Source organism: Callithrix jacchus, chromosome 14, assembly GCF_049354715.1.
Source record: "Callithrix jacchus isolate 240 chromosome 14, calJac240_pri, whole genome shotgun sequence".
Classification (NCBI taxonomy): Eukaryota; Metazoa; Chordata; class Mammalia; order Primates; family Cebidae; genus Callithrix; species Callithrix jacchus.
Genome location: NC_133515.1, coordinates 21,788,697 through 21,929,011, shown reverse-complemented (window position 1 = coordinate 21,929,011; position 140,315 = coordinate 21,788,697). Strand labels below are relative to the sequence as shown.

At 43.0% G+C, this 140,315-nt stretch overlaps 3 protein-coding genes, 1 long non-coding RNA gene, 1 other non-coding gene and 1 pseudogene across 6 annotated transcripts; 3 read left to right on the top strand and 3 right to left on the bottom strand.

Annotated features, from left to right (window-relative positions):
- The first annotated feature begins 38,873 nt into the window (after positions 1 to 38,873).
- Positions 38,874 to 54,711, top strand: NT5DC4 (5'-nucleotidase domain containing 4). Its single transcript, XM_078348415.1, is given in 19 exon segments — positions 38,874 to 38,945; positions 39,578 to 39,653; positions 39,746 to 39,863; positions 39,942 to 40,036; positions 40,222 to 40,275; positions 40,278 to 40,322; positions 40,434 to 40,491; positions 40,841 to 40,934; positions 41,425 to 41,475; positions 41,699 to 41,782; positions 42,059 to 42,091; positions 42,741 to 42,854; positions 43,103 to 43,169; positions 43,277 to 43,432; positions 44,070 to 44,095; positions 44,097 to 44,122; positions 44,510 to 44,576; positions 47,383 to 47,460; positions 54,688 to 54,711. Coding segments are annotated over 19 exon segments (1,338 nt in total).
- Positions 52,119 to 96,114, bottom strand: CKAP2L (cytoskeleton associated protein 2 like). Of its 2 annotated transcripts, none has more exons than XM_078348414.1 (9): positions 95,686 to 96,114; positions 93,969 to 94,035; positions 92,140 to 92,191; positions 86,348 to 87,576; positions 82,499 to 82,706; positions 75,174 to 75,329; positions 71,929 to 71,992; positions 70,065 to 70,254; positions 52,119 to 54,823 (listed from the first exon to the last, which is right to left on the bottom strand). In XM_078348414.1, the coding sequence occupies exons 1-9, from the start codon at positions 96,083 to 96,085 to the stop codon at positions 54,598 to 54,600; spliced, it is 2,592 nt and encodes an 863-aa protein (XP_078204540.1). In that variant the 5' UTR covers positions 96,086 to 96,114; the 3' UTR covers positions 52,119 to 54,597. The 2 variants fall into 2 exon arrangements, with proteins under 2 accessions (XP_078204540.1, XP_008978530.4); XM_008980282.5 differs by having other exon boundaries at positions 96,049 to 96,114.
- Positions 96,115 to 96,294: 180 nt separating this feature from the next.
- On the top strand, positions 96,295 to 127,191 carry LOC118147242 (uncharacterized). Its single transcript, XR_004733432.3, has 5 exons — positions 96,295 to 99,579; positions 100,337 to 100,478; positions 120,789 to 120,910; positions 126,687 to 126,770; positions 127,096 to 127,191. It is a non-coding gene; the product is annotated as an uncharacterized LOC118147242 (long non-coding RNA).
- LOC108588183 (histone H3-like centromeric protein A pseudogene) lies at positions 100,530 to 104,339 on the top strand (annotated as a pseudogene).
- On the bottom strand, positions 113,540 to 130,271 carry IL1A (interleukin 1 alpha). Its single transcript, XM_002757504.6, has 7 exons — positions 130,221 to 130,271; positions 129,511 to 129,565; positions 128,193 to 128,241; positions 127,065 to 127,287; positions 119,059 to 119,232; positions 117,182 to 117,306; positions 113,540 to 114,994 (listed from the first exon to the last, which is right to left on the bottom strand). The coding sequence occupies exons 2-7, from the start codon at positions 129,555 to 129,557 to the stop codon at positions 114,794 to 114,796; spliced, it is 819 nt and encodes a 272-aa protein (XP_002757550.1). The 5' UTR covers positions 129,558 to 129,565; positions 130,221 to 130,271; the 3' UTR covers positions 113,540 to 114,793.
- An 8,589-nt stretch (positions 130,272 to 138,860) lies between these two features.
- LOC118147499 (U6 spliceosomal RNA) lies at positions 138,861 to 138,967 on the bottom strand. Its single transcript, XR_004733956.1, has one exon. It is a non-coding gene; the product is annotated as a U6 spliceosomal RNA (small nuclear RNA).
- Positions 138,968 to 140,315: the final 1,348 nt, after the last annotated feature.

Genomic DNA, 140,315 nt, shown 5'->3' with positions numbered 1-140,315 from the left:
TGGTATTGTCAGACTTAAACATTTTCGTCAAATAGGTTATTTCTAAATTCTGCCAACAATCCTATGAGCTAGCCTTGTTTCAGGCAAAGAAACTAAGTGTTGGATATTAAGCAACTTTTCCAGTGACACAACAAATAATTAAAAGAGTTGGTTCTAACCCAGGTCTGCCAGATTCCAAAGCTCTTGAGCTGCATGAAGTCACTAGAATATAGTAGAGCTTCTGAACCTGTAGCTGGAGGTGAGTATCACCAGGTGTGAGGGAAAGACCAAAGACCAGGAGTTAGGATGAAGTAATAGGAACGGGGGAGAAAGCACATAAGGAAGTATGTAAGGCAAGAAATGCTGACAATGGCTTGTCTGTGGCACCATCAGGCAAGGCTGCCATAAGAAAAGGATAACTGGTTGGGTATGGTGACTCATGCCTGTAATCCCAGCACTTCAGGAACCCGAAGGAGATGAATTACTTGAGGTCAGGAGTTCGAGACTAGCTTGGCCAACACGGTAAAACCCTGTCTCTACTAAAAATACAAAAATTCGCTAGGCATGGTGGTGGGTGCCTGTAATCCCAGCTACTCAGGAGGCTGAGGCCGAAGAATCACTTGAACCCAGGAGGCAGAGGTTGCAGTGAGTCAAGATCATACCATTACACTCCAGCCTGGGAGACAGAGCCTGACTCAATCTCAGAAAAAAAGAAAAAGGAAAGGAAAAAAAAGAAAAAGAAAAAGATAACAACTGTGACAGTTAAAAAATTTTTTAAAAAGAGATGGGGTCTCACTGTGTTGTCCAGGCTGGAGTGCAGTGGTGCAATCACAGCTTACTGCAGACTCCAACTCCTGGACTCAGGCGATCCTCCCATTTCTGCCTCCCAAGTAACTGGGACTCCAGGTACACCATGGTGCCTGGCTGACTATGACAATTTAAGAATGGCCAGTTTTTTTGACTCTCTTCTCATAGAGGTGGGGTCTTTGTCCCCTCTCCTTAAAACTAGGTGGACTCTACCTGCTGTGATTCTTAGAATTTGATAGATGCGACTGCCAGTTCCCAGGTTCAGGCTTTAAGAGTCTGGCAGCTTCCACTTCCTGTGTCTTGAAACACCTGCCCTGGGAAAAGTAGCTTCCGTAAGAGAAGCCTCACTACCCTGAGACTGCTGTGTTGTGTGGTAGTCCAAACAGATTCATGGAGAAGAATCAAGATCTCTCTCCCCTTTTCTCCCGAGCCAACATCTTTGGCAGAGCTGTCAGCCAACAGCCAGCTCCAGCCTGCCAGCCGTGTGAGCAAGCAGTTTTGGAAGGTGATTCCACAGCCCCAGCTGAAAAGCTCCAACTGATGCCATGTGAGCCAAGAAGAGCAGCCAAACTGAGCCCCTCTCAAATCCCTGATCCTCCAAATGCAGGAAAAATATATTGCTGGTTTTAAGCTATTAAGTTTTGAGATAGTTTGTTATATAATAATAGATATCAGAGCTATAGTTAAAGCAGATGCTGACAGGAAAATGTTTTTATCATTCATAGATATCACAAAATATGTATATTTAATGCATTTCAAAATTTTAATTCTAACCAATACAATTCTTTGGAGTTTACTTTTCTTGTTATAGAAATAGCACATTATAAATCACCTACTGGTGAAACCCAATCTACTCTTGTTATTTTTCTATATTCTGTTCTAGTCTTTGCTTTAAGTGAAAAATTAATTTGATTAAATATATAATTATGGAATAGATATAATTTAGATTTCTTGTGTCATGTCATTTTTAGATGGGATTGGCCAATGGAAATCAGACAGTAATTAGGGTACAAAATTAGCCATAGCTTGCCTTATTTATTTATTTATTATTATTTTTTGAGACAGAGTCTTGCTGTCGTAACCCAGGCTGGAGTGCAGCGGCGTGATCTTGGCTCACTGCAACCTCTGCCTTCCAGGTTCAAGCAATTCTCCTGCCTCAGCCTCCCAAGTAGCGGGATTGCAGGAGTGCACCACCATGCCTGGCTAATTTTTGTATTTTAGCCAGGAGATGAGGTTTCACCATGTTGACCAGGCTGGTCTCGAACCCTTGACGTCAGGTGATCTGCCACCACAGCCTCCCAAAGTGCTGGGATTACAAGCGTGAGCCACCGTGGTTGGTTTACCTTAACACTCACTTGCTTTCACTTACTCTTTGCAATAACTCAATCTGGAAGTTTGATTTTACAGATGGGAGGGCTAAGGCATTGTAGAGGTAAAGAAGGGAATCCAAGATCTCACAGCCAGAACATTAGGGAATGTGTCATTACAGTGGTGGAGAAAGTGAAAGTAAAGTGGAGACAGTTTACCAGGTCCCCCCCTCACACAGAAAACTTCCAACCAGTAAGGTGGGAGCATTTCCAAATCTGAGATAAAAGAGACTGCTAGATGCCAAACGGATTGCTCCTCCTCAGGAGAATCTGAGTGTATGGAAAATTATTTAAGGACCATTGAAACCATTTTTGGCATTTGCTTTGGCAATAGCTCCTCCCAAAAAGCATGTAGCCGGCAGAAGATCTGGATACCACAGAGACTGAGATCCTATATGTGCTCAGAGAAGGGAGTCCCTACCATGTAACCTGTGTCCTGTGCTTCTAGGGTCTTCAAAATCAATAAAAATGAGCAGGTGATTGAAGGAGAAGGAAAATGAAGCACAAGGGAGGTGATTTGGGGCTTTGTAGGAATGCCTCTGTTACCCATTTCTGGGGTTTTGTTGCTGGAGCCTTTCAGGGGAAGTGTTGGGTTTAAAACAGTCTGATAGGCCAGGCATGGTGGCTCATGCGTATAATCCCAGCACTTTGGGAAGCCGAGGTGGGCAGATTATGAGGTCAGGAGTTTGAGACCAGCCAGGCCAACATGATAAAACTCCATCTCTACTGAAAATACAACAATTAGCTGGGCATGGTGGTGGGTGCTTGTAATCCCAGCTACTTGGGAGGCTAAGTGGGAGAATTGCTTGAACCCAGGAGGCTGAGGTTGCGGTGAGCCGAGACCATGCCACTGCACTCCAGCCTGGGCAACAAGAGCAAAACTCCGCCTCAAAAAATAAATAAATACATAAATAAATAAATAAAACAGTCTGATAGCCCAACCTGGTGGCACAGGCCTACAGTTCCAGCTACATCGAAGTGAGAAGGGAAGACTACTTGAACCTGGAAGGTCTAAGTCTGCAGTGAGCTGAGATCACACCACTGCACTCCAGCCTGGGTGACAGGGTGGAGCCCTGTCTCAAAAAAACAAACAAAACAAAACAGTCTGATTTGCAGGCATAATTAAAATAGCATTGATATTGCTGCCATTTTCTAAATGCCTGGCATGGGAATGCTGGTTTTCCCAGTGCAACCCATTGCCTGTAGCAGCTTGGTCTACCCAGACAGCCGAGAGAATCTGGAGGCATGCTGGTACCATAACAGGCTAAGGCTTGGTTTGCCCCCTGCCTCTGTAAAAGAGAGGGCTCATCTTCTATCCTTATGGCCTCCATCCCACCTTGCAGCACTTTACGCCAAGCAGAGCAGATGTCATGGGTAGGAGACACTGATCTACTTGATGGTGACACAAAACTGTTGGGACATGTGTTGAAAAACATGTATTATAGAGCAGCAGAAGCTGTTCCAGGCATTGCCTTTGCAAAGCCATTGGGCTGGTGCTGGGCTAGGGCCGAGCTTCATTGCTGGATTCCTCCTGAGCAGCCCTCCTGACACCCAGGGGCAACCAAGCATCTCAGGAAGGCAATGGCTATGCCAGACCAGCTTGCTTTATTCAGGGCACTTTTTGCTGTAATAGCCACGATTGTTTCCCAGAAAAACCATTTGTTACAGGAACCCCATCACTTAGAGCTTTGTGTGTGCATTTTATTGACGGACTGGCCAGAACATGCAGCAAGAACCTGACTTTGCCTGACAGAGGCAGATGATGTTAGGAGTCTACCGAAGACGTAGGAAGCAAAGCTTCTCGAAAGACACCGGTATTTGGAAACTGCTTCCTTCTGTGTCCCTTTAGGAAGTTTGATGCAGCGGACACTTGCTGATACCCTGCATCCATTCCCCTTCTCTTTCCCCTTCCCAGCAGGCTCAGACTTCCAATGGGGACTTCAGTGATTCCAGCTCTAAGCCCATCAAGGCATGCCAGTTCTGTCTTCTGGGATGGGCATGTGAACAACTCTAGTCTATTCGGGGTGAATCTCAGGACTTTTGCTGGGATCTTAGAGCAAGGAATTTTCTGCTGCTTTTAAAAGGGGAGCATGCAGCCCCAGATGTTCCTCTGGGGTACACAGGGGTCCAGGCCTGAATCCAGGATGCCACTACCATGTGGAAGACGGCACGGAGCCAAGCAAAGCAAAGGGTCCTGGTAACATCGTTGAGCTGTTGGGTGCAGCCTTCCTGTGGACTTTTCTGTGATGTGGGCCTATGCATTTATTTTATTGTTTAAGCCAGTTTGGGTTGTGTTTTTTGTTTCTTGAAACTGAAACCATTCTAACTGGTACCCTTGGGATGCCAGTCACTACTTCTGTCTGAGCTGTTGGATGGTCAGAGACAAAGCTCCAGCCCTTGGCATGGGGGAGACAACTTGGTAACCAAGGCTAGGCCCTTCTGAGAAGACAGAACTGAAATGCTCGCAGCCCTTCCTGTGGGATCCTCAGAGAGGAGCATCCCTGAGCTGTACATCCCAGTAGTTGCTGGAAGAGGTGGGACCTAAATTCCCTGTTTTGAGGGAGTGTACCATCAGTCATGCCCATTTGACATAACTGAGGCTTGAACAGCTAATTCCCTAGCGGGCTACATTTAACTACTCGTGAAACAACAGAAGCCTAGATACCCTGTAAATAATCACAAAGATCCTGTTCTCCCATCCCCATTCTTTCTCCATCCTGACAGTAATACCAGCAGCTCAAAACACTGCCCCACTTCCTGTTTTTGTTTTCTGTAGCTCCTTCCCGCCAGGTTTACCAGATGACCATGGAGATAGGCTTCCAGGTCCTATCAGGCACTCTTTGGCCTATCAGCCTCAGGCAGCTACCAGCCTGCCAGCCCCACCCAGTGTGCAACTCCCTGACTCAAAGCTGGGACTCTCCCTTGCCCCAGATTCTGCGTGGGTCTCTTTTCTATTCTCACCTGATAGTTCAAAAAGTTTAACTGTCCTCTGTGGTAGATTAAAAAAGAAAGAGGTGGAGAGAGCAAGAACATAAACTGATTTAAAAGTTAATACAAGCTGGCATGGTGGCTCAAGCCTGTAATCCCAGCACTTTGGGAGGCTGAGGGGGAGAGATCACGTGAGGTCAGGAGTTCAAGACCAGCCTGGCCAACATGGTGAAACCCCATCAGTAGAGATGGGGTTTTTAGTAGAAAAAATACAAAAAAATTAGTTGGGCATAGTGGCAGATACCTATAATCCCAGCTACTTGGGAGACTGAGGCAGGAGAATCGCTTGAACCCAGGAGGTGGAGGTTGCAGTGAGCCACCTCCACTGCACTGCAGCCTGAGCAACAAGAGCGGAACTTCATCTCAAAAAAAAAGTTAATACAAAACTGCAATAATGTACAGAGTTTGGTATTACTAGTTCAAGAATAGTCATCAACATTGGAACAGAATTGAAAGTCCTGAAATAGACCCAAGGATATATGATATACAGGAATTTACTGTGTGGTAAAAGTGATATTTCAAATCACCAGGAAAAGGAACCACTCAACTGTGTGTGGTTTTGTCTCCCTGGGAGTGCTTAGCAATGCCTAGAGACATTTTTGGTTGTCACAACTGAGGGGATGCAACTGAAATCCGATAGAGGCCAGAGGCACTGCTAAACATCATACAGTGTAAGAACCACCTCCCACAACAAAGAATTATCCAGCTCAAAGCATCAATAGTGTCACCGTTGTGAAGTCTTTGGATACATGGGATAGTGGGAACAACTGGCTGGCCATTTGGGAGAGAAAAAAAAGTTAGATTCTGAATCATACCACGACTTAAATAATTTCAAGTTTGGTAAAAGATAAATTTTTATAAGTGAAATCATTAATAAACTCCATAACAAGATTTAGAAGAAAACACAGTTAAAGTTATCCTTATGGTGTAAAGACTTTTCTAACCACACAGAACACAGATGTAAAGGAAGTACTCAGAGATTTAACTCAATAATCATGAAAAAACACTCCACAGAGAGTATATAAAAACTAATAAGGGGCCAGGCGTGGTGGTTTAATGCCTGTAATCTCAGCACTTTGGGAGACCGAGGAGGGCGGATCACGAGGTCCTCAGAGATGGAGACCATTTTGGCTAACACAGTGAAATCCCACCTCTACTAAAAATACAAAAAACTAGCTGGGCGTGGTGGTGGGTGCCTGTAATCGCAGCTACTCGGGAGACTGAGGCAGCAGAATCGCTTGAACCCGGGAGGCAGAGGTTGCAGTGAGTTAAGATTGCACCACTGCACTCCAGCCTGAGCGACAAAGCAAGACTCCATCTCAAAAAAAAAAAACAAAAAACAACAACCTGTAAGAGCTGTAACACGTGAGACAAGGAATTAATATCTTTAATAGGCAAAGAGCTCATAGAAATAAGTCAATAGACTTCTGTAGAAAAAATGGATATAGAAAAGATATGACGAGGAAGGTTACTGAAAACTAAGATGTATGAACAGTAACCCATAAAGAAGGTTCCGTTTTCTGCAGTAAGCGGAGAAAGAGAGGTTTTACTGGTCAAACTGGCAAAGATGTAGAAAATGATAAAACCCCAATTGTATTAGAGGGCTGAAGAAATGGGTACTCTCATGTATTGTTGGAGGGGTGGAAAGTTATAACATTTTGGAGAGCAGTTGTCAAAATCATAAATAATCTTAAAAAGAAAATAATCATGAAAGTGTGCAAGAAAAGAAAAGCCCTACAAGAATGCTTATTGTAGCACTGTTATAATAGAGAAAGACTGGAGAAAACCTAAATGCCCAGTAATCAGTGGTCAATTACATATTCATTCAATACAATTCGTTGTAGTCCTTAATGTAATAATAGTATAAAAAGAGGGGGGGGAACAAATAATAAAATATTATAGTCATAACATATTTTTGTAAAATAAAAACATATAGCTCTGTTCGCATGAGTAGAAAAAGGGCCAGATACCGAACAGCTGATGGGACGATCTCTGGTTGGGGGGATTATGGACTATTTTTTCTGTATTTTCAAAAATTTCTAAAAGATACTGCTTTGCAATAAGATAAGAATGCTATTTGAAAATTTTAAAGCGAAGAGGTGTGGGCTACTAACTGGGTGCAAAGTGCATTCCCTTAGCATCTGCAATCTTGGTTTCTGGTCTTTGGACCAGGCCCTTCCCCTCTTCTTCTGTGACCTTGGTTTGATCACCTGTAAAATGGGGCTTAGATGTTCTCAGACTCTCAAGATCCTATCATTTAAAGTCCCTGCTGTCGAAGGCCGATGAACCCGCTGAGGATTTTGTGCCAAAACATTTGCTCATTCTTATTCATTAATAGTCACAAGTGTTTTTTGTTTTCGTTTTTGTTTTGAGATGGAGTCTCCCTTGTTGCCCAGGCTAGAGTGCAATGGTGAGATTTTGGCCTCACTGCAACCTCCACCTCCTGGGTTCAAGCCATTCTCCTGCCTCAGCCTCCCAAGTAGCTGGGATTATAGAACCATGCCACCACATCCGACTAATTTTTGTATTTTTAGTAGAGACCGGGTTTCACCGTGTTGGCCAGGCTGGTCTCAAATTCCTGACCTAGGTGATCCACCATCCTTGGCCTCCTAAAGTCCTGGGATTACAGGCGTGAACTATTGCACCTGGACAATAGTCATAAATTTCTGATAGTTGATTTACCCACAAAAGACTTACTCTCGCGTCTTTCCTTTCATTGGACCTTTGCCCTAAGGCAAACACAAGGTAAGGAGGTAAACGGACCCATCTTAGAGCTGAGCCAGCTGAAGTCCAGGAAGAGGGACATACCTTGGGTTTAGTGCTTTCCTGTCTGTGGCCACTTTAACTCAATTCTACCAACCCCAGGGCCTTTATATGGACAGGAAACCAGAGCTGCTTTATTATTAGGTCACTGGAGAAAATGGGGACTGTTCTGAAAGGAGAAAGAACACGCCAGTGACAGAAACAAAAGCAGTTTTTATCAAACTAAAAGTAATTACAAAAAGATATTTGGAGTCAGTGCTCTGATAGAAAAGTCCCCAGACTACTGGGAAATATGATGGTCTTGCTGGTTGATAATTAGGGGAATACCATTCAAGGGCTCAGTTTGTTCACTTGCATTGAGAGGTGGGAAATGGAGGTAGCTGGAGTTTCCGACTCTTTTCAGCTGAAAAATCTAAGATTTTTATTTTGGACAGGGATTCTTCTGCCTGTGCCACATTCTGCAAGATTCAAGAAGATGAGAACAGAAGAAATAGGGTTCTAATGACTCCCTCCAGCCAAGTAGCTCATTGCTGTACCAGTACTGTCCAGTAGAAACATAATATGAGTCCATATGTAACTGTAATTTTCTCTAGAAGCCACATTAAAGAAAAAACAAGGGCAGGGCGCAGTGGCTCACACCTGTAATCCCAGCACTTTGGGAGGCTGAGGCGGGTGGATCATGAGGTCAGGAGTTCAAGACCAGCCTGGCCAACATGGTGAAACCCCGTCTCTATTAAAAACTACAAAAATCAGCCAGGCCCAGGGGCAGGCGCCTGTAATCCCAGCTACTTGGGAGTTTGAGGCAGGAGAATTGCTTGAACTAGTGAGCTGAGATCCTGCCACTGCACTGTAGCCTGCTTGACAGAATGAGACTCCATCTCAAAACAGAAAGAAAATAGAAACAGGCAGTCTCGGTAAAATGAGGTGGCTCACTCCTGTAGTCCTAGCACTTTTGGAGGCTGAGGTGGGAGGACTGGTTTAGCCCAGGAGTTTGAGCCAGGCTGGACAACATAGTGACACCCCGCCTCTACAGAAAAATTAGCTGGGCACAGTGGCGTGCCCGTAGTCCTAGCTACTCAGGAGGCTGAGGTGGGAGGATAGCCTGAGTCCAGGAGTTGGAGGTTGCAGTGAGCTATGATCATGTCATTGCACTCCAGCCTGGGTGACATGTCAAAAAAAAGAAAAAAGAAACAGATGGCATTAATTTTAATATACGCTTTAACCTAATGTGTCAAAAAATATTATTTCAACATAAAAATTATGGAGGGACTTGATATCAGTTTTTGGTATTAGCTTTGAAGTCTGGCATATATTTTCCAGTTAGAGCACATCTGAATTGGGATTAGCCACACTTCCCAGGCTCGTTAGCCTCACTGATTAGTGCTTACTGTATTGGATAGTGCAGCTTTAAACCCGACAAGGCAGGCATGGCTTATTTCCCTCTTACAGATAGAAAAGAGGCTCAGATGCTTACAGGTGTCCCTTGGCTGAGCAGTAACCCAGGCCCCAAGCCTTCAGGCTCCCTTCAGGCTGTTCCTCCCATTCTCCACTTCCCTCCACAGCCTGAAGCACAGTTCTGGCTTCCTTGCAGCTCATAGCCCACTGGGGAGGCAGAACCAACTTCAGTGCCAGTGTAATCACTACCGTGACTGCAGTGGAGCCGGGCTTCCAAGTAGGGAGGGGGCCATGAAGGCGGGAGGAGACAAGGACAAGTTATCTCTTAGTGACAGAATGGCTTCGGCTATGAGCTTTGTACGGACAGGGCTCTCCAACAAGCTGCTCAGGCAACAGATCCCCTGAGATGTTTCTGAGGAGCCACCTGCCAGCTTGTTTTCTCTTTTTTTTAAGACAGGGTCTTGTTGGGCTGGACCAGCCCAAGGCTGGGCTCAAGTCCACCTATCTCAGCTTCCAAGTAGCTGGGACTACAGGCGCACATCACCATATCCTGCTAATTTAAAAATTTGTTTTTGTAGAGCTGGGGTCTTACTATGTTGCCCAGGCTGGTCTCAAACTCCTAAGCTCAAACAATCTTCCCACACTGGCCTCCCAAATTGCTGGGATTGAACCACTACCCCCGGCCTACCTGCCAGCTTTCTATACCTTTAACTTATGGTGTTCATCTGCATACAGCGTTTCTTTTCTTTCTTTTTTTTTTTTAAGATGGGATTTCACCATGATGGCCAGGCTGGTCTTGAACTCCTGACCTCAGGTGATCCATCCTCCTCGGCCTCCCATGCACACAGCATTTCATGTTTCCATAAGGCTTGGCCCCTGCAGAGAGACTCAAAGTGCCCAGTAGAAAGAAGAGATGGCATCCATAAAAATAACAATAACATTCATACAAATATGGGAGCAGTGCCTGGCTACCCAGGCAAAGTGATTCTCCCTTTGCCTGGGTAGAAATACTGGCAGTGCAGTATTTCTCCAGCATCTCTGAGTGGCAAGTTGGATACGCATTATTTCCCATATTGGGGCGGGCATTCTCCACTACCCCCAGGCCCTGTGCTAGCCTTCAGGAGGAGCACTGACTGCCCTCATGCCAGGGTCCTGCTGTCCACTTGGGGTCTGCAGGCTGGTTTTTCCCTGGGCATGGTTAACTCAGAGATTATTTGATATGATCCATAAATTTAGGTGCCTTTTCTAATAAAAATTTTATTACAATAAAAGTAAATATAGAAAAAAAATTTCAAAATGCAAATACTGGCTAATCACAAACTCTTAGCTCTACAGACAAACTCGTAAGCTATGGAACAGCATGGGCATGGGTTATACATGGAGACTGTGATGCTAAGCAAGCCAGGGGGAAGACTGAGAGGGAAACCATGACATCTCGGCCTGGCCCTGCCACTCAACAAAGAGACTTCAAAGATGTCTCTACGGATATCACAAAGATCTAAATACACTTTAGTTATTTCAATGCTGTAGCCAATTCTATCCAACAATGTCGTTAACTAAGTATTAGTTAACGAATTAGATCTTTAAAGTGCTTTTCTGAATGGAAACCCAATTTTATAGCATGACCTTGAGCCTAGATAAAATATATTCCCTGCCTTGAACGTTGCTGTGAAGATCAACTGCATTAGTTTAAAGGAAAGTGCTCTGTAAGCCAGGAGGTTACAACAAATACATATAGGTTGTTATTATGATTAATCATCCTCATTCATTTTCCTTTAACCTAGCTGCAACTGGTATTCATCTTTGTAGTTTTTGTGAGAATCTTCTAATCAAAAAGCTTCTGTAGTTTAAAAAAAATTTCCCCCCCAGGCCCTCAGTAACAGTTTTTGAGACAGGGTCTCTCTGTCGCCCAGGCTGGAATGCAGTGGCGCAATCTCTCTGCAACCTCTGCCTCCCTGGCTCAAGCAATCCTCCCACCTTAGCCTCCCTGGTAGCTAGGAGCAGAGGTGTGCCCCCTCCATGCCTGGCTAATTTTTGTATTTTTTGTAGAGACAGCATATTTTGGTTTTTTGAAACTCCATCTCAAAACAAAAAAAGACCATGTTGCCCAGGCTGGCCTCAGACTTACGGGCTCGAGCGATCCTGCCCCCTCAGCCTCCAAAGTGCTAGGATTATAAGCATGAGCCACCATGCCTGGCCAGCCTCTGCAGTCTTAAGTTTCCTTCATAAAAATATTTATTTTGTCTTCAGCCCAGAACCCATCTTTTCATTCTGACACCTAAGAATCCACCTTCAGCTGGCAGGAGCAGGCTGGAACAGAAACTAGTTAGTTCACTGTGACCTTTCGCTCTTGACCGTTCCTCTTTTTACAGTTTGGGTATGGTGTCCACACATGCCTTTCCATGCTCTCTGCTCCGTAGGCCACCCTGCCTTTCACCCCAGGCCTCAGCGATCAAAACAGGCGAGGACTGAGTTCATGGCCCCTGCCCTAGAGTGAGGAGGGAGTGAGTCGAGAGCAAAGGCCAGAATCCCTGCTGGCCTCTCTCCCCACTGCCAGAGCAGAGTAGGGTCTGGCTGGAGCTCCAGGATTCTGCTGGTGGTGGGCTCTGACTGCAATATGGGGCACTCGCTGGAAGCATCCTCTGGAGGTGGAAACTGGATCTGCCAACAGCCGTCGTTGGTGTTCCATCCTTGGGTCTGCTTTTCATGATGTTGCTGATCTGTTTTCCTATGGGGATGAACATCAAATTCCGAAAATAAAATGAAGCCAGCAGCCATCCCACACCCCTGTGCCCTCCTGATGAAGATGCCATGAGCTGGGTGGTTGGCCCACCTCAGAGTGATGATGCGAGTATGTCATCACCTTTCTTTCCCAAGCCTGCCCGGGACTTGCAGGGGGGGCAGGCAGAGGAAGGTTACTTCATCTCCTCACCTGGACCTCCTTTGACACTGGCACAGACAATATGAGGAGTCTGATAGGGGCTGCCTGATTTTCTCTAGGGTGTTTACAAACGCACCTCCTGAATATAGATATAAATGGACAACGGTGATCATATTTTTCCATCATTCATTCATGAGTACTCCCAAGCATACACACAAGTAAATGTAGCTTGTGTGCATGCGTGGGGGTATTTATGACAGTGCTACATGCCCGTAGTCCCAGTTACTCCGGAGCCTGTAGTTCCAGTTACTCTGAGGCTGAGGCAGGAGGATTGCGAGAACAGGAATTCACGTCCTAGATCCTGGGCAACTTAGTGAGACCTCATGTGGAAACACACACACACACACACACACACACACACTCACTCACGAGCAAATGTAACCTACATATCAAATTTTCACTCAAAACCTCCTTTTCTATTTATGTTTTTAAATCAGGCCAGTAAAGGTGGCTCACGCCAGCAACTCGGGAAGCTAAGGTGGGAGGATGGCTTAAGGGTAGGAGTTTGAGACTTGCCTGGACGACATAGGAAGACCCTGTCCCTAAAAGAAATGTAAAAAACTACCCAGGCATAATGGAGTCCACCTGTAGTCCCAGCTACTTGGAGGCTTAGGCGGGAGGATCACTTGATTTCAGGAGATCAACTTTGACCCTGCCACTGCACTCCAGCCTGGACAACAGAGTGAGACCCTCTCTCTTAAAAAAAAAAAAAAAAAAAAAAGGGAAGATATGCAAAAAAAAAAAAAACCTAAAAAAAAGTCTGCAGTCCTGACAGCCCACCAAATTAAGATTCTCAACTGACGTTAGCAGACTACCAGTTCTTTACCACTTGCTTCTTCCAAAGGCTCTGCCTTTTGCCAGAATACATATATTATTTATCTTTTCTCTCATGTAGACATTCTGATATATTTGTAGACGTATTACTTTAAAGAAATTATTTTAAACTTAAAACAATTTAAAGATAATATATGAATATAGTAAAAAATATTCAAACAGTATGGAAAAATGTAAAATGAGAAGAAAAAGTCCCCCTCCCCATGGCATTCTCATTTCTTAGGGACCAAACTGTGGTCCTGGTACTTGGCAAGTATCTTTCCCAACATTCACAATGTCTGATAGGCAAGTTTTATGTCACCCCAATAAAACTGGGCTTCCATTCTCTTGCCTTAGCACAGTGACTGTGCAAAAGAAATACAAATCTGACCTCATGTTTGAGCTAGTCTAGTTCTTAAGATCCCTGGAGAGTGCTAAGGACAGAGGCACCCAACACATGCACATGTGTTAGGATTTGCAGTTGTAAGCAACAGAAATCACTGTTTTCTGTTGGACAATACTGGTGCTCATAGAATCTCTGGATGACTCACAGCTGGGAGGCTCTACAGATGAGACCAATCCCCAAAATCGTGTGGCAGAGTTTGTCTGGTTATAATATGAGCACAGACATAGGCACTGGTGGCTGCAGCTTGCAACGCCATGCCACCCACTCTGGGTCCTGGTTGCTGGCTGCGAGGCGGCTGCAACTGCCACCACTGCCACCTCATGGACTGAGTGGGTTTTACAGAGTGTTTCGTGTGACTAATTTCTTTTTCTTTCTTTTTTCGAGATAGGAGCTCTGCTCATTGTAGCCTCAACCTCCCAGGCTCAGGCAATCCTCCCACCTCAGCCTCCTGAGTAGCTGGGACCACAGGCATACACCACCACGCCTGACTAATTTTTGTATTTTATTGTAGAGATGGAGTCTCGGCATGTGGCCCAGGCTCCTGTGACTAATTTCTGATTCAGACACTGGGTGAGTACATTTGATTGGTGCAGTCACGTGTACCAACTCTCCCTGCAAGGAAAACTGAGGACATGAGTCTCTGGTATTTTCAGCTTCTATTATGAAGGGAATTCTGCCTTCTAAAGACAGGGTTCCTTTAATAGACAGAAGATCAGATGCTGGACGGCTCAAAGAATGAAAATTGCCTTCTACAATACCACCCTACAAAGCTTCTCAAAATATTGTTTTTTGGCCAGGCGTGGTGGCTCATGCCTGTAATCCCAACACTTTGGGAGGCCAAGTTGGGCTGATCACCTGAGGTCATGAGTTTGAGACCAGCCTGACCAACATGGTGAAACTCTGTCTCTACTAAAAATACAAAATTATCTGGGCGTGGTGGCGCATGCCTGTGATCCCAGCTACCCAGGAGGCTGTGGCAGGAGAATCACTTGAATCCGGGAGGTGGAGATTGCGGTGAGCCAAGACCGTGCCATTGCACTCCAGCCTGGGCGATAGGAGTGAAACTCCATCTCAAAACAAAAAACAAAGCAAAAAAAGACACTTGTTTTCTGTCTGACCCCCAAGTCTCCTCCTCTCTTTCTCCCAAGTCCCCTCTCTCCTCAACTCTCCATCCTACTGTCTGCTTTTTCTACTGCTTTGTGAAGTTCCGTGATTCCTTAGTGGGTGGTGGGGAAGCTCTGAACACTTCTGCTTTAATAATCTTGTCCCTGCCATATATACATGTGAGAGGGCCTAGAATATGTGTGCAGTTTTTACACAAGGGATGCCGTGCTCTGCCTGAAGTTTGGCACCTTGCTTTGAACAGCATACATCAGGGATCATTCCATTTTCACACAGACAGAGCACTGCCTCATTCTCTGATGGCCGAACAGTGGATGAATCATGATTTCTTCCTTTTTTTCCCCCTTGGAAGCATGCTAGATGGCTCACCATGATTTACGTAATACATCTTCCCCTGATGGATGTTGTTAGGTTGTTGTCAGCCTTTAGTAACTGAAACAGTACTGCACCCTGGTGTATGTGTATTACTCGCCTGTGTTAAATAGGGACGTTGCTGAGCCCAGCTGGAGGAGGATTCTAGCCTTGAACACTCCTGGGTGTGAAGTCACGGTGGGCTGGGCAGGCCTCCCAGGGCCTGCTTCCAGAGAAGTCTCCATATGTCTTGTGGGTGGATATCGAACTGGAGAGAGGCTTGGCAGGAAATCTGCAGTGAGAAATATCACAACCCAAACAGTAACTCACAGACAGAGCTTCACATGTCTCGTTCCACAGCAATCAGCAGCTGGACCATTACCTGCAGGAGCTACAGGTTTGATGAAAGCCCCAGAAATGGCTAAGGCAGAGGAAGTGCCTGGGAGTTGTTTGGCAACTGGATACAATATCTTTTAGATATTTTTAAAGCCACTGAGCAATTCAAATCCTCATGTTTAGGGATAAATTCAGAGGCTAGCTAGCCCTTTCACTATTGGACTGGAATGATTTTTAGTCATCTCACCTCCCAGCATTTACTCCTTCTCCCAGATGCAGCAGCCCCACCTCCTTCCAGGGAGTCACCTGTCCAAGTCAGGTGCCTTCTCAGAGGAAGCATCCCTCACCAGCCAGGTTGCCAGGGGGTGTGACTCCACCTGGACCAAACATACCCTCTCTCATGGACTTTGCCGTGTGGAGTGAGGCTAGAACCATAGAAACCTGGCTGATGCTGACTCATGCATTGTTTACCTGGTTGAAACTTGAAGTAGGTAAGTGCTCTAGATTGTGAGTTCCACTAGAGCTAAGAGCAGGAAAGTATCTACTTGAGGTATCTACTTCGAGTTTCAACCAGGTAAACAATGCAGTTCCTGCTGTTAGCTCTCGTGGAACTCACAGTCTAGTAGAATTACTTTTGCAACATACATCCTGACAATATCACAAAAATAAGCAATTAGCATTGAAAATAACTTAAGGGGCCAGGCGCGGTGGCTCACGCCTATAATCCCAGGACTTTGGGAGGCCGAGGCGGGTGGATCACAAGGTCAAGAGATCGAGACCATCCTGGTCAACATGGTGAAACCCCATCTCTACTAAAAATACAAAAAATTAGCTGGGCATGGTGGCGCGCCCCTGTAGTCCCAGCTACTCGGGAGGCTGAGGCGGGAGAATTGCTTGAACCCAGGAGGCGGAGGTTGTGGTGAGCCAAGATCATGCCATTGCACTCCAGCCTGGGTAACAAGAGTGAAACTCCGTCTCAAAAAAACAAAAAATTAGCAGGGCATGGTGGCCTACACCTATAATCCCAGCTACTTGGGAGGCTGAGGTGGGAGAATTGCTCAAACTTGCCAGGTGGAGGTTGCAGTGAGCCAAGATAGCGCCACTGCACTCCAGCCTGGGCGACAGAGTCAGATGCTGTTTAAAAAAAAAAAAAGTACTTTTTTTCAAGGTACGTAACAGGAATAAAAATAAAATGTATACTGTTTCTCACAGTCTGGTGATTCAAGTTTGGTGTGTTTAAAAGACAGCTTATTTTGAAATGTTTGAGTCTTACGCATGTTTTTGTGTTGTCAATACTAACATAAAAACATCTTTTATTTTAAGGGAGGCTTATTGTGCTCAGGGTATAATTTTGTTTTTGGTTGTAGTCACCCTTTCTTAATATGATTATTTATTTCCCTGAAGTTTTAAATTTTTTTGAAGAGGTAATATATTTCCATGGCTCACAATTCAGAAATAGGAACCAATGTATTGTGAACGATTTCTCCCTTTCGCTTATTCCCTGTCTCTAATTCCTACCACATTCTTTGTCTTCTGAAATCCTGTTTTTAGTTTCTTATATATTCCTCCAGTTTCTCCATGTAAATGGAAGAAATTTCAAATATAGATTCCTGTTCCTTTTTTAATAAATAATTTCAATTTATATTTTAGATTGAAGAGGTATTATGTGCATGTTTGTTACCTGGATATATCGTGGGATGCTGAGGTTTAGGGTATGATTGACCAGTCACCCAGGAAGTGAGCTTAGTACCCAATAGTTAGTTTTTCAACCCTTGCCCTCCTCCCTCCCAACCTCCTCTCTCAAGTATTCTCCAGGGTCTCTTATGCCATTTTTGTGTCCATGCATATCCAGTGTTTAGCTTCCACTTACAAGTGAGGACAGGTGGCATTCGGTTTTCTGTTCCTGCATTAATCCACTTAGAATAACGTCCTCCAACTGTATGCATGTTGCTGTAAATAATGTTTCCTTCTTTTTTTTTTACCGCTGCTTAGTATTCCATAGTGTAGATGTACCACATTTTCTTTATCTAATCCACCACTGATGAGCCCCAATTCATGACTTTGCAATAGTGAATAGTGTTGTGATGAACATACAAGTACATGAGTCTTTCGGTAGAACTATTTGTTTTCCTTTAGGCATGTACCCAATGATGGGACTGCTGGGTTGAATGGTTTTAAGATCTTTGAGAAATCTCGAAATTGCTTTCCACAGTGATTAAACTAATTTACATTCCCACCAACAGTGTTTAAACATTTTCTCCACAGCCTCATCAGCTTTTTCTTTTTGATGTAATAGCCATTCTGACTGGTGTGAGATGGTATCTCATTATGATTTTGATTCCTAGTTCTCTGATGATGAGTGATGTGGAGCATTTTTTCATATGTTCATTGGCTGTGTGTATATCTTCTTTGGCGAAGTGTTTGTTCATGTCTCTTGCCTACTTTTTAATGGATTAATGGTTTTTTGCTTGTTGTTAATGTCCTATTTTTTTTTAATGCAGAATGTGGATACTATTTGTTCTGCAACCTTTCCCCCAACAGTTGTTAGTAACTCTTGGAGCTCTTTCCTTCCTAGTAGATGGAGAGCTTCCTCATTCTTTTTTTAAAATTGAGGTATGATTGACATGCCAAAAAGCTATATATATTCAATTTGTACATCTTGATGAGTTGAAAATATACACCCATGAAACTGTCACTACAACAAAGCCATAAACAAGATCACCTCTTAAAGTTTCCTCTCTCTCTTCCTCTTTTTTTGTGGGTGTGATAAGAACATTTAATATGAGCTCTATCCTCTTGACACAATTTTAAGTATACAATACAGTATTGTTAACTATATGTGCCATGCTGTACAGCAGAGCTCTGGGACTTGTTCATCTTGAATAGCTAAAACTTTGTACTCTTTGACCAACACCTCCTTTTTTCCCTCTCCTACCAGGTCCTGGTGACCTCATTTTTCATTGTTGTATGTGTATAAGGTATTGCATTATGGTGGGGCCTTAATTTTATTTAACCAGCCCTCTATTGATGGATGTATACTACTTGTTTTACCGTTATGAGCGGCATTACCATGAGCAGCCTTATACATGCGGGCATTTTGGATTTGTACAAATCTGTAAAAATTTGTACATCTGTAATGTAAAACTGGAATGGGTCAAAGGATTGATCTTTTTTTAAGAGTTAGGATCTTGCTGTGTTGCCCAGGCTGGAGTGCAGTGGCACTATCAGGGCTCACTATGGCCTCAAACTCCTGTGTGCAAGCAGTCCTCACACTTCAGTTTCCCAAGTAGCTAGGACTACATCACAGCCAACTAATTTTAAACATTTTTTGTAGAGGTGGGGTATCGCCCTGTTGCTTGGGCTGGTCTCAAACTCTTGAGCTAAATGATCCTCCCCACTCAGCCTCCCAGAGTGCTGGGATTATACACATAAGCCACCACGCCTGGCTGACTTATCTTAATTTTGATAGAAACTGTCAGATTGCTTTCCAGAAGTGGTTGTACCCATTTACATTCCCACGAAGAATGTTTGAAAGTTCCTCTTTCTCCAGACTTACCAACTGAGTGTTATCAACTAATTGGATTTTTGCTAATCTGTTAGGTGACAATCATCTGTAGAGTTAATTTGCAGTTGTCTCATGAGAGAGTTTGATGATCCTATATGTTTAAGAGCCAGTTTTTTTTTCTTTTCTTTGAATTATTTGTTCATTTTTCTCTTACTGGGTTATTGATGTTTTTCTAGAAGCTCTTTATGTATTAGGGAGATTCACTCTTGTCTGTGATATGAGATGCAAGTTCCTCTTCCCACAGGGTTACATGCTTTTGGTTTTGCTTATGGCATATTTCATCACTGCTTTTTAACTTATGATTTGTTATTTTTTTAAATTTTGAAATAATTTTAGACTTAAAGAATTACAAAAATAGTACGGAGAGTTTCCTTAAATCCTTCTTTCAGCTTCCCCTACTGTATTCCAGAATCATGGTACAATGACTTTCAGTCAGAAAGGTAACATTGACTTAACAGTATTAATTAATATGTAGATTTCAGTTGGGTTTCCCTAGTTTTCCACCTAATGTCCTTTTTCTGTCCAGGATCCAATCTAGGATCCTGTTTTGATTTAGTTGTCTGACTCTCTCATCTGTGACGGTTTCTTGGTCTTTTCTTGTTTTTCATGACCTGGACAATTTTTAACAGTAATGGTTGGGTATTTTGTAGAATGTTTGTTAATTTGAATCCATTTACTGTTTTCTCATGATTGTATTAAGGTTACGGATTTTAGGGGAGAATAATAATGCAGAAGTAATGTGCTTTTCTACCAGTGCGCCATGTCAGGGTACATGATGTTAACTCTGATTGCTTGGCTAAGACAGTGTCTGTCTCCTTACTCTACTGTAAAGTTTCTATTTCCCCCCTTGTAATTAACAAGTATTTTGGAGGAGATACTTTGAAGTTACTGAAATATCCTGATTTTTCTTAAGCTTCTGATGCAGGGCAAGTGACCCTCCAAATTGGAGATTAGCCAGAGGGGGTTCTTGGCTTTGCTCAGGAAAGAATTCAAGGGTGAGCCAGTGGTGTGAGACAGTGGTGTAAACTTTTATTGATGTGGCAGTGAAGAGCAGCAGCAGAGGAACTGCTTCTTGTGGAGCAAGGCTAGCCATGGGCAGTGTGCCCAGAGCAGCAGTGCAGGGGCTCTTATTATTTTATTCTTTTTTTGAGACATCTGTCTCCCAGGCTGGAGTGCAGTGGTGCGATCTTGGCTCACTGCTTCTGCCTCCCAGGGTCAAGCGATTTTCTTGCCTCAGCCTCCTGAGTAGCCGGGACGACAGGCATAATTTTTTATGTTTTTAGTAGAGACGGGTTTTCACCATGTTGGCCAGGCTGGTCTTGAACTCCTGACCTCAAGTGATCCGCCTACCTTGGCCTCCCAAAGTGCTGGGATTATAGGCATGAGCCACTGTGCCGGGCCTGTATTTTGTATGCAAATTAGGTGATGGATTATTCAGAAATTTCTGGAAAAAGAGGTGGTCACTTCTAGATGTTGCCCTGGCAATGGTAAACTGTCATGGTGCTGATGGGTGGGTCCTATGGAGAGATATTTTCAGTGCCTCTTCTCTGTTTCAGCCAGTTTTCAATCTTGCCTGGAGTTAAATGCTGCCTCCTACCTCACTTCTATCCACTACTTTTAGCATTATTTTTTCTTTTCTTTTCTTTCTTTCTTTTTTTTTTTGAGATGGAGTCTGCCGCCCAGGCTGGAGTGCAATGGCGCGATCTCCGCTCACTGCAACCTCCGCCTCCCGAGTTCAAGCAATTCTCTTGAACTCAAACTCAGCCTCCCAGGTAACTAGGATTACAGAGTCATGCCAACATGGTCAGCTAAATTTTTTTTGTATTTTAGTAGAGACGGGGTTTCACCGTTTTGCCCAGGCTGGCCTCCATTTCCTGAGCTCAGGCAATCCACCCACCTCAGCCTCCCAAAGGGCTAAAATTACAGGTGTGAGCCACTGTGCCCAGCCTAATTTTAGCATTCTTATGTGGATCTTGCTACAGACTGAGCCAGCTGCATAATTTGTAGGGCTTAGCACAAAAGGAAAATTCAGAATCCCTTTAAAATAAAGTATTAGGAATTTCAAGCTGGAGACAGCAGAGAATTAAACAAAGAAGTGTGGGATTTTCGTTATTACTGTGGAATTTTAATGGCGATTTTACCATTTTCCTCATTATCTCTACACTTATTAATTGGAGTTCTTCTGTAAGGAAGAGTTATCCCTTCTGTCCTGTTTACTTATTAAGTCATTTATTTATGTCAATATTAATTTGTAGATATTTATTTCATTCTTTGGGTTATAAGTCAATACTATTGTTATTCATTTTTGCTACTCATATAGTTTCAATTTTGAAAACTTGGGCAGCTCTTTCAGGTGGTTCCTGTGTTCTTTTAATATGGCCCCATCTTTTCTATGTTTTATTTCTTTTTGTTATTATTATTATTATTTTTTTTTTTTCTTTGAGACAGAGTTTTGCTCTTGTTACCCAGCCTGGAGTGCAATGGCGCAATCTCGGCTCACGGCAACCTCCGCCTCCCGGGTTCAGGCAATTCTCCTGCCTCAGCCTCCTGAGTAGCTGGGATTACAGGCACGCACCACCATGCCTAGCTAATTTTTTGTATTTTTAGTAGAGACGGGTTTCACCATGTTGACCAGGATGGTCTCGATCTCTTGACCTCGTGATCCACCGGCCTCAGCCTCCCAAAGTGCTGGGATTACAGGCTTGAGCCACCGCGCCTGGCCCGTTATTATTTTTAAGACAGAGTCTTGCTCTGTCGCCCAGGCTGGAGTGCAGTAGTGCGATCTCAGCTCTCTGCAACCTCCGTCTCTTAGGTTCAAGCAATTCTCCTGCCTCAGCCTCCTGAGTAGCTGGGATTATAGGCACCCGCCACCATGTCCGGCTAATTTTTGTATTTTTGGTAGAGGCTGGGTTTCACCATGTTGGCCAGACTGCTCTCGAATTCCTGACCTCAGATTATCCGCCTGCCTCGGCCTCTCAAAGTGCTGGGATCACAGGCATGAGCCACCGTGCCCGGCTTTTATTTATTTTTTTTCTTTTAGTACTTCCTGACTTCCTGGTAGCACAAGATGCTCCAGGTTTGTTTGCATTTTCTTTTTCTTAACCCTGGAATCAACCACTTCACCAGGGAGCCCCATTCTTCTTATTGGAAAATGGAATTTTTTTTTTTTTTGAGACAGAGTCTCTTCGCCAGGCACCAGGCTGGAGTGCAGTGATGTGACGTCGGATCACTGCAACCTCTGCCTAGCGGCTTCAAGCAATTCTCCTGCCTCAGCCTCCTGAGTAGCTGGGACTACAGGTACACCACTGCGCCCAGCTTGGAGAATGGTATTTAGAAACCAAGATTTGGATGCTAGGTATGCTCCTAGGTACTGGAGTGTCACTGTTTCTAGCTCCTCTCAGTGAACAGAGCTAGGAATTAGTAACTCATACTTACAAGTGTATTTTTGTATCTATCTATTGATCTATTTACAAAAACGAGTTTATATTGATAACTCCAATGCCAACCCAGTGCCAAAGAGCTCATTCTAGCCTCCCCCTTCTTTCTTATTTGTAACTTTTTGAATTTAAATCATGGATTAAAAATAAACTCAGTTTTGAATATGTCAGGAATTTGTCACACACATGAAATATAAAGAACAGTGGTCTGTATTATACTGCTTCAACAATGATGAACATTTTGCCAGTATTATTCCCTTTATCACCTAGAGTTGTGTTTTTTGGAATATTTTAAAGCAGATTTCTGAATCATCATATTGTTTCATTCAAATTTTTCAAATATCATTGCTTTTTTTTTTGAGATGAAGTCTTGCTCTGTTGCCCAGATTGGAGCCCAATGGTGCGATCTAGGCTCACCCCAACCTCCACCTCCCAGGTTCAAGTGATTTTCCTGCCCCAGCCTCCTGAGTAGCTAGGATTATAGGTATACACCACTATGCCCAGCTAATTTTTGTATCTTTAGTAGAGTTGGGGTTTCACCATGTTGGCCAGGCTGGTCTTGAACTCCTGACTTGTGATCTGCCTACCTTGGCCCCCCAAAATGCTGAGATTATAGGCGTGAGCCACCACGCCTGGCCAAACATTGCTTTTTAAAAATTAATAAACTTCATCTTTTAAAACCGTTTTAGCTTCACAGCAAAATTGAGTGGAAAGTGCAGAGAGTTCCCATCCACCTCTCCCCAAACATGCACAACCTCCCACACCATGGACATCCCGCACCAAAGTGCTGCAGCTGATGCACCTGCACTGACACATCCTCATCACCCAGACTCCATAGTTTACCTTAGAGTTCACTCTTGGTGCTGTACATTCCATGGGTTTTGACAAATGTATAATGACATATATCCACCATTATAGGATCATGCAGAATAGTTTCACTGTCCTCAAAATCTTCTGGGCTCTGCCTGTTCATCCCCTCCCTTCCCCCAACCCCTGGCAACCACTGACTTTTCTGCTGTCTCCATAGTTTTGCCTTTTGAGAATCTCATGTAATTGGAATCATATTGTATGTACCTTTTTCCGCTGGCTCATTTCACTTAGTAATATGCATTGAAGTTTCCTCCATGTCTTTCCATGGCTTGATAGCTAATTTCTTTTTAGCAGTGATATTCCATTGTCTGGATCTATTGCAGTATATTTATCCATTCACCTACTGTAGGACATCCTAATTGCCTCTAAGTTTCGGCAATTATGAATAAATCCGCTGTAAACTTCTATGTGCAGTTTTTTTTTTTTTTCCTTTTAGACCAGGTCTCAGTCTGTTACCCAGGCTGGAGTGCAGAGGCACAATCATTGCTCACTGCAGCCTTGATCTGCTGGGCTCAAGTGATCCTCTCACCTCAGCGTCCCAAGTAGCTGGGACTATAGGTACATGTGACCACATCCTGTTAATTTTTAAATATATTTTTAGAGATGTGGTTTCCCTATATTGCTCAGGCTCGCCTTAAACTCCTGGGCTTAAATGATCCTTCAGCCTTGGCCTTTCCAAGTGCTGGCATTGCAGGTGGCAGCCACCATGACTGGCCTCTTTGTGCAGGTTTTTGTGTGGACATAAATTTTAAATTCATTTGAGCAAATATCAAGTAATGTGACTGCTGGAACATATGGCAAGAATATGTTTAGCTTTGCAAGAAACTGCCAGATTGTCTCCCAAAGTGGCCGTACCATTTTGTATTCCCACCAAAAATGAATGAGAGTTCCTGCTGCTCCATATTTTCACCATTACTTGGTGTTGTCAGTGTATTGGATTTTGGACATTCTAATAGGCATGTGGTGGTACCTCATAATTGTTTTAATCTGTAATTTCTTAATGATATATGATGTTGAACATCTCATATGTTTACTTACTATCTGTGTATCCTCTTTGGTGAGGTGTCTGTTGAGGTTTTTTGCCATTTAAAAAACATTATTTTTTACTTTTTTAGAGACAGGATTTTGCTCTGTCACTTAGGCTAGGGTGTAGTGGCACAGTTGTAGCTCACTGCAACCTTAAACTCCTGGGCCCAAGCAAAACTCCTGCCTCAGTCTCTTGAATAGTTGGGACTACAGGTGCATGCCACCATTCCTGGATAATAATAATAATAACTATTATTATTAATTGTAGAGAAGGGTTCTCCCTATGTTGGTGGGCCTGGTCTTGAACTCCTGGCCTCAAAGTGATGCTCCAACCTTGGCCTCCCTAAGTGCTGGGATTACGGGTGTGAACCACTGTGTCCAGTATTTTGCCTGTTTTTAAATGGAGTATTTTGTTTTCTAGTTCTTGCATTTTAGGCAATTTTTTTGTGGGGGCTGGGGGTACAGGGTCTCACTTTGTCATCCAGGCTGGAGTGCAGTGGTAGTCATGGCTCACTGCAAACTCAACCTCCTGGGCTCAGGTGATCTTTCCACCTCAGCCTCTGAAATAGCTGGAACTTCTTACTTTGTTTTGTAGAGATGGGGTCTTACAATGTTGCCCAGGTTGGTATCAAACCCCTAGCCTCAAGCAATCCAGCCACCTCAGCCTCTCAAAGTGCTGGGATTAAAGGGATGAGCCATGATGGCTGGCTAAGAGTTCTTTGTATTATCTGGATAACAGTACTTTATCAGATGCGTCTTTTGCAAATGTTTTCTACCGGTTCGTGGCTTCTCTACTCATTCTTTTGGCATTGACTTTCAGTATTATTGCTTTTTAATTAATCACTTTGAAACTCTATAGAAGTGTTTTTAAGGTTTTTTTTCTTGAGACAGAGTCTTTTTTTTTTTTTTCTCTGTCGCCAGGCTGGACTGCAGTGGCATAATCTTGGCTCACTGCAGACTCCGTCTCCTGAGTTCAAGCGATTCTCTTGTTTCAGCCTCCCCAGTAGCTGGGATTACAGGCACGAGCCACCATGCCCAGTTAATTTTTGTGTTTGTAGTAAAGACAGGATTTTGCCATGTTGACCAGGCTGGTCTCGAACACGTGACCTCAGGTGATCCACCTGTCTTGGCCTCCCAAAGTGCTCAGACTACAGGTGCTAGCTACTGCTCCTGGCCTTTAAGTTCATTTTTAAGAGTTTATTTTTGTTTTGAGATGAAATTTCACTCATGTTGCCTAGGCTAGTGTGTAATGGTGTGATCTTGGCTCGCTGCAGCCTCCACCTCCCGGGTTCAAGTGAGTCTCCTGCCTCAGCCTCCCGAGCTGGGATTACAGGCATGTACAACCATGCCTGGCTAATTTTTTATTTTTTGTAGAGACAGGGTTTTGCCATGTTGGCCAGGCTGGTCTCAAACTCCCTAGCCACAGGTGATCTGCCCGCCTCCGCCTCCCAAAGTGGTGGGATTACAGGCCTGAGCCATCATGCCTAGCCTCATTTTTAAAAGTTTGAACTCATTTTTTCCTTGTCTTTGAGTACGTCTTTCAGTTTCTGCCTTCTTCCCTCTTTATCTACTGTCTTCATCTTTTCATGGCTTGAATCATTCAACAAACATGAGTGAACACCTACTATGTGCCAGTCCCTGTAGATATTGTAGATATGCTATGGAACAAGACAGATAAGCTCCATGCTCTCTTGAGTCTTCCTGAAGGGTCACATCTACTACATACGTAGAAATCTTAAAAGAAATACATGCTTGTTATTTTTAAAAAGAATAAAATAGAAGTATATAAAGTAGAATGTGAATGTTCCCCTCAGTCACCCTAATCCCACTCCTCTGCAGTCTCTACAGTTAATGGGTTGGGGTGTGGACTTTGATGGCACCTTCGGCTAAACCAAATCTGCATGACATGGAGTTCTCAGGTTGTGGCAGACGTGGCCAACATATTTCCAGATGGAAATTGGCACTGGTTGGGATATAAAGCCAAGTCAAAGCATCCTCATTCCCATTCCCAAAAGTTCTGATTTTGATAGGCTTGCCTGAGTGTTGCCTGCTGACCCTGGAAGTACTTGAGGCTTCCAAAATGTGTTCCTTGGAACGCTGGCTAGGATGCTGTTCTGAAATAAAGATTCCATAGTCAAAGGAATTTGAGATACACTCTCTGTTACATTCCCTTCTTGGGGGCTCAATATGCATATCAAAACATCAAAGCTCTGAGAAGTCCTGCAATCACAAATCCTGTTTATTCTAGTGTTTCATAAATGTATTTAGTCATGTCTTCTGTTTGTTCCATGGAACTGTAGTAAACCCTTGTTGATCGCAAGTTCTGTGGAACTGACTCAGGGAGCCCAGGAGCCTGTGCTAGTCCATCTGCCTGTGGCTCTTGCACCAACAGCTCAAGCAGGTAAACAAGCAAAGTGTCCCAGATCAATGACTCAGTGACACAGCGTCCTATGCAACTGTGCTGTGAATACAGCATTTCTCCAGGGGATTTTGTATCTTGCTAGGGTGAGGTGAAGGCCTCTGAGGATGTGAGCTTCCCCTGAAAAAATCCACAGCAGATGACCAGTGAGGCAGATCGACCTGGCCACTACTCATGCAAGAACATTCTGTATTCAGGACCTTTGCTTGTGGAACCCAGTGACCACTGAGGACTCTAGGCTTACTTAGACATAAGGTTGGCTTGCACTCCAGATTCAATGCCTTCTAGAAATCCAAAGTACTCCTCAGAATTTCCACCATTTCCCTGGACACCATGCCCTCATGTTATCTCTGACTTCAGCTCCTGTTCCTACGGGTGCTGTCCTGGTTCCACGCCTCCAGATTGTGAATGTCAGCCCTTGAGATTTCTGCAAAGGGAACTGTTCACACCAAGCATGTGGTGCATGGGAGGTTTGGAGCAGGAGTGGGCATGTGAAGAAGACAGAGGAGAGGTCTCGGCAGCCTCTGGGATGGCATAGTAGGCAGCCCCATCTGTAGAGTCCCTGATCTTGGCGGCACTACTGGCCTCCATCTCATCCAGTCTGGCTTCCTTTGCACATGTTGCTGCTCTTTCTGTGACTCTTCCTTTCCTCCCCTTCTCTCCACCTCCCCTGCTGGAGCAAGACTCCTGACTCACGTAAAAGTTCAGCCCTATCTTTAGATCTCCCCTTACTCAAAGGGGCTTATCAGGCCAGTGGTGAGGGAGTGTGATCTCTACAACCACAGGAAGTAGGTTGGCCTGTTGGAGCATGAGCTGTTTTTTTACTTTGTAGCTCTTGGTATTTGTTCTTTTGGGGTTTTCCAGTACTTTCTGGAAACTGTGATTTCTCAAGCTGTAGGAATGGGAATCAGGGGATGTCCCAGTATGGGAGCAATGAGAGACATTCATGAGAAAGGACAATTTAAAATTTTTAATGAGACAAAATTTCTTCGAAAAGATAATCTAAAGAAAAGCAAAAAAAAAAAAAAAAAAAAAAAAAAAATCCAAGTTATGAGAAGAGTATGCAGTGAAAGCAAGTCTCGCTCCGCATGTTCAGTCCCTTACCACTTGTTCCTAAAATGGCCACTGTCACCAGCTTCTTATTCATCTTTTGGGAAATGTTTTGTGTGTATATAAACAGAAATGTATATGTATTCTCCCCCATTAAAAAATAAATGATACGGTGGGCGCAGTTGCTCATGCCTATAATCCCAGCACTTTGGAAGGCCTAGGCCGGTGGATCATTTGAGGTAAGGAGTTCAAGACCACCTGGCCAACATGGTGAAACTCTGTCTCTACTAAAAATACAAAAATTAGCCAGGCATGGTGGCAGGTCCCTGTAGTCCCAGCTATTTGGGAGGCTTAGAAAGGAGAATCACTTGAACCCAGAAGGGGGAGATTGCAGTGAGCCAAGATTGTGCCACCGCACTCCAGCCTGGGTAACAAGGGCAAAACTCTGTGTCAAAAAAAAAAAAGTAAGTTTAGGTTGTTATTACAGGAACCAAGATGTACCACACTTAGTTACTTTTCTGTACTTTCTATATTACGTAGAAGTCCCAGTGGCTGTGAACTTTCAGAAAGCCATTTGGCAATGCAAAATAAGAGTTCTAAATAATTTTCACTTCTAGAAATCTAGCTCAAGATAATAATTAAAGAGGAGGTTTGTCAAAGAGTTATTTGAAAAATTGGGAACCGCCTAAATGCCCCATAACAGGGGAAGAGTGTACATACAGTATTCTAATGAGGGACATGATGAAGCCATTAAAAATCAAGTTGCTGAATATTTAATGACATAAAGGAGATGCTGATGTTTTAATATTGAATAAAATAAATAGGACACAACTGTATATGCATGACAGTCCTAATGTGCAGAACAAATTTGGGATTATGCAGTTTATAATTTTATATCTTCTTTCACTTACATTTGTGAGTAAGCACTTTCCCTCAGTCATTAAATATGTAAATACATGTAAAAAGAAGACCGGGAAGGAAATAAGCAAAAATAGCGGTTATTTCTAGCAGATAGCATTTTCTTTCCTGTACTTTCTATATTTTCTAAACATTCTAGGATGAATGTGTACTTTTAAAATAAAAAAATAAGTGACTGCTACTTAAAAATGAGAATTATTCCAGTCACCTCCTAAAGCTGTGCCTTTGTGCTGTGGTTACCCAGGGGCCTTAACTGGGGCTCCTTGTCTAAGAATAAGCCTGTGTGTTTAATTAGGTCACTCTCCTGCCGACCTAGAATCTCTGCACAGGGCTTAGCTTGTGTTGCCCAGAACCCCTGAGGAGCCGCCCCTCCGAGGGAACTCTCAGCTTCTCACAGACAGGCACTGACTACTTCTGCCTGCTGACTGTGAATTTGAGACTTCTGTGAACTGTCACTCTGACAGAGCTGCCACTCTCAGGCCTCTTCAACCTATCTTCTTTAAAAATTAATTCAGATGGTTGGGTGCAGTGGCTCATGCCTGTAATCCCAGCACTTTGGGAGGTCAAGGCAGGCAGATCACTTGAGGTCAGGAGTTCGAGACCAGCCCAGCCAACATGGTGAAACCCCCTCTCTACTAAAAAATACAAAAAATTAGCCAGGTGTGGTGGCATGCACCTGTAACCCCAGCTACTTGGAAGGCTGAGGCAGGAGAATAGCTTGACTCCGGGAGGCGGAGGTGGCAGTGAGCCGAGTTCGTGCCACTGCACTCCAGTCTGGGCAACAGAGCAAGACTCCCACTCAAATAAATAAATAAATAAATAAATAAATAAATTTGGACATATCTTATCGAAGAGAAAATGAAGACTTGGGAACATTTTAACCATTTTGGGATGATGAGAATTCATTCATTCATTAGTGAACAATAGCTGCTATGCCAGGCCTTCCCCATATATCCTGTGTCACAGGCATTCTGGCCCTGGAGTGACTGGTATGTGGACAGAGGGAGTTGGAGAATTCTCAGAAGTCAAGCTGGCATGACAGCTGGAAGCACTGCCCAGGAAGGAGCTTATTCCAAGGGGGAAAGGAGCTTGGCACAACCAGCTTGATCCAATAGCAAGGCCTTCAGCAGAGACTTCCTGGTCTTCTTCCCCACCTGCTGTTTCACTCACATCTTTATCCAGGTCTGGCCCTTGTGAGGGTGTGCAGTGTGCTATGTGGGGTGCTGTGCAGTGTGATGTGCATGTCTGAGTATCAGTGAGCAAGTAGGTGAGAGTCCAGGGTCCAGTGTCCACAGGGGAAGCTGCAATGGAGTCAGGGAGCAGAACTGGGGACAAGTGGAAAAGAGGGACTGTCAGCCTCATAAAACAGAGTCTGTGAAAAAAATAGTACGGCACCATCCACTTTCAAAGATATTCTTCCATAGCCGTTTTACAATAACCCATGTGAACTGCTGGCTGACACCTTGGACCTTATCATCTCCTAGGCTGCTCCACATCTGAAACCTTTCATTTTATCATCTTTAATGCTTGTTAATTCAGGTAGGAGGTACATACAGTGATGTACATGAATTCCTATGCCCACTGTTTGGTCTGTAAGATTCGCCCATGTTATTGCGGGTAGCGTGATTGGTTTTTCTTCATTGCTGATTCCACTGGGTTTACATGTCACCATTTATTTACCCATTCTGGAACTGATGGAGATTTGGGTTGTTCCCAGTTTGTGATGATGATAGATAAAGATGCTACGGCATTTTGATGGGCACACACCATTGTCTTTTCTTTTTCCTTTTTTTTTCCTTTTTTTTGAGATGCTGTTTCACTCTATTGCCCAGTGCAGTGGCATGATCTCAGCTCACTGCAACCTCCACCCTGGGTTCAAGTGCTTCTTCTGCCTTAGCCTCTTGTGTAGCTGGGACTACAGATACCCACCGCCATGCCCGGCTAATTTTTGTATTTTTAGTAGAGATGGGGTTTCACCATGTTGGCCAGGCTGGTCTTGAACTCCTGACCTCAAGTGATCTCTCCGCCTCAGCCTCCCAAAGTGCTGGGATTATAGGTGTGACCCACTATGTCCAGCCCATACCATTGTCTTTGAGCCCACTTTCCTTCCTGTGGCCTCTTTGCTGCTCTTTGAGACTCCGGTCCTGCAGCCCTGCCAGGTTTCTTGCCCATCAGTGTGGCCACTGCCCTGATTCATTTCTTTCTTGGCTGAGACTCGTGTAAGGGGTGTCTTTCGCATGCTGTTCCCACATCTGCACCCTCTTCTCCCTCCTGACTCCTGCCCTGTCTCACCACTGACATCCCACTGGCCAAGGCCTCCTCTGACTTATTGCCGAGAGCAGGGGGCATTTGAACCTTCTCTCCTTCTGCCTTTCCGCAGCACTGTGCCTGCTCCAGGGGCTTGGGCTAGCCTTTCTCCTCCTTTTGTTCCACTCCTCTGCCTGCTTCCTCTCAGCCTCCTCTGCTGGGTCCTCTCCTGTCTTCATCCCACCTGGTTGTTCCCGGGGCTCTGTTCTTGCCTCTCTTTCTGTCCCTCTCCAAAGGTCCTTATGCTGGATCTTTAGCTGCCAGAGATGCTAATACAACATCTCTCATCTTTGATACCTAGGTCCAAAAACCTAGGGAATTTTCCAAACTCATTTGGTGGAAAACCTTGATAGGCTCTGACAGGTTATTTGCTGTCCCTATGTAGCCACTTCGTGTGAATGAATATTCATATGTTGGCTGCAGGAATGTCAATGTGTTTGACTATGGGCTGCTGCCCCAGATCCTAGCAAGGGTGTGATCGTGCATATACAGAGGAAATTATGTTTTATCTTCTTACACCCAGAAAATATTAAATCTAGCTGGGCGTGGTGGCTTGTACCTGTAATCCCAGCTAGAGGCTGAGGTCAGTGTATTGCTTAAGCCCAGAAGTTCCAGACCAGCCTGGGTGACATAGTGAGACCCCTATCTTTAAAAACCTTTTTTTTTTTTTTAAAGGAAAATATTGAAGCCAGGCATGATATAGAAACCCTGTTTCCGCCGGGCGCGGTGGCTCACACCTGTAATCCCAGCACTTTGGGAGGCCGAGGCGGGTGGATCACGAGATCAAGAGATGAGACCATCCTGGTCAACATGGTGAAACCCCGTCTCTACTAAAAATACAAAAAATTAGCTGGGCATGGTGGCGCGTGCCTGTAATCCCAGCTACTCAGGAGGCTGCGGCAGGAGAATTGCCTGAACCCAGGAAGCAGAGGTTGCGGTGAGCCAAGATCGCGCCATTGCAGTCCAGCCTGGGTAACAAAAGCGAAACTCCGTCTCGACGAAAAAAAAAAAAAAAGAAAGAAAGAAACCCTGTTTCTACTAAAAATACAAAAAAATTAGCCAGGCGTGGTGGTGGGTGCCTGTAATCCCAGTTACTCGGGAGGCTGAGGCCGGAGAATCGCTTGAACCTAGGAGGCGGAAGTTATGGCGAGCCGATCCTATCATTGCACTCCAGCCTGGGCGACAAGAGTAAAACTCTGTCTCAAGAAAAAAAGAAAATATTGAATCCGAATATATTTAGCCCTAATGGTTTCAGATTAAAAATTGTAGACCTGGAACTCCCAAGGGTACTTCAGCCTAGGCCTCTGCAGCTCTGAATGGGGCTGTTCACCCTCCTGACAAGCCCCCTTCCTTCTGGCCTCTCTGGGTGGGTGGCCCCATACCTCTGGCTCCCTAGACTCTAAGCCTCTTCCCTCACCATGATCACCTACGTTCATCAGCTCTCAAGTCCCGCCTAACCCAGTAGGTCTCTGGCCTGTCCTCTCTTCTCCATTTCCCATTAATTCGGGCTCTCAGTAGTGCCTTTCTGGGCTACTGCAGTAAATTCTCAGCAGCTCTGCTTTATCTGGGCTTCCAGTGCCTCCTTGAGCTGATACCAGAGGCAGCTTTAGAAACATGGTGGAGCATCCTCATCGTGCTCAAGATGCTGACCGGCTCCCACCACCTGCAGGATCAAGGTCAAGCTCTAGTGGAACACAGGAAGCGTCCCGATCTGGCCTAGCTCCCCTCTCCCATCTCCCATGGGTCCCTGGGACTGGTTATGGGCAGGCCACACCCTTCTCCCTTTCACACTACTGTTGCTCTGCTAAGAATTCTTTGTGTTGTCTGCCTAGGGGCTCTCATTTTTCAAAAGAGAGTGGGCATCACCTTCTCCTGGAATTGCCTTCACTCTGGGCCCCTACAAAGGCCAGGTTTTTGCTGAAATATAACTCTCCTGTTGATGTCCTGTGTCTATATTTTATGCCCAAAGCCCCATGTCTGTAATGGAATATTCTAGTAGGAGCCGAACTTGCTGTCTCAGTGTCACTTCTCTCCAGGCCCATGGGAGTGGCATCTCGCTCCCCTCCACACCCCTGCCCTGCACCCGCTATTGCTCCCAGAATGCTGGGCTTGATGAATTCATCTCCTCACAACACTGTGACAGTCCCCTCTGGAGGCAGATTGCTTGAACTTGAGTCCCGGACAGCTCCCCAGTTTCTGGCACCCCTTCCCATCCAAACTCATAAACCTGATCCCAGCCCAGACTTCATCCACAGACAAATGGATTCCATCCTTAAGGCTTCCTCTTCCTCTCCCTCATCACACATCACTCTACAAGCCAAAGGGGTTTTTCTCCCAAATTTTCTCCAACCTCTCTCCTCCTAGCATCACACCCACTGAGGTCTGATTCAGGCTCAGCATCCCTTGCCCTGCTCACTGCAACAGTCTCCAAGCTGGCCTCTGCCCCCCTATGTGTTTTCCTTCATCTGGGGTCAGGGAGATTGACCCCCCATGCACAGGGGACCAGGTCACTCTTCCTCTTGCCACTTTCCACAGATGACCTATCACCCACAAGAGAAAGTCCCTGAAGAGCTACTGCAGCGTGCCCCAGCTCATCCCTCATGCCCTGCTACTGCATTCCCAGTCACGTGTGCCGCCCCTCCAGCCAGGCCTGTCTGCTTGCTATTCCCACCCACTGGCCAGGCTGCTGCTCAGCACCATTCATGGATACCCTTGCGTGAGTATGGCTCCACCTGCCCTTGCCTGGTGGCGTATTCTTTTTTTTTTTTATTGCATTTTAGGTTTTGGGGTACATGTGAAGAACATGCAAGATAGTTGCATAGGTACACACGTGGCAGTGTGATTTGCTGCCTTCCTCCCCTTCACCTATATCTGGTATTTCTCCCCATGCTATCTCTCCCTAACTCCCCACCCCCTGCTGTCCCTTCCCTATTCCCCCCAACAGACCCCAGTGTGTAGTGCTCCCCTCCCTGTGTCCATGTGTTCTCATTGTTCAACAACAGCCTATGAGTGAGAACATGCAGTATTTCCTTCTCTGGAAAGCTCTCCCTAAATGCCCTGGGTGCTCAAGGGCATGGGCTCATCTTTTCACTGTTTCCTAGTTACACATGCTGTCTGTCTCCTCCTGTGACTGTGAACTCCTTAAAGGACAAGTGGCACATCTTACTCATAGTTTTGAACCCAGCTTCCAGCGTAGGTGTGGCGGGAGGCAGATGCATAATCAATGCATGTTGTCTGACTAGGATGGTTTATAAACAGGAGCCGTCTGGAATACACAGACCTCAGACTCCCACCAGCTTCCCTTTGCCTCTGGCCCCTGCTCTGGCCCCTCTTCATCTCACCCACATCCTGCTGTGTGGATACTCACCCCTTCCAACTCTGAAGGTTGCAGGGAGGGGGCCCGTGGCTCTCTGTGGGAGAGGTGTCCCAGCTTTTGCTCTCAGCCTCTCCTGGCTGAACCTCAGTGGGAGCTGAGCAGGTTTGCCGTGGCCTTGGATGCCTTCCTTCTGCCCCAGATCTTGCCTCAGGGCTCTACTGCAGCTCCCTGCCCTCTGCTGCTGGACTGGGAGGCCTCCAGCAGCCTACCTGACATGTTCTCCAGGAGAGGACACAGCTGTCTCCTGAGACTCTGGTGCCCTCCACCTCCAGCGATACTCAGATGCTTCCCTGGGGAGTCACGACCTGTCAGGGCTGCACAGCTGCTGGGATGAGGGCTCCCTTGGTGTTCCAATTTAGGAGTAAATAAGGCTTCACTCCCTGAGGGGTCGGTTTCATGTAAAAGAGAAGTCTCAAGAGCCTTGGACTGATGGCATTTAGGAGAAACCTTGGCTGCTGGTCTCCCCTGCCTTCTCTGGGCTGTGTAGTGACATTCCTATTCCCACCTCCCTTCCACCCCTCCCTAAAATTGCAGGCTCCAAGGGCTCCATCCTGAGCTCCAGGACAGTGTCTGGCATGCCCTCGGCCCAGCCCTGGTCCCAGTATGCCCACCCAGGCCACATAGGTGCATCCTGTTACCCACCCACCCACCTATGCTCACATATGCATGCCAGCAATCATATGTTGTCCAGGTTGGTCTTGAACTTCTGGCCTCTAGTGATTCCCCCGCCTTTGCCTCCTGACTCACTAGGATTATAGGCGTGAGTCACCGTGCCCAGCAACACTTTTTAAATGGATGCGGTTTATGAGGAATGTTGGCTGGATTAGTCTTGTTTCCATTTCCCTGTAATAAAGGAGAGCTGCCAAGCTGGGGGCTCAGAAGAAGGTGGGAAAAAGCAGAGAAGAACTCCAGGACAGCAATGAGCAGGCTGGAAAAGGGGTCTTGGAACACAGATCCTCTTTTTAAGAAGTGTGGAAATAATTTCAAGTTTATGAAAAGTTGTAAAAGTAAAAAATAGTACAGACACTATCCTTACAGCGTTTACCAAGACATACCTGTTGCTAACATTTTACTCTGTCTTTGTTTTTGTCCCCTGCTCTATATGAACACACATAGGTATGTACGCATGTATGTATGTGTGTGTATGTATGTCTTATGTATGTGTGTATTTATGTGTATGTATGTATGTGTGTGTTTATGTGTATGTGTGTATGTGTGTCTTACGTATGTGTGTGTATGTATATGTGTGTTTATGTGTATGCATGTGTGTATGTATGTCTTATGTGTGTATGTATATGCGTGTTTATGTGTATGCATGTATGTGTGTATGTGTGTGTTTATGTGTATGTGTGTATGTATGTCTTATGTATGTATGTATGTGTGTATGTATGTGCATATGTATGTTTTATGTATGTGTGTATTTATGTGTATGTATGTATGTGTGTTTATGTGTATGTGTGTCTTATGTATGTGTGTGTATGTATATGTGTGTTTATGTGTATGTATGTGTGTATGTATGTCTTATGTGTGTATGTATATGCGTGTTTGTGTATGCATGTATGTGTGTATGTGTGTGTTTATATGTATGTGTGTATGTATGTCTTATGTATGTATGTATGTGTGTGTATGTATGTGCATATGTATATTTTATGTGTGTGTGTATTTATGTGTATGTATGTGTGTTTATGTGTGTATGTGTGTGTGTATGTATATGTGTGTTTATGTGTATGTGTATAGACACAATTGTTTTTCCTGAACCACTTGAAGGTAAGTTACAGTTACACCCATCATGACCTTTTTCCTAAATTCTTTAGTATTTCCCAGGAATAGGAATATTTTCTTACATTACCACAGTGTAATCATCAGCTTCACAGGTTAGAACTGTCGTCTAACCCACCACCCACATGGCAGTGTTAGTTGTTGACCGCATCACGTCCTTGGCACTAAATGTGCCTGCAGTACAGGATTTTGCATAGGCTCGAATGTTCCATTCAATCACCGTGGCTCTTTAGCTTCCTGTAATCTGGAACATTTCCTACGCCTTTCTTTGTCTTTAATGACATTGAGAAGTCAAGGGACTTTTGTGAGGGGCCGGGGCAGAGGTGGTTTTGCCTATTGATTAAGAATACAGATGCTGGCGTCCAGCTGGCTGGGCTCAGTCCCACTCTGCCATTTATCAGCCTGGTAAGTGTGGGCGAGTTGCTTAATCCCTTTGTGCCTCAGTTTGATCATTCATCAATCCAGTGAACAGTTAGCCTGTCTCATGGGGCCATTAGGAGGCTTGGCACACAGTAAAAACAGGGCAAGCATTCACTTACTGTTGTGGTAGCAAATCACCTTTTCTTGAAGGGGCTCTCAGTGCATCAAGCCCCGCAGGGGCGCCTTAGCATTGGCTCAGGGGTCAGGACCAAGCAGCCAGCAGTCCTCCCTGGTTGTACATGCAGTTACCCTAAGGACAAGCAGCCATATCCTAAGATGGTAGCAGAGGCGATGTCAGCCAAAGACTCAACAGGGATGTGGCTATCTCAACAGACAGCAATGTGGGGGCCCAGGGCCCTCCAGGAAGTGAAACCCTTCCCATTAACCAGCATGGCTGGGCATAAGTCCCATATTGTTGAGTCAACTCCAGGAGAGGTAACTGGAGAAGGGACCCGAGAAACTACCGAAGTGACGAAGCATACCTGAACGTTGCTGGATGGCTTCACGACCCTCAGGTGCAGAGACTTTGAGATGGAGCCTAAACTGAGCTATAGGAAAGGCAGGTTTTGTACAGCTGCCATGATGCCTCCCAGTGGAAGGGCTGAGCAACTCCTAGAGACTTCTCCTAACAAGGTATTTACTCCTTCTCTTTTCTGACCTAGACAGAAACCAGGCAATGTGGAAAACAGACTTAAAGGGCTCCCATGAGAAAAGCAGAGAGCATGGAATAATGGGTGGAAGGGACTCCAGACAGCCTTCTGATTTCTGAAGCTCAGTTCTCCCCCAACACACTCCATGAAGGCTGCTTTATATAGGCTGCTAACCATCAATCCGTCTATCCATGAATCTAGCCATCCAACTGTCTGTCTGTCCATTCACTCATTCATGCATCCACCCACCTCTCCATCCATCCTCCATTCCTCCATCTGATGGGGAGACACATCTACAGCATCTATATCCTTGCCTCACCATCCTAGTTCAGTCATGCGGGGCTTGACCACAGGGATATGTTCTGAAAAATGTGTCGTTAGGCGATTTCACCACTGTGCGATGTCATAGAGTGCACTTACACAAACCTAGACGGTACGGCCTACTACCACCTTGGCGGCAGGGTGCAGCCTGTTTCTCCCAGCCAGCATCATCATAAGCATGTGAGTGATGCTTTGCGTTATGACGGTGATGACCTCACTAGGCCAAAGGAGTTGCTCAGCTCCTCATTATCTTATGGGACTAAGTGGCATATGCGGTCTATCATTGAGAAAAATATTCCGCAGCGCACAACTGTGGTTGCTCGTCTGGCTTTGTCAAGGAAGGAGCTATTCCATAGATATGTTTTCTTGTTGTTGTTTCAGATAAGTTTTATCCTTTTAAGAGTGCCACCTTCATTTAGTTTAGCCATTTTGGAAAGAAAGTGCTGAAACCAACGTAAACTTGTCTTTCTTTTTTTTTTTTTTTAGATGGAGTCTCGCTGTGTCACCCAGGCTGGAGTGCAATGGCATGATATTGGCTCACTGCAAACCTCTGCTTTCTGGGTTTGAGCGATTCCTGCCTCAGCTTCTAGAGTAGCTGGGATTACAGGCACATACCACCATGCCTGGGTAATTTTTGTATTTTAGTAGAGATGGGGTTTCACCATGCTGGCCAGGCTGGTCTTGAACTCCAGACCTAGTGATCCACCTGCCCCCACCTCCCAAAGTGCTGGGATTACAGGTGGGAGCCACTGCACCCAGGCCTTGTCCTTCTTTTTAAAAGAGGGCCTGCCACCTCAGTTAAGTCTTTCTGGATGATCCAGGTCCCCGCTCCAAATGAAAGTCACATGCTTCATTGTGAAGCCAGTGGTATGGGCCCTCAGGGAGTATTTGGCACTCTACACTAAATGGCCCCAGTGGCTCTGCTTTTTGACACTTTCTTTTGTACTCCCCACCCTCCATTCTGAGATCCCAGTTATCTTCCCAATTCTTATAGCTCTTGGCATACTTCTAGCAATGTCTTCTCTAAATGGCCTTGAGCTGGGAAATTTGATAACCGAAAGTGTTAGAATTGTGCATAAAGCAAGAGTCTTTCTTTATGAAAGACTCTCATTAGTACAGCACAGAGCCTCCTTCCTTTGTATCCCATTGTTGCCTCATTCTGGATTCTCTACTACCCTCCACGCCGCAGTCTGTGAATGCAGAAGCCCTAGGAATGGGGAGGGCGACATAGTGGACCGGAATTGCTCTTCCTAGATCCTTGCTGCTTTCGCTCTAGAGAAAATGATGAGATACCACAGCCTGTTCTGACTGAATCCTCCCTCAAAGGGGTTGGGGGAGATGGGAACAGGGTGGGGCCATCTGGGTCAGTGGTGCCTGAAACTTTGAGGGAGAGGAGAGTGGCTAGGCCCCACTGGTAGTGTGCAGGAGGCTGAGGAAGGGACCCCTGCCTCCTCATTCTGGATGACAATGGCCAGCGTGGACCGGGGAAAGCCCAAGGGCCTGGTCTCCCTTCAGGGCCCAAAGCAGGACTGGAACCAGTGGTGAGATGGGCACCTGGGGCGGAGGCCAGGAGTCTCAGCTTATAAACACTCCACATGCACACAGGGACTTCTTAAAATGCAGCTATGGAGACACCCAAAATGCAGATGGACACTTGCACTCACAAGGGACGCGCTTCCATAGGTGCAGCAACCATCAGGAAACTGACCACACACACTCCGGTGGGAGGTCTTCTTCACTTCCCTCCCTCCACCAAGATCTCTCCCCATCACCACGGACACAGTGACAAACACAACCTCTCTGAATTTGGACACTGGGGCCCCATTTCAGAAGGTGACAACCCTCACACCAACAACTGCACATACTTGTTTACAGGGGCAGATGCCCGTAACATGTCTGCACCGTGGGACAGCAAGCTGCTGACTGCCCCCACACACTTGCACACGTGCTCCCACACGCTTACACACACACTCACACTTGCCCACACAGTTTCGTTCAGACACACACCGGTCCAGACAGGGCCCTGGCTTGGCCCGACCTACTTCCCCCATCCTTTCTGCAGCTGCAGAGGGTGCTCTGCTCTCCTCTGCTGGGTTTCCACCCGCTCTGTCCTCAGGTCTTGGATTCTGGGGTGCTGGTGGGCTGATGCCAACATCCTCCTCCCTCTCCCCTGGATTTTTGTCAACTGCAGCCTGACGCTGGGGAAGATTTGTTGCTTTGGCTTTGACATGGACTACACTCTGGCTGGTATGAGGGCTGTAACACAGTGTATTGGGAACTGGAGGAAGCAGGGGTTGGGCAGCCAGGCACCAACTGCCTGGCTGCTCAGGCCCCTGAAGCCTACAAGTCCCCAGACTATGAGGCCCTAGACTTTGAGCTGCTGCTGGAGTGCCTGGTGTGCACTGGGTACCCACTCAAGATCCTGTGCTATACTTACAACCCCACCTTCCCCACCAGGTTCGTGACTCAGGACAGGTGGGAGGTCACTTGGCCTTGGTACACCCATCCACAGCCCCCCGACCCCTGCCTCCACAGGGAGCTGGTGTTTGATGCACTCTGTGGGAACCTGCTGAAGGTGGACACCCACGGGAATGTGCTGCTGGGTGCCATGGCTTCACCTTCCTCTCAGAGTAAGGGACAAAGGGTGCTGGGAGGGTGGCAGGTCAGCAGGGGAGGACAGAAGGGGGGACGGAGGAAGGATGTGGGCCCACGGTGGAGGCTCAGCACAGAGGGGATGGGTGGGGGTTAGAAGGGATGGCTAGAACCTGGATAGGCCTCTAGGAGGCAGTGGGGAGGGGGCATTGGCTGCACCCAGCCTACGCCCTCCTCAGGGCAGAGAGCTGGAGCTTCTACCCCAGCAAGTTCATTGCTTCCTGCAGCGCTTCCACATCCTCAACACACTCTTCAACCTGCCTGGTGGGTGGAGGGTTGGCGGCACTGGGAGGTGGTCCCAAGGGGCCCAGCTCTGACCTGCTGGGAAGCTGCCTGGGTCCCTGGGCTGACAACTGATCAGCGTGTCTGTCCCAGAAACCTACCTCTGTGCCTGCCTGGTGGACTTCTTCTCTGGCTGCTCCTGTTACACCAAGTGTGTCTTGTCCCCTGCCCAGCCCTGGGGTGACCAGTAGCACACTGCCGCTGCTCAGGGACCAAACCCCAAAGTGGAGAGCCCCTGAAGGGTTCCCCAAGGGGCTTGAGGGGTTCCAGGAGGCTCAGTGGGAAGATCTCTACTGCAGGGTGGTGCCCAACCCTGTCACTGGTGCTGCCCCAAGGGGTGACTCTTAGCCCCAGATGATGCCCCTCCCAGGATGGCTGGGACATAAGCCCACTAAAGGCCCCAGTGTGGCTGGTAGGGTTGCTCTGGTATAGCACTTAGGGCAGGAGGTCACTTCAGGCTCCCTTATTGGCATCCCCTATCCCCTCTTGGCCTGCCCCAGGTGTGACACTGGATATCAGCATGGGAACTTCTTCATGTCCTTCTGAAGCCTCTTCCAGGATGTGGCTGATGCCATGAATAGCATCCACTAGTGGGTAAGTGAGTGTTCCAGGACCTCCTGACCCCTGACCTGTCTGCTCTGTGTTCTCCTGGGCAGCCTCTGGCCTCCAGTCCACATAGACTTTCCATCCTCTTCCCACTGAGGACTGTGGTCTGGTCTGGGCTTCCAGAGCCGCCCACCCTCCTCATCTTGACATAGACATGTAGGTGGGTACACACACACACACACACACACACACACACACACAGTGACAGACACACACGCACACAGAGACACACAGACACAGAGACACACACAAACACATGCACACACACACAGACACACACAGAGACACGCACAGACACACATACACATGCACACAGACACACACATAGACACACACAGACACATACACATGCACATAGACAGACACACAGACACACACAAACTCATGCACACACACCCAGACACACGCACACAGACACACAGGCACACAGACACACACACACGCACACACACAGATGGCCCTTTGCTCCCTCCTGCAGGGCTATCTCAAGAAGACCCTGGAGGACTTGTAGAAGGACGTGGAGAAGGATGTCAATGGCCGCAGATGCGGGGCCCAGGGCTTTCCCCGAAACCCTTCCCTGGCTTTCTTGGAGGTTTAAGCTGAGCTCTGCTCCCAGGTGGCTCAGGGTCTTTCTGTGTGGCCTGGTGCCTCCCTGCCTGGGCTGGTGGCTCCCAGAAGGCTGAAACCTGAGAAGGGGATCCCAGGGCAGCGCCGGGAGTCCCACCCCTGCAAGTCCCTCTATCTCGCCACAGGCACACCTCCCATTGCTGCTGGGGAAGATGAAGGAGGTTGGGGAAGTGTTTTTGGCCACCAGTGGCAGCTACAACTGTGCCAACGTGAGTTCGTGTATCGAGGGGTGGGCCCTCGGCCTCCTTCTTGGCCTCTGGGGACACAGAGGCATTGCAAACAACAGTGAGGGGTGGGAGGAGCCACGATCCTTCTACCCCAACACTGAAAGGCTCCATTTCTTGGCCTTTCAAGGCCTCAGGGGAACGAACAACTTTCTCACCATCTTGCTCCTGTGGTCACTGGGGTGCCAGGGGTATGGTAGTAAGGGCAGAGGTAGGCGGTGGCCCAAGCTTGGTGCCCTGACCCTGCCCTGTCCTTGCCAGGCCATCGTGACCTACCTGTTCAGCACCAGTGAGGTGAGTGCTGGAGTGCTGCCTGCACAGCTGGGGTAGGCTGTGCAGGGGGCGGCGGGGGGGGGCGCCAGGCCACACCACGATGCCGAGGGCCTCTCCCATGTCCAGCCTCCCTTTGAGCAAGGCCCGAGTGTGTGAGTGGTCATTTCTCATGAGTGGAAGCTCCCCAGTGGGTAGGAGGCTGGTGACCTTAGCCAGGCCCTGGGAGGAGCCTTTGGGGACGACAGGAGGCAGTCAGGTTTGTGGGGAGGGGCGGTGGAAAGTGGGGAGATGAGGGCATGGCAGGCCAAGGGGAGGGGTGCTGAGGCCTGGGAGTAATCAAGTGTCATGGGGCAGGCAGCAGGCCCCTAACTTGGTAGCTGTGCTGGTGCCACCTGTTCCCAGGTCTCTCTGTGCTGTGAGGGGCTCTGGAGGCTGGCCTGAGAGTGCACATGATGGCTGACAGCCACCTCCATAAGTTCCTTTTGAGCCCTTTCTAGTGCCCAGCTTGGCTGGGGATGCTGGGCAGCGAGACCTGGTTCCCAGGGGCTGGAGAGGTCCCATCTGGCTGGGAGGTTGGTGGGGAGAGGGCAGGCTGTGACAGGTGACCGGCTGTAGCAAGGCCACATTTACCAGGCTGTGTGTGTGTGCAGCCTGTGTGCACCCCCAGCAGGCTGAAGCCTCGGCCAGCCCCTGGAAGTCCTACTTCAACCTGATCATGGTGAACACGAAGCATCCCTGCTTCTTTGTAGAAGGGAGGGTCAACATGGTAACGACGGGTGCAGAGGTCCATGGACCGTAATTGGGGAGGGCAGCCTGCCTGCCCCTTAGACTTGACCTGCCTTTGTGGCTGGCAGCTCTGCTGGCCTATTTGTTCCTGGAGGCAGGGAGCCAGAGGCCTCCTTCAGGGCCTTCTGCAGCCTCCTCCCACGCCCTCCTGGTTACCTCTGCTGCTACCAGCTTCCTCTGATGCTCCCTAGTTAGAGACCAAAGACGTGGTTCTCCTGGCTCCAGGGCACCCCTCTGCCCCTCCAGGACTTGGGGAAGCTAGGCATGGGCACCTATACAGGGCCCCACCAGCACTATTCTGTCTACTCTGGAGGTATCAGCTCCCACCATGCCCCCACTCCTTCCCAGGCCCTCACCTGCCCCAAGTCACTGCCCCAAGGCAGGAAGGGTGAAGGAGTCTGTCCTTGCTTGGTAAGGCAGGCTCGTCTGACATGGTGTGTGAGCTCCTCGGGGTTTGGGGAAAGGACATCCTGTACATTGGGGACCACATTTTTGGGGACATTCTCAAGTCCAAGAAGCAGCAGAGCTGGCGGACTTGCCTGGTGGTTTCTGAGCTGTCCTGGGAGCTGGACAAGGGCGAGCTGCTGGGGTCGGGAACAGTCAGAGGGCACTGGCTGCCCCTGCAGAGGCCCCAGCACTGCCTTCTCCTTTTCCCCGTGGGGGCCAGGAATCCTGGCCACTCTGTTGTTTCTGAGGGAGGAAGCAGACCCCCAGAGAGGGTAAAGCAGCTTGTCTAAAGTCACACAGCCAGTAGGGGCAAAGCTGAGAGTCAAATCTGCATCTCCTGACCCCAGAGTCCTGTGCTGTTTCTGCAGGCCACACCTTCTTCCTGCACCTGACCCCACTCTCCCCACCCGCCCTGAGGGCGTTCAGTGGGTGGAAGGTGCACAGGCTCCAACCAGGAATGACTTGAAGTCATCCTCCAGGGCAGGGAGTCGTGTGAGCCCACACAACTTGGGGTTTGTCCTGAGAGCTGAGGCTTTAGGTTTGAGTCATTGCTCTGTGACCTTGGGAAAGTCACCTGACTACCTCACCCATCCCTTGGGGCCTACGGGGCCTACGCTGTCCCTGCTTCAGTCTGGGCAGAGCCTCACCTGATGTAAGGGGCCAGGGGTGTTATGCACACAGCTGGGCCAGGGCAGACACAGACCGGCAAGGCCAATGGGTGACACAGGCCGTCACTCACCCCCACTGATCCCTAGTGGCTTTTCAGAGCGGTAGGAGGAGCTGAAGAGGCTCCTCTTCATGTCTGGTGGACCTATATCAGTGAAACCCTGGCCTTTCTGGGGGAAAGAGGGGGGGCGGGGAGAGGGATGGAGGGACAGTGGCTCACATCCCTGCCTGGCAGCAAGGTCCTGGCCAAGGTTGTCAGGACATCAAGATCTGTTTCAGGCTGGGCTTCCCTAGCAAAATGGATGTGGGGACCCCTCTCACCCCCTTGGGACTGCTCACACTCTGTGACCTCTAGGCCCCTCCTCTGAACCCGTCCAGCACTCAGGGACCTTCCCTTGCACGCGTGCACACACCCAGCCCGGCACCCACACTCGATGCTCGCATGGCGTCTTCCATATGACCCCTGTGGGGGTCTAAGGAGACTGTCCTGGCACTCAGGCTCTGTGCCTCCCCTTGGTTACCAGGCTATTTTTGTACCAGGCACATAGACGGGAGCAGTTGTGAGCTTCAAGTCATCAACTTCACCAAGAGAGAGATCCAGATGACAGCTGGGTGTCGAGGGAGCAGGGAACCAGGCCCAGTGGGGGCGGAGCCTGCGTCCCCTGTGCCAAAGGCCCAGTTACCTGTTTCTCCCCCACATCGCCTGGGCTCCACCTGCCTTGTCAGCCAGCGCTCTCTGCTGGCCAACATTCCAAAGGGCAGCGGTGCCCTGTTGAAGGGATGAGCTGAGCCTGACTTGCAGGCCTTGCCTCCAGTCCTGCAGTCCTTGTCAATCACCCTGCCTAAGAAGTGCCTGCATGCTGGCTAGGCCCTTATTGACCGACTAGCCAGTTCTGAAAGGAAATGTGATTGAGGACCAGTGAGATCAGCGTCCTGGGAAAAGAGAAGAAAGGACAACGCTCCCTTGTGGCATTACTGACCGGCCACCAAAAAGCTGGAGGTGCCCATGGCCGACCAGGTGGAGGGAGTCAGGCCACTTGGTCATCCCAGTCCAGCCGGGGCCCATCACAAAGGGTCTTTGCAGAGTCTTTTACAAAGCACAGCTGTCTGATCTTCCCCACAGGCTTATGAGGTGGATGGAGCACGGATTTCACCTTTATATTACTGATGAGGAAACAGCCTCAGAGAGGGGTCACCTTGGGAGTAAATGTTGGGATTGTTCTCTAGGCTCTAAAAGCAGGGCCTGGTAGCGGGTGGGAACCGATAGGAAGGTGGAAGTGGGGCTGGGGTGCGGCCTTTACCAAGTCCTCTGTTAGACTCATAAGGTAAATGAGGCTGTGGTTTAGTCCTGGGTGGTCCATCTCCAGGGCCAGGCAGGTAACTGTGAGGGAAAGCTGGAGCCGGGCCCGTGGCAAAGTAGGGAGCTGCCCCACCTCCAAAAGCCAAATGTGCAGCCTGTAGGTCTACAATATGCTCCTCCTTCCCTACAGAGGGGCACAGGCCTCAGTGTCCCCCAGTGAGAGGCCCAGGGAGGCCAGGGTTGCCCAGAAAGGGAGAAGGCGAGGGCAGGCCCATGTGGGCTGGGATTTCAATTCAGCGTGTTGCTCCGCTGGCCAGAAGGACACCTGGGAGCAGGACCTATGTTACAGCGCCCACTGCAGTTTACACCAGACACTCTTCTCCAGCCAGCTGATGCTCTACGCCAACCTCTATGCTGCCACCTGCCTCACCTTCCTGTACTCCCCGCTCAGCTCACTGTTTCGGGCTACACTGGAGTTGTTGGGTCCCTGCAGAATCTCCACAGCTGTCCCTGAACATCCATCCTAGAAGGACCCACTGGTCCCCAGCCTTGCTAGGAGCTCGCAAGGTCACTAGACCCAATCTCCCACCTTCAGACTCAATCGGGTCACAGCCTTGCAGATAACTGTACAGGTCTTAACAAATGCATGGGAAGAGTTAGGTTTATATAGATGAGATGCCTCTGCAGGGGTGATCTTCCTCACACCCAACCTTAACTCCTGCGTTAGATTGAGACCACATTATCTCATCATTTCCTTGGTAGAAAGGATACCAGTTGCAAGGAGGAAGGCACAGTCCTTCTATCCTCAGTAAACATACAGTGGCTTCCGAGGAGATGGCAGATGATACAGTAATCTGCTCTGGCTGGTTTTCCTCTGGGAGTCCGGAGGATGCTTTTGGGGTAAGAGCAGGGAGGTAGAGGCAGCCATGAGGTTACTGAGCAAGGGTTAGGAGTCATAGGACTGGCCAGCGCAGGGCTTCCCTAGAACATGCACGTGTCAGCCCTCCCAAGATGGCATCATCATTTCCATTTTATAAGATGTAGAGCCTGCAGTTTAGGATCTGGACTTGAAGCTAGGTCTTTGAGGCTCCCTGCCGCCTGCTTTCCCTGCTGCCCTTGGCTGCTTTCCAGATGTTTGAGAGGGGAAAACCATTTATTGAATGTCTGCAGTGTTTCCTGCACTGGGTTGGGTGCTTTTCATAGATTATGCTTAATGCTCAATATAACTCAGCGAGGTAGGTTTTATCCTCCTTATTTTACCATTGGCGAGAAAGCACAGACAATCTAAGTGACTTGCTGTCATACAGCTAGTGTACCACAGAGCTGGGATTTGAGCATGTCAGGCTCTAGGGGGTCACACTCTGTCCCCTGCACTGTGCTGCCGCACGCTTGTGGGAACTGGCTCTCACTGGGCAGCCTCATCTCATCTCTGGTCTCTTAGATGGGCTGGACCAGAGAGCTCCTGGCAAAGCTGGGGGATCAGGCATAGCCATCTGTGCTGGTAGATATTATTGTTAAAGTAGAGACCAGACAGATGAAGAACACACCATCCCCTCTGCCCAAAAGTGACCAGGTGAAACATTTAAAGAAATCTGACCTTGCCAACCTTGCTGGCCTGGGATTTTTTGGTTTTGTTTTTTAGACCAAGTCTTGCTCTGTTGCCCAGGCTGGAGTGCAGTGGCTTAATCTCACCTCCACCTCCTGGGTTTTTGTGCTTTAGCCTCCCAAGTAGCTGGGATTACAGCTGTGCTTGGGAGGCTGAGACACAGCCATGCCTGGCTAACTTTTGTGTTCTTGTAGAGACAGGGTTTCATCATATTGCCTGGGTTGGTCTTGAACTCATGGGCTCAAGCAATCCACCTGCCTCGGCCTCCCAAAGTACTGGAATTACACGTGTGAGCCATCGTGCCTGGCCTTGGCCTGGGATTTCTGAGGAAGTGAAGTCCAGCTGCCAGAACCTTCCTGTCCCTGCTGACCCTCTGAGGCAACTTCCTCTGATTGTTGGACAGGAAGCTGGCAGCTGTGGGCAGGGAAGGCTGTGCTTAGCTGAGGAATCCTGGAAGGCCAGACCCAGAACAGAGTACTCTGCCTCCATCTGCATTTATCCCTACAGATGCCGCATGAGTCAGTTGTGTAGCAAGAATGGGCCAATCTGGACCCTGCCTCCTGCCTCCTCTCTTGCAGCCAGAGGGTGAGGAGGGTGAGTGGCTTTGACCAAGGGTTTCTGTGGCTTGGGCTCCCATGGGCTAGAGCAGTGGTTCCCAATGGGGTGGTATCAACCCCAGGGTGCATGAGGCAATTGGTGGGGGGGGGCTTTATTTTTGGTGGCAAGCATAGTAATTCCTGAATATTCATGTAAAAATACATAGTATTTTATTATAAATTGCTTTTCTTTTTATTTCTCCTTTGTTATGGTTAGGGTAATATCTAGTTATTTTAAATGATAGAGATGATAATTGTATTGATGAATTTAAATTCAGGATGGAAAAGTAGAAGTTAAATATTTGTTTTTAAAATAGGGCATGGGGGCCAGGTGTGGTGGCTCACATCTGTAATCCCAGCACTTTGGGAGGTTGAGGTGGGTGGATCATCTGAGGTCAGGAGTTTGAGACCAGCCTGGCCAATATGGCGAAACCCTGTCTCTACTAAAAATACAAAAATTAACTGGGCGTGGCGATGGGTGTCTGTAGTCTCAGCTACTTAGGAGGCTGAGGCAGGAGAATCACTTGAACCCAGGAGGCGGAGGTTGCAGTAAGCTGAGATTGCACCACTGCACTCCAGCTCGGCAACAGGGCGAGACTCCGACTCAAAAAAAAAAAAAAAAAAAGTGGCATTGGATCCAAAAGGGTGACAGGTTCTGCTCAGCAGTGGTTCATTGACTCTTGGGCCCTCCACCTCTAAAGACTGCTTTTGGCCAATCCATATAACTTACTCCCTCCAGGAGAGGTTGCAGGACATGCTGTCTTCCACACTGAGGCTTCCTCCCTAGACAGGCTTTGTTAACATCAATACCTAGCGGCTCTAGGTTCAGATCTTTTTGATACTTCGTGTGGCCTGATTCGCCTCTAAGCTGAGACGTGATTGGATGCCTGGGTTCCTCATTGGGTTCTGCACCCCCACGCCTTACATAAGGGTTTCTGTTCCTACCTTGACTTTCTGGGGGCTCAGTTTAAAAGATGTGCATTCCTGAAACACCATAAAAACCCTAGAAGAAAACCTAGGCAACTCCATTCAGGACAGAGGCACAGGCAGGGACTTCATGACTGAAACACCGAAAGCAATGGCAACAAAAGCCAAAATAGACAAAGGGGACCTAATTAAACTCCAGAACTTCTGCACAGCAAAAGAAACAATCATTAGCGTCAACCAGCAACCAACAGAATGGGAAACAATTTTTGCAATCTACCCATCTGACAAAGGGTTAATATCCAGAATCTACAAAGAACTAAAACAGATTACAAAACAAACAAACCCATTCAAAAGTGGGTGAAGGATATGAACAGACACTTTTCAAAAGAAGACATACATGAGGCCAACAAACATATGAAAAAATGCTCATCATCATGGAATTAGAGAAATGCAAATCAAAACCACATTGAGATACCATCTCACGCCAGTTAGAATGGTGATCATTAAAAAATCTGGAGACGACAGATGCTGGAGAGGATGTGGAGAAAAAGGAACACTTTTACACTGTTGGTGGGAGTGTAAATTAGTTCAACCATTATAGAAGACAGTGTGGAAATTCCTCAAGGATCTAGAAATAGAAACTCCATTTGACCCAGCAATCCCATTACTGGGTATATACCCAAAGGATTATAAATTGTTCTTTTATAAAGACACATGCACACATATGTTCATTGTGGCGCTGTTTACCATAGCGAAGACCTGGAACCAACCTAAATGCCCATCAATGATAGACTGGACAAAGAAAATGTGGCACATATACACCATGGAATACTATGCAGCCATAAAAAATGATGAGTTCGTGTCCTTTGTAGAGACATGGATGAATCTAGAAACCATCATTCTCAGCAAACTGACACAAGAACAGAAAACCAAATGTTTTCACTCATAGGTGGGTGAGGAGCAATGAGAACACTTGGGCTCAGGGAAGAGAACAACACTCACTGGGCTAGGTTGGCGGTGAGACGGGGCAGGGAGGATGGGGAGGGATAACACCGGGAGAAATGTCTGATGTAGGCGATGTGGGTTGGGGGGATGGAGACAGCAAACCACCACGGCATGTACGTACCTAAGCAACAATCCTGCAAGATGCAGGATGTGCACATGTACCCCAGAGCCCAAAGTATAATTAAAAAAAGAAAGAAAAAAAAGATGCGCATTCCATAGGTCCCCTTTAGCTGGGTGGTACCAGGCACAGTGTTCTTTCAACCAGTGTTTATTGAGTGCCTCCTGTGTCCCAGACAGTGTAGAAAATAAAGTGTAAGTTACTTCATTCTTACCTAGAAGAAGCTAAAAATTCAAGTGCATTCACAGTCATTAATCAGTGGTTTGCATCTCTTTTTCTATCCTAGCCCAGCAGAGGGCTGGACACACTCCTGTCAGTAACAGTGGCTTGCTGGGGAAGCCTGTGGTTTGATCCCTCTACCTCCTCACCCCATCAGAATCCAGCCTAGGGCATTTTGACACATTACCTACTTGTGGTTGGGAGTCACTGTGTAAGCTTGGGAAGAAAATATCCATAGTCACTTTCTTTGTTTCTTATAAGGCTGAGGGCAAAGAGAGAAGCAAGGACCAGGAGAGCTACTGACGGAGTCCCGGACATGGTCTGGCATCACGGGTCATCTTCTACTTGAGTTATTTTTTGGATAACAGAAGTACAGAAGGAAAAAGCAACTGTATTAAAATGTAAATGTAGCCAATTTGGAGCCCACAAACACTCTTTTAGGGAGGAGGGACTATTGCTCTTAACCTAGAAGGCATCCCCCATTGTCTTTGAGATATTTGGAAATGTGTGTACAAGTGAAATTATTTTACCTGCTTCTCTCGAACACATCAGGTATCATATCCAATTTTATTTCTAAACTTATCCTTTAAAAATATTATTTCTGTGCACTTCTGTTACTAGTAAGAATAAAACCTGATTGGCTATAGATTGCCCCACTAACTGCTCTTTTATTCAGTGTGAAAGACGTTAAATGAGATAGCCCAAATGTCTTTGAACTTGTATACATGCATTAAAACACACAAAAAGTCACACTCATGATTTAAAAACTTGACTCTAGAGTGTGTTAGAAGCTTCTCTGTGGTATTAAAGCGCGGAACCATCATTGTTCTGATGCCACTGAATTTAATTGACTCCTACAGTTCACTTTTTGCCTGTTAGTGGCATCATCTGGCATTCTGTGGAGACACAGGTTGAATCTGCATGTTTGAAACGATGAAGCGAACCCTTGAAGAAACAGGTCTGAGGACACACTTCATTAGCTTCATTTTCTGTGGGTAAACAATGGCAACACTTGGGATACCTGAGGATAAATAAGGGACAATGGGCCATGGAATCAGAGAGTTCATTTTTTGTTTGTTTGAGATGGAGTTTCACTCTGTCACCCAGACTGGAGTGCAGTGGCACGATCTTGGCTCCACCTTCTGTGTTCAAGCGATTCTCCTGCCCCAACCTCTGAGTAGCTGGAATTACAGGCACACTCCACCACACCTGGCTGATTTTTGTATTTTTAGTAGAGACAGGGTTTCACCATGTTGACCAGGCTGGTCTCAAACTCCTGACCTCAAGTGATTCACCTGCCTCAGTCTCTCAACGTGTTGGGATTACAGGAGTGAGCCACTGAGCCTGGGCTTTTTTTTAAACATCTCCTTTGCATTTCAGAAGCGTCCAGGTTTGACACTGCTAAGACCTTTTCTTCAGCTGAGTTCCTGGCATAGTGAGCACTAACAAATATAAACCATCAAGCCTCGGTTCTGTCTTCTGGTTCATGGTCATACTGTACAGAGATGCTATATATAATCCTTTTCTTTCTTTGAAACTTGCTTTATACTCACCTCCTCTAAAAAGCCATCCCTGAACAACACTGGACTTACATCTGCAGAGGCCCATATTTCCACTAAAATTCCCTACGAACCTTCTTCCCAAGTGGTTAAGGGCCCACTTCTTTCCTTTCTACTCTCCTTCTTGCTCTGTATGTCTAGGAGCAGCTATTTACTAAACAAGAGGGTTACTGAATATCTATAAAGAGCCCCAGAATCAGGGTGCAGTTATTTTGCAGCTGCTGTACCATCCACAATCATTTCCATCCATATCTTTTTGTGTCTGGAAGACTCTACAGTCTGAGGAGGCTGTTCAAAACCTCCAATTTGCCATTTTGAAACATACGTTATTAGACACCAATAGTTCAACCCACACAGTTATTGTTAGTACCTAGGATAATACTGTGAGGCATCCTGCAAGGAACTAACAATAAATAAAATGAAACTGCTCATTTGAGAACTAAGCTGTAATGTCAAGACAATGGTTTTGAGGAGAGAGACGTAAAACCACCATAAAGAGACAGCTGACTCCTGGGCCTGGGGTCAGGGGAGAGATTTAGGTGGCAAACATGGACCATTTGAGAAGCCAGAGAATAAATAAGTGCACAAGCAATGGATGGCAGTGCAAGACCAATCATGAGGACCTGGTCAACGAACTTAGGACAGTGTCTGAGATCTGAGGCAAGAATATTCCTAATACGAAAGGACTTGCTTTAGACTCTCTAAGCCTGGTGATTTTGAATATTTGATTCCTCTAAGTCCCATATTCAGAGTTTGTAATCTCTAAGCAGCCCTCTGAGCATTATTTGGCTTCACAAGTAAAGTTAAGCCTAATTCCTGCATTTTGGTGACAATTTTATTGGGTATATTTAAGATTTACAACATGATGCTATGGGATACATATTGATAATAAAATGGTTGCTACAGTAAAACAGATTAACATCACCTCAGTTTTTTGTGTGATAAGAGCAGCTAAAATCTACTTATTTAACAAAAACCCCTAATACAATTGTATTAACTTTAGCCCAATCTCTAGATTTGTTCATCTTATCTGCTATTTTGTATCCTTGGCCTATATCTCCCCATTTCCTCTTCCCCAATCTGTGGTAATGTTCTCGAGTTCTTTCTTAAAAAATTAAATATTCCACACGTGATGATGCAGCATATTTCCTTGTGTCTGGCTTATTTCACTTAGCATAATGTTCTCCAGGTTCATCTATGTTGTAGCAGATGGCAAGATCCTCTTTTCCAAGGATCAATACTATTCCATGGCATGCATATGCCATATTTTCTTTTATTTGCCCATTGATGGGCATTTTTATTCTCCAGATCTTGGCTATTGAGAATAACACTGCCACAAACAAGGGAGTGCAGATATCTTTATGAGGTGGTGATTTCATCTTTTTTTTGAGACAGAGTTTCACTCTGTAACCCAGGCTGGAGCTCAGTGACACTATTTCAGCTCACTGCAACTTTTGCCTCCTGGGTTCAAGTGGTTCTCCTGCCTCAGCCTCCCAAGTACCTGGGATTACATATGCCTGTCATCACACCCAGGTAATTTTTGTATTTTTAGTAGAGATGGGTTTTCACCATGTTGGTCAAGCTGGTCTTGAACTCCTGACCTCAGGTGATTCACCCACCTTAGCCTCCCAATGTGCTGGGATTACAGGTGTGAGTCACTGTGCCACGTCAATGATTTCATCTTTTTGGATACATACCTACTCAGAAGAGGATCAGATAACAGTTCTACTTTTAATTTCTTTCGGAGTCTCCATAGTTTTCCATAATGGCTACACCAATCTACATTCCCACCAACAGTGTACTAGGCTTCTCTTTTTTCCACAATCTCATCAACATTTATCTCATGTCTTCTTGTTAATAGCCATTCTTACAGATGTTAGGTGATAGCTCAAAGTGGTTTTAATTTACATTATTCTTCTGATTAGTGATGCCAAACACATTTTCATATATATACCTATTGGCCATTTTTTAATGTCTTCTTTGGAGAAATGTCTGTTCAGGTCCTTTGCCCATTTTTAATTATTTGTTTTTCCACGATTGAGTTATAAGAATCTATCTCTTACTGAAAGTCTTCTAGCGTTACAGGTTTGTAGCTCATAGTTTTTTGAGCACTGTTATTATAAATCTGACTTTCAGAAATAGATCTGCTTCCCTTACAATGAAAAAATCTAGTTCTGGGTGAGGCTGACAGACCCTTGATCAAAGTACATTCTCCCTGGTAATGAATGGTCCTTGTGAGGTCTCCTGGGACAGCCAACTGGTGTAACCTTAGACAAACTCCTAATTGTCTATGGAAAGCCATTATCATGGTTTTCTATAATAAAGATAAACAAGCGGGAACTAATAAAAATTTAATTTTTTTTAAAGATAAAACTTAAATATTAAGAAAGCTAAGATTTAAAATTTGTTGACTAGATTTTTCTACACATTATATTTACATAATAACTGATTTTACTTTTCCACAAGTAGTTGCCCAGGAGGAAGAAAAAGCAACCTAACAGTCTCTGGGGCTTGCACTGCCTTCTCAGGCCAGCTATCCCCTAGCAGAGCAAAGAAATGAAGAAGCAAGTGTCCACTCCCCACCCCTCTCCCCTGCCCCCTTTCGTTATTTGAAGTGTTGCTGAGTAACAAATGCAAAAAACTAGGTTTGGATATAAAAGCTAGATGACCATGCCAATTCAGGATTGTGTTTCATCTGAGACCTGGCATAGGAAAAACAGGAATTCTCTCTCATTTACAAGAATACTGTGATGGAAGTCAAAGATCACACATAAATTTGCAGTCTCTGAGCAAAGGCACAACTGGTATAAACTCATCTGTGAAATGAGGGGTTCTGACTTGGCCGTCTGTCAAGGTCCATTCAGCCTGTTAAGCCAGCATCAAAGTTCAGATTTCCCACGGTGAAAGGACTTGCCCTCTCTGCTAAGGTGGATGCAGAAAGAAAAGTCCCATTATATTGTGGGCCCAACCTTCTAATATAAAAAATTATGTTGGGATTAAAGCAGATCATTAAAGTATACATTTTTATCACAGTTGTTGGGTAAATTAACATTCAAAAGTTTGAAATTTATGTATACTGTAAAACAGGCAAACTAGTCTTACACACATCAAGCAAAGATCTTCCCATAGGGAGATAAAATTTGAGAGTAAGCCCAGTGAATTACTTAAATCCTGAGCATCCGTAATCTGCATCCATGATGCCTCTCTATTATACACTTTTTTCCAGGTCATTTGGACAAGAATATTTCTTGTCTTATGGAGGCTCTAAAACATGTTTTTTAAAAAAAGCATCAATAAATTACGATTCAGGGATTTGAAACCCCAATGTTACAGGCAAAGCCTCATTTCTACGAAATATAAAACATGTTGTTTCTTCCACTTCTAACAGTTCATCAAGAGAAGCCACTACTAAATCATGTTCCTGCAGCATTTCTGGGTAGCGGGACACTGCTCGCTCGATCCTCGATGAACGCCGTACAGGAGTGATAAGCTTCATGTCTTGCACTTCCGGCATCCCATTTATTCTGAGAGATAGCGAGAGATGCATTAAAAACATTATCATTTTAAAAAGTTCTCTTTATTATTTTTTGTTTCATATTCCAAAATAAAACATGAAAGACATTTTAATATAAGTTGACACAAGAGATATGTGTAGAGCAGTTCTCATCTTAAGATGGCTTTTTCTAGGAGTTCAGGACCAGCTTGGGCAACATAGTAAGACACTATGTCTACCAAAAAATATAAAAATTAGCTGGGCAACGGATCCAAGATGGCCGATTAGGAGCAGCTCAGGATTACAGTGCCCAGTGAAAGTGCCCAGTGAAAATGCGGAGGGTGAGTGGACGCCGCATTTCCAGACAAATTTTTATTGCCCACAGACCAGGAGAATCCCAGGCGGAGGAGCCCCATGGGTCGCCAGCACGACTGTTTTGGCCAGCGCGGCTGTTTTGGCCTGCATGGCTGCGCAGCTGTTTCTGCTGGGGCAGCTGTTTTGGCCGGCGCCCCAGCACAGCAGTTCTCCATACAAAATATATGGGTCCAGGCACCGTTTTAGCTGGCGATTGGAGCTCGGGGAAGACAGAGTCGCCCATTCAACTGATAGAAATGGGGACTGAAACAGGGTGCCAGGTCAGGAGATTCCCAGGCAGAAAAGCACCATGAATTTCAGCGCGGCTGTTTCAGCCTGCACAGGCGCAGTGGGTCACCACACGGGAAATCACACAGATCCCAGCACCTTTTCAACAGGTGACTGGAATACCTGGTAGACAAAAAATAAAAGGCTCTGAGGCAGGGAGCCAGGTGATCAAGCTCGGCTGGTCCCACCCCCACAAAAAAACAGCAATCTGAAATGCTCTGGATTGAGAGTTTCACAGCAAGCACAGCTGAACCTGGGATGGTCTAGTTCTGTGGGGGAGGGGCGTCCGCCATTACTGAGGCACTCCACCACTACAGAGGTAGTCTACCACTGCTGAGGCAGCCCGCCATTACAGAGGTGGGCCGCCATTGCAGAGGCAGTTCTAACTGTACCCGTATAAACAGGACTGCAGGGAAGTTCACATGGCAGCTGGACGGAGCCCACAGCAGCTCAGCAAAGCCTCTGCAGCCAGTGACTAGGCTGCCTCCTCACTGGGAGGAGGGCAGCCCTGAGAAAAGCAAGCAGCACAAAAGAAACTCATAAATAAAGCCCTAACTCCCCGGGAAAGAGCACCTGGGGAAAAAAAAGGGGGTTTATGAATTCAGCTGCAGCAGACTTAAACGTAACTGCCCAGCAACTCTGAATGAACAATGGAGCTTATAGCTCAGCACTTGAGCTCCTATAAAGGCTGGACTGTCTCCTCAAGCAGCTCCCTGACCCCCCTATATCCAAAGAGTCACCTCATAAAGGAGAGCTCAGACTGACATCAGGTGGGTATATCTTTCAGGGAAAAGATAGCAGAAGAAACTGGCAGCAACCCTTACTGTTCTGCAGCTGCTGCAGGTGATCCCCAGGCAAGCAGGGCCTGGAGTGGACCTCAGCAGTCCTACAGCAGAGGGTCCTGACTGGTAAAAGGAAAACTAAGAAACAGAAAGAAATAACTTCATCATTGACAAACTGGATGTCCACTCAGAGACCCAATCTGAAAGTCAACAACTACAAAGATGACAGGTGGATAAATACACAACGATGGGAAGAAACCAGCACAAAAAGGATGAAAACACCCGAAATCAGAACACCTCTCCTCCTACAAGGGATCACAACTCCTCACCAGCAAGGGAACAAGGCTGGATGGAGAATGAGTATGATGAATTGACAGAATCAGGCTTCAGAAGGTGGGTAATAAGAAACTTCTGTGAGCTAAAAGAACATGTTCTAACCCAATGCAAAGAAACTAAGAACTTTGAAAAAAGATTTGACGAAATGCTAATGAGAATAAACAACTTAGAGAGAAATGTAAGTGAATTGATGGAGCTGAAACATACAATACGAGAACTTCATGAAGCATACACAAGTTTCAACAGCTGAATTGGCAAAGCAGAAGAAAGGATATCAGAGGCCGAAGATCAACTCAATGAAATAAAATGAGAAGGCAAAATAAGAGAAAAAAGGGTAAAAAGGAATGAACAAAGTCTCCAAGAAATATGGGAATATGTGAAAAGACCTAATCTATGTTTGATAGGTATATCTGAATGTGATGGAGAAAATCAATCCAACCTGGAAAATACTCTTCAGGATATTACCCAGGAAAACTTCCCCAACCTAGCAAGGCAGGCCAATATTCAAGTTCAGGAAATACAGAGAACACGACAAAGATTCTTCAAAAGAGCAACCCCAAGGCACATAATCGTCAGATTTACCAGGGTTGAAATGAAGGAGAAATTGTAAGGGCAGCCAGAGAGAAAGGTCGGGTTACCCACAAAGGGAAGCCCATCCAACTCACAACAGATCTCTCAGCAGAAACCCTACAAGCCAGAAGAGAGTGGGGGCCAATATTCAACATCCTTAAAGAAAATAACTTTCAACCCAGAATTTCATATCCAGCCAAACTAAGCTTCATAAGTGAAGGAAAAATAAATCCTTTACGAAAAAGCAAGTACTCAGAGATTTCATCACCACCAGGCCTGCTTTACAAGAGCTCCTGAAAGAGGCACTACACATAGAGAGGAACAACCAGTACCAGCCATTCCAAAAACATACCAAATGGTAAAGAGCATCAACACAATGAAGAAACGGCATCAACTAATGGGCAAAACAGCCCTCTAGCATCAAAATGGCAGGATCAAATTCACATATAACAATATTAACCCTAAATGTAAATGGGCTAAATGCCCCAATCAAAAGACACAGATTGGCAAATTGGATAAAAAGCCAAAACCCATTAGTGTGCTGTATCCAGGAAACCCATCTCACATGCAAGGATACACAAAGGCTCAAAATAAAGGGATGGAGGAAGATTTACCAAGCAAATGGAAAGCAAAAAAAAAGCAAGAGTTATAATTCTCATCGCAGATAAAATAGACTTTAAACCAACAAAGATCAAAAGAGACAAAGAAGGACATTATGAAATGGTAAAAGGATCAATGCAACAAGAAGAGTTAACGATCCTAAGTATATATGCACCCAATACAGGAACACCCAGCTACATAAAGCAAGTTCTTAATGACTTACAAAGAGACTCAGACTCCCACACAATAATAGTGGGAGACTTTAACACACCATTGTCAATATTAGACCAACAAGACAGAAAATTAACAAGGATATCCAGGACTTGAACTCAGACCTAGACCAAGCAAACCTGATAGACATTTACAGAAGTCTCCACCCCAAGTCCACAGAATATATTCTTCTCAGCACCGCATCACATCTACTCTAAAACTGACCACATAATTGGAAGTAAATCACTCCTCAGCAAATGCAAAAGAACAGAAATTATAACAAATAGTCTCTCGGACCACAGTGCAGTCAAGTTAGAACTCAGAATTCAGAAACTAACTCAGAACCACACAGCTTCATGGAAACTGAACAACTGGCTTGTGAATGTTGTTGACTGGTTAAACAATGAAATGAAACCAGAAATAAAGATGTTCTTCGAAACCAACGAGAACAAAGACACAACATACCAGAATCTCTGGGACACATTTAAAGCAGTGTCTAGAGGAAAATATATAGCAATAAATGCCCACATGAGAATCAATGAAAGATCTAAAATCGACACCCTATCATCAAAATTGAAAGAGCTAGAGGAGCAAGATCAAAAACACTCAAAACCTAGCAGGAGACAAGAAATAATTAAGATCAGAGCAGAACTGAAGAAGACAGAGACACAAAAAACCCTTCAAAAAAATCAATAAATCCAGGAGCTGGTTTTTCTAAAAGATCAACAAAATAGACAGACCCACTACCCAGATTAATAATAGAGAGAATAATCAAATAGATGCAATAAAAAATGATAAAGGGGATATTACCACAGATTCCACAGAAATACAAACCATCATCAAAGATTATTACAAACATCTCTATGCACATAAACTAGTAAACCTGGTAGAAATGGAAAAATTCCTGGACACTTGCATCCTCCCAAGCCTAAATCAGGAAGAAGCCAAAGCCCTGAACAGACCAATGATAAGTTCTGAAGTTGAGGCAGTAATTAAGAGCCTACCACCCAAAATAAGCCCAGGTCCAGATGGGTTCACAGCTGAATTCTACCAGACATACAAAGAGGAGCTGGTACCATTCCTTCTGAAACTATTCCAAACAATCCAAAAAGATGGAATCCTTCCCAAATCATTTTATGAGACCAACATCATCCTGATACCAAAACCTGGCAGAGACTCAACAAGAAAAGAAAACTTCAGGCCAATATCCATGATGAACACAGATGCAAAAATCTTCAATGAAATACTGGCAAACTGATTGCAACAGCACATCAAAAAGCTTATCCACTGTGATCAAGTAGGCTTCATCCCGGGGATGCAAGGCTGGTTCAACATATGCAAGTCCATAAACATATTCACCACATAAAAAGAACCAAAGACGAGGATTGGAGCTTGCGTTGTGTCCGCGGAAAGGTGAGTCTGAGCTGCATTTCCAGACTGATCTTTGTTGCCCACGGAACGGGGAAATTCCCAAGTGAAGAGGAGACGCGGCACGCCAGGCAGAACCTCCGCCTGGTGAAGCCGGCAGCCAGGGTGGCGGCGGCCGGCCCTACCCAGCGCTCCCCACAGGGCCCGCTTGTCCGGGTGCCCCGTTGAACCGGCAACAGGAGAGGTGAGAGGGCTGGACTTGAGACTGAGCTAGACTTGGACAGTGGGCCAGCCAGGGGATCGCAGGGACAGAGCATTAGGGTTGGCCCAGTGGGACGAACAAAACCGCGATTTCAAACAAGCCCCGGGCAGACGGCCGGAGACGCTCTGAGGGGGAGGGGCGTCCACCATTACCAAGGCAACCCGCCCCAACTGAGATACACGCCCATTGCTGACGCAGCCAGCCGGTGCCGAGGCAACCTGTCCCTACTGAGATACAGGCCCACTGCTGACGCAGCCTGCCGTTGCCGAGGCAACCCGTCCCTACTGAGATACACGCCCACTGCTGACGCAGCCTGCCGTTGCCGAGGCAACCCGCTACAACAGAGAGACTCTGCCGCAGGGCGTGGCGGAGACCACAGCAGAGCCTGCAGGAACAGGGCGAATCACACAACAGCAGGGCGGAGCCTTGGCAGCCAAACAGTGGCTAGTCTGCCTCCCAGCTGGGCAGGACCTCAACGGACATCCAAAAATAAAGCCCAAACCCCTCAACACAGAGCATTTGAGGAAAAAAAAGGGTTTTTTAATGAGCTCTGTTGCAGCAGAATCAAACATAGCAGCCTAACAGCCCTGAATGAACAACAGAGCTCACAGCTCAGCAACTAAGCCCCTATAAAGTACAAACTGTCTCCTCAAGCAGCTCCCTGACCCCTCTATATCCAAAAGACTGACATTAGGCAGGCATCATCCTGGGACAAAGATAGCAGAAAAAGAAACTGGTAGCATCCCTCGCTGTGCCACACCTGCTAGAGGTGCACCCCAGACAAGCAGGGTCTGGAGCGGACCTCAGCAGTCGTACAGCGAAGGGGCTAGACTGGTAGAAGGAAAACCAAGCAACAGAAATACTTCATCATCAACATTCTGGGTGTCCACTCAGAGACCCAATCGAAAAGTCAGCAACTACGCAGACGACCAGCGGACAAATCCAAAAGATGGGAAGAAACCAGTGCAAAAAGGAGGAAAACACCCGAAACCAGAACACCTCGCCTCCTAGAAAGGACCAAAACTCCTCACCAGCAAGGGAACAAAGATGGACGGAGAATGACTGTGACGAAATGATGGAATTAGACTTCAGAAGATGGATAATGAGAAACTTTTGTGAGCTAAAAGATCATGTATTAAATCAATGCAAAGAAACTAAGAATGTTGAAAAAAGATTTGAAAAAAGATTCGAGGAAATGATAACAAGAATGGATAACTTAGAGAGGAATATGAATGAATTAAAGGAGCTGAAAAACACAATACGAGAACTTGGCGAAGCAAACACAAGTTTCAATAGCCGAATTGACCAAGCAGAAGAAAGAATATCTGAAGTCGAAGACCAACTCAATGAAATAAAACGAGAAACCAAGATTAGAGAAAAAAGCGCAAAAAGGAATGAACAAAGTCTCCAAGAAATGTGGGACTATGTGAAAAGACCTAACCTACGTTTGATAGGTGTACCAGAAGGGGACGAAGAGAATGAATCCAAGCTGGAAAATACTCTTCAGGACATCATCCAGGAATATTTCCCCCACCTAGCAAGACAGGCCAACACTCAATTGCAGGAAATACAGAGAACACCACAAAGATATTCCGCAAGAAGAGCAACCCCAAGGCACATGATCGTCAGATTCAACAGGGTTGAAATAAAGGAGAGAATACTAAGGGCAGCCAGAGAGAAAGGTCGGGTCACCCACAAAGGGAAGCCCATCAGACTCACAGCAGATCTCTCGGCAGAAAAACTACAAGCCAGAAGAGAGTGGGGGCCAATATTCAATATTCTTAAAGAAAAGAACTTTCAACCCAGAATTTCATATCCAGCCAAACTGAGCTTCAGAAGTGAAGGAAAAATAAAATCCTTTGCGAACAAGCAAGTACTCAGAGATTTTGTCACCACCAGGCCTGCTTTACAAGAGCTCCTGAAAGAGGCACTACACATAGAAAGGATCAACCAGTACCAGCCATTCCAAAATCACACTGAATGCTAAAGAGCATCAACATAATGAAGAATCTACAACAACTAACAGGCAAAACAGCCACTTAGCATCAAAATGGCAGTATCAAATTCACACATAACAATATTAACCCTAAATGTAAATGGACTAAACGCACCAATCAAAAGACACAGACTGGCAAATTGGATAAAAAGCCAAAACCCATCAGTGTGCTGTATCCAGGAAACCCATCTCACATGCAAGGATACACAAAGGCTCAAAATAAAGGGATGGAGGAAGATTTACCAAGCTAATGGAAAACAAAAAAAAGCAGGAGTTGCAATTCTCACCTCTGATAAAATAGACTTTAAAGCAACAAAGATCAAAAGAGACAAAGAAGGCCATTATATAATGGTAAAAGGATCGATACAACAAGAGCTAACGATCCTAAACATATATGGACCCAATGCAGGAGCACCCAGATACATAAGGCAAGTTCTTAATGACTTACAAAAGGACTTAGACTCCCACACAATAATAGTGGGAGACTTTAACACTCCACTGTCAATACTAGACAGATCAACCAGACAGAAAATCAACAAGGATATCCAGGGCTTGAACTCAGACCTGGAGCAAGCAAACCTGATAGACATTTACAGAACTCTCCACCCCAAATCCACAGAATACACATTCTTCTCAGCACCACATCACACCTACTCTAAAATTGACCACATAATTGGAAGTAAAGCACTGCTCAACAAATGCAAAACAACTGAAATCATAACAAACAGCCTCTCAGACCATAGTGCAATCAAGTTAGAACTCAGAATTCAGAAACCAACCCAGAACCGCACAGCTTCATGGAAACTGAACTACTGGCTCTTGAATGTTGACTGGGTAAACAACGAAATGAAGGCAGAAATAAAGAAATTCTTCGAAACCAATGAGAACGAAGACACAACGTGCCAGAACCTCTGGGACACATTTAAAGCAGTCTCTAGAGGAAAGTATATAGCAATAAGTGCCCATATGAGGAGAATGGAGAGATCCAAAATTGACACCCTATCGTCAAAATTGAAAGAGCTAGAGGAGCAAGATCAAAAAAACTCAAAACCCAGCAGAAGACAAGAAATAACTAAGATCAGAGCCGAGCTGAAGGAGATTGAGACACGAAAAACCCTTCAAAAAATCAATAAATCCAAGAGCTGGTTTTTTGAAAAGATCAACAAAATAGACAGACCACTAGCCAGATTGATTAAAAAGAAAAGAGAGAACAACCAAATAGATGCAATAAAAAATGATAAAGGGGAAATCACCACAGATTCCACAGAAATTCAAACCATCATCAGAGAATATTACAAACAACTCTATGCGCATAAACTAGTAAACCTGGAAGAAATGGATAAATTCCTGGACTCCTGTGTCCTCCCAAGCCTAAACCAGGAGGAAGCTGAAACTATGAATAGACCAATAACAAGGTCTGAAGTTGAGGCAGCAATTAACAGCCTACCACACAAAAAAAGCCCAGGTCCAGACGGGTTCACAGCCGAATTCTACCAGACACACAAGGAGGAGCTGGTACCATTCCTTCTAAAACTATTTCAAATAATCCAAAAAGAGGGAATCCTTCCCAAATCATTTTATGAGACCAACATCATCCTGATACCAAAACCCGGCAGAGACCCAACAAGAAAAGAAAACTTCAGGCCAATATCCATGATGAACATAGATGCAAAAATCTTCAATAAAATATTGGCAAGCCGATTGCAACAGCAAATCAAAAAACTTATTCATCATGATCAAGTAGGATTCATCCCAGGGATGCAAGGCTGGTTCAACATACGCAAGTTTATCAACGTAATTCACCACATAAACAGAACCAAAAACAAAAACCACATGATTATCTCAATTGACGCAGAGAAGGCATTTGACAAAATTCAACAGCCCTTTATGCTAAAAACCCTCAATAAACTCGGTATCGATGGAACGTATCTCAAAGTAATAAAAGCTATTTACGACAAACCAACAGCCAATATCATACTGAATGGGCAAAAACTGGAAGCATTCCCTTTGAAATCTGGCACTAGACAAGGATGCCCTCTCTCACCACTCCTATTCAATATAGTACTGGAAGTTCTAGCCAGAGCAATCAGGCAAGAAAAAGAAATAAAGGGTATTCAAATAGGAAAGGTGGAAGCCAAATTGTCTCTATTTGCAGACGACATGATAGTATACCTAGAAGACCCCATTGCCTTTGCCCAAAAACTCCTGAAACTGATAAGCAACTTCAGCAAAGTCTCAGGATATAAAATCAATGTGCAAAAATCACAAGCAATCGTCTACACCAATAACAGACTTAAAGAAAGCCAAATCAAGAGCGAACTGCCATTCGCAATTGCTACAAAAAGAATAAAATACCTTGGAATACAACTCACAAGGAACATAAGAGACCTCTTCAAGGAGAACTACAAACCACTGCTCAATGAAATCAGAGAGGACACAAACAGATGGAGAAACATTCCATGTTCATGGTTAGGAAGAATTAATATCGTGAAAATGGCTATCCTGCCCAAAGTAATTTACAGAATCAACCCTATCCCCATCAAGCTACCATTGACTTTCTTCACAGAACTGGAAAAAACCACCATGAACTTCATATGGAACCAAAAGAGAGCCCACATAGCCAAGTCAATTCTAAGCAAAAAGAACACAGCGGGGGGCATCACACTACCGGATTTCAAACTATACTACAAGGCTACAGTAATCAAAACAGCATGGTACTGGTATCAAAACAGAGATATAGACCAATGGAACAAAACAGAGGCACCGGAGGCAACACAACATACATACAACTATACAATCTTTGATAAACCTGACAAAAACAAGCAATGGGGAAAGGATTCCATGTTTAACAAATGGTGTTGGGAAAACTGGCTAGCCATGTGCAGAAAGCAGAAACTGGACCCCTTCCTGACACCTTACACTAAAATTAACTCCAGATGGATTAAAGACTTAAACATAAGACCTGGCACCATAAAAACCCGAGAAGGAAATCTAGGCAAAACTATCCAGGACATGGGAGTAGGCAAGGACTTCATGAACAAAACACCAAAAGCATTGGCAACAAAAGCCAAAATAGACAAATGGGACCTAATCAAACTCCACAGCTTCTGCACGGCAAAAGAAACAGTCACTAGAGTGGATCGGCAACCAACAGAATGGGAAAAAATTTTTGCAGTCTACCCATCTGACAAAGGGCTGATATCCAGAATTTACAAAGAACTCAAACAGATTTACAGGAAAAAAACAAACAAGCCCATTCAAAAGTGGGCAAAGGATATGAACAGATACTTTACGAAAGAAGACATATATGAGGCCAACAATCATATGAAAAAATGCTCATCGTCACTGGTCATCAGAGAGATGCAAATCAAAACCACATTGAGATACCATCTCACGCCAGTTAGAATGGTGATCATTAAAAAATCTGGAGACAACAGATGCTGGAGAGGATGTGGAGAAAAAGGAACACTTTTACACTGTTGGTGGGAGTGTAAATTAGTTCAACCATTGTGGAAGACAGTGTGGCGATTCCTCAAGGCCTTAGAAATAGAAATTCCATTTGACCCAGCAATCCCATTACTGGGTATATATCCAAAAGTCTGTAAATCGTTCTACTATAAGGACACATGTACACGAATGTTCATTGCAGCACTGTTTACAATAGCAAAGACCTGGAATCAACCCAAATGCCCATTGATAATAGACTGGATTGGAAAAATGTGGCACATATACACCATGGAATATTATGCAGCAATCAGAAATGATGAGTTCGTGTCCTTTGTAGGGACATGGATGAATCTGGAGAACATCATCCTCAGCAAACTGACAGAAGAACAGAAAATGAAACACCGCATATTCTCACTCATAGGTGGGTGATGAAAAATGAGAACACATGGACACAGAAAGGGGAGTACTAAACACTGGGGTCTATTGGGGGGAAAAGGGGAGGGCCAGTGGGAGGGGGAGGTGGGGAGGGATAGCCTGGGGAGAAATGCCAAATGTGGGTGAAGGGGAGAAGGAAAGCAAAGCACACTGCCATGTGTGTACCTATGCAGTTGTCTTGCATGCTCTGCTCATGTACCCCAAAACCTAAAATCCAATAAAAATTAAAAAAAATTAAAAAAAAAAAAAAAAGAACCAAAGACAAAAACCACATGATTATCTCAATTGATGCAGAGAAGGCCTTTGACAAAATTCAACAGTGCTTTATGCTAAAAACCCTAAATAAACTAGGTATTGACAGGACATATCTCAACATAATAAAAGCTATTTATGACAAACCAACAGCCAATATCATACTGAATGGGCAAAAACTGGAAGCATTCCCTTTGAAATAGGGCACTAGACAAGAATGCCCTCTCTCACCACTCCTATTTAATAAAGTATTGGAAGTTCTAGCCAGAGCAATCAGGCAAGAAAACGAAATAAAGGGTATTCAAATAGGAAAGGAGGAAATCAAATTGCCTCTATTTGCAGATGACATGTTTGTATATCTAGAAGACCCCATCGCCTCAGCCCAAAATCTCCTGAAACTGATAAGCAACTTTGGCAAAGTGTCAGGATACAAAATCATTGTGTAAAAATCACAAGCATTCCGATACACCAATAACAGACTTAAAGAGAGCCAAATCAAGAACAAACTGCCATTCACAATTGCTACAAAGAGAATAAAATACCTAGGACTACACCTAACAAAGAATGTAAAGGACCTCTTCAAGGAGAACTACAAACCACAGCTCAACAAAATAAGAGAGGTCACAAACAGATGGAGAAACATTCCATGCTCATGGTCAGGAAGAATCAATATCGTGAAAATGGCCATACTGCCCAAAGTAATTTACAGATTCAATGCTATCCTCATCAAGCTACCAATGACCTTCTTCACAGAACTGGAAAAAAACACCTTATACTTCATATTGAACCAAAAGAGAGCCCACTCTAAGCAAAAGAACGAAGAGCCCACTCTAAGCAAAAAGAACAAAGCTGGAGGCATCACACTACCTGACTTTGAACTATACTGCAAGGCTACAGTAATCAAAACAGCATGGTACTGGTATCAAAACAGAGATATAGACCAATGGAACAGAACAGAGGCCTTGGAGGCAACATGACACATCTACAACCATCTGATCTTTGACAAACCTGACAAAAACAAACAGTGGGGAAAGGAGTCCCTGTTTAATAAATGGTGTTGGCAAAACTGGCTAGCCATGTGCAGAAAGCAGAAACTGGACCCCTTCCTGACACCTTACACTAAAATTAACTCCAGATAGATTAAAGACTTAAACATAAGACCTAACACCATAAAAACTCTAGAAGAAAACCTAGGCAAAACCATTCAGTACATAGGCGTAGGCAAGGACTTCATGACCAAAACACCAAAAGCATTGGCAACAAAAGCCAAAATAGACAAATGGGACCTAATCAAACTCCACAGCTTCTGCACGGCAAAAGAAACAGTCATTAGAGTGAATCGGCAAACAACAGAATGGAAAAAAATTTTTGCGATCTACCCATCTGATAAAGGGCTGATATCCAGAATCTACAAAGAACTAAAACTGGTTTACAAGAAAAAAACAAACAAGCCCATTCAAAAGTGCGCAAAGGACATGAGCAGACACTTTACAAAAGAAGACATACATGAGGCCAACAAACATATGAAAAAATGCTCATCATCACTGGTCATTAGAGAAATGCAAATCAAAACTACATTGAGATACCACCTCATGCCAGTTAGAATGGCGATCATTAAAAAATCTGGAGACAACAGATGCTGGAGAGGATGTGGAGAAATAGGAACACTTTTACACTGCTGGTGGGAGTGTAAATTAGTTCAACCATTGTGGAAGACAGTGTCGCGATTCCTCAAGGACCTAGACATAGAAATTCCATTTGACCCAGCAATCCCATTACTGGGTATATATCCAAAGGATTATAAATTGTTCTACTATAAGGACACATGCACACAAATGTTCATTGCAGCACCGTTTACAATAGCAAAGACCTGGAACCAACCCAAATGCCCATTGATGATAGACTGGACAAGGAAAATGTGGCACATATACAACATGAAATACTATGCAGCCATCAAAAATGATGAGTTCGTGTCCTTTGTAGGGACATGGATGAACCTGGAAACCATCATTCTCAGCAAACTGACACAAGAATAGAAAATCAAACACCGAATATTCTCACTCATAGGTGGGTGTTGAACAGTGAGAACACATGGACACAGGGAGGGGAGCATCACACACTGGGGTCTGTAGGGGGGAAACAGGGGAGGGACAGCGAGGGGTGGGGAGTTGGGGAGACATAGCATGGGGAGAAATGCCAGATATAGGTGATGAGGAGGAAGGCAGCACATCACACTGCCATGTGTGTACCTATGCAACAATCTTGCATGTTCTTCACATGTACCCCAAAACCTAAAATGCAATAATAATAAAAAAAATTAGCTGGGCATGGTGGCACATACCTGTAATCCCAGCTACTCAGGAGGGTGAAGTGGGAGTACTGCTTGAGCCCAGGAGATCAAGGCTGCAGTGAGCTATGGTCATGCCATTGTACTCCAGTCTGGGCAACATGGTGAGACCCCAGTCTTAAAAAAAAGCTTTTCCCTGATTTCTAGAATATATTGGGTGGTGTCCATCTGTTCTTGGATAGTGTAAGCATAAGGATTTATTGAATAAAGTATGAAGTGTGGTTTTTATTTGAAGTCAAGTATTTGGCAGTCAGTATTCATTTATTCCACATACTTTTAAAACAGGTGACAGGTTTTAAGAAAATGGGGCCTAATACTAAATTTGGTTGAATTAATGAATTCTAAGATTCTTTCTAGCTTTTTCTCTTTTTTTTAAAGACAGGGTCTCACTCTGTTGCCCAGACTAGAGTCCAGTGGTGTGACCATAGCTCACTGCAGCCTCGACCTGCTAGGATCAAGGGATCTTCACTCCAGCCTTTCAAGCAGGTGGGAACACAGATGTGTGCTATCATGCCTGGCTAAATTTTTACTTTTTGTAGAGCTGGGGTCTCCCTATGCTGCCCAGGCTAGTCTTGAACTCCTAGGCTCAAGCAATCCTCCTGCCTCAGCCTACCAAAGTGATAGGATTAGAGGTGTGAGCCACCATGCCCAGCTCTTTCTAGCTTTGATAGTAAATTATTTTAACATCTTTTAAGATGGTGAACTGAACCACAAATAGAAACTGGCACAATTTGGGCATCTTCCATGTAAATCTGTAAAATTCCAATAAAAAGTAGCTTGGAGCATAGGAAGCAGGGCTTTTCCATGTAGTAAATCCGGTCTACAATTCACAAAACCAGCAACTACATTAGCCCAAGGAAAACTAGCAGGCAAGTCTGCTAAAGAGCTCTCCTAATGGATTCCAGAGCCACTAAGAAGTGGTTTCGGATTAACTGTTTTCATTCACTTGTGACAGTGGGTGGGAAAATGGTGTGTCTCAGAGAGGAGCTTAGGATTGGAAGAGGCTCAGCTGTGTTTTCCAAGGAAGTAAAATACAGAACTGTTGTCTTGGTGCTCTTGTTTGGAATTCTTTTCCAGATCATGACCAGAAGAATGGTGCTACACTTACTTTTAGAAAATAACACTGACACCCTGACACAGCTCCTTAAATTGCTACAGATTCTGCCTTAAATTTATACTTGTTAAAAAATAAAATGCTGGCCAGGCGTGGTGGCTCATGCCTATAATCCCAGCACTTTGGGAGGCCGAGGTGGGTGGATCACGAGGTCAAGAGATCGAGACCATCCTGGTCAACACGGTGAAACCCCGTCTCTACTAAAAATACAAAAAATTAGCTGGGCATGGTGGCGTGTGCCTGTAATCCCAGCTACTCGGGAGACTGAGGCAGGAGAATTGCTTGAACCCAGGAGGCGGAGGTTGCGGTGAGCCGAGATCACGCCATTGCACTCCAGCCTGGGTAACAAGAACAAAACTCCATCTCAAAAATAAATAAATAAATAAATAAAAATAATTCTGATTTGATGAGCAGTCTCTGACTAGAACATACTCCACTGCCCTGTTCTTAGAGGCCTATTCACTGTCCCTTCTCTCCCACAGCTACAGGGTTTGCCCTTGCGTGGGACTTTGTGCCCCACCTTATCAATCCAATCCTACCCAGTTGTGTTAAGACTTGCAGGAAAGGTAGATAGGATCTATAAGTGCAGGAAAAATGAGAGCAGGAGAGAATTTAGGAGGGTGGGGATGAATGCATTCTAATACCTTCCGACTCTGGCAGCACCTTCCTCACCACAGGTCAGGTCTTATCGGTGTGGTGAAAAGGGGATGGTGTGTGCAGAGAAAAGAACAGACCTTCCTGTCAATGGTTCCAACCTCCCCATCCTCAGCTCTTTCCTGAATGCTGAAGATGGATTAAGCCACCTCATATGAAGCAGAAGTATCTATAAACTGCTGTTACTCCAAGGAAAAACTGAGACTTGGATTAGAATTAAGCCTGTGAACACAAAGCCTGCTTTAGAGTTTGCTTACCTAGGGATTGGACCAATCTGTAACTTGATTCCAGAATAATTATGCTGTTCTGCCTTGGCTATTTGGGGTGTTGCTATGGCTTGTTCCCTCTCTTCTGGAGAAAGACAAGACTTCACAGATTCCATCTCCTTGGCCAACTCTTCCACTGATGTTATATTAGTTTCAGCAACTAACGAGTCAGAAGTAATTCCTGTGTATGTACGGTCAGGAAGGAAAGTTAAGATTTAGCAATTTAATACTTCAAATAAAAATCACTAACATGAAAAATACATACATACAATGATTTTCCAGTGATCTTCATGAACTCCACACGCTAAATAGTGATTGATTTGAGGTGGGATTTATAATTTCTTTTTTTCCTGGTAAGCCCTGTAGCAATGTCCTGCTACATCAGGCTCCCCTCCCAGCCAGCCTTCAGACAGACAGCTGTAAGTAGATTCTTGACACCTTTTCAAGACTCTGAACACATTCCCAGTCTCCTATTAACTCTCAAGAGCACTCTCTTAGGGACTACTCACTGGCCTTCTACCCTTACACCATACCTTGGATCAATTTTCTTGACTCACTAAGGTTAACTCACACAACCTCCTAATCCCCCTCCTACCCAGGATGACCACATGGTTACTGCCTTGGACAGTGGGTGAAAAATGTCTTGCATTAATAGTTTTCATGGTAGTCCAACTACAATAACCAAAATAAAGGAAAGGAAATCAGACTATGCCAGGCACACTGTATCTAGAGGCTGACACCCTAAGTGAGGTCAACAGGGTACAACAAAAGCATGGATTCCTGTCTTTTTTTGTTTAAGAACACTGTCATGTTTTAACCAAGTATCTGAATTGTAGCCTCATTCTCAAAGAATCTATTATCAAGTATATCTATTCTATTTCCTTATTCCCACAAGTAGTGGGTTACCTAACTATAATTCCATGACTTGATTGTTCCCCAGTTAAATCTACTCTTTTTCTTTTTTTTTGAGATGGAGTATCACTCTTGTTGCCTAGGCTGCAGTGCAATGGTGCAATCTTGGTTCATTGCAAACTCCTCTTTCTTGGTTCAAATGTTTCTCCTGCCTTAGCCTCCTGAGTAGCTGGGATTAACAGGCATGTACCATCACACCTGACTAATTTTTTTTTTCTTAGTAGAGACAGGATTTCACCATGTTGGTCAAGCTGGTCTCCAACTCCTGACTTCAGGTAATCCATCTGCCTTGGTTTCCCAAAGTGCTGGGATTATAGGCATGAGCTACTGTGTGCAGCCTAAATCTACTCTTAAAGGAAAAACTTGTCACCTTCGAAGATAACAAGAAGAATCCAATTTATTTTCTAAAGATAGCTTGTTTTTTCTTTCCATTCATACAAGTATTATAAGCAATTATAATGTTACTAATGTGTTTGGAGCAATATTTCTCATAGAAAAGTCTTCTAAAGGTTAACCACTAATAGTAATGGTCAATCAATTAGAGATTCCTGAGATGGCTATTTTTGAAGGGATAACATGAATTTGGATGAGTATGTTGGTAGTTTATTAGGATTAAACATGTAACTTAAGGCATTTCTCCTTTTTGCTTCAGTCTCTTCTAGTAAAAAGCTGTTTGTCTTCTTCCATCTAGGATTCCAGGGAAATGGAGCACTTCAGTCTAGGCTGTTTTGGTGGAAACAACCTTTGTTCAGTGTTGAGCAGTGTATTTACTTGTAATAATACAAATTCAGCTGATGACAATGGCTGAAAGGGCCAGGTCATGAAAACCAGGAAGTGAGAAGCATTTCAGGAGATCATACTTTTCTTCTTTTTCCTATGGGTTCTAGATGATTTTTACTGGCATAGCTAGAGAAGATGAATTTAAATACAAAAATAATAATACCTTCCGTGGTTCTGTTTGAGTCTTGCAAAATATTAAGAACAACTTCCCGCAACTCTTGTATTGGCTGGAAGGAAGGAAGAAAATATATGAAATCTTAAGAACATTCGAGGAAAAAATTTGCTAAGAAACTTTAACTTCAAATAAATGTTTTATAATAAAAATGTTTCCTTTTAAAATATCTTGTCTAGCAATAAATATTTTGTCTAGCTTGACAGTTTTACAGCTTCATGAGAAAAATAAAGAAACAGAAAATTCCAATTAAGTGTTGGCACACTTGACTTAATGAATGGATGTATTTAAAGTTGTCTATAATGTAATTTGTCTACATCACATTCTATTTCCCTATTGATTTATATAATACCATCAAATATGTATTCCCACATAAAGATTCTGGCCCAATGATGCAAAGCTAGCCACACAAAAAATACATTATGTATTTTACATGTTGTCTTTGTTTTTTATCATAAAAGTCATATACACATTATAGAAAATTTGTATAGGTTAAGCTTAACAAATGAAATCACCCAAATTCCATCACCCAAACACAATTTTTTTGAGAAGGGAGTTTCTGTCACCAAAGCTGGAGAGCAGTGGTGCAATCTCGGCTCACCACAACCTCCACTTCCAAGGTTCAAGTTTTTCTCCTGCCTCAGACTCCCAAGTAGCTGGGATTATAGACACGTGCCACCCCATGTGGCTAATTTTTCTATTTTTAGTAGAGATGGGGTATCGCTATGTTGGCCAGGCTGCTTTCGAACTCCTGACCTCAGGTGATCCACCTGCCCCAGCCTCTCAAAGTGCTGAGATTACAGGCATGAGCCACTGTGCCTGGCCCAGATACAATTTTTGTAGGCATTTTGGGTAATTTTCTTCAGCTTTTCCTTTCTTTCTTCTTTTATTTGGTAACATACTTAAAAAAAAACTTTATGGAAAAGTAATTTTCTGATAAAAATATTTGAGACAGCCTTCATTTTTCAAGTATATAAACCATGCCATGAAGCAGAACATCGTAAGGTAAGCTGTACTTTCCCACAAGAACATTATAGTTGGAGGTTTGTCTTCCTTACCTGGGACTCTGTATCAAACAGATATAAACTGACAATAAAGCATAAAAGTAAAGCTTTCCAAATATTTTTTCAAAATCTAAAACAGAATTATGATTTCAGCTAAATGAATGGGAATAAATATATAGAATATATTGCAAAAAATGAATTCCATAAAACATTCAAGTGTATTTTATATTTGTATAGCCTTCTGGTTAAAGATGGTGGATTAAATATACATTTATTTCTAATCTCTCTTAAAAATCTGCTGAAAGGATAATAAAAGGATTAAAAAGAGGCAATAACCACAAAGCACATTAAAGAAGAAATGGCAATAAGGTTTTGGAAGCTGCAATGCAGAAGGAAGAGAGGTGAACAATTTAATTGACTTAAGCGAGTTGAATCCCAAGCTGGCAGTTTGGCTGAGAAACAACCTGGCAGAAAGGCTCAAGAATGGGTGATAGGGCCCAAATTAGGAGGACTCTTTAGCATCTGTTCAAAAAGCTGTCAGACCTCCAAATCCACCCTGCAGCCCTGAACTCTGTGCTCTGGTAACTAACTGTCTGACTCCCTTCATCCTAACAGAAAACTGGGGATGTATTCTTTAAGTCTCTGAGGGGTATCATGCAAGAATGGGTGCTTACTGAGAAAAGGGAATAAGCAAAAGTTTCTATGTTGAGGGCTGAGACTCCCTATTCTCTTCTCTCCCACAGCACTGGCAGCCTGGTTTCTACCGTCCAGAAAGGAGACTGGAACAGCCTGCTCTAGAAGACTTGACCAGCTTAAGAGGAAAGACCTAAAGATACTGACTGCTATTGAGGGTTTTCTAACCAATCAACTCAGCCAAATCACCCTGTGGTAAAGCCCTACTCATGTGTCTAGAGCTTTAAATAAGCTTTTTCAGACTCACCTCTTAGAAATAATCCAGTTTTACCAGCATCTATGTAAAGCCTTTAATGAATAATAGAGAACAGCCCAGTTTCACCAGTAACTGTGCAAAGCCTTTAATGAATAATAGAGAACAAAACAAAATAAAACAAACAATAACAATGAGAGAAAGAAATGAAAAACGTATAGACAATGTGGGAAGAAGAAAACTGATATGGCTTCTAAAACACAAGGGATCCACCCAACTTAAGAAGGATGTAAAGGGAATCTAAAGGTGGTGGTAAAGAGATCCCAGAAAGATAGCTGGTGAAGATGGGAGTAAAGAGCAACTTGTTCAGGCTGGAATAAGCCAGAAGGTAGAAAGGAGAAAGGAGGTCTCTAAGAAAAAGAAATCAATAGAATATCTGATGTTTTCAAAGTATTGAGGAACTTAGACAATTAGAGAAGAGTTTGTGAATTAATTATATAATAAACAGAAAACTAAGCAAAGGCAAAACAAGACAGTAACTCCAGGAGAAGTAGAAAGTTGTGCTTGAAAGGTAAAGTAATCATAGTATATATACTACATGGCTCAACATATTCATATATTTCTTATATATTCCTAACAATGTGAATGCTAAATAGTGACCAGAATTTCATAACGCTAATGAAAGTATGAGGAATGCCAAGGGTCTGCAAGGATGGTAAATAGGGGCGTGTATTTGTGTGTGCTGGGATCTGTGTATGTATGTGTGAAAGAGGGTTAAATCTTCATTCTGCATAGCTGGAAGTCCATAAATCATATCTAAAACTAAAAAGTCAAGAAACAGAAGCATGTTTTCTGAAACTATAGAGGTTAATATAAAAATAATCCGTTTGCTCTGGGAAGGGGGGAATGGGAGGGAAGGCAGGCAGAGGCCTTATTGAATGAAACTTATCAAACTACTTGACTGTTTAAACTATGTGCATGTACAATTCTGATTTTGAACTGTTATGGTAAAAGGTACCAAAGAATATGAGATATGACACAGAAAATGACATTTTAATGAAAAGCTTTATCAAATTATTTGATGCAGTTTTTATAAATAATTATATCGTGTTTTTTTCTAGATTTTAGAATTAAAAAATATTTCATGTAATGGCTCTGAATTATTGATTTAAGAATGTTGATGTACTGTGTTTAATATATTTTCAGGTTCTTTATGGTAAGGTATGACTTTATAAGTGTTGGATATTGATGCTGCAACCTTCTAACAACCACATTACAAAAAAAAAAATGGAGAACTCACATGAAAAAGCATTTTAAGAAGTTACCCATCCAAAACAGATACTCACTGTTGCCCCATTTTTAATGGCCTCTTCATATAGCCCAATAACATCAAAGGTGCCTTTACTTGCCAACAACTTTGCTTTGCAGATCCAGAATTTGGCAAATTTTTCAGCTTCAGGAATGCTGGACAATACGTTAAGTATTTCATTATAAGGTACACCCTGAAAAAAAAACCCAAAATATCCAGAGGTAATTATTACCATTTCACTGTTACTCTCACATCTCTTAATATTTATTATAGCAGGCATGCAGAAATCATTTTGATTACTAATATTTACAAACTTTTAAAAAATTTTCAATTTTGCTGAGGTACAATGTACATGCAATAAAATGCACTTTAAAAAATTATCCATTTTCTTTTGTTTACAAAGCTACAGTAATCAAAACAGCATGGTACTGGTACCAAAACAGAGATATAGACCAATGGAACAAAACAGAGGCCTTGGAGACAACACAACATGTCTACAACCATCTGATCTTTGACAAACCTGACAAAAACAAGCAATGGGGAAAGGATTCCCTGTTTAATAAATGGTGTTGGCAAAACTGGCTAGCCATGTGCAGGAAGCCGAAACTGGACCCCTTCCTGACATCTTACACTAAAATTAACTCCAGATAGATTAAAGCCTTAAACATAAGACCTAACACCATAAAAACCCTAGAAGAAAACCTAGGCAAAACCATTCAGGACACAGGCGTAGGCAAGGACTTCATGACCAAAACACCAAAAGCATTGGCAACAAAAGCCAAAATAGACAAATGGGACCTAATCAAACTCCACAGCTTCTGCATGGCAAAAAAAAAGTCATTAGAGTGAATCGGCAACCAACAGAATGGGAAAATATTTTTGCAGTTTACCCGTCTGATAAAGGGCCGATATCCAGAATTTACAAAGAACTAAAACTGGTTTACAAGAAAAAAACAAACAAGCCCATTCAAAAGTGCGCAAAGGACATGAGCAGACACTTTACAAAAGAGGACATGCATGAGGCCAACAAACATATGAAAAAATGCTCATCATCACTGGTCATTAGAGAAATGCAAATCAAAACTACATTGAGATACCACCTCATGCCAGTTAGAATGGCGATCATTAAAAAATCTGGAGACAACAGATGCTGGAGAGGATGTGGAGAAATAGGAACACTTTTACACTGCTGGTAGGAGTGTAAATTAGTTCAACCATTGTGGAAGACAGTGTGGCGATTCCTCAAGGACCTAGACATAGAAATTCCATTTGACCCAGCAATCCCATTACTGGGTATATATCCAAAGGATTATAAATCGTTTACTATAAGGACATATGCACACGAATGTTCATTGCAGCACTGTTTACAATAGCAAAGACCTGGAACCAACCCAAATGCCCATCGATGATAGACTGGACAGGGAAAACGTGGCACATATACACCATGGAATATTTATTATGCAGCCATAAAAATGATGAGTTTGTGTCCTCTTTAGGGACATGGATGAACCTGGAGACCATCATTCTCAGCAAACTGACACAAGAACAGAAAATGAAATATTGCCCATGTTGGCGTTGAGCTCCTGGTTTTGTGTGTTTGGACAAAGAAGATTTGGTCCAAATCCTTCACTTAGTCTCTTTCTAAGTGAAGGGAGGGCTGATTTACTCTCATTATTCCGAAAGCCCTGGTTTGGGTCCCATGTTCATACTGGCTCTGTCTGGTCAGCTGCAATGTTCTTAAGAGGTGGGGACCTAATTATTACCAGAGTAGCAGCAAGAAAGGAAAAGTTGTGAATTAAGTATTCAATTAAAAGGAAACATGATTTCTAAAAAAAAAGAAAAAAAATTATCCATTTTAATGAGTTTGGACATTCATCATTAATTTTTTGGGGGGGGGCAGGGGAATGGAGTCTCAGTCTGTCGCCCAGGTTAGAGTGCAGAGGAGCGATCTCGGCTCACTGCAACCTCCGCCTCCTGGGTTCAAGCAATTCTCCTGCCTCAGCCTCCCAAGTAGCTGGGACTATAGGCACCCACTGCCATGCCCGGCTAATTTTTTTGTATTTTTAGTAGAGACGGGGTTTTCACCATGTTAGCCAGGATGGTCTCAATCTCCTGGCCTCGTGATCTGCCCGCCTCAATCTCCCAAAGTGCTAGGATTACAGGCGAGAGCTACCATGCATGGCCTAAATTTTTTTTTTGAGACAAGGTCTCACTCTGTTGCCCAGGTTGGAGTGCAGTAATCTGGTCACAACTTGCTGCAATCTCTACTTCCTGAGCTCAAGCAATCCTCCCACCTTAGCCTCTCGAGTAGCTGAGACCACAGGCATGATCCACTGTGCCTAGTCTCCTCAACATTAAATTTTAAGAGTTATGTGAGACCAAGTAGAAAATGTTTATCATAGCTGAAGGGAAGAAATATGTTCACTTTCGCGTGGTACAAAAACAATACAAATCCTAAACATTTCTTACATATCCATATTCCATATTTATAACAATGAGAACACTGAGTAGTGACCAGAATTTCTGTATGACTAATAGCAGTGTAAAGAATGACACAGGCATGCAAAGGTCATAGGGGTGTATATGTGTATGTTGGGGATTTATGCAGGTGTTCATGAAAGTTGGGGATTTATGCAGGTGTTCATGAAAGTTGGGGATTTATGCAGGTGTTCATCAAAGAGGACTAAATATCACAAGAAGAAACTTTGAAATGGATTCACTGGTTTAATCCCCTTGTAGCTTATGCCACAAGCAGGACAGTCACATGGACGCATAAGAATGGGGAGCACTAGCATGCCCAGAAATCCAGGTACTGGCACACTCAGCCGAGCAGCACCTTTCACTGCTATTAATATGGGGAAACACAAAGGTAAGTTCACAATTGAGAATCACTAATATTTGAGAACACCAAGACTACAGGAAAAGGCATAAAACTCAACAAACAAGAATAATACTGCATCAAAGAGGAATACTTTTAAGAGTACTACAGAGTGATATCACTCAATATCTTCAGAGTGATAAGAGAGTATTGCTATCCTAAAACTAGAATGGCTTTTTCTATGAAAAAGAACCAATAAAAGGGCAGAACAATTTCAGGAACAACACTGAAGAATAAATCTGTGAGCCAAAAGTTCAGCTGTGAAATTCTCCTAGAAATCAATGCAAAAGAACAATGTAATCACTAGTATGAAAACAAAATTTAGAGTTATGAAGGATATATCTATTACTCAATAATTCCAATATCCCTCTAAGATAATTTCTAGAAGGCAAAATGGAGAGAACAAAGTTAAACACACAAAGTGATTGTAGAAGAAAAATGTCAGGAAATGAACAGAGAAACAACTGTTCAGAGAGTTAAGTAGGATGAATGGGAGAAAAAGACACTTAGAAAATCAGAGATAAAAAGAAAATCAGAAAAGCTTCCAGAGAGGGGGAAAAAAGGATTATTTATAAAGGAATGAGAATCAGATTGATATGAGACATTAACAAATCAACAACTCCAGATGCAAGAAAGAAAATGAAGCAATCACTTAAAATTTTCCAGGGAAAACAAGCTGAAATTAAGAAATTTCCCCTAACCAAACTATGAGTCCAGCATGAAGGCAAAATAACGACAGTTTCACAAGAATACAGACTCAAAAGGTTTATCATTCAAAAAATCAGAGTCACTAGTGAGTAAATTTTAGAACTCATGTGAAAGACTTGAAACAAAAGTAACTGCAGGCCAGGCGCAGTGGGTGGTTCACATTTGTAATCCTAGTACTTGGGAAGGCTGAGGCAGAGGATTGCTTGAGGCCAGGAGTTTGAGACCAGCCTGGGCAACACAGTGAGACCCTGAGTCTCCAAAAAAATTTAAACAACACTGGGTGTAGTGGTATGTACCTATAGTCCTAGCTACTCAGGGGGCTGAGGTGGAGGATTGCTTGGGCCCATCCAGTTTAAAGTTGTAGTGAGCTATGATGGCATCACTGCACTCCAGTCTAGGCAACAGAGTGAAACCCTGTCTCTTAAAACAAAAACACCAAAAATGGAACTGCCAGAAGAATATAATATATATTCTGCAAATCATGTGTGAGCTTACATCTACCACTTTTTTTCATTTCAGTGTATTATTTTCTTTATGAAATAAAACTAGATCAAACACAGAAATGAGGGGAAAAAAGAATTCATGTAAACTGAATTACAAAATAAAATGGCAGGCATAAGTTTAAACATACAAGTAATCATAATAAATGTGTATAAACTAAATTTGCTTTTTAAAAGTAGAGAGTTTCAGATTTGTTTAAAAAATTTAACTGCGTATACTTATATGAGACATACCTAAAATAAGTCAACCCATGAAGGTTCAAAGTAAAGGGATGGAAAAAAATCTACCAGACATATTCTAACAACAAAAAGCAGGTGTGGCAAGATTAATCAGACAAAAGAAATCAAAGCAAGTCATGAATTTTTCTGTACCTAACAACGTAACTTTGAAAAACAGAAAGTAAAAATTGACAGACATATGAAGAGAAATTGTCAATGACTAATCACAGTGCCAGTGAGAGACTCTGGCGTATTGCTCAGAAAGCAATGGATCAAGTAAACAAAATAGGATATATATTCCTTTCAAACACTTTTGGAACATTTACCAAGAATGATCAGATATTAAGACCACAAAGAAAATTTCAACAAAACCCATCAAGTAGAGTATACATAGGCCACATTCACCAACTACAATGCAATATAATTCTTCTAAGACATTTTTTGGGTTAAAGAACTCAATCAAAATGGGAATCTCAAACTATTTAGAAATGCACAATGAGAACATATGTCAGTTATTAAGCTATTAACCCCCCCATCCTCTGCTTTGTGATGCTGGGGCTGGAACTCTGTAAACCACTTTCTGCTTGGCAGCAGTTTCCCTGCTCGGCTCTACCCATAGTGGGCACAAGAGGGAGACTGCAGGGATAGAGAAGGAAGACACTTGCTTCTTCCCATTTGCTTTCATCACCCCAGCAATGGTTCCTCATCCCGGCAGCAACAGTTGGTTCTAGCCTCCAACTTTTCCGCCTTTCCCCTCAGATCCCACCTCACTGTGCAGCTTCAGTGGCAGGAGCACCAAATGGATAGAATCTTTTCCTCAAAGTCTGAGCCCCAGCCCTGCAGGGCCTCTCCTCCAGCATCTGCTGGGTAGTATGCCCTCCTTACAGTTGGAGTATCATTTCTATCAGGGTTTGTTTCTTCTGCTTCTTGGTTCTGATACCCAAACCTCTCTTTGTTCCCCTAGACTCAGTGGGTACCAGCTGCTTCCTGCAGTATCATCTCTGTTACCTCTTTGCTGTCAGCCCTGCGTATAGCACCCACATCCCTCTGATCCCTTCAGCATTTTTGTGCGCACAGGCTCACTATGTGCTTTCACAGCCAGCATCTGTGCTCCCTTGTATGTGCCCAGAGAGTGAGAAGTGCCTGAGAATTCTTGTCCGCCTGAGGCAGCCATGAATAAATGACCATGGAAGCTTTAACACTGTAGCTCCCTTGCCTCTGATCAGGATGACTCTGAGAGATGTGACTGACACCGTCTCCAGAGCTCCCCTGTGGACTGTGCCAGAGTCACCATCCATGGACTTGCTTTTCTGATCCTATGACTTCACTCCTTTCCCAGTTTTCCCTGGAGTGTCTTCCTAATAAACTACTTTCATACAGATTCTCCTCTTAGGGTCTACTTCTAGAGAATCTATGTAAGACACTGTGTAACCAATTACACTCTTTCTGTGGTTTGTTTTTCAGACTTCACTATGACTGATAAAGAGCATAACTTAGTCAAATATGGGAGATGTGACCAAGTAAACTTCAGAGGTAAATGTGCTATAGCATTAAACATACTTGTAAAAAAAATAAGAAAGACTCACTTTTAAAAATGATCTAAGATTTCAATTAAAAAGGTAGGAAAAGAGCAATAAATATAAAAATGGGTACAGACATTGATTCAAGAGAAAAAATAATCAGTAAAACCTGAGGTCTTTCAAAAAAATTAATGAGAAAAATCTTTGGCAAGTCTAACTTTTAAAAAGTCACAAAATTTACTAAAGTTGACTCAAGATACATAAACCCTAAATAGAGCAATGACCACATATCAAATTGAGAAGATATATACAAATTTATCCTCCAAAGAAACATGGTCCAGATAATTTTTATGGGCAAGTTTTTATCAAACCTTCAAAATAAAAATAATTCTAATGTCATACAAACTATTTTCAGTTTATAGGACAAAAAGAAAAATATACAACTCATCTTCCTAGGTCAGCATAAAATTGGTGCTAGGAAAACACAAGACAATCAAAGTACATAAAAATGAATAAAAGAATTGCAACTCACAAAACTATATACTTCATTTCTCTACATAGCTACACCATATGAACATGCATGAAAACAGAAAGAATGACTGGCAATGGTGGTCACCCAGAGAGAAGTTTGGGATTTCTAAGTATGTATGTTTGTAGAGGGAGAGGGCTGATCATTTATCTGTATTGTTTGAAATAATTTTAATAATAAAAATGTACTCATGATTTTTAATACTACAATGAAAAGAAAAAAGAAAAAGAACTCAAGTTTAACCCCACAAGAAGAAACAGTTAGTATTTAACTGGATGTTGTGAGTTTAATCCCATAAGGAGAAATAGTATTTAACTGGATGTTTTGAAAATGTTGCCTGGAGTAGACTTAAAGTGAACTTTTCCTTTTTTTTTTTTTTTGCTGATATTCAACATAACCAAAGGACAGAATAAGTTTTGCTTTAGGCAAGAATTTTAGTAAAGTTTATTCCATCATTTTAAAATATATTTTTTATTCAGGGATTCTCCTAAGGATCACATTCTGCCTATCATCTATTTTATCCTTATCTGCAGAATCCAAGATAAAATTTAAATACTATTTATAGCTACCCAGAGTATTTAGAATACTTGAACTTTACATATAAACTTGACTTCTGACTTCAATTTCATTTCCAAATGTTAAATGGATACTCTTCACAACTTGATACCCAAAGAAGGCAAAGTTCCTTTTGGAGTCAGGTTGTTTAGATTAGTTTTCCAACTTCTTTGAGCCCTCGTTTCATTTGTAAAGTGATCATAGTAACAGTGGTTAGATAATTATGTAAGATAATCTCAGTTAACTGCTTATAAAAGCACCTGGCATATAAAAGTCTCTGTTTATGGGCATGTCATTATTATTACTGCTATTATTATTACTCTATATTTAAGAGTAGCTAAAGTTCTGCTTAGATGAAGGCTATCTCTCCTATACTCTATTTAAGCAAAATGTTTAAAAATTCTAAGATTCTGGTCTGGGCCAAAGCAGGAGGAACTTGTTTTCTTCACTCACCCCTTCGATGAGGTTCAGACATTCTGTCAGAGTGTTGTTAATTTTACTAGACAGTTCGAATTGTGCTTTCTTTTCTTCCTCTTCTTTTTCAATGCTGTTCCAGAATGAAATATTCATTTCCTTTATTGCTTTTCTTTTTGTTTTAAGTTCCATAGGAGGCCGTTTATAGATTTTTCCCTTAGATTTCTGCCAGTCTTCTAGTTGTTTCCTAAAATTCAATTAAAGGGTGAGTGGTTTTATTTATTTTAAAACATAGTCAAGCTGCTAAAATATATTTTATATATATATATATATATATATATATATATATATATATATAATATAATTAAATACTTTCAACTACAGACAAAATCAGTAGAATGGAATTAAAATAAATTTACAAATGGAAAATGGCACCACTGGGTTGTGCCTACCTTGAGAAGGCAGACACCAAGATTCCAAGATCACGTGTGGCCAGCAATTCAGATTTCAAATAGAATTTGTGATTCTTCATTATTTTTCTCCAAAAGTTTTCACTTCACTGTATGCTACTTGCTTTCCCAAGACATCCCTCTATTTTTGAGATGACTCAGCACTTCATTTCTTTTACCATAAGCTGTCACTCAATCCAAACCCATCAAGCCTGCATTCTGCCTTCAAAAAGGTCTTAGTGTGTGAAGTGATCCACTTAACCTAGTTCCTTAGTCCTCTCTTGACCAGACATTACTTTCTTTCATAAGCTAGACCAGTAATTTAAGGGCTCTTAAATAGCTGGTTTCTGATAATGCCAAGTCCTCATTCTTGCTGACCCCCACTGTTCACAGTTTCCACCCCTGCTTCTAAGCAGGCAATAGATTTCTTTTTGGGGGTAGGGGCACCAAGACATATAGACCCCAAGTGCTTGGATGTAGGCACTCCAGCTTCTTTAAATTACAACTACATATTAATGACTTCCAAGTGTACATTTCAACCCAGATCTTTCCCTGGAGCCCCAAACTTTGTAAAACCCACAGCCTAGTTGATAACTTTTGATGTCTGACAGGCATTTCAAATTTAATACTGTCTCAAACAAAGATCTTGATTTTCATCTTCACATCTGTTCCAAGTTTTTATTACTTTGGTAAATAGCACCCCAGACTGTGTCACTGCCAAGGACTTCCCACGGCTCTTGGAATAAAATTCAAAATATTTTCCATGGCTGAAAGGTGCAGTGTAATCTGGTTCCTGCCTACCTCTCCAACCTCACATCACACTAGTCTCCCTGTCACTCACCTCGCTGCCCCGGGAGCTCAAGTATCCTTGCAGTTTCTTTTTTTTTTTGAGACACAGTTTCACTATTACCCAGGCTGGAGTGAAGTGACACAATCTCAGGTCACTGCAACCTCCGCCTCCTGGGTTCAAACGATTCTTGTGCCTCAGCTGCCCGAGTAGCTGGGATTACTGGTGTGTGTTACTACACCCAGCTTATTTTATTTTATTATTAGTAGAGATAGAGTTTCACCATGTTGGCCAGGCTGGTTTTGAATTCCTGACCTCAAGTGATCTGACCGCCTCAGCCTCCCAAAGTGCTGGGATTACAGGCATTAGCCACCGTGCCCTGCATCCCTGGTTTCTTGATCTAGACTCATTCCTGCCTTAAGGTCTTACATCTTCAGTCCTCTGCTCAAATGACACCTCCATAAAGAGGCAATTACCTGTAATTACTGTGTCTTATTTAGTCAATATGTTGGTTTTCTGTCTCCTCCACTAGAGTGTAAGCTCTATGAAAACAGAAACCTTAACAGTCCAGTTCCCAGCACAGTACCTAGCACACATAGGTATTTAATAACACGCGGCAAAATTCACCTTTTTTTAGCTTGCAATTCTGAATTTTGACAAATGCATTAAGTCATGTAAGCCTAACTATTACCAAGCTATAAGACAGTTGCAACACCTTCAATAATTCCCTCATGCTCCTTGGTAGTCAGTCTCACCCCTAACCCCCAGCTCCTGGCAATCACTGATTTGTTTTTTTTTTTAAATCGCATTTTAGGGGTACATATGCAGAACATGCAAGATAGTTGCATAGGTACACACATGGCAGTGTGTTTTGCTGCCTTCCTCCCCTTCACCCACATTTGGCATTTCTCCCCATGCTATCCCTCCCCAGTTCCCCCCCTGCTGTCCCTCCCCTATTCCCCCCGAATGGACCCCAGTGTGTAGTACTCCCTTCCCTGTGTCCATGTGTTCTCATTGTTCATCACCCGCCTATGAGTGAGAATATGTGGTATTTCATTTTCTGTTCTTGTGTCAGTTTGCTGAGAATGATCTGATGTTTTTTTATCTTTATAGTTTTGCTCTTTCCAGAATGCCAATAACTAAGTTTTTAATGAATGAATGCTATTAACTCTCATTTCTGACTCCAGAGCAAAATCCATGCAATGCTTATTATTTCAGCCCCAAATACTGTCCTCTTACCTTCACTCTTACCACCTACTTAATGATAGAAGTTAAGACATGTGGCATGTGCTTCCTTCATGTTCCTGGCATTCTTCCTATCTCCTTAGACTTCTTTCTAATCATAAATGAAGAGGGAACTTACCCTTTCTAAAGGCAACTTACTCCTAGGACCTCAATACCGTAATTTTGTTTCTCTAGTACTTTCCACATATACAACAAACAGTAAGCTCCAGAAGGGTAAAGACTGACTGTGTGCTCATCTCTGTGTCTCCTAGCACCTGGCACATTGCAGGTGCTGAAGAAACACATGCAGAATGAATGAATAAATCTCTCCCTCTTCAGACTCCCCTTCTGTAATCAAACATGTTCAACATGCAACACAGTCTTATGACCAATCCTCTGTTGTCTGACCTAGACTGTGAGCTCTACGGCTGGGACCCTGACTTCCTTATTCACCACCTCAAGGTCTCTGCAGTCACTTTTCTTTCTGCTCAGGATTGTCCTTCTTGCCACCAGCCTTTTCTTAGCCTTAGGTCTCAGCTCAGATGTTGCTGTTCAAAGTACCTCTACTGATCCTTCTATCTAAAGCAGCCATTCCAGCCCTACTCTCTGGATATATCACCCTGAAGTTGTTAACTTACTGTCTCTTCAGGAAGGCAGAGAGCTTGTTGGTGGTGTTCAGGGCTATACCAAGCTGTACCTTGCTTCACCCTGCTACACCTTTTAGCAACCATCTAATTTTACATGCTCCCTTCACTCTTGTCAGAAATGTTCTTATTTTCTATTTCAAGCAAGTGCTTCTCCTGGGAGGCTCACCCACATTATGAGACTATATCTGGTCCTGGGTAGAAAGTGTACAAAATCCACTGGCTCAGTTTCAATCAGTGTATGTTAATATTAACCTACCTGACATCTGGATTTCTACCATCTTAACTCTATATTTGAACTGACTACTCCTCTGTTTGAGCTTACTTGCCAAAATTTGGCCCAGACTCATGGAAGTTCCCAGTTCTTCCCTGATAACTTTTCTGAACTTAACTATTGGTTTGTCTGACAAGAGACTACCATTTTCTAACTTCCTAGCTATGTGAACTCACTTATCTGTTCTATTGCTGTCCAGTCTAGCAGGGCACTTCTTGAACAAGTATTTACATCTGCAACCCCTACTTCTTACTCATCCATTCTATATTGAAACTTCTTAAACAAAACCAAGAACTATTTTAAACGTACAACTACAGAAAACAATTTATAATATATGTATGTACCACCTAGCCCTGTCAAGTCTTAATATTTGCATCAAATCTTTTTCAGACTATAGTTAAAAATTACTTAGAAGCCATTATTTATGGCCTATTTCCTGACCAATTCTTCTTGATGGTCAATTTGCCTAATCATCTTAAGTTGCAAAAGCTTGGAATTAAAGCAAAGTACCTGCGATCCTCCGCTGTTGCCTTTTTAATATTTGGGTTTGTTTGGGTCCCATTTATGGTTGTGACACCAGCTTGAGTTTTGGGAGCTGTTTTGTTCAGAAAATGGTTCTGAGGAACAGCCTTTTTCAACTTGGAGTCCAAAGTTTGTGCTGTTTGTTGAAAGCCATTATTATTACGTTTAATGGTTCCATTTGCTCTTATGCTAGAGGTGCTTGGAATAGCTGAATTAAATCTGCCAACTGTCAACTTAGGCCTCTGGCTTATGGCTTTCGATTTTTGCAGTATACATGATGTCTGAGGTATACAAGAAGGTTGGGTGGACTTCGGATCTTGCTTGATGTTTGGATGTCTATTGTTACATTCACCCTGAAGCAAATTGGGGTATGTTCTGGGTTTGGTATGTTTCATTCTCTGTTCAGTAACAGGGTATGACCGTAACTTAGTTTCATTTGTTCCTTCATATTTACCCCTATTCACCTTTATATCTTTGATGTTCTTGACCACTGGTTTCTTTGATGGCTGAACCTTATTAAGGGTCTGAATCAAGTGAGAGGGAACAGTCCTTGAAGGTTTTACTCCTGGTCTTGCAAGATCTGCTCCTCTAGAGATTTGCTGTGATTTTACTGGGAGAGTCCTGCTTTGTGTTTCTCTAACAAATTGTTTATTAACTCTGTCTTTCAGAACAGCACTATTAACTGAACTTTTGCCCAAGGCTGGCTTAGGAGCTAAACTGTTCTTGGTTTGATTATAAGAGTCAATCTTTGGCTTACTTGTGGTATGTAATTTAGGATCTGGCTTCCTCTCAGGTTCTGATAAAGTTTGGGGCAGGTTCTCTTTGTTTGTTTCTTTTAGAAAGTAAACCAAAGATTTGTTTTCAGCATGGGTATTATTCATAGAGTCCGTACATTTAGCATTTCCTTGATCTGTTACCTGCTGCTTTGTAGTTTTCAATTGTTCTATATTAAGTGACCCCACAAGTTTTCTTGACAGTTCTGTTGTGGATGATCCAGCTTCATGCTGTTGAAAACTCTTACTAGAAGGCTTAGAGTATGGGTTAGAAGAAACACATTCTGAAGTCAGCCTTTTGCCTAGAAGTTTTGGTGGCTCCAACTTCAGCTTCTGGGACGCTGTAATATTAGGTGGTCTGGGCTGGAGTTTAATGCTGATGGACCTTTTAGGTTTGACAGGCAAAACAGCATGGTTGGTAACATCATTTTTGGGTCTAATAGTCTGAAAAGACAAAGAAAATATATATTAAAAAATTCTTAACAATATCTTATTTTTAAAAAATAACTGTATTTAACACATGCTAAAAATATTAATCATTTTTAGAATTTCATCTAAGTTGAATCCTGAGAAAGTAAAGAAAGACTCATTAATAGATAGGGTTTTGTTTGTTTGTTTTGTTTTTTTGAGACAGGTTCTCACTCTGTCACCCAGGCTCGTATGCAATGATGCAATCTTGGCTTACAGCAACCTCTGCCCTCCTGGGTTGAAGCAATTCTCCCACCTCAGCCTCACAAGTAGTTGGTGCGCATGACCTCACCCAGGTAACTTTTTGTATTTTTAGTAAAGATGGGGTTTTACCACGTTGGCCAGGTTGGTCTTGAACTCCTGTCCTCAAGTGATCCACCTGACTTGGCCTTCTAAAGTGCTGGGATAACAGGCATGAGCCACCGCACCTGTCCTAATAGGTAGTTTTTATAACTTGAGTTCCTATCAGAAATATATTAGAATCTTTTAGCTTGACAGAATTAAGCAGAGATGCAGTGAATATACAAAAGTTGCTGTTTCAAAAATAAATTTGCCTCAATCAAACAGTAGTTGTTGGATGCCTTTTATATCCCAAGTGCCCTCCAAGGGACCCTGGAAAAATACATACATAATGAACTTAGGTTACCTCCTAACAAATCTCTCCTAGAACTTTAGCCACACTATGTATGTTTTTCAAACTAATGCCTTTGTAAACATCACAGTCAAGAAACTCTGTCTCATCCCTGGAGATTACTGACAAGGAGATAGATGGCAGATGATGTGAGGCCTGAGACATGCTGCCACGGCTCTCAATAAACATCTAACATCCGGTAGTCATATTTGTAAAGTCAGTCAGAATGGGGTTTTAAGGTTAGAGTCTATGTTAATAATAAACAAATGTTTAGTCATGTGATTTAAGTTTGGATAAGAAAGGTAGATTTGATTATAGATAACTCTAAAAACTAGGGAAGGGAGTTTAGAATTCATATGGTAAGTAACTGGGCAAGCCACTATGAATTCTTGAACATCTACCATGAAAGCGATTACTCAGAAAGAATTTCAGAGATTTATGGAATATGTTTCCAGGGTAAGATATAGGAATGCTAGAGTTACCACTCTATTTTTGATTTGACAATATTGTGAAGAATCACTATATAAACTTGGCAGGTATGTAAAGCACGTCTAACCAGAACCATTTGGCATTAAGGGCAAAGAGATGTCTATTCTGGATGACAGCAGTGTGTGTGGTGTTATTAGGGGTGAAATGGGGGAAGCTGGGAGTGGGAGGCCCAGAGATGGATGGTATACTCACAATGGCTATATCTGGATTAATCTTTGAGCACCAAAATTTATACGCACCTCAGATCTCTCCATCACTGCTTACTGAAAAGGTGGAGGGATGTTGGCATGAAAGCTTCCAAATGTGTGTTATTTTTTAGTTGCTCTTTCTTGTATATTAAAAACAAATTGATATAATCCATAAACCATAAAATTCACCATTTTAATAAGTGCACAATTCTGTAGGTTTTAGTATAGTCACACGATTATATAGCAATCACCACTGTCTAATTCCAGAACATATTCATCACTCTAGAAAGAAAGTTGGTTTACTTGTTGGCAGTCACGCCCCATTTTCTGCTCCCTGCAGTCCTTGTGTCTCTGCATGTCCACAGATTTGCCTATTTTATGTGTTGCATAAATGGAATCATGTAATATGTAGCCTTTTCTGTCTGGCTTCTTTCACTTTGTATAATAGTTTCAAGATTTACCCTTGTTGTAGCATGTATCAGTACTTCATTACTTTTTAAAATTAACTTTTTTAGAGCAGGTTTAGATTCACAGCAAAACTGATAATAATAATAGTGCCTATTATCTAGGAAGAATGCCATATATCCTGGTTTTCACAAGATAGTTTTGATTTACACCCGTTCGTCAAAGAGCACTGCTTTTTACTTTCAAAAGTGTCCTGGTTTGGACACTAAAGCATATGGCCAACTTCCTTACATGGTTGTTCTGAGGTAATGTATATAAAGTATCTGGGTGTTAGTTGTTATGGTCATGTATCAAAAGTGTTATATAAATTGCCAAGCATTATACAACTGTAATGATGACTATTATTTACATACTGCTTTTAGTTTCTCCTAAATTCTGTAATTCCCTTTCTTACTTCATTTTCTACTTTTATAACTACGTAAAGCAGATAAGGTAGGTATCATCCTCATTTAAGAGTTGACACACTGAAGTCAGTATTGTCAAATTCCAGAGAAGTCTCTGGGAATTCTGAATGAGGCCCTTTCCAGCAGACTTTTCCTTAAGACTTGCATGCTATACTGGTTCAATCTGCATAAAGTAAGAGTGTAACCCGGTGCTTCCCAAACATAAAGTCATTGTGCATAAATTTTGCCTTGTATACATTTTGCTATCCTTTGTATTGTCTAATGATGTCATGCATATACACAACATATGTATGTCTATATATGCATATGACTAAAATATGATTGAAGTAATTTGGTGAATGAATCATTAAAACTTATTAAAAGTCTCACCAGGGAAAGGATTCCCTGTTTAATAAATGGTGTTGGCAAAACTGGCTAGCTATGTGCAGAAAGCAGAAACTGGACCCCTTCCTGACACCTTACACTAAAATTAACTCCAGATAGATTAAAGACTTAAACATAAGACCTAACACCATAAAAACCCTCAAAGAAAATCTAGGCAATACCATTCAGGACATGGGAGTAGGAAAGGACTTCATGACCAAAACACCAAAAGCATTGGCAACAAAAGCCAAAATAGACAAATGGGACCTAATCAAACTCCACAGCTTCTGCACGGCAAAAGAAACAAGTCATTAGAGTGAATCGGCAACCAACAGAATGGAAAAAAATTTTTACAGTTTACCCATCTGACAAAGGGCTGATATCCAGAATTTACAAAGAACTCAAACAGATTTACAAGAACAAAACAAAGAAGCCCATTCAAAAGTGGGCAAAGGATATGAACAGACACTTTACAAAAGACATACATGAGGCCAACAAACATATGAAAAAATGCTCATCATCACTGGTCATTAGAGAAATGCAAATCAAAACTACATTGAAATACTATCTCACGCCAGTTAGAATGGCGATCATTAAAAAATCTGGAGACAACAGATGCTGGAGAGGATGTGGAGAAATAGGAACACTTTTACACTGCTGGTGGGAGTGTAAATTAGTTCAACCATTGAGGAAGACAGTGTCGCGATTCCTCAAGGACCTAGAAATAGAAATTCCATTTGACCCAGCAATCCCATTACTGGGTATATATCCAGAGGATTATAAATCATTCTACTATAAGGACACATGCACACGAATGTTCATTGCAGCACTGTTTACAATAGCAAAGACCTGGAACCAACCCAAATGCCCATCGATGATAGACTGGACAGGGAAAATGTGGCACATATACACCATGGAATACTATGCAGCCATCAAAAACGATTAGTTCGTGTCCTTTGTAGGGACATGGATGAACCTGGAGACCATCATTCTCAGCAAACTGACACAAGAACAGAAAATGAAATAACGCACGTTCTCACTCATAGGTGGGTGTTGAACAATGAGAACACATGGACACAGGGATCTGCACTACACACTGGAATCTGTTGGGGGGAATAGGGGAGGGACAGTGGGGGGTGGGGTATTGGGGAGAGATAGCATGGGGAGAAATGCCAGATATAGGTGAAGGAAAGGAAGGCAGCAAATCACACTGCCACGTGTGTACCTATGCAACAATCCTGCATGTTCTTCACATGTACCCCAAAACCTAAAATGCAATAAAAAAAAAAAGTCTCACCAATAAGAATGTTTCACTTCAGGAAGCACTATCTGAGTTACATTTCAGAATACAGATATAAACTATGCTTTTAAAAACTAAAGGTGAGATTTTTATTGCAGATGAAGAATCTGTGCCTCTTTCAGAGGGCTAATTTCTTCCATTTAAACTTTAAGAATCTTTTACCATTCTATCTTATGTAGTTAAATTGATTAGGAAGCATATACTTGTCAAGTGGCTTGAGAGGTTCAATGCAAATGTTCCCTTTAAATGACTACTGAGCTATTTAACTTCATGGCAGCATACCAAAGCGGTTAAGATCACAGCCTCTCAGCTTTGTCACTTAATAGCTATGTGACCAATTTAACCTTTGTGACTTAGTTTGCTCATCTGTAAAGTGGGGCTATTAACAGTAGCCTCATACGATTGTGAGGACTCAATGAGGTAATGCAAGTCAGAAAAGCATCAGGCACACAGTAAGTATTCAATGTTAGCTATCAAGAGGACCATAGTTCACATGAGGCTTTTTTTTTGGTTAATAAAACTAAACTACAGTATGTTGTACTTTTCAAAAAGTGATTGTCTCTTATTAAACCAAACTGTTTTTGTATCCTAAGAAATACCTTTGAAATACATGTTCTTCAGGTTGCTAACATCTTTATTATTCTTATTACTAATCATACTTACAAATGCATATTTCTAGAAAGACAAATTTCTACTTACAGATTTAGAAGGTGGTGGATTCAGGCAATTATTCTTGGATTTTAGATAAGGCCTATAAAAGACAAATTAAAATTAATCCTCAGCACAGAAGGATCTCAAGCTAAGCTTGGGAAGTATAGTGATTAAAAATTATGATTAGAATTTTAAATTAGGATTTCTGTAATGGCAAAATAATTAAAAATTATATTCAATAAAGTCTCCTTATCATCATTTCTTTAGTCCTGTATCCTCCCTCTTGGAGACCGCCAACTGCTCCTATTCTTTTCTTTTGCTTGTGATCCTTACAGAGACATTCTATACATAAATCTAGCATTCTCACAATATCAATGAGATATACGTGTTTCCTTCATGTGTGTATAGTCTTACTCATTCAAACATTCCTGGAGCGCTGCAGTGTGCCAGACACTGAAGACACAATGCCAAACAAAACCATTAACTGCTTCTTTAAAAAATTTATTTGTTTTAGGAGCCGGGCACAGTGGCTCACGCCTGTAATCCCAGCACTTTGGGAGGCTAAGGCAGGCAGATCACCTGAGGTTGGGAGTTCGAGACCACCCTGATCAACATGGAGAGACCCCCGTCTTCAAAAAAAAAGTTCCTTGTTTTAAGTATCTTTAAGTACTATCTTTTCTAATTTTCAGAGGGGAAAAGTGATATAAGAAAAAACTACGACACCCATGAAATCTAGCTAGTGAGTTAGGAAATGCAAAAAAAGGATAGGAAAACAGAGGAGAATTTAGAAGGAATCAATCTGCATGGACCAAAACCAACCAAAAACAATTGCTAGACTAACAAGAACTTTGATCACGACTTGTTTGATGTTTGTCTCTCCCATCTAGAACATAAGCTTTGGGAGGGAAGGAATGTCTGTCTTGTTAAGCACTGTATCTCTAGCATCAAGAGTGACTGAGATATTATAGGTAGTAAATATTTATTGAATAAATGGACTAGGTTCATTTAATCAAGGAAACAGAGGCAAGGTTACCCAAGATAAAATAAAGAGTGAAAGCTAACTTCATAAAAATTAATTTTCAAATAAATATTTAGCAAATCAAATGGGGAAAAAATTAAGTAATGCTAAGAAAGAAGGACAAATAACACCACAAAGATGGTAAAAATCTACAAAGGATAAAAATGAAGTGGTCGGCCAGGCATGGTGGCTTATACTTGTAATCCCAGCACTTTGGGAGGCCGAAGTGGGGGGATCACAATGTCAAGAGATTGAGACCGTCTGGCCAACATGGTGAAACCCTGTCTCTACTAAAAATACAGAAATTAGCTGGGCGTGGGGGCATGCACCTGTAGTCCCAGATACTTGGAAGGCTGAGGCAGGAGAATCGCTTGAACCCAGGAGGCAGAGGTGGCAGTGAGCCAAGATTGCACCAGTGCACTACAGTCTGACGACAGAGAGAGATTTCGTCTCCAAAAAAAAAAAAGAAGTGGTCATATTCTGTCTACCTCAATAGTAAATGCTCAGAATGACCCAAGGTCATTCAAGTTCTTAACCAAAAATTGCCTTCGTGAGAATCAACTTCCCCAAGGAAAAAAAGCAGAAACTGGCAAAGCTTCCAGCATGGTAGGTAATACTGACCCTTCCCTCATTCCTTTGGAGAGTCTCACAATAACAATGTTTAACTCTTTGCCAATGGACTAAGCGCTGCTCAGGGGCTTTTGTCATGCCTGGACTGAAATGCTCTTTTTGTATTATCATAGAATCCCAATGCAGTCTGAGTAGACTGTAAGCAAAAGGGCCATGTTTCAAAAAGTCTTTAAATTGTTAGTGCAAAGAAGGCAACACGACTTGCATAACTGTGGACAGATAAACTCACTTGGTGTTTTGGCTCTTCAGTTTTCCCTTAGCCGCAAGGTACTCCTGAAGCTTTCTCTGCCGCTCTTCTGCAACACAGGCAAGCAAACAAACAACATTAACTTTAGTTCACGATTTTAACAAGTTCATTAATATTCTAAAAGATGGCACTTTTCTCTAGTGATTTTGGCTTTGCTACAAAATGTTATAAAATCCCTAGTCCTATACATTTGCCCTCAAGTTAATATCAACATTGACAATATCATTTATGTGCCAGGCCTACACTAAGCTCTTTAAACTTACTAGTTTTTTTGAGACAGGGTCTCCTTCTGTCACTGAGGCTGGAGTGCAGTGCCACAACCATGGCTCACTGTTGCCTTGATCTTGCAGGTTTTAGCAATCCTCCCACCTCAGTCTCCTGAGTAGCTGGCACTACAGGTTGGTACCACTATGCTGGATAATTGAAAAAAAACTTTTTTTTTTTTGTGGAGACAGGATCTTACTATGTTGTCAGGGCTGGTCTCAAATTCCTGAGCTCAAGTGATCCTCCTGCTTTGGCCTCCCAAAGTGCTGGGATTACAGGCATGAGCCAAAGCACTTGGCCTAAATTTACATTACTTCTTTCAATCCACAAAAAATCCAGTGAGTTTTTGCAACCTGAAATTCAGAGAGGGTAAATGTCATGCCCAAAGTTACCCAGTTAATATGTGGCAATTCCAGGACTTGAAAACAGTCTTATTATCTAACCTTAGAGCTCACAGCCACTGTTCTCAGCTACAACCTCCTATGATTTGAAAAACTTCCATTACTGGCCCATCTGAGCTGGTGAGCAAGGCCTGGTCTTATGTTTTTTTGTTTTTTTGACAGGGATGATGATTTTTACCCACAAACCCTTATATGGCTTCCTTTGTTGGTACTAAGGATAAAATATGCCAGGTTGTCTGCTCACAGCAGACACCTATACTATGGTGACTTTCTATGCAAGCCATTTGTGAGGGGATGGCAAGCCAATGATTTCTGCCTTCAAGAAGTTTCAAACTAGTAGTGGAGATAAAATAAACACAGCAATAATTACAATATAAGGTAATATCTAAGGGCCATAAAGAGGATAAAGAAGAATGGGAGTTCAGAGGTGGGGCATGAGTGAGGGGAGCAGGTGGCTGGTAAGTTAAAATTAAATAATGATGTGAAGGAATAAAAAAAAAAAAACAAGACGACGACAGGGGCGCCAAACGACTCTTAACCTCATCTGAACGCAATTGCCCTTTTGATCTCTGATGCTCATGTATCCTTAGAGACGGCTTGCCAGGCAGTGTAGAGCAGAGGGGCTGACATAGGGAGTTGGAGTCCCACCTCCGCGACTTCGGGCAAATTAGCAAACTTTGTTGCTGCTGAGCCTATAAAGCGGACAGAAATGCCCATCTTTAAAGCTTGTTATGTAAAGTGCCTAGGTCTGTGCTCAGGACCTCGTAGACATCAACAGGAATAAAGGATGAAACAAAACAACGTGCGTTTCTTGAAGAAGGTGGTATCTGAGCAGGAGTTTTGAAAGGTAGGAAAGGGTTCCAAGCACATCTAAGAGATCAGGGAACCCAGGAGCCTTAGCTCTGGGTGCAGATTTAACCAATCGACTTCTAGCCACAGCAGGCTGAGAGGTGTGGAGAGCTCCGCCAGAGGCAGGAGACCCGAGTTCGGGCCGGACCCTGTCTCTGGTCATATAAGACCACGCCCGGCTCTACCTGGAGCCAAATGTGGATCAAAGCCGCGTGCTGCTTCCCACGGGTGGTAAAAGCCCGAGCAAGGGGCCTCAGTTTCTTTATCTAGAACGTGGTGACAGTGACATCTCTTTGCGCGGCTGCCGGAGGGCTTTCTGGAAAGATGCCCGTGAGGCATCTGGCCTGCGCACAGCCTCCGCCGCCCCAAGCCCAGACGTCTCCTTGGGGGCCGGGGCTCGCGTGGCGCTCCCAGGATGGAAAACGCCCCAGGGTGGAAAACGCCCCAGGGTAGACTGAGGCAGGCGAGCGGACCGGCACGGTGGCCTCCTACTCCCCGGCCGTGCTCCAACGCCTGAAATACCGGGGCTCGTTCGCGGTCGTACTCACCGACTGCAGCAGCGGCGGCTGGCCGGGGCCCCACCATGACTCTTCGGTGACAGTTTTTCTTCAAACGCTGCGCCGGGAGCCAAGAACTATGCGCCGCGCGTTCGCGCGTTCTCATTGGCTCCTGCGAGTTTGAAACTCGCTAATCGGAAGCACGGGAGGGCGGGACAACAGGCAATAGACTCTTTGCGGTTGGCTCTGGCCCTGAGAGCCTGACCTTGGGACCCTTTGATTGGAAGTACGTGCAGCGCACTTCGGCATTGAAAGCGGCTCCCACGGGTTGCGGCGCCGCCGGCCTCTGAGGGGGCGTGGGGCTTTCTGAGGGGCAGTCAGCCAGGAGGGCGGTTACTGGGTCAGTTACGTTTAAGCCCGCAGCGGGTTGGCGCACCGGGAGTCCCTGGGCGGAGAGACTGGGCGGTCCTCCCAGGCTGCTGGGGCAGCTACCTGATTTCGTCCTTCCAGAGTTTGAGACTCACAGGAGCTATGAAAAAATAGTATGAAGAGGACATATGTCTCCTGGTTAGGGGTTTTATGCATCCAAAGGCTCCTAGTTCTTAGTACTGCAGGGTGGCTCCTTTTATTTTTTATACTCTATTTTTAATATTTGTAAAATGTACACAACATATATACCATTTTAACTATTTTGAAGAGTTACATTTTCCAAAAATATGCAGTTTAGTGGTATTAAGTACCTTTCACATTGTGGCACAACCATCACTAAGGTCCTTTCCAGAACTTTTTCAACTTTCCCAACTTTCCCTGTACCCATCACGTACACACTCCTCTCCTCCCTCCCCCAGCCCCAGACAACCATTATTCTAGTTATTGTCTCTATGGATTTGACAACTGTACGTGCCATATAAGCAGAATCATGCAGTATTTAGTTAGACGTGGGGGGCATGAGTTAGCAGTTCTTGCATACTTTCTGGGTAGGTAAGAAGTTGCAGGCTTCTATTGTTAGATCCACAGTCTAATGCTTTGATTGGGTCCTGTGACTGGTTTGTTTCACTTCGCATAAAGTTTTCAAGGTTCATCCATGTGTAGGGTGTGTCAAAAATTCCTTTCTTTTTTAGGAGGAATAGCATTCTGTTGTGTGGCCACGGCACATTTTGCTTGTTGGTTCCACCCCCTCGGACACTTGAGTTGCTTCCACTTTTTGGCTATTGTGAATAATGCTATGAGCGTGAACATACAAATAACTCTTTGAGGCTCTCCTTTTCATTCTTTTTGATATATACCAAGAAGTAGTATTGTTGGATCAAAAGGCAATTCTATTTTTAATTTTTTGAGAAACTGCCTTACTCCTTTCAGGGCAGTCTCTTGTTTAGGGTATATTTTTGATTTCACCTCATCAGCTGACTATAATGTCATAAGACTAATGGAGAAAGGGATGGTGGATGGCAGGCCTTGTTGTCCTGAGTCCCTAGAGACACTTGATTCCCTTGTTTTAATCCTAAAATTTTTTTCTTTTGAAGTTTCTTCTGTTTCATCTATTCCGCAGTTTCTTGAAGAGGTCTGGAAAATGCTCTTGGCTCCTTGTGTGTGAAGGTTCCTCTTCCATGGATGCTGGAGAGGTAGCAGGTAGAGGGACAGTCATGTCTGGGCCCCTGTTGGCCAGGTTCAACTCACCAGTTGGGTACTCAGCAGGGCTTGAAGTCACTGTAGCAGCCCTTCTCTTTAGCCCGAAATAAGGAGTTTGGAAGAGAGCCAGGGTTTCTGGATGTATGCATTTTGATATTTTCAATAGTGTATAAAATGTTTAAAATAGGAAAACTGGTCATTATTTTTGTAAGTGACTAAGAAAGGGACTTCTTCACAGACAGTTTCAGAAAAGTGAAGGGGGTTCTGTTTTGGTCTTCAGAGAATCTAGGTGATTGAACGCATCTCAGTTTTAGAAGTCATCTTGCCTGATCTCCCACCTAGTGCTGGAGTATTCCACGGACCTCATGTAGGTACTGCACCTTTGCAGGAATACTGCTGGTGTTGGTGAGCTGTTATCGGAGAGGACTGCTTATTAGGAAACTTAAAATGAACTAAGCTTTTTTGCTCAGTGGTCCTAGTCCTTTGGAGCACCATAGGCCAGTTCTGCCTCCTTTTCTCTATCCTTTGGATATTTGAACATCTATTTTATAGGACACAAAATGTGGAGAAAATGCTAGGCAGATTTAAAAATTCTCAACTCTACTAAGCACGGTGGCTCATTCCTGTCATCAGTCTCAGCAATTTGTGAAGCTGAGGCAGGAGGACTGCGTGAGCCCAGGAGTTTGAGACCAGCTTGGGTAACATAGCAAGACGCCATTTCTACCAAAAAAAAAAAAAAAAAATTAACCAGGCATGGTGATACATACCTGCAATCCCTTCTACTCGGGAGGCTGAGGTGGGAGGATCACTTGAGCCCAAAAATGAGCTGTGGTCATGCCACCGCACTCCAACATGGGAGGCAGAGCAAGACCTTGTCTCCAAACAAATAAAATTCTCAGCTCATTCATCAAGGTATCCACTGTAGCTCTCCATCATCCTGGTAGTGTTTTTTGTTTTTGTTTTTGTTTTTTCAGACAGGGTCTGGCTCCATTGCCTGGCTGGAGTGCAGTGGCACAATCTCAGCTCACTGCACCGCCACCTCCCTGGTTTAAGCAATTCTCCCACCTCAGCCACTCCATCTGGCTAATTTTTGTATTTTTTGTAGAGACGAGGTTTTGCGATGTTGCCCCAGGCCAGTCTTGAACTCCTGGCTTAAGCGATCCACCTGCCTCCATCTCCTAAAGTTTTGGGATTAGAGGTGTGAGTCACCGCACCTGGACAGTCCTGGTGGTTTTAATGGTTTCTCATTGCTCTCAGTCTAATGACCTATAAGCCCATGTAGAGCTTGGCATTTTACTCTCTCAGCCTTAGTTCACACTACTCTACCCTTCCTCACTGTCATCCAGTCATGTTTTTTCCTTTCCATACTCCTCTCTGTCTGGGAATCCAACCTTTTTTCTAATTTCTCTTAGTTAATTATTATTATTTTTACTCTAATAGCTGTATTGAGATATTCACATACTGTACAGTTCTCCCACTTACACTGTACTATTCAATTTTCAAACATTTTCATCACCCCCTAAAGAAACCCTATACTCATTAGCAGCCACTCCCCATTCTCCCTTCTTCTCAGCCCCGAGAAACCACTCATCTACTTTCCATCTCTATAGATTTTCCTTCTGGACATTACATATATATGAAATCATGCAATTTCTGGTCTCTGATGGGCTTGTTTTGTTACCAAAATATCATGGGTTTGGTGTAGGTCCTGCTGCTCACCACACAGAAAGCCAATCACTGAGATAACAAGTATTGCCGAGGAAGAAGGCTTTAATCAGGTGCTACGGCCAAGGAGATGGGTGCTCAATCTCAAATCCACCTCCCTGATCTAAAACTGGAAGTTTAGATAAGCAGGGAAGAAATGTAACAGTGCATAAGAAAACAGGAACCAGGAAGGGGCAAGGAAGCAATCCTGATGGACCAACAGTCTCATTGCCTGGATGTGGTGATTTGGTGAGTTTCAGTTCTTTGATACTTTTTTTGAGAGGCCTGAAGGTCTTTTCCCAAGGAAGGAACTCAAAAAAGCTTGTATTTGGCAAAACAAATACAAGCTTTAAGCTTTAGGACCAGAAGGGTCAATTTCTGTGTTTATCTGAAAGAACAGTCTATGGAACTATTGGATCAGTTTCACTTTCACTTAGTATATTGTTTTCAAGGTTTATCCACATAGCATGTGTCAGTACTTCATTCCTTTTTATGACTGGGTAATATTCCATTATATGGATATACAACATTTTATTTACCTTTCATCAGTGGATGGACATCTAGGTTCTTTACAGTTTTTGGCTATTATGTATAATGCTGCTGTGAACATTCACAAGTGCATTTTTGTGTAGCCATATGTTTTCAATACTCATGGATATATACCTAATGAGAGGAATTACTGTGTCATATGATAATTCTATGCTTAACCATTTGAGGAGCTGCCACACTGTTTTTCAAAGCAGCTGCAGCATCTTAAATTCCTACCAGCAATGCATGAAGGTTCCAGTTTCTTCACATCCTCCGCAACACTTGTTATTGTCCATCTTTAAATTACAACCATCCTAGTGGGTGTGGAGTGGTATCTCATTTGGTTTTTATTTGTATTTCCTTGATGACTAATGATGTGGAGCATCTTTTCATGTGTTTATTGATCATTTGTATATAACGATTCAGATTCTTTGCCCATTTTTAAATTGGGTCAGTTTTTTTTTTTTTTCTTTTTTAGATGATGTCTCACTCTGTTGCCCAGGCTGGACTACAATGGTGTGATTTCAGCTCACTGCAACCTCCACTTCCCGGGTTCAAGTGATTTTGGTGCCTCAGTCTCCTGAGTAGCTGGGATTACAGGAGCCTGCCACCATGGCCAGGTAATTTTTTTTTTGTAGTTAAAAAAAAATTTACAAAAGAGATGGGTTTTGCCATGTTGGCCAGGCTGGTCTCTTTGTGAGTCTTAATCATCCTTCAGTCTCAGACAAAGCATCCTTTTCTCAAGAATTGTGATTAGCTGGATTATTTACTTATCTTTCTCCCTGCTAGTCCGTAAACTGAGGGTAGGCCACTATATCCATTGTTCTTGGCACCAAATAGAAACTCAGTAAATATCTTTTGAATGAATAGGGCTTTCTCCTTTTAAAGATCCCTTCAGTACAGTAACCATACTATGTATAAGTAGCCACAAGCCCATTCAATATTGCCGTTAGTTCTTATAGTCCATTTGCCTCCATCTTGTCTACAACAATATGATGAGAGACTTTGCTAAATGCAATGGTAAAAATAAAAATACAGGCTGGTTACAGTGGTTCATGCCTATAATCCCAGCACTTTGGGAAGCCAACATGGGAGGATAGAGAGATCCCCATTTCTATGAACCACACGCCCAACCCCAAAAAGAAAATAAGCATGGCTGGGTTGAAGTCACCAAGGATGGCTAACTGGCTTTTCAAGTAACTTTATCTGATGGTTTGTGGAATATTTACCTTCACCCAGTGGGAGGGTTGCTTGAGCCAATCCTCAGTGTGGATTCGGGAACTTGATTTAATTGACTTGATTGTGGATTAGATTCTCAGGGATATAGTCACTAAGTAAAAGCCATAGCAGCTACTCTTAAGTAAAATAGTGAATGAATCAAACACTATAAATCCCTGGTACTGTGCTAAGTTCCTTCTGTATTTTATCTTATTTGATATTACAAATCTTTGATGTGTTAATAGTAATTACTATCTTCATTTTTACAGGTAAGGAAACTGATATTGAGAGATTAAGAGACTAGTCCAAATCACACAGTAAATGAGATTTGAATCCAGTCCTGATTCCGAAGTCTATTCTCTTCACAGTATTCTAAATTCAAAAAGACTAAATTATAAGATAGAGAGCCAGTTTTACTTTATAACAGGGTTAGAATGGTAGAATAAATCTGACACTCAACACCTCTAGCCAGCATATCCTCTTCCTGAAGGCAAATATGCAGGAAATCAGGTTATAATAAGAACTTCCTTTGGTGAAGGCTGGGTGCAGGGGCTCACACTTGTAATTCCAGGGTAAGGAAACCTTAGGAAAGTGATGGCTGCTAGAAAGAACAGGGTGAGACAAACGAGAGACCAGGTCTCTGTGGCACTCTGTATCAGTTAAGATAGGTTTGACTGCATGCCATAGCGAGCCCCATGAAAATGGCTTAATATCAGTAGCATTTCTTGTTTGCTTAAAATCCGGAGGTAGGATCTCAGTATAACAATGTTGTCAGAGATGCTGGCTCTTTGCTCCTTACACTCGGCATTCTTCAGTGTGTGGCTCTGATTTCCCAGTGGTTGCCAAGTTGGTGCACAGTTCTGAGCTTCACATCCTCATAGAACATACCCCATTTAAGAAATAAGGAGGATAAAGGACCTTCTATATGGCTATTTCTTTTATCAGGGTAGAAAATCTTGGATTTGAACGCGAGCGGCGAGGACCGCGGCTAAGCACCGGCTCCTCTGAGGCTCGCGGCCCAGGGTTCTCCCGGCCTACCCAGACTCCAGCCTTTTGCCCCTGGACCCGGCAGCCCAAGCAGCAACCGTGGGGCCGGGCGCCAGCACCCTCCGCGGCGCGCCATGGGCCTGCGCCGCCGGAGACGCAAGCTCAATGCCCCGAGGAGGCGCAGCCCGAGCCCGACCCCGACCCCCAGCCCGTTCCAGCAGAGCCCTTTCTTAGGTGCTTCCTTACGTCCACGTGGTTATCGAAGGCAAGGTTGGCTAAAGGAGATCCGAAAGCTTCAGAAGAGCACACACCTCTTGTTAAGGAAGTACCCCTTCAGCCGCCTGGCAAGAGAAATATGTGTTAAATTCACTCGTGGTGTGGACTTCAATTGGCAAGCCCAGGCCCTATTGGCCCTACAAGAGGTGGCAGAAGCATTTCTAGTTCATAGAAGCTTTTCTAGTTCATCCCTTTGTGGATGCCTGTCTCCTCACCTTACATGCCGGCCGAGTTACTCTCTTCCCAAAGGATGTGCAGCTGGACCGGAGGATCCGGGGCATTGAGGGAGGACTCGGCTGAGCTCCTGTGCCCAGTGTATTTGTCAGTATTTCCTGCTCAGCCGGGGGGATTGATGCCAGGGACTCTCTGGAGCCATGACTAGACCCAGTGGAGTCTGCGATGCTGTCTGGACTTTGCCGTCTCTGAACAGTGTGTGCATGTTGCTTTAAACTTTTTTTTCTTTTTTGGAGAAGGAGAAGACTGCATGACTTTCCTCTGTAACACAGGTAATATATGAGACAATCGACATCGTTCCTAAGGCCTGAAAATAATTTTCAGATAAAGAGACTCCAAGGTTGACTTTAGTTTGTGAGTTACTCACATTTTGGGATTTTGAAACCATCGTATTTGTTGTGGTATGGGAGAAAAGGATATGTACTTATTATTTTAGATCTGTCTGTACTATTTGCATTTTTTGCCATATGTACATTTGTACTTTTATTTTACACATAAGGGAAAAAATAAGAGACCACTTGGATCAGTTCCATGGAAGGCTGGGCATATCCAGCATAGACCTCTGCCCTTCAGAGTAGCCTCACCATTAGTGGCAGCATCAAGTGACTCAGTGGTCTGTGCTTGTCAACAGATGAGGAGCTTTTCAGAAACCTAACTGGGGATGAATAGAAGATCTGTAAGCTTTGATGTTCTGGTTCCTTCTAGTCAATTCCTTTCACAATCAATTCAGAAATTCTAACTTGTAGAATTTAACATTTTACTCTTGTAAATCATAGAAGATGTATCATATCAGTTCAGGATTTTAAAGTACTTTTTCGATGCTTTTACATGAATTTTTGTAGTTTCTTTTTAGAGAGATAATAAAAATAAAAATAATTATTCAATGAAAATGGAGTTACTCCTATAGCATAGAGATTATACTGTACTTTTTATGTGTTAACAATAAGTTCTTTGTTTGTATACTGTTTGCAGACAGGCACAATTTAAGCAAGATAAGTGAGGAATGTGGTTTTGCCTCTGATGGAATAGAATATGACCAGATGAAAACCTTGCCCTTCTGTTGTAACTGAGAGCAATTTAAAAGATTTCCAGAGACATGGAAAGTGTCACCCAAAGATGTGAGATCTGTATGTGGTGAAAATGATTAGTGAGGGGAGACTACTAATAATGATGTGTCAGTCACCTGAGTTCAGAGACAGATTAAAGAGAAATACCAAGTTCTATTGTTTAATAATTTTCTCCCCTCAAGACAGACTCTCTCTTTGTTGCCCAGGCTGGAGTGCAATAGTGCAATCTCAGCTCACTGCAACTTCTGCCTCCTGGGTTCAACCAATTCTCCTGCCTCAGCCTCCTGAGTGGTTGGGATTACAGGCATCTACCATCATGCCTGGCTAATTTTTGTATTTTTGTAGAGATGGGGTTTCACTGTGTTGGCCAGGCTGGTCTCGAACTCCTGACCTCAAGTGATCCACCTGCCTCAGCTTCCCAAAGTGCTGGGATTACAGATGTGAGCCACCGCTCCCTGCCTGTTTAATAAATTTTAAGCCTTTAGAAAAATCTCTCTGACATCAACTTATGCAGGCATTTGAATAAAGCTTATCTAGCCACAAATATATGTAATGTTCTTGTCAGTGTCAGTTAGAAGAGTATAATCTTCCTCTAGTTTTCTTTAAATTGACACTTCTCAGCTCTCTTGAAATTGTACTAACCACTATATTGCTACAGTACATGTACATCACAGTCAAATGCCAGGCAGGATGCATGCTCTCAGCACCACACAGTATCTGTATGATAACATGAGAATAAGTGGTTTACATCATGATGTTGTTTCATAATATTGTTACAGTTTACTATACATTTTGAGCACTTATAATGTGTTGGGTTTTTTTTTGTTTTGTTTTTGTTGCTGGAGTGTGGTGGCATGATCTCGGCTCACTGCAGCCTCCACCTCCCAGGTTCAAGCAATTCTGCCTCAGCCTCCCGAGTAGCTGGGATTATAGTCCTGCCCCATGATGCCTGGCTAATTTTTGTATTTTTAGTAGAGACAGGGTTTCACCATGTTGGCCAGGCTGGTCTCAAACTCCAGACCTTGTGATCCACCTGCCTTGGCCTCCCAAAGAGCTGAGATTACAGGCATGAACCACTGTGCCCACCCGGATTTTTGTTTTACATATTTTTAATTTTTTTTTCATTTTTTGGGTAATTTATTTGAGGAGAAAATGTGTAAGAAAATTTCTTAAGATTTATTTATTTATTTTATTTTATTTTTTTTTAAATTTTTTATTGGATTATAGGTTTTGGGGTACATGAGCAGAGCATGCAAGACAGTTGGGTAGGTACACACATGGCAGTGTGCTTTGCTTTTCTTCTCCCCTTCACCCACATTTGGCATTTCTCCCCAGGCTATCCCTCCCCACCGCCCCCTCCCACTGGCCCTCCCCTTTTCCCTTCAATAGACCCCAGTGTTTAGTACTCCCCTTTCTATGTCCATGTGTTCTCATTTTTCATCACCCACCTATGAGTGAGAATATGCGGTGTTTCATTTTCTGTTCTTGTGTCAGTTTGCTGAGGATGATGTTCTCCAGATTCATCCATGTCCCTACAAACGACACAAACTCATCATTTCTGATTGCTGCATAATATTCCATGGTGTATATGTGCCACATTTTTCCAATCCAGTCTATTATCAATGGGCATTTGGGTTGATTCCAGGTCTTTGCTATTGTAAACAGTGCTGCAATGAACATTCGTGTACATGTGTCCTTATAGTAGAACGATTTATAGTCTTTTGGATATATACCCAGTAATGGGATTGCTGGGTCAAATGGAATTTCTATTTCTAAGGCCTTGAGGAATCGCCACACTGTCTTCCACAATGGTTGAACTAATTTACACTCCCACCAACAGTGTAAAAGTGTTCCTTTTTCTCCACATCTTCTCCAGCATCTGTTGTCTCCAGATTTTTTAATGATCGCCATTCTAACTGGCGTGAGATGGTATCTCAATGTGGTTTTGATTTGCATCTCTCTGATGACCAGTGACGATGAGCATTTTTTCATATGATTGTTGGCCTCATATATGTCTTCTTTCGTAAAGTATCTGTTCATGTCCTTTGCCCACTTTTGAATGGGCTTGTTTGTTTTCTTCCTGTAAATCTGTTTGAGTTCTTTGTAAATTCTGGATATCAGCCCTTTGTCAGATGGGTAGACTGCGAAAATTTTTTCCCATTCTGTTGGTTGCCGATCCACTCTAGTGACTGTTTCTTTTGCCGTGCAGAAGCTGTGGAGTTTGATTAGGTCCCATTTGTCTATTTTGGCTTTTGTTGCCAATGCTTTTGGTGTTTTGTTCATGAAGTCCTTGCCTACTCCTGTGTCCTGGATGGTTTTGCCTAGATTTCCTTCTAGGGTTTTTATCGTGCCAGGTCTTATGTTTAAGTCTTTAATCCATCTGGAGTTAATTTTAGTGTAATGTGTCAGGAAGGGGTCCAGTTTCTGCTTTCTGCACATGGCTAGCCAGTTTTCCCAACACCATTTGTTAAACAGGGAATCCTTTCCCCATTGCTTGTTTTTGTCAGGTTTATCAAAGATTGTATAGTTGTATGTATGTTGTGTTGCCTCCGGTGCCCCTGTTTTGTTCCATTGGTCTATATCTCTGTTTTGGTACCAGTACCATGCTGTTTTGATTACTGTAGCCTTGTAGTGTAGTTTGAAATCCGGTAGTGTGATACCCCCACTGTGTTCTTTTTGCTTAGAATTGACTTGGCTATGCGGGCTCTCTTTTGGTTCCATATGAAGTTCATGGTGGTTTTTTCCAGTTCTGTGAAGAAAGTCAATGGTAGCTTGATGGGGATAGCATTGATTCTGTAAATTACTTTGGGCAGTATAGCCATTTTCACGATATTAATTCTTCCTAACCATGAACATGGAATGTTTCTCCATCTGTTTGTGTCCTCTCTGATTTCGTTGAGCAGTGGTTTGTAGTTCTCCTTGAAGAGGTCTCTTACGTTCCTTGTGAGTTGTATTCCAAGGTATTTTATTCTTTTTGTAGCAATTGCAAATGGCAGTTCACTCTTGATTTGGCTTTCTTTAAGTCTGTTATTGGTGTAGACGATTGCTTGTGATTTTTGCACATTGACTTTATATCCTGAGACTTTGCTGAAGTTGCTTATCAGTTTCAGGAGTTTTTGGGCAAAGGCAATGGGGTCTTCTAGGTATACTATCATGTCGTCTGCAAATAGAGACAATTTGGCTTCCACTTTCCTATTTGAATACCCTCTATTTCTTTTTCTTGCCTGATTGCTCTGGCTAGAACTGCCAGTACTATAATGAATAGGAGTGGTGACAGAGGGCATCCTTGTCTAGTGCCAGATTTCAAAGGGAATGCTTCCAGTTTTTGCCCATTCAGTATGATATTGGCTGTTGGTTTGTCGTAAATAGCTTTTATTACTTTGAGATACGTTCCATCGATACCGAGTTTATTGAGGGTTTTTAGCATAAAGGGCTGTTGAATTTTGTCAAATGCCTTCTCTGCGTCAATTGAGATAATCATGTGGTTTTTGTTTTTGGTTCTGTTTATGTGGTGAATTACGTTGATAGACTTGCGTATGTTGAACCAGCCTTGCATCCCTGGGATGAATCCTACTTGATCATGATGGATAAGTTTTTTGATTTGCTGTTGCAATCGGCTTGCCAATATTTTATTGAAGACTTTTGCATCTATGTTCATCATGGATATTGGCCTGAAGTTTTCTTTTCTCGTTGGGTCTCTGCCGGGTTTTGGTATCAGGATGATGTTGGTCTCATAAAATGATTTGGGAAGTATTCCCTCTTTTTGGATTGTTTGAAATAGTTTTAGAAGGAATGGTACCAGCTCCTCCTTGTGTGTCTGGTAGAATTCGGCTGTGAACCCGTCTGGACCTGGGCTTTTTTTTGTGTGGTAGGCTGTTAATTGCTGCCTCAACTTCAGACCTTGTTATTGGTCTATTCATAGTTTCAGCTTCCTCCTGGTTTAGGCTTGGGAGGACACAGGAGTCCAGGAATTTATCCATTTCTTCCAGGTTTACTCGTTTATGCGCATCGAGTTGTTTGTAATATTCTCTGATGATGGTTTGAATTTCTGTGGAATCTGTGGTGATTTCCCCTTTATCATTTTTTATTGCATCTATTTGGTTGTTCTCTCTTTTCTTTTTAATCAATCTGGCTAGTGGTCTATTTTGTTGATCTTTTCAAAAAACCAGCTCTTGGATTTATTGATTTTTTGAAGGGTTTTTCGTGTCTCAATCTCCTTCAGTTCAGCTCTGATCTTAGTTATTTCTTGTGTTCTGCTGGGTTTTGAGTTTTTTTGATCTTGCTCCTCTAGCTCTTTCAATTTTGACGATAGGGTGTCAATTTTGGATCTCTCCATTCTCCTCATATGGGCACTTATTGCTATATACTTTCCTCTAGAGACTGCTTTAAATGTGTCCCAGAGGTTCTGGCACGTTGTGTCTTCGTTCTCATTGGTTTCGAAGAACTTCTTTATTTCTGCCTTCATTTCATTGTTTACCCAGTCAACATTCAAGAGCCAGTTGTTCAGTTTCCATGAAGCTGTGCAGTTCTGGGTCGGTTTCTGAATTCTGAGTTCTAACTTGATTGCACTATGGTCTGAGAGGCTGTTTGTTATGATTTCAGTTGTTTTGCATTTGTTGAGCAGTGCTTTACTTCCAATTATGTGGTCAATTTTAGAGTAGGTGTGATGTGGTGCTGAGAAGAATGTGTATTCTGTGGATTTGGGGTGGAGAGTTCTGTAAATGTCTATCAGGTTTGCTTGCTCCAGGTCTGAGTTCAAGCCCTGGATATCCTTGTTGATTTTCTGTCTGGTTGATCTGTCTAGTATTGACAGTGGAGTGTTAAAGTCTCCCACTATTATTGTGTGGGAGTCTAAGTCCTTTTGTAAGTCATTAAGAACTTGCCTTATGTATCTGGGTGCTCCTGCATTGGGTCCATATATGTTTAGGATCGTTAGCTCTTCTTGTTGTATTGATACTTTTACCATTATGTAATGGCCTTCTTTGTCTCTTTTGATCTTTGTTGCTTTAAAGTCTATTTTATCAGAAATGAGAATTGCAACTCCTGCTTTTTTTTGCTTTCCATTAGCTTGGTAAATCTTCCTCCATCCCTTTATTTTGAGCCTTTGTGTATCCTTGCATGTGAGATGGGTTTCCTGGATACAGAACACTGATGGGTTTTGGATTTTTGTCCAATTTGCCAGTCTGTGTCTTTTGATTGGTGCATTTAGTCCATTTACATTTAGGGTTAATATTGTTATGTGTGAATTTGATACTGCCATTTTGATGCTAAGTGGCTGTTTTGCCTGTTAGTTGTTGTAGATTCTTCATTATGTTGAAGCTCTTTAGCATTCAGTGTGATTTTGGAATGGCTGGTACTGGTTGATCCTTTCTATGTGTAGTGCCTCTTTTAGGAGCTCTTGTAAAGCAGGCCTGGTGGTGACAAAATCTCTGAGTACTTGCTTGTTCGCAAAGGATTTTATTTTTCCTTCACTTCTGAAGCTCAGTTTGGCTGGACATGAAATTCTGGGTTGAAAGTTCTTTTCTTTAAGGATGTTGAATATTGGCCCCCACTCTCTTCTGGCTTGTAGTGTTTCTGCCGAGAGATCTGCTGTGAGTCTGATGGGCTTCCCTTTGTGGGTGACCCGACCTTTCTCTCTGGCTGCCCTTAGTATTCTCTCCTTTATTTCAACCCTGTTGAATCTGAAGGTTATGTGCCTTGGGGTTGCTCTTCTTGCGGAATATCTTTGTGGTGTTCTCTGTATTTCCTGCAATTGAGTGTTGGCCTGTCTTGCTAGGTGGGGGAAATTTTCCTGGATGATGTCTTGAAGAGTATTTTCCAGCTTGGATTCATTCTCTTCGTCCCCTTCTGGTACACCTATCAAACGTAGGTTAGGTCTTTTCACATAGTCCCACATTTCTTGGAGACTTTGTTCATTCCTTTTTGCGCTTTTTTCTCTAATCTTGGTTTCTCGTTTTATTTCATTGAGTTGGTCTTCGACTTCAGATATTCTTTCTTCTGCTTGGTCAATTCGGCTATTGAAACTTGTGTTTGCTTTGCGAAGTTCTCGTATTGTGTTTTTCAGCTCCTTTAATTCATTCATATTCCTCTCTAAGTTATCCATTCTTGTTATCGTTTCCTCGAATCTTTTTTCAAATCTGTTTTCAAGGTTCTTAGTTTCTTTGCATTGATTTAATACATGATCTTTTAGCTCACAAAAGTTTCTCATTATCCATCTTCTGAAGTCTAATTCCGTCATTTCGTCGCAGTCATTCTCCGTCCAGCTTTGTTCCCTTGCTGGTGAGGAGTTTTGGTCCTTTCTAGGAGGCGAGGTGTTCTGGTTTCGGGTGTTTTCCTCCTTTTTGCGCTGGTTTCTTCCCATCTTTGTGGATTTGTCCGCTGGTCGTCTGCGTAGTTTCTGACTTTTCGATTGGGTCTCTGAGTGGACACCCAGAATGTTGATGATGAAGTATTTCTGTTGCTTGGTTTTCCTTCTACCAGTCTAGCCCCTTCGCTGTACGACTGCTGAGGTCCGCTCCAGACCCTGCTTGTCTGGGGTGCACCTCTAGCAGCTGTGGCACAGCGAGGGATGCTACCAGTTTCTTTTTCTGCTATCTTTGTCCCAGGATGATGCCTGCCTAATGTCAGTCTTTTGGATATAGAGGGGTCAGGTAGCTGCTTGAGGAGACAGTTTGTACTTTATATGGGCTTAATTGCTGAGCTGTGAGCTCTGTTGTTCATTCAGGGCTGTTAGGCTGCTATGTTTGATTCTGCTGCAACAGCGCTCATTAAAAAACCCCTTTTTTTTTTTCTCAAATGCTCTGTGTTGAGGGGTTTGGGCTTTATTTTTGGATGTTTGATGAGGTGTCCTGCCCAGCTAGAAGGCAGACTAGCCACTGTTTGGCTGCCGAGGCTCCGCCCTGCTGTTGTGTGATTCGCCCTGTTCCTGCAGGCTCTGCTGTGCTCTCCGCCACGCCCTGCGGCGGAGTCTCTTCGTTGTAGCGTGTTGCCTCAGGAAGGGCAGGCTGCGTCAGCAGTGGGCGTGTATCTCAGTAGCGACGGGTTGCCTCGGCAATGGCTGGCTGCGTCAGCAGTGGGCGTGTATCTCAGTTGGGGCGGGTTGCCTCGGTAGTGGTGGACGGCCCTCCCGCACAGAGCGTCTTGGACCGTCTGCTCGGGATAGTTTGAAATCGCGGTTTTGTTCGTCCCACTTGGTATCCCAAACGATCTGTTCCTGCAATCCCCTGGGCTGGCCTACTGTCCAAGTCTCATTCAGTCTCAAGTCCAGCCCTCTCAAGTCTCAGGTTGCCGGTTCAACAGGGCACCCGGACAAGCGCGCCCTGTGGGGATTGCTGGGTAGGGCCGGCCGCCGCCGCCCCGGCTGCCGGCTTCGCCAGGCAGACCTACTGCCTGGCGTCCCGTGTCTTTTTTATACTTGGGAGTTTCCCCGTTTTGTGGGCAACAACGATCAGTCTGGAAATGCAGCTCTGACTCACCGTTTGCGGATTCAATGCGAGCTCCAATCCTGGGTTGTTCTCACAGCGCCATCTTGAGTCCTCCCCCTTTAATTTTTTTTTAAATTTTAAATTTAATTTTATTTTTTGTAGGAGTAACATTTTGCCATATTGCCTAGGCGGGTTTCAAACTCCTGAGCTCAAGCAATTTGCCTGAGTCGGTCTCCCAGAGTGCTGGGATTGCAGATGTTAGCCACCATGCCTGGCCGTATTTATTTTCGAGAGAAAGGTCTTGCTCTGTCACCAGGCTGGAGTGCAGTGGAACAATCATAGCTCATTGCAGCCTCGAATTCCTGGACTCCAGCAATCCCCCCCACCTCGGCCTCCGAAGTAGCTGGGTCTATAGATGCTTAGCACCACTCCCTTGTTTTATTTTTTTATTTTGTTTTTCCCTACTTTCAGGGTGATTTCATCAACATTCTTTTCCAACTTTTCAATTGAATTTTTTATTTCTGCTTTCACGTTTTTAATATCCAATTAACTCCTTATTTTAGGAATGTTTCTTTTTTATAGTATTCCACTCAGTCAGGTTTCACTTTTAAAAAAAACGGGGGCCGGGCCTGGTGGCTCACACCAATAATCTCAGCACTTTGGGAAGCTGAGGCAGGGAAATCACAAAGTCAGGAGTTCAAGACCAACCTCACCAACATGGTGAAACCCTGTCTCTACTAAAAATACAAAAATTGCTTGAACCTGGGAGGCGGAGGTTGCAGTGACCCAAGATGGTGCCATTGCACTCCAGCTTGGGCAACAAGAGTGAAACTCCATCTCAAAAAAACCAAACCAAAACAAAACAGAAACAACTCTAGATATTTCTAGCAGAGAGGGATTTGTTGGAAGGGGTCTGTACTAATGTCAGGAAGGCTGATGAGTCAAAGAGAAGAGGATGCCCAAAGACCAGGCCCACCGCTGCCCTACTGGAAGCACAGCCTGGCCACCATTGCACCGGACTGTACCACCGCCACCGAGCGACGTCAGGATCCCCCACTCAGATCATTGCATCATGCCCAGCTCTGCAGTGTCATTTTGATGTGTCTTAAGTATGGATTTCTTTCTTTCTTTTTTTTTTTTTTGAGTTGGAGCCTTGCTCTGTCACCCAGGCTGGAGTGCAGTGGCAAGATCTCCAGCTTTTTCGGTTTCCTTTGATAGGAGAGTGGTCCAAATGACCTTTTCTACCATTATTGGAAGTTGAAGTTTGATGTGTCTCTTGCTTTTCTCATACTCATCATTCCTTTAGTATATACTTATTGCCATTAAAATAAAACAAAACTAAATGTATTCAACATAAAAAAAAAAAAAGGAAATCTTTCCTAGAAGTTGTTTCTAGATCGACATCTCATTTGATAGGATTAAGTCAACATGACTTAGTCATGGAAGAATAGAATGAACACAGTCTTAAACTAATTGGATTCATCCTTTGTGGCAGGGCATGTTGAGTTCTCAATGAAATCAGGGTTCTGTCAGTAAGGAAGAAGGAGGGATGGCAATTGCATGGACAACCAACAGTGTTCACTGTATACTTCTTTTCTCCCTTTGACGTCACTTTTACGATTTTGTTTACTACGTACCTGCTGACGTCTCCCGTATCTATCTATATACAGTTATTTTTCTGAGTGCCAGATACCTTGTCATCTGCTCATTGTACATCTGCACTCGAATGTCTTTCTAGTAGCTCAAACAACATGTCTAAAATTTTACTCATCGTTCATCCTGGAATGGAGAAGACTTCCATATTTCTACCAAAAATATGGTTAAGACACTGCCACTCATCCAGTCTCCAGTACCAAGAAACAAGGTCATCTTAGACTACTCCTTCCCCAAATCTACCACACCTAATTCCAAGATCCCTTGATTTTCCAACTAAATATATCTTGCATACATGCTTGGATCTATTAGTTCTTTTTAAATTCTTTTTTATATTTTTTAACATATTTATTTATTTATTTATTTATTTATTTATTCTTTGAGACCGGATTTCACTCTGTTGCCCAGGTTGGGGTGCAGAGGTGTGATCACGGTTCACTGAGGCCTCCATCTCCCAGTCTTAAGTGATCTGCCTACCTCAGCCTCCTGAGTAGCTGGGAGTACAGGTGCGCACCACCATGTCCAGCTAACTTTTTAATTTTATTTTTTGTAAAGACAAGGTCTTACTATGTTGCCCAGGCTGGTTTCAAACTCCTGACATCAAGTAATCCTCCTGCCCTGGTCTTTCAAAGTGCTAGGATTACAGATCTGAGCCACCTTACCTAGCCTATCAGTTGTTTTTAGTGTAGCTCTGTATGTGTGTTTGTATAAAGATAGGAACACATGTGTATGTGTAATGTGAGCTTTAAGTAAACCTGGAAATATTATCATTCTAATCCCATTTATGCATACTGGCAGCTAACAAAGAGGAGAGAAATAATATAAAATCTTGGTTTGGTTTTATAAAGTAACACTAAATACAGTTATTTATGTAAACATTTACCATTCGTCCCTAATTACCAGGCAGTAAAATAATGATAAAGACAATGAATAACTATGAGTCAGAGAATTTTGTTGCAAGCTTCATTCAGTTATGACTGATAACAATGAACTCACTATTGTTGATAATAAGGTAACACTATGGTCAGATCACAATTTTTAGCACCTAGAAGAAACATTGATTACATTCCAGAAAAGAAACTTTTGATAACAGTGGTCTCATGGTCCTCAAAGTTGAGTTCATCTCATTTTAGCTTGTAGGACTTGATTGCAGGTGGAATTGAATTAAATGAGAATGCCCAGGCAAGTTTAAAGGCAAAAGAGTCAAAGATAAGACCAATTATCAGCTCAAAGTAATTAATGTACATTTAGTACATAATTACAGGGCTCGCAAGTACTAGAATTCAGAGTTTCATGACTGTTGAATAAGCACAACTTGGACCAAAATGCCTTGTATTAATAAAATCAAACTTCCTCATCCTGGAAAGCACTTCTGCTATTGTGGAGGATGCAAGGAGCTCCCATAAATATAGTACATTATAATTACCTTAAATATATCTATAAATACATATATAAAAATAATTTAAAAATAACATTTCATGTTTTGCCTTATTCTTGAGGCTGAGCTTCAAGAAGTACTTTACCAAAATGACTTCCCTGATTAGCATAAAAAACTATTGAGGCAGGAAAGCTTAGCTATTATTCCCTCCATTTTGAAAACAATAAAACTGAGGTCCCAGAAACTTATGCTATTTAATTAAGAGTTCATCAGCGACTTAAAAGTAGAAGGCAAACAGCTGAAATGGAATCCTAGGTCTGTGGGTTCTCATTTCAACTGTTATTGTGCATATTTCTTAGTTTTCTTATGCCTTAATTTGCCCATCTGTAATATGGGTAGAGTCTTTTTGGTAGCCACATTCAGTAGCTCTGGTCCTCCTAAGATTATTATAAAGAATAATAATTAAAATGATTGGTACTATGCAAAGTATAGGGTGTTCTTTAAATAACAAACCACATTATATGTTAGTGTTGGTTCCACTAGACATTGCTCCTCTCTTACAAAGAGTGTAAACATTCATTTAGAATCACAAAGGCTCAGCACATGCTCAGCAAATGACTAACAGTAAAGGATTTAGCTTCTTCATGTACATGGTACATATAAACTGTCAGCAGTGCATAAGTCAGTAGACTCCAGAGCTAAGCCTGGTTTTCCAGTATCTGAAAGTCAGTGATAAAGGGTGGCCCCCTTGCCAAGCACACCAAACTGTCTTGCATTGTGGCAATAAGCAAATCTGGATGGGCAACTGATCTGAAGTAGCTCTTAGTTCCTTGAGTTTCCCAGAAGAAGAGGAGGTTGGTCTCATCAGCTGTGATAGTTTTGGGTATTTCAGGCATCTCCTATGCAGAAAAGAAGATAATTCAGTTAGAGAACAAGATTTTAGAAAAAGGACTGAAGCTCAATCCCTTGGCATTTGGCCATCATGAGAAACAGCACTTTAGGACTCTGGCTGTAACATGATGCTATAGGCTCTTCATTTATTTGTTCATTCAGGAAGCATTTATTACATCCTATTAGATGTGTGGCCATGTCTATCAATAAGAGTTGATCTCCTTATTTGATTGGAGAGAGATCTAAATTAGTTATGAAGATTGCCAATGACACTAGTATCTCACTGTATCCAGGCAGGTAGGAGTGAAACATTGTTTCTGTCCTGCCTTCAACACAGGCCTACAGCATTTTGCATTAAATCTGAGCACTGGTGATTCTAAGCCCCCTAAACATTTTGATTTTTAAGTGAACAAATCATACCTTTGGGAAATCAATTTAGTCTTTAGATGACATTTATCTCAGTATTTAAGTCAACAGTTGAAGGTTAAACACACACACACACACAATTCCTAAGTATATCAGTAGCTAAACTCTTGATATACTCTCCTTAGAATGTACTTTTCTTGTGAGTATGAGTAGAATTTAGCAATACTTCTATGGAAAAATAGATTTCAAATTCCAAGTTGAGATGCTTCTTTCCTACTTTTTAAAATCTAAAGCAAGTAAATATACTTTTGAGGTTTCCTTGGGGTTTCTGTGTCAGCAAGGATTTATTTCCCAAAGCTATTCCTCTTCTAGTTTTTCCCTTATCAGTAAATGGTGTTTCTCCTCTTTCTCCTGTTGGTTCTATCTCCAAACTATAACTCAATTCTGTTTCTTTCCCCCTCTTTTCCTTACCCCACCCCCATGACTACTACTAAACCTCCTCATTGGGCTTTCTGCTTTCTCTATTGCCTTCCTTCTGATCTGTTTTCTATTTTAGGCAATATAAGTGAGGTCAGGGCATTTCTCTGTTTGGAATCCATTAATGGCTTTTCATTGTACCTCAAAAGAAATCCAGATGCAAGCTCTGCAAGCACTGTCCCTACATATTTTTTCTCCTTCTCACAATGCCCCAGTTCCAAGAGTGCTTCTTCTGATCCTTGGAACTGTCCTTTACAATCTTGAAGTTGTAGGGCCTGGGTACATTCAGACCACTCTGAATGTTCTACTCCCAAACCCCCAACCATGACCCGCCCCCTCCTGTTGGCAGCTCTCATCTCACAAGGAGTATTGTTCTTACCACTTTGTCTAAACAGCACTCTCCCATTTTATCTTAGCACTCTATTCTTTCTTTCTTTGTTTTTTTTTTTTTTTTTAGCATCTTGCTCTTTTGTTAGTTGTTTGGATTGTCTATTTTCTATATCCTCTAGAAGACCAAGTTCTATGAGACCAGGGATTTTGATGTACCACTGTCTATACAGCTGTTGGCACTATGCCTGAAAAATAAAAGGCTATCAATGAATAATGCTAGCCTTTATTCATTGATATGAATAAGCTACTGCACTACTCTGTGAACGTCACTTGATTCAAGTAGAAAAGCACAGGCAGGCACATAAATTCTAGTTGGGGATAGAAGATCTTGGATTACACACTTACGAATTGAGTCACCTACTTATCAGTACAGAAAACATCTAAGGTTATAGTGTGTGTGTGTGTGTGTGTTTGTGTGTGTGTTTGAGGGGGAAAGTGGTAGTAGGGATAGGGCTGGGATGAGGAATTATGCTGACATGAATGCAGAGAGAGGGGCACTGAAACAGCAAGGTCCATTTTGGGACTTGGCTCCCAGCCTTTTGCTTTGTGCCCATTGGCAGGTGATTAATTCTCTCTGATCTCAGTTGGCTTCTTTGAGTTCTTGGAGTCAGGCCACATTGCCCTGATGTCTAATATCATGTAGGTCAGATAATAGATGTCAGTAAAGATCAATGGAATAAATGGATGCCCTGGGATGGGAGGTCAACAGGGTCAGGCAAGGAAAGGAAAAAGAAAGAAGAAAGTAATTTATCTCTTATTTACTTTTGCCACCTCTATTATATTTTCTTACAGATCCTGCCTAGGCATGCCTCTGGAGTCAATGGGAGTAGGGTGGGCAGGTGGGGGCTGTGGTAGGAAAGAAAGAGAATGGTGTCATCTTCTTAGGGGTATCTGCCCATTGGGCTTATTTACAAACATATGAGATGTAAATGAGGGTAAGGTGGAGACAAAGGGAAACTGACCTTCAGCAACGCTGGTTGGTTTTCATCTTGGGCACTCACATACAATCGAGTTTTTGAGATTCTTAGAGTCACATAATCTTTGTCATCATCCTTTGATGATATATAAGCATCCATGTCAAATTTCACTGGTGAAGAGAAGAACCAAAAAGGAAGTAAATTCATTGTATTTGTGTAAAATCAAGTGTTGATGTAGATTGTGTGTGCATGATTGTGTGTGTGTGTGTGTGTCTGTGTGTTTGTGTAGTTAGGTCCCCACTTATGGTGTAAATACCTAGAAGTCAGGAATGGAATTCTATACATCTTTGTATTCACAATGTCTGCCACACTCACTGGGCAGGTAACTACCTGGTTAATGTTCTTAGAATTTTCTACATGGAATGAATTCTTGGGGGCTGAATAAGTATTGAATCTCTTATAATTTCATTAGTGGGATAAGCCCCTGTAATTTCTTTTCTTTTCTTTTTGAGACGGAGTCTCTCTCTGTTACCCAGGCTGGAGTGCAAAGGCGCGATCTCGGCTCACTGCAACCTCCGCCTCCCAGGTTCAAGCAATTCTCTTGCCTCAGCCTCCTGAGTAGCTGGGATTACAGGTGCATGCCACCACGCCCCGCTAATTTTTGTATTAGAGACGGGGTTTCAACATCTTGGCCAGGCTGGTCTTGAACTCCTGATCCACCCGCCTCGGCCTCCCAAAGTGCTGGGATTACAGGCGTGAGCCACTGCGCCCGGCCAAGACCTTGTAATTTTTTAGATCATGAGTTTATAATGACCTAACATGTACCATATGTTCCTAAACCCTGACCTAACATGGAGGAGTTTAGGAACATATGACACACTCATATGTTGCTAGTGATACTGAAAAGTAATTCAGTTTTTGCTAAGAGAACAAAGCTTAATAAGAACTGTCAAATTATTTATGCCCATTAATCTAGGCATTCCACTTTCGGATATGCTCCAATGAAATCACCAGATAGGAGAAAAAACAATAATACATACAAAGATATTTGCAAACAAGCTATTTAGAGTAAACCCAAGGGACCAACAACATAGCAGCATGAATGAATTGTCTAGTGCCATTAAAAATGGCAAATACATATATGATGTCAATGTTGGGAAAACTGTGGAAATAATATTGAGTAGGAAAATAGAACACAAAATAATTTGTAAATGTAGAGTTGAAAGCCAACTCTACATTTGTAGAATTGTAGTGTGTTAGCTAAAGTGCATCCAATCAGAAAAAGTCTTGCTTGTTTATTGCAAAGTTGCCTCTCTGGACCTTTGAAAATATGTATACTGTTGATATGTCCTGATAATAAAACATGTCTGCCATGAAAATTGCATGTGTCTGATAAACGGTTTTGGACACTAAATTTCATCCTTTAGGCCATATTTGTAGGTTATTGGCAGTTTTGCCTCATGAGTATGTTATCAGAGATAATAAAGACCTTCCTAGTTTGGTGTCACTTGTGACGTTGATCAATAGACTTTTTAAAGGAGAGCAGTGTTCTTCATTGGCTTCTGGGTAAATCTAAGAAAGTCATTTAATGTGTCTGATAGTCAGTTTCCTCAGTTTTAAAACTGGGGGTAAGAATATCTGAAAGAACAAAGGAGGTAGAGTACATCAGCAAGCTTTGTGCATGACTCTGTGCTCTCAAAGATAGGAAACTTCTCCCTTGTGGAACTTTCAGATTTAGTTGAAACTTCTGCCCTGGCGTGGAATTTTTACAGGGTCACTGTGCTTCAAGCTATTCTAGAATAATTGTGCAACCCAGGACTCTGAAGAGGTGTGTTTTTTGCAAGCAGAAATATTGAAATAAATAAGTAAGTAAATGAAAGGAGGGGAAGATGACAGAAATGTCTAGTGCTATTTTAATATACCTGCTTCATCCAGATTTTGTAATGCAGTAGTCATGAGGTGCTGATCGTTGGTTTGAATTACACTTTGATGATTGAGGGCGACATTCAGGATGAACTGGTGTTTCCTGGTCTTATTAAAGTTGTATTTTGCATTGCTCAGGAAGCTGAAAGGTGCTGACCTGGGCTTGATGATTTCTAAAACCATGATCACAAGTTCTGATTAATGTCTATGTACAAACACAGATGATATGCACACTCTAGTACAAGCAGGGAAAATAGTTCTGGAGGGGACATTAGGAATATTCCAATCCAGATGAGGAAGCAGAGAGAAGTAAAATCACCCAGTCAGCAGCAGAATTCGTTTTTTAGGATTATCCTTATTGTTACTTATGTGCTTCTTTTTAAACTTCAATTCCTCGGGCAATAGTTTTGTTGTTTTTAAAAAAGACTATTTGTGCAACTTTCTCATTTTTCATTGTTTGGGTGTTTCTAACTGATCAGGAAAACTACCAGTATTTCCCATCTATGTTTTCAAGTGAATACACTCTAAGAAAAAAAGAATGCATTAAAAATCATTATATATGTACTGAGAGTAAAGATCCACCACCATTCTGCAAAGTGGCACATATAAATAGCATCACAAATCCTCATGGCACTGGGAAATTCTGCTTCTAGAAATATATTCTAAGGAAATAAAGGGTGAGAGAAATGAATATTTATACAGATGTTCATTGTTGCATTGCTTATAATGGTGAAAAATGGGCACCCTAAAATCTTGATACATTGTTGAGTAAGAAAAGCTGGATATAAAGTTGTAAATAGTGTGATCTTAATAATATTAGACATATTTGTTCACATGTGGGTATTTGTATAGAGGAGACTTTAAGGAAGCAGTGCTGGCAGTAGTAAACTCTCAGTGGCAATATGAGTGATTTTTATTTTTTTGTATTTTGTTACATTTTAAAACCTTCTAGGTGAACGTGTATTATTGCTTAAGTATTATCTTAAAAACAGGAATATTGGTTTTATAGTTCATGTAGAGGCTTCTATAGTAAAGGCATGAAAGAGAAGCCAAGATTTTTATACTCAGGTAAAACTGAATTAGATTTGAGGCTCTCTCACTTACAGATGTGTGCCGTTGAGCTGTTTACCTATCTCAATGAGCTTAATTCCCTTTCAGGTAAAATAAGAAGGTAGGATTCTTGTGAGGTTTAGACATAATCCAGTCATTAATAAATTAGTATTGCTGGTAATATTCATACAGGTAGTAGTAGTAATAATAATCATCGCTAATATTTATTGGGTGCTTACTAGGTACCAGGCATTATTCTAATCCAGAAGTTAGGGAATGTTGACTTATTTCATCTTTTCAACAGTCAGGAGGGCCCAGCTAGCTCAGTCTGTATAGCATGAGACTCTTAATCTTTACAACAATCTAATGAGTGGGGGACTCTGATTATCTCTATTTTACAGTAGAGGAAACTGAATCACAAAAGATTATGTAACATGCTCAAGGAGGCATAGTCACTATGAGAGGAACATAGCTTCTAAGTGGTTTTATTACTGCTTTCTCCTGAAAGGCTAAAAGTCACACAACCTTTACAATATGGACAAGAAATAAGGCTATGAGCAAGTATTCTAGATTCGGGCCACTGCTCATCTCTCCCTCCTAGAGAAGCATAAAAATTAATTTATCTTCTATATAATTACCAGACTGATGCTTGGTTGTTTTATTGTTATTCTGACTCCAGGTTTTATTTTCCCGTGTATTCTATTGTTGCCACTTGCTTAAAACTTGAAAGCAGGATGCAATCCAAGATGGCCAAATGGGAAGAGCTCTGGAGTGCAGTTCCCAGCTACAGCGGTGCAGAGGGTGAGTGCTCACCACATTTCCAAACAAGTTTTCACTGCCCACAGACCAGGCGATTCCTGGGCTGGAAAGCACTGTGGGTTTTCAGCATGGTGGTTTCAGCCGGTGCCGCATCTGCACACAGAAACCCACACAAGTCTGGGCTGCCATTTTGGCTGGTGCCCAGAATACCTGGGGACAGAGCCAGCCATTCAACTGAAAGGGAGGGGGCTAAGACAGGGAGCCAGGGGATCTGGCTTGGTGGGTACCACCACCACAAAACAAGCAATCTGAAAAGTTCTGGATTGAGAGTTTTACAACAAGCGTAGCTGGACCCAGGACCATCCAGCTCAGTGGGGGAAAGGGTGCCCCCTACTACCGAGGCAGTCTGCCACAACTGAGGCAGTTCACACAGCAGCTGAGCAGAGCCTGCAGCAGCTCAGCAACGCCTCTGCTGTCAGACAGTGACTAGACTACTCCAGCGGGGCTGAGTATCCATAAAGACAAGGCAGCAGCACAAAAGGGACTTATAAATAAAGCTGACCTTCCTAGGACAGAGCACCTGGGAAAAGAGGCAGTTTTCAGTTCAGCTGCAGCAGATTTACCTGCCCAGCAGCTCTGCGTAGAGCAGTGGAGCTCCCAGCACAGCACTTGAGCTCCTATAAAGGACTGGCTGTCTCCTCAAGCAGCTCCCTGACCCCCATATACCCAAAGAGACACCGCACAAAGGGGAGATCAGGCTGACATCTGGTTGGTACCCATCTGGGATGAGGATAGCAGAGGAAGAAACCTGCGGCAACCCTTGCTATTCTGCAGCCCTCACAGGCGATCCCCAGGTAAGCAGGGTCTGGAGTGGACCTCCAGTGGTTCTGCAGCAGAGGGGCCTGACTGTTAGAAGGAAAACTAAGAAGAAGAAAGAAATAGCTTCAACATCAACAAAAAAGACATCCACTCAGAGACCCCGTCCGAAAGTCACCAACTACAAAGACCACAGGTAGATAAAACCACTAAGATGGGAAGAAACCAGCCCAAAAAGGAGGAAAACACCAAAAACCAGAACGCCTCTCCTCCTCAAAGGGATCACAACTCCTCACCAGCTAGGGATCAAAGATGGATGGAGAATGAATCTGATGAATTGACAGAAACAGGCTTCAGAAAGTGGGTAATAACACACTTCTCAGAGTTAAAAGAACATGTTCTAACCCAATGCTAAAAAACTAAGAACCTAGAGAAAAGGTTAGATGAGATGCTAACTAGGATAAACAGCTTAGAGAAGAATATAAACGACTTGATGGAGCTGAAAAACACTGCACAAGAACTTCGCCAAGCATACACAAGTTTCAGTAGCCAAATTGACCAAGCAGAAGAAAGGATATCAGAGACTGAAGATCAACTCAATGAAATAAAACTAGAAGGCAAGAATAGAGAAAAAAGAGTGAAAAGAAATGATCAAAGCTGCCAAGAAATATGGGATTATGTGAAAAGACCTAATCTACATTTGATAGGTGTACCTGAATGTGACAGAGAGAATGAATCCAAGCTGGAAAACTGAGAACTTCCCCAACCTAGCAAGGAAGGCCAACATTCAAGTCCAGGAAATAGAGAGAACACCACAAAGATATTCCTCAAGAAGAGCAACCCCAAGGCATATAATTGTCAGATTCACCAGGGTTGAAATGAAGGAAAAAATGCTAAGGGCAGCCAGAGAGAAAGGTTGGGTTACCCACAAAGGGAAGTCCATCAGATTCACAGCAGATCTCTCAGCAGAAACTCTACAATCCAGAAGAGAGTGGGGCCAATATTCAACATCCTTAATGAAAAGAACTTTCAACCCAGAATTTTATATCCAGCCAAACTAAGCTTCATAAGTGAAAGAGAAAGAAAATCCTTTATGGACAAGCAATTGCTGAGAGATTTTGTCACCATCAGGCCTGCCTTACAAGAGCTCCTGAAAGAAGCACTAAATAAGGAAAGGAACAACCAGTACTAGCCACTCCAAAAACCTACCAAATGGTAAAGACCACTGATACAATAAAGACAATGTGTTAACTAATGGGCAAAACAACCAGCTAGCATCAAAATGGCAGCTTCAAATTCACACATAACAATATTAACCTTAAATGTAAATGGACTAAATGCCCCAATCAAAAGACACAGAGAGGCAAATTGGATAAAAAGTCAAAACCCGTCGGTGTGCTGTATTCAGGAAACATATCTCACATGCCAGGACACACATAGGCTCAAAATAAAGGGATGGAGGAAGATTTATAAAGAAAATGGAGAGAAAAAAAGCAGGAGTTGCAATCCTGTTCTCTGATAAAATGGACTTTAAACCAACAAAGATCAGAAGAGACAAAAAAGGGCATTACATAATGGTAAAAGGATCAATGCATCAAGAAGAGCGAATGATCCTAAATATATAAACACCCAATACAGGAGCACTCAGGTTCATAAAGCAAGTTCTTAATGACTTACAAAGAGATTTAGACTCCCACACAATAACAGTGGGAGACTTTAACACTCCACTGTCAATATTAGACGGATCAACGAGACAGAAAATTAACAAGGATATCTAGGACTTGAACTCACATCTGGACCAAGCGGACCTAATAGACATCTACAGAAATCTCCACCCTAAATCCATAGGATATGCATTCTTCTCAGCACCACATCGCACCTACTCTAAAATTGACCACATAATTAGAAGTAAATCACTCCTCAGCAAATGCCAAAGAACGGAAATCATAACAAACAGTCTCTCAGACCACAGTGCAATCAAATTAGAACTCAGAATTAAGAAACTAACTCAGAACTGCACAACCTTCTCTTGGAAACTGAACAAGTGGATCCCAAATGTCAACTGGATAAACAATGAAATGAAGGCAGAAATAAAGATGATCTTTGAAACCAATGAGAACGAAGACACAACATACCAGGATCTCTGGGACACATTTAAAGCAGTGTCTAGAGGGAAATTTATAGCAATGAATGCCCACCAGAGAAGCAAGGAAAGATCTAAAATCGGCCCCCATTCATCAAAATTGAAAGAGCTAGAGGAAGAAGATTAAAAAACTCAAAAGCTAGCAGAAGACAAGAAATAACTATGATCAGAGCAGAACTGAAGGAGATAGAGACACAAAAAATCCTTCAAAAAATCAATAAATCCAGGAGCTGGTTTTTGGAATAGATCGACAAAATAGACAGACCACTATCAGGATTAATAAAAAAGAAAAGGGAGAGGAATCAGATGCAATAAAAAATGATAAAGGGGATATCACCACTGACTCCACAAATTACAATCAGAGATTACTACAAACAACTCTATGCACATAAACCAGTATACATGGAAGAAATGGATAAATTCCTGGACAGTTGCACCCTCCGAAGCCTAAACCAGGAAGAAGTTGAAACCTTCAAATGACCAATAACAAGGGCTGAAGTTGAGGCAGCAATTAATAGCCTACCAACCAAAAAAGTCCAGGTCCAGACAGGTTCACAGCAGCATTCTACCAGACGTACAAAGAGGAGCTGATACCATTCCTTCTGAAACTATTCCAAACAATCCAAAAAGGCAGAATCCTCCCGAAATCATTTTATGAGGCCAACATCATCCTGATACCAAAACCCAGCAGAGACTCAATAAGAAAAGAAAACTTCAGGCCAATATCCATGATGAACATAGATGCAAAAATCTTCAATAAAATACTGGCAAACCGATTGCAACAGCACATCAAAAAGCTTATCCATCATGATCAATTAGCCTTCATTCTGGGGACACAAGGCTGGTTCAACATACACAAGTCTATAAACATAATCCACCACATAAACAGAACCAAAGACAAAAACCACCTGATTATCTCAATAGATGAAGAGAAGGCCTTTGACAAAATTCAACTGCACTTTATGCTAAAAACCCTCAATAAACTCGGTATTGAAGGAACATATCTCAAAATAATAAAAGCTATTTATGACAAACCTACAGCTAATATCATACTGAATGGGCAAAAACTGGAAGCATTCCGTTTGAAATCCAGCACTAGACAAGGATGTCCTCTGTCACCACTCCTATTCAATATAGTATTTGGAAATTCTAGCCAGAGCAATCAGGCAAGAAAAAAAAATAAAGTGTATTCAATTAGGAAAGAAGGAAGTCAAATTATCTCTATTTGCAGATGACATGATTGTATATTTAGAAGACCCCATCATCTCAGCCCAAAATCTCCTTAAACTGATAAGCAACTTCAGCAAAGTCTCAGGATACAAAATCAATGTGCAGAAATCACAAGCATTCCTATACACCAATAACAGACTAACAGAGAGCCAAATCATGAGCAAACTCCCATTTACAATTACTACAAAGAGAATAAAATACTAGGAATACAACTAACAAAGGATGTAAAGGCCCTATTCAAGGAGAACTACAAACCACTGCTCAAGGAAATAAAAGAGGACACAAACAAATGGAGAAACATTCCATGCTCATGGTTAGGAAGAATCAATATCATGGAAATGGCCATGCTGCACAAAGTAATCTATAGATTCAATGCTATCCCCATCAAGCTACCAATGACCTTCTTCACAGATCTGGAAAAAAACACCTTAAACTTCATATGGAACCAAAAGAGAGCCCTCATAGCCAAGACAAACCTAAGCAAAATAAACAAAGTCAGAGGCATCACACCACCTGACTTCAGACCATACTACAAAACTACAGTAATCAAAACAGCATGGTACTGGTATGAAAACAGAGTTATAGACCAATGGAACAGAACAGAGGCCTTGGAGGCAATGCCACACATCTACAACTATCTGATCTTTGACAAACCTGACAAAAACAAGCAATGGGGAAAGGATACCCTGTTTAATAAATGGTGCTGGGAAAACTGGCTAGCAGTGTGCAGAAAGCAGAAACTGGACCCCTTCCTGACACCTGACACTAAAATTAACTCCAGATGGATTAAAGATTTAAAAATAAGACCTAACACCATAAAAACCCTAGAAGAAAACCAAGGCAAAACCATTCAGGACATAGGCATAGGCAAGGATTTCATGACTAAAACACAAAAAGCATTGGCAACAAAAGCCAAAATAGACAAATGAGACCTAATTAAACTCCAGAGCTTCTGTACAGCAAAAGAAACAATGATTAGAGTGAACCGGCAACCAACAGAATGGGAAACAATTTTTGCAATCTACCCATCTGACAAAGAGCTAATATCCAGAATCTACAAAGAACTAAAGCAGATTTACAAGAAAAAAACAAACAAACCAATCCAGAAGTGGGAGAAGGATATGAACGGACACTTTTTAAAAGAAGACATACATGAGGCCAACAAACATATGAAAAAATGCTCATCGTCACTGATTATTAGAGAAATGCAAATCAAAACCACATTGAGATACCACCTCACACCAGTTAGAATGGCGATCATTAAAAAATCTGGAGACAACAGATGCTGGAGAGGATGTGGAGAAATAGGAACACTTTTACACTGCTGGTGGGAGTGTAAATTAGTTCAACCATTGTGGAAGACAGTGTGGCGATTCATCAAGAACCTAGAAATAGAAATTCCATTTGACCCAGCAATCCCATTACTGGGTATATATCCAAAGGATCATAAATTGTTCTTTTATAAGGGCACATGCACACATATAATCATAGTGGCACTGTTTACAATAGCAAAGACCTGGAACTAACCCAAATGCCCATCAACAATAGACTGGACAAGGAAAATGTGGCACATACACACTGTGGAATATTATGCAGCCATAAGAAACGATGAGTTCGTCTCCTTTATAGGTACATGGATGAACCTGGAAACCATCATTCTCAGCAAACTGACACAAGAACAGAAAATCAAACACTGCATGTTCTCACTCACAGGTGGGTGTTGAATGGTGAGAACACCTGGACACAGGAAGGGGAGCATCACACACTGGGGTCTGTTGGTGGGGGCCAAGGGAGGGATGTGGAGGTGGGAGGTCGGGGAGGGATAACATGGGGAGAAATACCAGATGTAGGTGACGGGGGGATGGAGGCAGCAAACCACATTGCTGTGTGTGTACCTATGCAACAATCCTGCATGGTCTGCACATGTACCCCAGAACCTAAAGTACAATAAAATTAAAAATAAAAAAATCCTTGAAAACAAGGATATTATTGTGCTTGACCCCTTACCTTCTTCTATGTCATTGGCGATGCCCTCCAGGTCATCATCAGTGATGGAATGGTTTAAAGTCAACCGTCTCTTCTTCAGAACCTTCCCATTGGTTGACACTATCACCACACTCTCCTTGAAGGTAAGCTTGGATGTCTTAGAGGTTTCAGAGATACTCAGAGACACAGACTGATCCATGCATTCTTCATGGTGTGAGCCATAGTTTACATCATAGAAGGATTTCTATTATGAAGGAAAACAGAAACTGAGAGGCTGTCCATGATCAGGAAAAGAAAGTCTGTTCAACAGGTGCTATATTCAACAGATGTAGCGAGAAGGATCTCCATTCTGGACTTAGGTAACTCGTGTTTCATTGGGCTTCCCTCCTTCTCTCCTCCCTCTCTCCCTTCTGTCTCAGCTTTCTTCCTCCTTTTCTTCCAGGATAAAGAGATGTATGATTTTTAGGAGGACTTTTTTCATTTATTTGCATGCTCAAAAATGAGATGTTGTAACTAAATAGGTTAACAATGATTGTAGTGAGGTGTTAGCTTTCCAATTAGTGCCCTCTCGGGAGGTTAAAAATCTACTTAACAATGCTCAAAATATTTTAGAAATACTCTTTTGGGGACAGCTTTTAAAGCCAGTACTGAAGACATGCAAGGCAGTACTTATGCTATTTGTGGTCTCCAAACACAATAACACAGCTTGGTGAATGGTTATAGATTTCTCACTTTCAATTGGTTGTTTCCTCTCCCTTGGCTTCATGTTTGGAGACTTTCTCTAACCTCCGATGCTGGTGTCAGAGAGGACAACCACAATACATTATGTTAGGAGACAGATCCCTGGTGAAGCAGCCTGTAGGGCCTATCAGGACGGCATAACTAACACCCTGAAGCCAGGATGATGAAGCCAGAAGACTCTAGTTCTTAGGGATTTGGGATAGTTCTTCTCTGTTCTGGGAGAAGCCAATGCACATCAACTATTAGTTTAGAGAAGCAGCTGGTCTCATAACGAAGAAAGGCAGGTCTCTGGACCTCTAGTGAGGGTAAAACAAACGCATCTAAGGTTCAAGCCATTTCTGTTCTCTTTTGATGAAGAAACTACTGTGTAAGAATAGCAGTCCCATGAGAATTACAGTTATTGCTTACCTGATTCAGAGAGAGATGGTCAATGGAGGAACTGTACTCTTCATTTTCACTGTCAAAATAAGATGGTGAGAATGTAATTCTGTTTGTTATGTCACTGTGGTCTCTGGCCAACACATTTTAATGACCATGTTAGCTGTGGGTCACACGCATATACACAGCCATTACTGTCATCTTTGAAATTTAAGGACTTCTATACATACACATAGGTAGAGTAATTCATACCTTACTAATCTGGAATTAGTAGTCATCAAGACAGGCTTTGAGCTTTACCTGTGCTTTATCTATAAAAATGGGACTTGGCTAGCAAATTGAAAAATTTTAATTGAAGTTCATGGAAGAATATTAAGCTCCTTAGAGAAAAGAAGGCTTTTGAAGCACTTTGTTTTTATTTTAACTGAATAGATTATACGTTACACATTGCTTTCATTACACATACTTAATAATTTAAACTTAGTAAAATATCCCAGCAAAATTGAACAGCCTCATTTGTGTTAGTATTTACTACAGATAATGGAAACATCATGTTAGTTTAATATGTTCTGTATTTTTAACTTTGTGATCATTTACCTTTCTTCTATATCTGAGTGAGGTTTGCCTGTGTGCGTTCACATGCCCAGCTTGCTGTGGAGCCATTTCCTGTTCCTGACTGAGATCAAGTTTTCCTGAGAATGGATTCTCTCTCAGTCCAATAAAACCTATTCTTGTATCAGGGCATGTGATCTCAACCGAGGCTGTGTCAAAGTCCATGTTGAAATTCATGTAGGACTCAGTAGCACTCAAAAATAGTTTTTCTAAAATTGCGGTCTCCCTGCCAGTGTAATCTCAGTTTAACATGCTGAATGCTTAGTTTTTCTGGGTCTTTCCTGAACCTGTTCTGACTTCAGGACTAGTACATATCTCTATAGCCTCTGCCGGACTGGCCCCATGCTGGTCACTGTTACGCTTAGCTGGATTCTGGTGGGCCTTGAAACCCTCATTAAATCACAAGAGATGGCCGGGTGCAGTGACTCAAGCCTGTAATCCCAGCACTTTGGGAGGCCGAGGCGGGTGGATCATGAGGACAAGAGATCGAGACCATCTTGGTCAACATGGTGAAACCCCGTCTCTACTAAAAATACAAAAAAATTAGCTGGGCATGGTGGCGTGTGCCTGTAATCCCAGCTACTCAGGAGGCTGAGGCAGGAGAATCGCCTGAACCCAGGAGGCGGAGGTTGCGGTGAGCCGAGATTGAGCCATTGCACTGCAGCCTGGGTAACAAGAGCGAAACTCCGTCTCAAAAAAAAAAAAAACCCCACAAGAGATAAATCTTATTTCTTACCTGTAACAGTTCTTCAGATCTTCAAACAGGTCTGGAACTTTGGCCATCCTGACTTCTGCAACAGAGAACACCAGCGGCTGTCATCCCAGCCAGCCTCTAAGCAAGACCCCTGTGAGGACAGCCCCTTCTCTTCATGCTTTTTGCAAACTTTGTTGAATGACTTAGTCCATGTTCAACATTTTCTCCATTTTTCTAGCTCCTTTGAATTAGTTTGCTATGTACCTGTCTCCTCTGTTAGATCGTAAACTTCTTTCAGAATGTTTTGTTTATATTGGTATTCCTTAAGTGTCCAACCCAATGTACTGCACAGAACAGGCATTCAATCGATGAAAGTTGAAGTTACAGAAACACCACAAGAATAAGGTATTTGCCTTACACAGAGGTAACAGAGAGACAGAGTTGGAAATGCTCAAATTTCTCCTAATAATTTTGGGTAGTAGAGATTCCCTCCCATGAGAAACCTCATTTGTATTCACTGATGGCCTAACAGGAAGCTAGTTCTGCCGTCGGTCAGTGAAACGAATCAGTCCTTAGCAGTAAAATGAGAGAATCATTTTCTAAAATGTCTGTGATTCTAGCTCACACACTAAACCAGGGAGGGACAAACAAAGGAGAGCCTGTAGCTTTAGAGAAGGCAATACAAGAGAAAACAGCCAAGGAGAAAAACAACAACAAAAATACTTTAATAGCCAGAGATATGAGGACAATACCTTTGCTGACTCGAACGCCAATGAAATGACTCCCTCTCTGGCTGGCAGCTTAAGCCTGAGTCAGTCTTCTTCGCCTTTTGTAGGCTCAAGTAGGTGTGGCTACAAAGTGCGTCGTCAAACGGGGGAATTTACGAGGAAGAATTCAGTTTTGTGTTTTTGATACTGGCTAAAATAATGAAAGATGGCATAACTGATATTGTTGTTGTTTGAAGATAATCCAGAAGTTATTGACTTGGTTCATTTGTGTACTGCTTTGCTTTATACAAACATGTAGTCTTAAGGGAAGCACAGGAAACTTTTCAAGTTTCTAAGAGGAAGGGAGAAATCCTGAAATCGGAAGTCAAGTGGTTAGATTTGAAGAGGAATTTATTAATAATAATAGTTCTAATAGTAGCTGTAGTTGTGCTCTGGCCGAATTTGTTGATTGTACCCTAGGGTTGAATGTGAATTGGCAGAATACTTGGCGGCTCCTGGCAGCTTTGAAGGGAAAATCAGCCATCTTTTCTGAAGAGGGAAGTTTGCTTGATTAAGGTGTAAATCACCTCAGAGTATGGGGTGACAACTCCTGGTTAGGGCAGGGTAGAGAAGAGAAAGGTGATATTTGACCACAAATAAGTCGTGATCCTCTTACTCCTCTGAATATTGTCAACACATTTCCTACAGAGGGGACAGAGAACTCTTCACCCTGGCCCTGTTACAGTAAAGTAGCCCTCTAACAAAGACCAGAGAGAAGTCTGCTCTTCTCTCGAATATGCCCAAAGTGTGTCTTCTGTAGATACGCCATGGCGTGTGCAGGCCCCAGGAGGTATGGGCAAGGCCCCAGCCGGAAGCCAGTGGCTAAGTTTGGAATGGAGGTTGGGAGAAAGGAAGACATGGATTTTTACATGTGAGACTTCAGTGTTGTTGCCTGGTCACTAGGATTAAATAATTTCTTCTTTTTTATAATTCCCGTGGCCAGCTTAGTTCAGGTGGCAGAACACCAGACTCTTAGCAAATGAATGTTTTGGGTTCCCAGTTGGAGTTTAAGCCATGTACATTTTAAATAAAGACAATGAACTAGGTGTGGTGGCATGCCCCCCTAGTCCTAGCTATTCAGGAGGCTGAGGCAGGATGATCACTTGGGTCAGGGGTTCGAGGCCAGCGTGGGCAACATAGTGAAGCCCCTTTTCTAAAAAATAACAAAGAAACAAGGAAATGGATGGAAGAACAAGGTAGAAGAGAGAAAAAAAAAAATTAAAGAGAAAGGCAAGGCACTGAAACATGGTACAGAAAAGCAAAAAAGCATGTATCTGGGAGTAAAGTGGCTTGTGTGAGTTGTATAAAGTATTCTCTCTGTTCCTGTTTAACTGTAAATAATGGAGTTGGTTAGATGATCATAAGGCCTATTTCAGGTGCAAAATCTCTTATTCTGATTTAATGCCAGTCTAATTCTCCTGGTCATAGACCTGGTGCTCTAATAGTTATAAAAAAGAGCCGCAGAAATAACCACACTTGGATGTAAGCAATGGAAGTGTAACACCAGACTCGGTTAGAAGCTTGGGTGTCTCAGGATAAATCCTGAAGAAAAAGTGATATCAGCCAGCTGGCTACATTTCTGCTTAAGGAAGAACCTTGGTTCTTCCTTAGGCAACACAGAAATGTTCATCTTGATTACCCCTCTCCTCCTGAGAATCTTATGAGGGCTATTGCTAAGGAACAATTGCAAAGCACACTGCAAATGTGAGCTGCTATGGAGATGCTACTAAACAAAAATAATAACAACACTAATGATGGCTTCAGTCACTCAAGAACCTGTATAATCATCATTATAATGCCTTAGTTCACCAAAGAAAATAAAGATCTTATGAAAATATTGGCTTGAAAGCTTCAACAGAGATAGCATTTTCAGGTGAAGGCCACCATTGAAGCCTGAAGGTATTTAGCTTCTGGGAGCAAAACATAGCATCTCTTTGGTAATCCAGGAAAACACCCCTGTTCCACCAACATAGGCAATACCCGTCCTGGTCCCATCCTCACTCTTCTATTGTAGAGAATTCCCCAATGTGGTTGTTTAATTTCTCAAGGAGAACTTTGTTGAGAAACATCCAACTTGGGTTAGAATATCACCCAACCTTTTCCTTCACATGACCTTCTTGGAATTTGATTTTTTTGGGGGGTGGGGGGACAGAGTCTCACTCTGTTGCTAGGCTGGAGTGCAGTAACAAGATCTCGGCTCACTGCAACCTCCGCCTCCTGGTTCAAGTGATTCTCCAGCCTCAGCCTCCCGAGTAGCTAGGACTACAGGTGTGTGCCGCCACACCCAGCTATTTTTTTTATTTTTAGCAGAGATGAGGTTTCACCATGTTGGCCAGGATGGTCTACATCTTCTGACCTCATGACCTGCCCACCTCGGCCTCCTAAAGTGCTGGGATTACAGGCATGAGCCACTGTGCCTGGCTGGAAATTGACTTTTAAAGGAAGACTAGGGTGGGTGAGGTTAAAAAAAAAAAGGTGGGCCCTTGCATTGTTTTGGGGAGTCCGCTTTTCTGTGACTGTGAACAAAGATCACTTCTTCTAGAAAAGGGATAGTGGAACGTACTGGGCAGGGCTCTACTGGGTACATAGTGGAACATACTGGGCAGGCCTGTGGTGTGTGTGTTGCGAGCCATCCTGTGACAGGGACTTTGGGTGGCTTCAGGCACCCACCTCTTGGATCTGAGGAGGCCTCAAAAAATCTTTAATGAGTCACTGTCATCTAAATCACTCAGGAAAAAAAAATTATTGTGTACTTATTGTGTGCCATGGATTTTGCTAGGAATCAGTAGTTTTTTCCGATAATCCACAGAATCACATATGCAAGGCGAGATGATCTACATTGGTAGGTGACTGGACAAGTTCTATGAGATTGAAGCTTGTGGGTCCAAAGAACCATGGTGATGCCTTTCATGTGACAATAGCTTTATAGTTTACTTGCATTGTCTCACTGCCTCCTCACTGCACCTGCAAGAGATAGCTGATACTATCCTCCTTCATAGCTGAGGACCCTTGAAGAGGTTACGTGACCAACCCAAGATCACAAGACTGATGAAACCAGTGCTTGAACTCTGGCTTCTGCTTCCAAGACAAATGTTCTCTTTCCACTGCATAAAGATGCTTGATCTTTTATCACCACCAACACCAAGTTATGGCTGAAAAAGATCATCCTTAGGGTCTTTCCCCCTCAAACATGCTATTATTCAGTAACTCTAGGATCCTTGTTAAAAAAAAAAAAAAACTGGTGGGGATGGGGGAAAAGATTGAAATATCTCCCGTCTCTTTCTTTACCTCCTCTGATGAAATCTGATTTTATTCTGTGATATATAAGACCTGGATGAAGGTGACTGTTGTAATTGGGTCCATGGTTAGTGGTGGAATCTGGATGTGAGCTTCAGTCATGGTCTTGCCATTGTTCCAGGAAAACAGGAAATATTTGTAAATATACTTGGAAGCAACTTTAAAATTGTTGCATATGGTAGGATCTGACAGAATCACTTGAATGCAGAGAAAAACATAACTTTTTCCTGTGAATTTTCAGGAAAATGCAATTATTTCCTTTCAGGTGATATAAAACCTCTTCAGAGGAATAAAGCGTGCCTAAGCCAAAGCATGCAGAGACAAGTGAGCCTTTAGTTGCAAGTCATGCTCTATTTAGTTACGTGTTTTTAAATTCCATGACAGCTTCAGAGAAGGAGGAAAGGAGTTAACAGCCTACCATGTTCAAGGCATTATAATACATCATCTCACTTAATCCTCTCATCAAACCTGTGAGGCAGATGTCTTATCACATCAGAAGAGGAAGTTAAGGTCTAGAGAGATTAAGCAATCTGTCTAAGGTTGCAAGGTTACCAAGTTTCCTAAATGGGGTCCAGACACTGGGGCATACCTTTCTTCAACCACGAGGATGTCTCTTTTCCTTAATGTAGCCGCTTCCTTTCCTGTGTTCATTAAGTTTTAATTATTCTGCTTTGTCTTAGTCTGTCGAAGGTCCCAGAATTACATGTTAGAGAAGGATGCACATCGGAGCCCGTGTAGATTAATCTCTTACTTTTATAAAAAAGGGAACAGCGTACAAGGAAGTATGGCCCCAGGTCACATGGAGAATTTATATGAGAGTGGGAGGTAATATTAAAACTCAATTTCTTGAATTCTTGTTCAACGTATCCTACTACTTAGGCGCATCAATGAAGAGAGAAATAAATGAAGAAATAATCTCTAATACCTTCTCATCCATAAGTAAAAAGGAGTGGCTGGGTGCGGTGGTTCACGCCTCTAACCCCAGCACTTTGGGAAGCTGAGGCTGGTGGATCACCTGAGTCAGGGGTTCGAGAGCAGCCTGGTCAAGATGATGAAACCCCGTCTCTACTGAAAATACAAAAAATTAGCTGGGCATGGTGGCAGGTGCCTGTAATGTCAGCTACTTGGGAGGCTGAAGCAGGAGAATTGCTTGAACCCAGGAGGTGGAGGTTTCAGTAAGCCTTGTACTCCAGCTTGGGCAACAAGAGTGAAACTCAGTCTCAAAAAAAAAAAAGAGGAGAGTTACAAAGAATGAAACCCTGTTAAGTAAGTAAGTTCAGCCATGATTCCTGCTATCCTGAAAGCTGACAGTGAAGACCTTCATCAATACTTTTCTAAATGAGTAGATAATTACAAACTGAGATAAGCACAGTAAGGGTGTGTGACAGAAGCACATGTCTTAGACTGGAAGTGGGCAGTTCAGTGGAGAGCAAAAAGGGAAAATTCCAGGCTAAGTTCCTGGGGGTCAAAAAGGGTAGAAGTAGGTCATTGAGTTTAGAGCTCAGAGAGAGGAGGGGGAAGGAGTAAGGGGCACAGGGGTGGAGGGTGGGTTGGTGAGATGAGGATGAGGAGGAAAATAACAGCCAGATAGTTATGGCCTTAAGTAGACTTCCTAAGGTCTTTACTCAGAGTTTAACGGGAAGCCATTAAGAGTTGTATGTATTGGTGACACAATCAGCTTTGTGCTTCTAAAGGATCGCCTTGGTGTTTGAAAACAATTTCTAGATTTTAAAGCGGTAGACAAAGGACAGAGATTATAAAGAGAAATGAGAAAGCTACAAAATGCACATGGAAACCAGTCTCGCTGCCTTAACTCAAACTGTGTGACAAAGACAGCAAGTGCTTGGGAAGCCAGAGAGTCAAGGGATGGCTGCAGCTTGGAGGATATGGAGCAATTCAAGTGGGCTAAAATCCGAAGTCCGTGGCAGTAAGGGACAGCTTCACATTCAGTCAGCAAATTCCTTTCTTCTTTTTTTTTTAAAGCAGTAATTTATTGATTGAGAGCCTCCTCTTCCCACCCTTGCAGTTTCTGGGTCACTTTTTCCACTCATAGATTTTGTGCACAATCCCCAGAAAGATGGCTGGGAGCAGGGGCACTGTGTGTTGTTCAGTGAGACCCATAATGAAGTGTTGCTTAGAAATTTCTAAGTGAGGACATGGCCTGTTTGCTTCTAACAGCCTATACTCAGGGGTAAAGAAATGACTTAAAGTTGGAACCTATATTTAAAATGGAAATAGAGTGTAAAAGTTTGGAAAATGTTCAGCCTGGGCAAGTGGCAGAGAAAGAATCCAAGCAGGCTGCAGAGCAGTCATTGCTAGAAAGATTAGCATGACTAAAAGGGAGCCTAGTGCTAATATCCAAGACAGTAGGAAAAAGGACTTGAGGGCATTTCAGAGATCTATTAAGCAGCCTCTCCAATCACAGATGTGCACAGCCTTGGGACACTGCTGCTACATCTTGGCCACTCTGCTCTGGCTCCAGCCTTGGCTCAAAGGGGCCCATAATAGAGCTTGGGCCACTGCTTCAGAGGGCATAAGCCATAAGCCTTAGTGGCTTCCATGTGGTGTTAAGCCTGCAGGTGTGCAAAAAGCAAGATTGAGGGAGCTTGGGCACTTCCACCTAGATTTCAGAGGATATGTCAGAAAGAGCCTAGGTTCCTAGGTAGAAGCATGATTTAGGGGCAGAGCCCTTGTAGAGAACCTCTACTAGGGCAATGCCAAAGGAAAATGTGGGGTTGGAGTCCTCACCCACAGTCCCCAGTGGGGCACTGCCTGGTGGTGCTGTGGAAATGGGGCTGCTACCTTCCAGACCCCAGAATGGTAGATGCATTGGCAGCTAGCACCCTGAGCCTGGAAAAGCTGCAGGCACTCAACTCCAACCCATGAGAACAGCCACATGGGCTACACCCAGGGAAGCCACAGAAGCAGGGCTATCTAAGGCCTTGCGAGCCTACCTCTTGAACCAGTTTGCAGGACATGGAATCAAAGATTATGTTGCAGCTTTAAGGCTTAATGTCTTCCCTGCTCAATTTCAGACTTGTGTGGGACCTGTTGTCCTTTTTCATTGTTGTTGTTATCGGAGGTGTTTGAACCAGAAAAATTCCATCTTAAATAAGGGCTGGGTAAAATAAGGCTGAGACCTTCTGGGCTGCATTCCTAGGAGGTTAGGAATTCTAAGTCACAAGATGAGATAGGAGGTCGGCACAAGATGCAGGTAACAAAGACCTTGCCAATAAAACAGGTTGCAGTAAATAAGACAGCCAAAACCCACAAAGCCGAAATGGTGATGATATGGTTTGGCTCTATGTCCCCACCCAAATCTCATCTTAAATTGTAGTTCCCCTAATCCCTACATGCTAAGGGCAGGACCTGGTAGGAAAGTGATTGGATCATGGAGGCAGTGTCTCCCATGCTGTTTGCATGATACTGAGTGAGTTCTCACGAGATCTGATGGTTTTACAAGTGTTTGGAAGTTCCTCCTACACACATGCTTACACTCTCTCCTACAGCCTTGTGAAAAAGGTGCTTGCTTTCCTTTCCACCATGCTTGTAAGTTTCCCTGAGGCCTCCCCAGCTCTGCAGAACTGTGAGTCAAATAAACCTTTTTTCCTTATAAATTACCCAGTCTTGGGCAGTTCTTCACAGCAGTGTGAGAACAGACTAATACAGATAGCCTGGAGAGTGACCTCTGGTTGTTCTCACTGCTCATTGTGTGCTAATGATAATGTATTAGCATGCTAAAAGACATTCCCACCAAAACCCCAACAGTCATGTCTGTGCTTGTCTCAGCACCATGACAATTTACAGATTCCATGGCAATGTCTGAAAGGTACCCCATATGGACTAACAAGGGGAGAAACCCTCAGCTCTGGGAGTTGCCTACCCCGTTCCCAGAAAACTTGTGAATAATCCACCCTTGTTTAACATATTATGAAGAAATAACTATAAGTATCCTTAATCCAGCAGCCCTAGCTGCTGTTCTGCCTATGGAGTAGCTGTTCTTTATTCCATTATTTTCTTAATAAACTTGCTTTTACTTCACTCTATGGACTCACCTGGAATTCTTTCTTGTATGAGGTCCAGAGCCCTCTCTTGGGTCTGGATCGGGACCCCTTTCCGGTAACATTTTGACCAATTTCTCCCTTCTGGAATATTTACACAATGCCTGTATTGGTTTTGTATCTTGGAAGTAAATAATTTGTTTTTGACTTTACAGGCTCATAGGTGGAAGGAGGTGGAAGGAACTTGACTTGAAGCTCAGATGAGACTTTGGACTTTGGGACTTTTGGGTTGGGGCTAGAATGAGTTAAAACTTGGGGGGATTATTGAAAATACATGATTTTATTTTGCAACGTGAGCAGCACATGAGATTTGGGGGGCCGGGGGGTGGGACAATATGGTTTGGATGTCTGCTCCCTGCAAATCTCACATCGCAATGTAATCCCCAGTGTTGAAGGTGAGGCCTCCTGGGAGATGTTTGGATCATGGGAACAGGTCCTTCATGAATAACGCTGCACTGTCCTCTCAATAGGGACTGAGTTCTCACAAAACCTGGTTGTTTAGAAGTGTGTGTGGTACCTCCTCCCTCAATGTCTTGCTTCTCGTCTCACCATGTGACATGCCTGGCCCCCTTTGCCTTCTGCCATGCTTGGAAGCTTCCTGAGGCCCTCAGCAGACAAAGTTTTGTGTCATACTTTTTGTACAGCCTGTAAAACCAGGAGCCAAAATAAACTTCTTTTCCTTGTAAATTATCCAGCCTTAGGTATTTCTTTATAGCAACACAAATATGGCCGAATACAGTGATGAACAGGACTGCCTCTTTCCCTTCTTTCCCTCCTTCATAGATGCACTTTAAAAATCAGAGTTCCTCACAGAGCTTCTGGTGTGGAAGCAGTCATGTCTGTTCCTGTCTCTCACTTTCCTTCTTACTAATTCTGGTTATCTCATCAGAAGTGCATTTTTAAGAAATTTCCTTTCCTTTTGAGTCATTTTCTTTAGTGGAGTCAAGGTTATCTCTGGTCTGAACTTGTTTTTTAACTTCCAAGAATAACTGTGTTACTTTTGATTCAGATTCTAAAACATGTTCATTAAATTTTGCTGAGGAAATATAGAAATGTAAAGAAGAAAAGAAAATCTGCAATTTAATAACTAGAGATAATCATTGTTATGACTGCATTGTCTTTCCTTTCAGTCTTTCTTTTCTTTTTTTTTTTTTTTGGAGGTGGAGGTGGAAATGGGGTTAGATGTAGGAACATTCCTTAACGGGGTCAGTGACTTCAGTTAAAGGAGCCTCAGTTTCTCCACAGTCTTGGACATTAGAAAATGGAAGAAAATATGGAACGCTTCACAAATTTGCGTGTCATCCCTGCACAGGGGCCATGCTAATCTTCTCTGTATTGTTCCAATTTTAGTACATGTGCTGCCAAAGCAAGCACCAGTCTTTCTTTTCTTAAGGCATACATAGATTTGTTTTTAGACAATTAGGACACTCAAAACTTTTTTTGATATTTGCTTTCCTGAAATCTAGAGAACATATATGTGGTAGACAGTGCTCATCAAATACCTGCTCATTTGAGAGATTACTCAACTAATGTCTGTCTTTATTTCTTTATTTCCTGGTCTCCCTTGCAGTTTAGACTGGGGACATGTGGTTTGTTCTGGCTGGTGAACTGTGAGAGGAAGTGATAGATGATGTGTTGCGTGTCTTGGCTGACGCAATCAAGGGCCAGTGTATGTCTGTGTCATGTAAACTTACCCTGATGCAGCAACTTTGGAAGTCACGTGTTTTGAGAGAATGTGCTGCAAATGAATAAGGTGTGGCTGCAAATGCACGAGAATAGAATGACCTGGAGTAGATGCAGTAAGTCACTGAGATTTCGGAATTTATTTGTTACTGTAGTATAACCCAGCCTAGTCTGACTGATCCTATATATGATCTTCCTTCCCTTCTTTATCACAAGCTCCAAGATGATGTTCACTTTATCTCAAATTCCTCTTTCACAAATCATTTTATTCTTGGACAGAATTATGTCTAGATCACCATTCCTCTTGTCATATTCTCTACCCTCTAGGAGATGAACTTTCCGATGAGACAAACCCAGAAACTAATCAGGTACTTTCATGTTAGCCAAATTTGGCTTCCAGATTAAAGATAAATTAGCTGTGAAAATAAAATGGCCAATAATGAGGTTAGTACGGTTGGGTTAATATCCCAGACACAAATCATGTAAAAAATAGACTGCTAATCTAACATTGATATGGTGCTTTGCAGTTTTTCAAAGCATTTTTCATAAACGTAAATATAAGCATTCGATCTGAGGCAAGGCTGACTTTTTGCAAATATCAATAGGAAAAGTCCTATGCCAGTGCACAGTTCTCTCCTTCCCCCTTTTGGTGTGAACTCCTGGCTGCAGGGGAGGATGGGCCCCTGGTTAGGGCAATTGTGGTGTAGGAAGTACAGAGAGTGGCAGGTGTGGCATACAATGTGGCTGGAGAGGAAAGAGACTTGCATCCTCATTCTGGCTCTGATCCTAATGAGCTATGTGACCTCTGGCAATTCCCACATCTCTGGGCTTTCCTTATGTATGAAAGGAGGAGATTGGACTGGCTAACTACTGGGATTCTTCTGTTCCTGTTTGTTCAGTATTTCATGACTACCTTGAGCATGACCATGTTTTACTTCATGGCACCTCCGTGCTTTTGATAGATTGTGTTCGGTTGCTCAGGGCCCATGCTAGACTCATTCTCCTAAATAGGATCTTTGTCTCATGCACAGTTGAGTTA

What these genes read in the sequence shown, in the direction of transcription:
- CKAP2L (XM_078348414.1), bottom strand. Translation starts at nt 96,085, where the DNA reads ATGGTGGGGCCCCGGCCAGCCGCCGCTGCTGCAGTCGGTGAGTACGAC. An exon ending in CTGAAGAGCCAAAACACCAA is followed by an intron (nt 92,192 to 93,968) that starts GTGAGTTTATCT and finishes TGTCTTTTATAG; the next exon opens with GCCTTATCTAAAATCCAAGA. An exon ending in GTCTGAACCTCATCGAAGGG is followed by an intron (nt 75,330 to 82,498) that starts GTGAGTGAAGAA and finishes TTTTTTTTTCAG; the next exon opens with GGTGTACCTTATAATGAAAT.
- IL1A (XM_002757504.6), bottom strand. Translation starts at nt 129,557, where the DNA reads ATGGCCAAAGTTCCAGACCTGTTTGAAGATCTGAAGAACTGTTACAG. An exon ending in ACAAAATCTGGATGAAGCAG is followed by an intron (nt 117,307 to 119,058) that starts GTATATTAAAAT and finishes TCTCTTCACCAG; the next exon opens with TGAAATTTGACATGGATGCT. An exon ending in ACCAACCAGCGTTGCTGAAG is followed by an intron (nt 114,995 to 117,181) that starts GTCAGTTTCCCT and finishes TTTTCTGCATAG; the next exon opens with GAGATGCCTGAAATACCCAA.